This window comes from Gobio gobio (assembly GCF_949357685.1).
Source record: "Gobio gobio genome assembly, chromosome: 11".
Lineage (NCBI taxonomy): Eukaryota > Metazoa > Chordata > Actinopteri > Cypriniformes > Gobionidae > Gobio > Gobio gobio.
The window spans coordinates 12129255-12273433 of NC_137104.1; the positions used below are offsets into that span (position 1 = coordinate 12129255).

The 144179-nt window shown below is 38.3% G+C and overlaps 1 protein-coding gene across 1 annotated transcript in view; it reads left to right on the forward strand.

Moving 5' to 3' along the window:
- The window catches only part of LOC307133689 (uncharacterized protein), a 9884-nt gene extending 5435 nt beyond the window's left edge, over positions 1-4449 (forward strand). The window contains exons 8-17 of the mRNA XM_079828898.1: positions 784-962; positions 1207-1300; positions 1483-1830; positions 1927-2044; positions 2182-2273; positions 2727-2844; positions 2984-3088; positions 3215-3385; positions 3480-3647; positions 3779-4449. Of these exons, the coding sequence (XP_079685024.1) occupies positions 784-962; positions 1207-1300; positions 1483-1830; positions 1927-2044; positions 2182-2273; positions 2727-2844; positions 2984-3088; positions 3215-3385; positions 3480-3647; positions 3779-4020 (1635 nt within the window). The 3' untranslated portion in view covers positions 4021-4449. The remainder of the gene's footprint in view (positions 1-783; positions 963-1206; positions 1301-1482; positions 1831-1926; positions 2045-2181; positions 2274-2726; positions 2845-2983; positions 3089-3214; positions 3386-3479; positions 3648-3778) is intronic.
- The last annotated feature ends 139730 nt before the right edge of the window (positions 4450-144179 follow it).

Consider the following 144179-nt stretch of genomic DNA (forward strand, 5'->3'; position numbering starts at 1 on the left):
CGAGCAAAGCAGGAGATGAGCAGTGTATGGTCCTGTTTTTTACTCCTGGTTTAAGATGCATTTTGGTTGATCAGATCACAAATAGACGAGGGAGGCACATTCACAATTACATCTGTATTTTAAATCTGTCTACACTATGACAACAATCTGGTCAAATGGGTTTTCGACTACCTCTGGAAGTGGACAAGCTCAAAATGTTTTAGACCCCAATTAGACCTGTATTTAGTGACGTCCACTTGTGATCAACCAAATTACATCTTAATACCAGGTGTAAACAGGAACATAGATGTGCTCAAACCAGCCCATCTGGAAACAACAATCATCCATTTGATTATCTAGTAATCAACCAATCATGCAATGTAGTTCATAAACTTAAGATGACCCATATATGCATGATTTTGTTAACATTAATGAACCAAATGTTAAAAACAGCTGACTCGATTTCCACACACAGAACTGTCTCTAGCATTTACCCAGAATGGTGACCCAAAAAAAAAGTGTTCTGTGAGTAAAAACACCTTGATGACGAATAACAATTGTCAGACAAACTGACAAAGTTTATGGTACCTCTTTTGTAAAATTGTGAACAGAAAATAATATCATTTTAGAATGGCTTTGTGCTATTTTGTTTGCACAATGAGGACCTACATAATATTATTCTTCCTGTTTTCATGTTTTGGTGATCAGTATATTTAACTTATAGATGATAGTAAATGTGGAAAAGATTTCTATTAAAGTCTTTAAATTATAGGTTTGTTCATTATGTTTCCATGCATCTTCTAGACTGGCACTTTATGTGGTGATGCATTTCTGAAGAGTTTTTTTGAATGGAGCATCTGTCGTTATGAGGTAGAAAAGTTTTGCGGTGAACAAAATTTCATGTGCCCAGCTTGTTCCCCTCTAATGCTGGCAGTTGCTGTGGACGGCAACAGAAAACTTCACCGGTTCAAAAAGGCTGGGAAGTAAGTGTTTAGTTGTTGTTATTGGTTGAATTTTACTTTTTGTATTTTTTATAATATTATGACTTAATGTCTTATGTCAGTAATACAAAGACCATAGAGAAGAATGTTTCATACTGTGAAGACTCTTTTTCTATTATTGTCACAACAATTCTTTGAATTACCCTGAAGTTGTTCTTTCTTAAGTTTGTGTTCATTGTTGTTTAAAAATCTGATCTAAAAAAATCAATCTAATTTGTTTTATTAGTTCAGAGGGCTCTGGCTACTTCGAAGGGTTGTTTCTTTGCAAAGATGATGAGGTTTCCTCTTTTGTTCAATATATCCGTGAAAAAGTGCAACACGTAAGTTTACTACACTGCCTCAGATTGCTTGCATGTACACATTATGATTCATGATTTGTTTGTTACACTGATTTCACATAGAAAGTCATGTGTACACAGTTCATGAATTAGGCATATCGGCTTGTTTTTTCTGTCTATCCCAAATGCCCGATTTTCCTTTTATTATCTTGTATTTCATGTAGGTGGGAGGCAAAGGTGTCTGTGGATCTGCAGAGTTTGCAGCTGCGAAAGAGTTTTCTAGAAAGACCAGCAGTAAACTAGATGAGGAGGGAATTGAAGTCGCTGTCTGTAGGCATGGTGTTCTTTTGAGGGCACTCAATATGTTCAGAGGAGAGATCTATGCATATCCTTTGTACTTGCAGAAAGAGCTCTGCACAGAAAATGCAACTTTCTTTTGTGCTGACATCATGTGCAAATACTGGCCATACCTAATCAAAGTTTGCCAGGCCTGCCCGGAACTGAGAAATCTTATGAACATGAAGCCATTCCTCTCAGTAATGCACGCGAAAGTACATGGCATAAAGTGTGAGGTATTTCACACCAATGCGTTCATATTGCCTCTTTTAAATGTTATGTTATATATTCTGATAAAACCTGCATGTAATACGCTTTTCCTCACTCAATAGATCAAATGGAGTGGAAGCTTTCAAACTGGTGCTGCATATACCATGGGGGAAGAAGTGGAACAAGCGAATAGCTTTTTATCAAGGATTGGTATAAGCACTAAGTTCATGTCCAAAGCAGGTTAGTAGGTTTATTTGTATTGTGGCCCTCAATTAACTATTTTCCAAATATTTAAATTTTCAAGTAACATTTATCAAAAGAAATATGAGGCTTTGTTGTTAAGTGTATGTATGAAATTAGTTTGTTTTGATTGACAGGACGCACAGATTTGCTCACATTGCAGTGTATGGGGTGGAACAAAATGAAGGTTCAAAATATGTGCCAAACTCTTTGCACAAGATACCAAAAGGCAATCTTTATTTATATTATTCTTTATTATCTGTTAAATGTGAAGCATCAATCTCTTCTAAAGTGCTAGGAAAGTTTTTCAATGAAAGTTGGTTTTCAGGCATTTCCTCACAAAATGTCCATCTCGTCTTCATCAAAGTCAAAATTATAGACAGACACATTATTGAATTAATCAAATTATTGAATTGTTCTACATATTGATTATACCTTTCAAATATTCAGAACATAGTTTGAAAAAATTTATGTAAAATCCTAGACTAATGATTTCTACAAAACTGTAAACCAATAGATGTGCTGTGGAATGACCTCAGACCTACAGATCTATTCACACCACATATCCTAAAATATAGATGAGATGAAGCAGTGTGGTACATCTATGTAGAAAACCAACTTATCACATAATCTTACCATTGTAACTAACCACATCACTGGTTTACTGGTTTGTATGTTTCAGACTCAGCAGAATCTCAAAAAAGAGACCGAAAGCCTACAAAACATGAAAAAAGAACTGGCTGTAGATGATGGTGCAATCCATCAGTGGGTCACAGATGTACAGGAGTGGGCCCACACTAGTATGTAACCGCTACAATAAGTACATTTATACTGTCATTTAGTGTAAAATTGCAAAACACTATCACTGCATTGTGCTACAACTTGTGATTGATCAAACAGTTTGTTTAATTTATTAAAATTGACATGTCATTTTTACAGAAACTGTTAGGGACAGTGATGCTGCAATCCAGCCAATAAGGAACACAATAGAAGAATTATCTTTGTGCATTAAACAACGGCAGCATCGTCTTTACAGACACACTGGTATTTTAAATATTTAGTGAAGAACGTATTCATCTACTTTGGCATTATTACTACTACTACTACTATTATTATTGTTGAAAATAACAAATGGCAATAAACAAAATGCCAATGTCAATTGTGTTTCAGCCACAAACAAAGGACGAAATAAAATAAGAAGAAAAATAAACGAGGAGAGAAAAAAGCTGGCTTCTGCAATTGAGCAGCACAATGACCTTGCTGACCCTTCCCTTAAGATTGTGTCTGTCGAGGAGGTCCTTCAAAATGACTATGTTTTCCCCTGGCAGCTAGCAGTGCAAGGTCAGTGATGCATAGCGTCAGTATTCACATTTTTTTAATCACACATTATTTAATCAATATTTATTTATTTATATTATTTACCTGTATTATGTAGATGATGTCAACCTCTTAACAAAGAAGAAGGTCTTTGACAAGGTGATGCTAATTCAACGACTAGAGGAAGAACAGATTATCCTCATTCAAGAGGCAAAGCAGCACTGGCTTTATCTAAGAAGTCAGGAACACAAACTGAACGGTTTGCTCGATAACATAATTTCAGATGGTAAGAACCTAAAAATGTTTTTAATTTAAAAAATATTATTTCATAATTACAATTCATAAAATACATCATTTCTCGATCTCAAATGAAATAATTACTTAATTGTCATGTTTGTTTGTGTGTTTGTTTTCTAGTTAACCCCTGGAATCTTCCAGACGATGGGATTCAAGGACTTCGGTGTGTGTTGCAGAGAAAATTGCATCAGCTAAGAGCTCACCAGGACACTGTCAAAATAAGTTATCAGGCAATAGACAGCATAATGGAACATATTACCGTTGAAGAATGTGAATATTCAAGCTGGCCAGAACACCCGGAAGACCTTTACTCAAGCAGTACTGATCAGAGCTCTGATGAAGATGATGAACTTCTGCTGTAGTTATTAATATAAATAACATGCTAAATACCTTGCATGTTATTTGTCTCTCTCATGCTATTATATCTTTCTCTTTTACTCCCCTTCTGCTTCTCAATCTTTGTTTCCTCTCTTTCACTTAGTTTTAATCTTTCCCTCTCTGTGTCTGCAAATGAGTGCTTGCACCATGGGAGAAAAAAAAGATGAACTTTACCTGAGTAGGAAGCTCGTAGGAAGTAGGAAGAGTATTAAGAAGCTGACATGGAATTATCCATTTTGTTATTTTTCTGTTCTCTCTTATCCAGTGGGTTTTACAGATTTACCCTACAGTGTCTTGCTGGGATTGGGGGATGTATGGGAAGTGTTTTGAGACATGTTTTTATTTTGTGTAAAATAGGAGATTTTTTCAAAGTAACAATTTTAAATGATGTTAAATAAAAAAGTGGCCATATTTACGTGTGTGTGTGTGTGTGTGTGTGTGTGTGTGTGTGTGTGTGTGTGTGTGTGTGTGTGTGTGTGTGTGTGTGTGTGTGTGTGTGTGTGTGTGTGTGTGTGTGTGTGTGTGTGTGTGTGTGTGTGTGTGTGTGTGTGTGTGTGTGTGTGTGTGTGTGTGTGTGAGAGAGAGTGTGTGAGAGAGTGAAAAAAACAGCTATAGTTGTATTTTGAGTGACAACTGATCTGGTATACTAGTATTGGTATACTTTTATACTACAAGCTAATTTTTATATATTTTATGATTAATAGATGAAGTAATTATTAAATTGTTATTAATTAAGTTACATCATGTATTAATTCCTTAATAACATATATCAACTAGTGTAAATTCATAATAATTACCACAATGGGTCAAAGCCATTCATTTCAACTTCCAGTTGTCTGCTTTATCATTAGCTAATGATTAGCAAAGGTATCTTATTATGACTTTACTTGTTGAGGCACATGATTATTAACTAATTCAAAAACCATAACCACAATGACATATTACTTAACAGTTAGTTAATAGTCATGTGCCTCAACAAGTCATAACATGATACATCTGCAAATCGTTAGCAAACGATAAAGCAGACAGCTGGAAGTTGAAATGCATGGCTTTGACCCATTGTGGTAATTAACACATTCATTTACATTATTAGTTAATATGTTATTAGGGAATTAATACATGATGTCATATTTAATTAATAGCAATTCATATATTACTTAATCTATTAATCATTTAGAATATTCATTAGTTGCTGATGGAGTAATCATTAATAAATGTTTTAGTTCTTCATGAGTCATACATTAACTCATGATTATCTGCATTAGTTAAGCATGAATTACTGCATATTAGTGCACCTGTATTGTAAAGTATTACCATCTGTGCAATTTAATTTACATTATGTAATAATTAACAACATATCTAAGGTGTCAGTGTGTTTAGATGTTAAAACCACTAAATTAGTGTAAACCCTCACACTTTTATGACAACAGTATGATTTTAAGAAGGAAACTTATTTTCTGTGTTATGCAAACAGTAATGGTTACAGGGGGGGAAATGCAATGAAATTAATTAGCAAGCTTATGGTGCATCCACAATTGATGACAAAACAACAGTAATTAAGGCACAATACATATGCCTTTCTAAAAGATCCTTTAAAAGAGGTTGCTGTTGATATGGGTGAAATGGTGTTTGTTTAGTACTTAGCTAATATGAAATTTGGGACAACAATGAACCAAAAAGTTGCATGTTGTGACACATATGCCAGTTTTCATTACAAGAGGCTACAGTGGGCTATATTTCTACAAACACTTCAAGCACAACTGAAGATGAAGAGAATACATCTGTATAGATTTTACTGCCCTTCGGCCAGTAGTGGCCCCTGTAAGAGCAAAATTCACATTTCAAATGGCTGTAACTCAAAGTCCAGTTAGCGTATCAAAGAGAAAATCCGCAGGAGAACTACTTATGCTATGTTTACTAAATAATTTGGGAACAGTTTTCAGACATATATGGAAAGGTGGCATAATGATTTTTGTTATTGTTTTTTTAAGTGCTTACAGTAAAATATCAAATATCAGCCTGTCCCTCATATAACACTTTGCACAATGAACATATTTAGATATCCATTTGTCCATTAGAGATATTATTTATCTCACATTTATCATTTCATTACAAAACATTTTAAACTACATTACCCATATTTCTCTTTCATTCCATCAATGGAAGGGGGAAACATGGCACTGTAGTTCTTTGAAGTATGAGGAAATGCTTAGGGTTAGGGTTTGGATCTCGGTAAAATAATTATTTCTCACAACATAGAGACACTTTATAGTTCCTTTAATGTATTACTAACGTAATAATGACACCAAAACATACTTTGTAACGTGAAACGCCGTTTTATATGGGTTAAAAGATTGTCCAACCACAGCGAGTTCTACAATAGAGTCACAGCCAATGACAACCCAGTTGAACAGAAGCGTCACACTTACTTTTCCATTTATGGTAGATTATGACTTTTTTTCCCGGTTCCGACTGAAGGGATAGATTCTTCAAATATGTATTTCTTCTAATTAAATAAATGTAAAAAAAATAAATAAAAAAAAAGTTTAAGGGCAAATGTAGAGCCAAAACTAATGCACAGCATCCCCTGTCTCCCAGGGACAGCTCTAGTAATTCGAATGAACGATGATACAGAACATGTTGAATGGAATGTCTGCAAAAGTAATTTACCTAATTTAAAGTATATGTTTAACAGTTTGACACAGTCACTTGCCTATTAAAAGTTTTGCCACAAAAAATATTCCAACACAAACCATTTTGACAATATTACATTATGTCTGCTTTCTTTGATATGTGGAGCAGTTTTTGTGTAATTACCAAAAGATATATTTCTGTCTTGACTATTTAAAATATGATAAATAATTTATTGATTGTAGCACTTAAAATTCCACGTTATTAATGTTATTTTTTATTCACAATTTATGATATACCTATATAAAAACAATTAATGTCATCATATGCATTAATAATGAATGTAATTATTGAATGTAATATATAAAAACATAACATAACATAACATAACATAAAAAAAGTTTGAACAAATAGTGAATTTTTAACTATTGTTATCACAGACATTTTCATTATTTCACAAGCCAGTAATACCCCAGCAATGTATAACAAGTAAAAGTATCACAGTTCCATGATAAATTAACTTTAGTGTCAGGGTTGTGGGTAGAGATGAGGCAAGGACTGAGGATGAGACAAACTGTGTAATAAGCTTTATTGAAAAACAACAAAAACTCAACAAAAACCTCTCCAATGAGCAAAAACACAGTCTTCTCAAACGCCGGCAATATGTAAACAGAAAACATCAGGGGTCAGGACTCCTGAAGGGGAACCACACAGGAGGAGAAAAGACAACACAGGACAGAAAACAAAGGAAGAAACATTTTTGTCAATTCTTCAATTTACAATTCAGTCTTCATGAAAAAGTTCATACGGTTCCCATGTGTCCTTCCACTTTGCTCCACTGAAAAACAAAATACATTTGAAGTAATTTATCTTTGTGACATTTATTGATGCATTTATTATGCAAGTAAAACTGCATTTCGGTAGCAGAATATTAGAAGATAAAGAAAATAAAGATTGATTTACAGCTTATTAACTTGAAAACTCTGCATGCAAAGCTTAGACTTAAAAAAAAAACATTCTGGTCCCTGTGAAATCAATGTAAAAAGTACATACCAGCCAGAGCAAGGCTGCCAGCGCACTTTTGTCTCTTTTTTCCCCTGAAATTTAAAGCAAATAACATAAACTTTTTTTTTTACATCTATATTATTAATTCATGTGCTATCGGAATTATTGTAAATACACGTTTCCTAGTTTAAAAACTGGACATGAACGCCCTCTCAAGGCAAAACTTGAATACACTGAGCTCGTAATTACGACTTCAGAAGTGGGAAGTACGACATTTCCGATAACATGTGAAGGCAGCATTAGTGGTTTGTTTTTTAGCATTAGTGGTTTGTTTTTTAGATCCCATAGCTGCCTGAACCTTCACAGAAACTCAAATAGAAGACAAATAAAATAAATTCAATGTTACTTACATTTTTTGTTATTCTCGTTCCCATGGTTTTTGAAACTGGAAAGTGCTCTAGGCTTAAATGCACTGGACAGTCTATTGGGAAGAGAGCAAAAACAATTATTTTACTATTTGAAAAGTACTGAGGCTTCAAACATGCACAATGCTGGATGTATGTATATGCATGTATGTATGTATGGATAGAAGATAGCAGGCATATATATGTAGTGATGAGTTACATAGAGAAATAGCTCTTCCCTGCTGAAAAATCCAACAGCATAATGTATATTTTATTATATTTATGCCTGGACCAGAACGGGATGCTGCTTGCTGGTCAGCATGGGAAGCTGATGTTCTGGTAGACCAGCCTATGTTGGCCTTTGAATGCTGGTATGATGCCAGCAAGACCACAATGGAATTCACATGTATTGCATATTGCATATCACATTTCTTATTGTGTGTTCATAGTTAAAAGATCAAGAAAATCTTCCAATTAATTTTAATTAATTATTAAAATGCTGTTTAATGGTACATTGCAAATACCACTGTTCAGTGTACAAATGGTCCTGAACTATAGAGAGTAAAAGTTATACTGATGCAGTGTTGTAGTTAATACAATTTAGTAGATTTACTCCACAAGTGATGACTGACAATAAGTAACATATAAATAAACATCTACAAAACTGTTTTGCAAAGAACATTCTTCAACATTGGAAGATTTGTGTACAGATCCTTTGAAAAGTTTTTTTTCTTTGTTATTAAATACTTAAAAACTTAAATTTTTTTATTCACTTTTAACAGACGGAGCCAAAAATACAATTAACATTACAGTTTTTCTCAGTCGCTTTGGTGCATTTCTCACATCACTATTTACATTTGCACAACAGTTAGTTCAACCTCCACATTTAGTCATTTGTGCACATCATAGTAGCAGTTTCTCATTCCTTCCAACAAATTGCAAATGCTTTTGGACATGCATCAATTGCTTTCATACTCTGCTGTTTTATAACATTATCATTTGCTTATGTCATGTCATACTTGTGAATGCTGAATAGTCATTCCATATAAAACTAATAGTCCTCATTTCATTGCTTAAGTCAAAAATGTTGAAGTAGTTGTCAAAATCTTTCCCTGAAAATGTCTCCTAAATTGAAAATTTTCTCTCAGGTGAATCTCAACTTTCATGTCGCCAGACAGAGAGAAACGTCTGGATGTGCATAGTGAATGAACTATGTATGTTTTAAAGTGAAAGTGGAGAGCAGTGGGCAGCCATATTGCTGCGGTGCCCGGGGAGCAGTTGGGGGGTTTGGTGCCTTACTCAAGGGTCTCACCTCAGTCATGGTATTGAGGGTGGAGGAGAGCGCTGGTACCCACGACAACCTTCAGGTTACAAGTCCAACTCTCTAACCATTAGGCCACGACTGCCCCATGTTCAGTTCCAATATGTACTGCAATATTGTTTACAGTTGTGCACAGCTCTACCCAAAGGGAGTTTATGTTTGTTTCTAAATAAGGGTGTATTTTTTCTTTTGCACAATGCTGTGAACAAATTAGAATTGCAAAGAGCATATGCAGTAAAAATGTGAAACATACATATTCAGTGTCTTGTACTCAGTTACCTCACTAAATACAGTAATGTGTACCTTTACTGTATTTTTCAAATGGCTGTGCAAATAGTATATAGTGCTGTCTTGAGATTGTTCAGGTAGTGTCACCAAGGACTTTTTTGCATTGAAAATAGTCTACAGAGTACACTGCAATAATGAAAACATGACAAAGCCATTTGACTATTGTTCATAAACAATGGTGTCAGGACTCTTCATCTTGATGACACTGACACTTTCATTGACATTAAAACTTGCTTTTGAGGAATGAGCTATCCATTTTGAGCAAGTGACACGCTTTTGCCGGTTATCAACCAGGTTTTGCAGTTTGTACTAATTGTTTTGAGAACCATATTAACTGTTCTGCAAATGTAAATAGTGACTGAGAAAAACTGTAATGTGTTAAATACTGTAATAAGTAAGAAAAAACAACATTCAGGGAATTACCTTTAATCTTGTAGCCAAATTTTTTCAATTTAGGGACAGACAGCTGAAGGACACTGGCTGCTGGAACAGAGGCTTGTACACCAGCACTGGAGTCTTCTCGACCTACAGAGTGAGTGTAGTGGATAGATTAGACAGACAGACAGATAGATAGACAGACAGACAGACATATACAGTTGTTAATGTAAGTCAATATAGTGTTACCTTGAATTGATTTAGGGACAGACAGCTGAAGGACACTGGCTGCTGGAACAGAGTCTTGTACACCAGCACTGGAGTCTTCTCGACCTACAGAGTGAGTGTATGTGGATAGATTAGACAGACAGATAGACAGATTAGGGCTGGGCGATAAAACGATAACGATATGTAGGTTGCGAAGCAAGTTTGGTTGCATGAACAAAGGCACTCGCTCTTTGGTAACCAAGCAACATAGGGAATGACAGGCTAACAGCCAATCATGTAACTGTATCTATTTGGTTGCGCCATATCGTTGTCTTGTGTCGTGTTGGATTAGTAAACAGAACCGGCATGGAGTGACCAGTGGAAAATGAGTGCCGCAGCGAGGGAGGACATTCTGGATAAAACAGGAAAACAAGTCAGCTCGCCAGTATGGCAATTTTTTGGATTGTATAAGTCTGACCATAGTCAGACTGTCGTCCCCGCCAAGACTGATAATACCACAAACTTGTTTTACCAGCCTTGTTTATACTTTCGTCTGGCTCCGCAGCACGAGCCTCTGCTGACAGCGCGTGCACGCCTCGTTCGTTTGGGGACGTGTTTATACTCGATGCGCTTGCCGTTGTGCTATTCTTGACTTTGGCTGAATCCGAAATCGCTCCCTAAACCCTCAATCACCATTCCCTACTTTTGTCCACTGATACAGTTCACTTGAAGGAGTGAATGAAAACAAGTGAGTGAATTCGGAAAGCCGCTGTGTGTACATCGGCTGTACACTCGTTATTGTGGTGCATTGTGGGATAGAATGAGTGCACTCAATAATGTCCACTATGGTTTCGGACACCACTACAAATGGCTGTCCCCTTAACTAGTGCCCTATTTAAGGGTATAGGGGGCGATTTCGGATTCAGCCTTTGAACGACATGGAGAGGGACTCTGCATCAGTGCCTTATGACAAAGCATCTAAAGGGTGACAGTTACAAAGAAATAACGGAGGCACTGCACCTTAATGTTAAGAGATAATTGTTAAGTTTTCATTGTGATTGTAGACTTGTTTATATTTTAATTATTTGAGTGTTTCCCATGGTTGTGTTGACATTTCTGCATTTATAACTGAGGGGATTATAATCAGAGGAAGGTTACGTTTAAAATATAAAATGTTTAAATCCAAAATATTTTTTCTCCTGGTCCTTATTTTAAATTGGTCATAAATATATCAATAATTATCGATATCGACCTTATATCGTGATACAGATTTCAGCCATATCGCCCAACCCTAAGACATATACAGTTGTTAATGTAAGTCAGTATAGTGTTACCTTGAATTGATTTAGGGACAGACAGCTGAAGGACACTGGCTGCTGGAACAGAGGCTTGTACACCAGCACTGGAATCTTCTCGACCTACAGAGTGAGTGTAGTGGATAGATTAGACAGACAGACAGACAGATAGATAGATAGACAGACAGACAGACAGACAGACAGACATATACAGTTGTTAATGTAAGTCAGTATAGTGTTACCTTGAATTGATTTAGGGACAGACAGCTGAAGGACACTGGCTGCTGGAACAGAGTCTTGTAAAGCAGCACTGGAGTCTTCTCGACCTACAGAGTGAGTGTATGTGGATAGATTAGACAGACAGACAGACAGACAGACAGACAGACAGATAGATAGATAGACAGACAGACAGACAGACAGACAGACAGACAGACAGACATATACAGTTGTTAATGTAAGTCAGTATAGTGTTACCTTGAATTGATTTAGGGACAGACAGCTGAAGGACACTGGCTGCTGGAACAGAGTCTTGTACACCAGCACTGGAGTCTTCTCGACCTACAGAGTGAGTGTATGTGGATAGATTAGACAGACAGACAGACAGACAGACAGACAGACAGACAGATAGATAGATAGACAGACAGACAGACAGACAGACAGACAGACAGACATATACAGTTGTTAATGTAAGTCAGTATAGTGTTACCTTGAATTGATTTAGGGACAGACAGCTGAAGGACACTGGCTGCTGGAACAGAGTCTTGTACACCAGCACTGGAGTCTTCTCGACCTACAGAGTGAGTGTATGTGGATAGATTAGACAGACAGACAGACAGACAGACAGACAGACAGATAGATAGATAGACAGACAGACAGACAGACAGACAGACAGACAGACAGACATATACAGTTGTTAATGTAAGTCAGTATAGTGTTACCTTGAATTGATTTAGGGACAGACAGCTGAAGGACACTGGCTGCTGGAACAGAGTCTTGTACACCAGCACTGGAGTCTTCTCGACCTACAGAGTGAGTGTATGTGACTGGATCGCAGGCACTTGTTCCTTGAGCAGTCATCTTGTAAAGTACAAATAAATGTCAAAAGGTCAACATGACAATAAAAAAATATGTCATATGCCTAATTTGTTAATCTTGATTAAACAAAAAACTGTACTTTAAAGAATAACTACAAATGACAGCAAAGAAATACAATTAAATTGCTTATTTTGCTAATGATTTGTTGTGAGCTTTACTACAGCCACATTCATTATTTAGAAGTTTGCAGCATTAACTATATCACAAATTCAAACATCAGTAGTCAAATATATATAAAGATTTTAGTGTATGTGATTATTCATCTAGATGAAACGTGCTAAATCAAGAGTTAATTGAACTTAGAATATAGCAAATTAATGTAACATCAGGTAAAACCAATGTTTACATGTGGAAAAACATACCTTTGTGTATGGAAAAGAGACATTTGTCTGTGAAGCACTAATTCCTGAAACAGGTAAAGCAGCCTTGTGAGTTATATATTTATTCCTTAAAGATATATCAACAGTTTGTGACACAGTTACAAAGTGTAGTACTTAATAATTGTATGCTTGGTATATAGTTAGAAACAATACCTGTTTTTATCAACTTAATAGATTAGACATAATTACCTTTAGACATCTCAAGGATCCTCTTTTTTGTTGGTGGCTGGAGGGTGTTAGAGGGTTGAGATGGGAGATCCACTGGCGTAAGGATCAACGTAATAAGATCCTCTTCGCCAGTGCTGTCACTGGGACCATCCCCTTCCCCTTGAGGAAAGATTGTGGCATCTACTTCAGTGTTGATGCCACAATCATCTTCCCTGCTGGATGCCATGCTGTGGTCCAGGGCAGAATATTTCACTATAAAATTAGCAGAGCAAATCACATCAATTTCAATCATATCTTTAAGGCTAAGCTTCACACCACAGCCCCATCATACTAAGTAGTAATATTTAATATTGTTATTTAAGGCACACAGAACACATAAAAGTAGGACAACCTAATAATATAATAGTATAATTAAACAAATTTTAAACTGTAATTTGCCTTGATACGTTTGCTTTTACTGTTATCAAACTTCAGAAGTTTATATACAATAAGGTTGAATTCATTAAAGCAAGTTTTAACCGCTTAAAAGAAACCACTGGAATTACCATGTTCATCTTTATAAACAATAGTATGCTATTGGGATCACAAAAAAATTGGATCACAGCCATCATAATGCATGTAAAATATGAATGCAGTTTTGTGCACAAGGTGCAAATCAATTCCAGAATAACAGCAGGTTGGAGAGCAGCAAGGACCTTAGATACTGGGGGAAACAGCTGGTCAAGTGTCTACATTAAAATGAGCCTGATATTGACATGACCTGAAAGGCTGCTCAGTAAGAAAAGAACCATTGCTCCAAATGTCAAACCTAAATAAAATAACACTACTTTACATTGACTTGCATTCAATTGGTTTCACTAAGACATGGTTAAAACTGCAACATGGAAAATCTGTAGCTGTACAGTTACCTTTCAGAACACTTGAAAAAATATTTTTCATTGTGTCTATGGACACCTTCTCCTGTGGGGATGTAAAGGAATGGTTTGTTATAACATCAGTTGTAAAACACCCCGAAACATTCCTTTTCCCCAGGAGAAGCAGAGGATATCTCCCCAAGGCATGAAATTTGTGCATCTGTAATCAAAAGGGTAAAATATTAGTCTGATATGAAAAGGAAAATGCTGAACATTACTTTTGATCAAATGAATTTATAAGGCATTGTATTTTTGTATTTATTTTTTTGCAGAAGCCATTGTAACACACACAGACACACACACACACACACACACACACACACACACACACACACACACACACACACACACTTAATACAGTTCATCGTGCTTCATACTCCAAAGGAAGGCCAACTTTAACATGTGAATGTATTTAATACAGTGACTTACCAGAACATTGGCTGCATTTATAAGTTTGCAAAAGTTGTTTCCATTTTTCATGCTTTTAACCCATTTGTCATTTAATTTTTGTTTGGCAGCTTTAATTGCTTGTTTCATTTCCTGTTTTTGTCCACAGTGTTTGCAGGTTTTGCAAGCCACAGAAATGTGGACATTGCATGACCCGCATTTTTTAAAAGTGGACCCAGGCATCCTGTGATAAACAAAAAGTACACATTTTTGCATGAGCATACATGTTGCAAGTAATTCACTGTAATGTTGTATTATTGTTGTGCTTCTAAAAACAGCATAGAGAAGTAAAATCTTGATGCTGCCGGTTTTGTGCTGTTTTGAAATGTCATAAATTAGTTAGTAAATTAGTAATAAGATTATCCACTCTGACCTAAACCGAGCTCATACAATATGCTAAATTATTAATGAAGCCTAAAAAGATCACGTTAGATGATGATTAGTAATGCATAATCAAGTTGATTTCGCATATGGATAACATTAGCACATCTAACGTTACGCAGCTACACATTTTAATCACATTTCAAAAATTTTAACAGATCAATGAGAAAGAGCATATCAAGTGGCATCTAATACTGAATAACTAATGTAGAAGTACTTAATTTATAATCTACTCTGAATACAATATCAAAGAACAACCAAAAAAGAAGGAAAACACTTACCTGTTTTGCTATTTTTCTTGTACAGCAAATCGCGGGAGATTGGAGAAACACCGGAAATGCAAGCGCAAAGCTAATAAAGTGATTTTTAATTTTATTTTTTATTTACCTACCTGATAACACAACATGTTTAAAAATGCAACACAAAAATACGTAGATTTTTGTTAAACAACTATCAAATAATGATTTACCCAGTATATCTAAGCCCAGTTGTATTGTTTTTGTTATTATAAACCTAGGCTAATTTCATATTCATGTTTGCTTTCACGTATTTTATTTGACCACATTTTATTTAATTTTTATTTATTACATGCGCTCTGAAATACTTGATTCTCATTGGTCAAGCGCGACACGCAGTTGTGTTTTCCCCGGTTTTTCCAAAACCCATTCATCCCGAAACTCATACTAGATCTTATTGCCTATATTCAAACGGTTATTAATTACCCTAATATAGTCTACCCTTAAGTAAAATGATATGCCCATTCTATATAGCATATAACAATAAATGCAATAATGCAATATGAATGCAATCGATAGTTGTTCAGTTTATTCTCACAACCCATACCCAAATTAATAATCAATTGCAAACAGTACAGAATAAGTTATTGACATGGAGTCGACATAACTGGAATCTTCCAATATGCTGTGTAGCTAGCCAATAGCCTATCTTACTGCAATAAAATAAGCTGAAACGGAACGGCGTGAATTCATGCGTGACTCTGATGAGTCAATTTGGACGGCAATTATATGTATTATTATCATTAATAAAAATAATAAAAAAATATTATGGCATATTAAGATACAAGGCACAATCTGATCAATAACAGTTATGAGAAACATGAAACACAGTTTTGTAGTCAGTATTAATGCAAGTGATATTAAAACACCAAATTCAATGTTGCATTCTTTGTAGCCTACTGGAAAGCAGATTGAACGCAGAATATTAATGCATGAGGTTTCAACTGTAGAATAACGTTCAACTTTGCTTAATTTAATCCTTATTGGTGCAACTCACCCTATAGTGTTTTTCACGTTAAGCGTTTTAAAAACGTCACACTATTTTAAGTGATTGAAATACTGCAGCAGGTGCTGTATATGGATAATAGTGCCCAAAACGTGCATCTTGTTCACACATTGTTGTTTTAAGATGGAAATTTGACAGGCTTGTGCTGCAGTTTAATGGAGTTCTATGGCGGTTTTGCCCTCCAAGGCTCCGCGACAGTCACGTGACTGAAAATTATGAATGCACTTACATTACAGGCTACACGTAAGCATTTATACGTAATTAATGTGCAAATACGTAAGAAAGGTACGTTTATAAAGCCAAATTACGTCGATATTGTACGCATATGCGTCCATTCAAACGTCAAATGCATACGTTTGCCTTGAACAAACTTTACGTACAAATCAACACGTATTTTCATGAGATCACGTTGCCAGAGAACACGTCTCCATTGCTCTAGTCCAGTGGTGGTGTGCTTTACACCACTGTATCCGACGCTTTGCATTGCACTTGGTGATGTAAGGCTTGGATGCAGCTGCCATGGAAACCCATTCCATGAAGTTCTCTACACACTTTTCTTGAGCTAATCTGAAGGCCACACAAAGTTTGGAAGGCCTGTAGTTATTGACTCTGCAGAAAGTTGGCAACTTCTACAGACTGTGGGCCTCAGCATGCGCTGACCCCGCTCTGTGATTTTACGGGGCCTACCACTTTGTGGCTTTGTTATAATATCACTAACAGTTGACCATAGAATATTTAGTATTGAGGAAATTACGGTACCACGCTTGACTTCACTGAGCTCCTGAGAGCGACCCATTCTTTCACAAATGTTTGTAGAAGCGTCTGCATGCCAAGGTGCTTGATTTTATACACATTTGGCCATGGAAGTGATTGCAACACCTGAATTCAAGGATTTGGAGGGGTGTCCCAATAATTTTGGCAATATAGTGTACTATAGAGCTACTAAGAAAAATAGGACAGCAATTATGAGAAAGAAACTGGCTATTTTAACCTCTAATACATTTCTATCTATTGGTGATATATTGTATTTTGTGTAAAGCAATCTTCAAGTTTTTGTAGTTGGTTAGCTTTTGACGAACAACAAGCAGGTATATAAGTGTCATTTTGTACTCGCCACTTCCCTTCATCGTTCCTCCGCTTGCTTTATTTACAGTAGAAGAGAAAGAGGGGGCTTTCTCCTCCATAGCACCCATATCTGCTTCCCTTTTGATTAGAAATGTATTCAAATATTGCCTTCTAATACTTTTCCCCCCATTCGTCTATGCACCATTGCACACGAGATTAAGCACTAGGTGAATTTTCCCACAAATCCCAGGGTGGAGAGCCAAGATAAACACACTCCATTGAGTTTGCCATTGCAATTACCTTATAGAGTTTTTTCTTTTTTTTAAATGAAAGAAAGAAAAACGAAACAGAAAAAAGAATGTATAGCTCCATGGAAGATGTTCATTTTGTTCTGTGCAGTTCACAGAATAATGAGTTGTCCCATAGGATCGTAAACAAAAATCTAAACATGCATTTAAGGCTGTAAGCTTGTAATCTTGATTTTCACAAATGCAATTTAAACTCGGGTTGAATTCTTATTCACTTCTTAGAAACATAATTCAGCTAAAATTGCTACACAGCAAATCAAATTTTAGCAGAGCCATGACACAGGCCTACGTGTGAAAAGCAAACAGATTTAATAATGCAGACAAAGTTTGCCGTAAAAGCTTTCCTTTTACTATTAATATATGTATGGAAGAATGTATCAGTGTTTTTTCGCTCTAAGTCTGCCTCATAAAATGATCCGGCCCACAGATTGACTTATCTTTCTGAATCCAATTTTCATGTTCACTGGCTGCAATGAGTGCCCTTATCCCATGATGAGTTACACCTCCCCTATCAGCTCCTGATAAACAGACAGAGCATTGCAGCTGGCCTCTAAAGTGAGAATGCACCCATAGATACTGCCATGAATAAAACACCACAGAAGGGCATGCACATCACCTCACTGCAATGGATTCTGTCCACACCATTCACCATAGAGATACTGAGTAAATGCCTGCAGCAAATGGCTTCACGTATATTTGTTGTTGGTCTAAATACTGACTAAATCAAGAATCTGAACTACATTCACCTCTGAACACATGACTTGGTGTTATACCTTTTGGGATGTTGACCAAAGAGAGTTCACATTGTTATTAGAGTGCATTAGTGCCTGCCCACTTTTACAATGGCACTGGTTCCAGAAGTATTTATTTCCATTTATTTTTCCCATAGGGATTTTTAAAGTGTTCATTAATCCATTATAAGCCATGAACCAAGCCAAGACGCTAATGGGTGAATCACAGCATTACAAACTTTGGGTAAAACCTTATTTTGAAAGTCCACTTTAGACTTTCTAACTATAAGTAACTTTGCAACTACATGTCAACTAGCAGTCTTTAGAGTAATAGTTGACTGCTGGAATCACATTATGAAATAAATGTTTTTCTCAAAAACACGTTGGACATAATTATTGGCACCCCAGGAATGTTTTTTTTTTTTTTTTACATTATTGGCACCCCTAGAATTTTTTATGAGTAAAATATCAATTTTTTAACACATTAAATTGTCCAGCTATGACTTCTTGTTTCACAGAAGTATAAATATGAGGAAACACAAAGGCCAAATTCCCTTAATCATTCATCACAACGAGTAAAACCAAAGAATATAGTTCTGATGTGCTGCAAAAGCTTGAGCTTCACAAAATATAAAGTGGCTCTAAGAAAAAGGCTAAAGCACTGAAAATCCCCATTTCTACCATTAGGGCAATAATTAAGTTCCAATCTACTAAAGATGTTACTGGAAGAGGACGTGTGTTTATATCTTCTAATGCACGATGAGGAGAAGAGTTTGAGTGGCCAAAGAAGCTACATGTCACAGACAAATGGCTTCACGTATTTGCTGTTGGAGAATCAGAGAATTGTTGAGTTTTGGGATCAGAAAGGAAAAAAAATGATCAGACAACCCCTATATCACCACATGCTGTTCGGGAGGGTTTCAAGAAAAATCCTCCTCGCTCATCCAGAAACAAACTCCAGCATATTCAGATGTCAGATACGACTGGAAATTCAAACGGGACCTGGTTCTGTGGTCAGATGAAACAAACAAAACAAAAAACGCTTTTTGGCAGCAAACCCACCAGATGGGTTTGGTGCTAACAGGGATAAAAAGTGATCCATGCCCATGGTTAAATAGATGTACACTATATTGCCAAAAGTATTGGGACACCCCTCCAAATCATTGAATTCAGGTGTTCCAATCACTTCCATGGCCACAGGAGTATAAAATCAGGCACCTAGACATGCAGACTGCTTCTACAAACATTTGTGAAAGAATAGGTGCAATAAGTCCATTTGTGAAATTTCCTCAATATCAAATATTCCACGGTCAACTGTTATAACAAAATGGAAGCAATTGGGAACAACAGCAACTCAGCCACAAAGCAGTAGGCCTGAGGCTGAGGCGCACACTTTGCAGAAGTCGCCAACTTTCAATAGCTACAGGCCTTCCAGACTTTGTGTGGCCTTCAGATTAGCTCAAGAACAGTGCATAGAGAGCTTCATGGAATGGGTTTCCATGGCAGAGAGTAGCAGCATCCAAGCCTTACATCACCAAGTGCAATGCAAAGCGTTGGATGCAGTGGTGTAAAGCACGCAGCCACTGGACTCAATGGATGAGTCTGGGTTTGGTGGTTGCCAGGAGAACGGTACTTGCCTGACTGCATTGTGCCAAGTGTAAAGTTTGGTGGAGGGGAGATTATGGTGTTTTTTTGTCAGGGGTTGGGCTTGGCCCCCAGACTGATCTCATGAAATGGCGTATGTATGACATGCCAATTCGCTATGCCATTTTGGCGTGCTATCAAGACACAAAATCGTTTTTTAGTGTGTTTATCAACGCCGTTTCATTCTAACCCCCTACACTGCCCCTACCCCTAAACCTACCCATCTCACACACACACACACACACACACACACACACACACACACACACACACACACACACACACACACACACACACACACACACACACACACACACACACACACACACACACACACACACACACACCTACCCATCACAAGAAACATTCTGCATTTTTACATTTTCAAAAAAACATCATTTAGTATGTTTATAAATCCATTTACATTCACGCGGAATCACACGGCGTAGACATACACGCGGAGATGATGGTTCGTTTCGGCGTACACATACACGCGGAATCACACGGCATAGACATACACGCAGATGGCTCAAAATGCGTACAGATAACACGCCATTTGGCTTTAGAAAGTGGCGTGTATGTTTACGCAAAGTCATGATGTCATGTTGTGGCCCCTTAGTTCCAGTAAAAGGAACTCTTAATGCATCAGCATACCAAGACAGTTTGGACAATTTCATGCTCTCAACTTTGTGGGAACAGTTTGGGGATGGCCCTTTCTGTTCCAACATGACTCCAGTGCAAGCAAGGTCCATTAAGACATGGATGAGCGAGTTTGGTGTGGAGGAATTGACTGACCTCAATAGAGCACCTTTGGGATGAATGAGAGTCCAACATCAGTGCCTGACCTCACAAATGCGCTTCTAGAAGAATGGTCAAAAATATCTAAACACACTCCTAAACCTTGTGGAAAGCCTTTCCAGAAGAGTTGAAGCTGTTATAGCTACAAAGGGTGGGACAACTCCATATAAAACCCTAAGGATTAAGAATGGGATGTCATCAAGGTTCATGTGCATGTAAAGGCAGGCGTCCCAAAACTTTTGTCAATATAGTGTATATATGCTGGATCTGTGAAATATGTGGCCTATTTTTGTGCTGGAGGTCCTGGACATCTTGTTCAGATACATGGCAAAATGTATTATAGTAAATAACAGCAGATAAAACAAATCTAAAATCTTCTGCTAGAAATCATATAATGGGCTGTGGTTGGATCTCCCATCAGGATAATGTTCCAAAACAAACTTTAAAATCACCACAAAAATGGGTCACTGAGCACAAAATGAAGCTTCTGCCATGGCCGTCCCAGTCCCCTGACCAGAACCTATAGAAAATGAGTGGGCTGAACTGAAGAGAAGAAGCCCCACCAACATGGAGCTGGGGATCTGAAGGATCTGGAGAAGTTTTGTATGGCGGAATGGTCTCTGATTTCTTGTCAGGTGTTCTCCAAACTCATCAGGCATTATAAGAAGTTATCTTGGCAGAAGGAGGTTGAATAAAAGAATGCTAATAATTATGTCCAATGAGTTTTGGGAAAAAAAATTCCCCACATTTTCAATTAATTTACTTCAATGAAAAAGTTAGATCTTTGTGAATTTTTTTATTTATATTTTTTTACTCATATTTACCAAGGGGGCTAATAATTCTGATCTCAACTGTATATATAGCCAGCTCACCTATGGGGACCTTCTGCATCCCACCACCACCCGTCTCCTCACACTCGCCTGGTTACAATCCTAACCAGAGATACGGGGGAGTACTCTGGGTTTAGGACACAATACGTTTACATGCACCCTCATAATGTGACTTATTTCATATGTTAACTTTTTTTGTTTGAGGAAGGTATGACACTAAAAGTTCTTTCAGAGAAAAAGTCTTTCTAGAAGAGCTACCAGTCATTTGGCTAAAGTCCCAAATGAAAATAGTCTCCGTGCTTTAATTGCACTGATAGCAGCCGCTTCTTCCCCCAGAACATTCTAATGTCATTAGTGAGGAAAGACATTAGAGGCGGGAGACGAGGAGAGCTGGCAGAGTGAAGGCAGTAGCAGCAGGTGACAAGCCCTAGGATGCCTGGAAAATGCAGTTTATGGACTCCTGATTGATGAGGTGATCCTGAACCAGGTGATGACTAATTCACTATTTAATTGAAAGAGATCAGTGGTGGTCGGCATCGTTTTCCACACACTCGAAATTGACTTTTTAATGCCCCCTTAGTTTAATTGCTGCAAATATTCTGGGTTGTTTATAATTGTCTAGTTTTCAGGCTATTGGGCTATAGTGTAAAACTTTCCCATAACTGTCCTTCTACAGTAAGTGTTCCGAGTAAAGAAATCTGCTTCGAAAGCAATCACAGATCTGAAGTGATCAGTCCATCTCGTTTTGGAGCAGAGGAAGATGAGCTTTCAGATTTACCAGCATAAGCTGTGGCACAAAAACAATCAGAGCTGTAGAGAGGCTGCAGCATTATCACATCAACGAGAGACAACAGAAAATGGCCGCTCATCCACAATGCCCAACTGATCAGTGAGCGCTGCTAGGCGCGCCAGCCGTGATGACAGACAATAACAATCAAGGCCATGTGTGCTTAAGCCACAAGAAACATAAGCAATCTAAGACCAATCCATTTTCTCAACACTGAAAAAATCTCACGAAAAGCCTAGACATAAAAACACATCCAACAAAAGATGAAACATGACATAAGGCATTTGAGTGAGATCATGAAGAATAAATGATGGCCCATGATACAGCAGCAGTTATTTACATGAATGGGATTTTAAAAAGTGCTTGAAATACTAAGCTTTGGACATTGCTTAGAGTAGCATATAAGCTAGAATAGGGAGGGAATAGAGGAATTAGTTTTTTGTTAGTTTTTTAAGATGAGGTTAAGTGCTCACGGAAGATACAAGTTTTCAGCTGTCTTTTGAATGTTGTCAGTGATTCTGCATTCCGGATGGAGGTGGGGAGATCGTTCCACAAGCAAGGAACAGTGAACAAAAATGTTCTGGAAAGGGATTTCATGCCTCTCTGTGATGGTACCACGAGCCGTCGCTCCTTAGCTGAGCGAAGGCTTCTGGTGGGGGTGTAGACTCGTAGGAGCGAGTGGAAGTATGCAGGAGGCAGGAGCTGAGCCTGTGGTGGATCTGTAAGCAAGCGTCAACGCCTTGAACTTGATGTGAGCGTCGAGTGGTGGGTAGCCAGTGCAGAGAGATGAAGAGAGGCTGTGTTGCATGCTCTGTTAGGAATGGTCTGATCTTCCTGATGTTCTGCAGCGCAAACCTGCATGACCGAGCTGTCTTTGAAATGTGGTCTTTGAAGTACAGCTGGTCATCAAAGGATACTCCAAGTGTATTACCGTACAAACGAAAAATAGAATTTTCCAGTATTTTTTATTTTCCAGTAAAATACTGGCAGCAGAGATGCCAGGAATATACTGTAATTCTACAGTATGGATACTGCGAAATAGCTATTCAGCCTATTATTGTTACATTCCATGCCTGTCCCAGACTCCATTTCCCAGGATCCTCCCTGCCTCACACCTGAACGCACTCCATCATCATCTTTCCCGCTCTCCCTGGATTCCCCTGCACCTGGCGTTCATCATTTGCACTTCCTTTTTATTGAACTCACTTCCCTGCACTTCTTGTCCGATCTCGTTGATGTTATGTTCAGTTTTGTTGGTGTTGCCTGTTTTTCCCTGTTTGATCTCGTCCTCTAAATAAACCTGTCTATTTAGGAAGTCCTGTTCTAACTCTCCCCTGCCGCACCACATCCGTAACAATTATCGTAAAATCTAAATACAGTATTATTTTTTTTTACAGTAAAATACTGGCAGCTATATATTTTAATTCTACAATATAAATACTGTATGTGAAATTGTTTTACAGTGTAAACCGTAAAAACTAAATGCAGCATTTTCCAGTATTTTTTTATTTTACAGAAAAATACTGGCAGCAGATGTTACGGTTTGGCTCAGGCAGGTAGACAAGAAGAGGCAGAGGAGTATCACAAACGTTGTTTACTCAGGGTAAATACAGAAACACATACCGGGATCATCTAATGGAACAGGATAACGGGTAGTATAACTGTGACCGGACAAAGCCAGAGTGAACAAGAGGAACTTAAATACAAACACAGATGACTGACTAACGAGGGGCACAGGTGATACAGATGATAACGAACTACACACAGCTGAACAGAACTAGACTAACGAGGGTCACAGAAAGTGGCGGGAAAGAGAACAAAGGAACATGTGACAAATGCAAACAACACGACAGAAACACAGATATGTAACAGCAGAGATGCCAGCAATATACTGTAATTCTACAGTATGGATACTGTGAAATTACTTACCATAAAAATGAAATACTGTATTTTTTATTTTACAGTAAAATACTGGCAGCAATATACTGTAATTCTACAATTTGGATACTGTATGTGAAATTGTATTACCATGAAAACAAAATATAGCATTTTCCATTTTTTTTATTTTACAGTAAAATACTGGCAGCAGAGATTCCAGCAATATACTGTAATTCTATGGTATGGATACTATACGTGAAATTGCTTTACATCGATTTACTGTAAAAAAAAATCTAAATACAGTATTTTTGTATTTTAAGGTAATATATTAAAATAATATATTAATATATTAAAATTCTACTTTATTAATACTGTGCAATTACTTTACAGCCATTTACTGTAAAAAACTAAACAAAACAAAACAAAACAAAAAACTAAAGAAAAAAAAACTACATTTCTTTGATTATTTCAGTTTACAATATAAAAATGGTGAGGTAAAAACAACCAATTTTGGTTCATTTTGGCAACACAGCTCTGGGTCAAAAGGGAACCCCAAATAGGTTGGATATTAAAATCACAGGAAATTATTTCAGTAAAATCACAGGCAACAGTAACAGGCTAACAAAAAGGTGAACACTAAGCAAGCACCCAAAATGGACAAAAATATAGTAAAAGCAATGTGAATATTTATGTAAGAAAAAGTGCAGAAAAGAATACAAACTTAAACTCTGTTATAGCTTATAAAGTTAAAGGAAATTGTGTTTAAAGTTTATTAATCAAATAATGTTTAAGAACTAATTTGACCAGTTATTTCATTTATTTTTTTTTCTCTCCTGCCAACAAGCACTACCATCAGAAATCAGTGCCACCAAGAAATAGACAGCCTGAAAGCCTTAATAAGCACTGAAATTTGTGAATAAATTATGTATTACAGTGAATCGACAAGATTTTACCCTCTCCGTTTAATGCGTTTATAATCACTCACTTATAAGCACTCTGAAGCGCCACTCTGGTTTGTTCAGTTCCAGCTCATCAGAGTGATTTGGATGTGAGACAAAACAATCAGACAAAAACCTCCAGTTTTAAAAGAACACAACACTCGTTGCAGTCAGTTTCAAAGTTCCCCATCCTCTCCGCTTTGAGTTTTCTTCTATTTTCCACATATATTCCTGTCTTGAGCGTCGCAAACACGGACAGGCAAAGACTAAGACATTAAATTATTATATAACATTAAATTCAAGGCACTGGTGCTCGCCTTCAAAACATCCACTGGCTCTGCACCAATATACCTAAACTCGCTCGTTCAGACTTACACACCGTCCAGGAACTTGCGTTCTGCCAGTGAACGACGCCTTGTGGTGCCATACCAGAGAGGCATGAAATCGCTGTCACTGACCTTTTCCTGGACCGTCCCCACCTGGTGGAATGACCTGCCTATCTCAATTCGTGCGGCCAAGTCTGTAGCCATTTTCAAAAAACGTCTAAAGACACATCTTTTCCAGCAACACCTGACCGATCGAGAATAGCACTTATCATTCTATTCATTGTCTGTCTGTCTAATTTATTTATTTAAAAAAAATTAAAAAAAAGAATTCTGTTCTGTGCTAGATTAACTGAGACTTGTTACAGCACTTGCATATTGTTGATATTGTTGCCCTTGGACTGCTCTAGCTGCTTCTATTGCCCTCATTTGTAAGTCGCTTTGGATAAAAGCGTCTGCTAAATGACTAAATGTAAATGTAAATGTAAGACGGATAGAAGAACACTCGTTCAGCGCCATTTTGCTATTGCTTCAAAAATGCACCAGCCCACAATGCATTGCATAGTACAGCACAAAACGTAATACGTAAATACAGTAGATTACTGCTGAAAATGGGCTGTAAAGTTTACAGCAGTTGCTTAGCATAAAAATTATTGCCCAGAATCCATAGTTTTTTTACAGTACATTACTGTTTAAATGAAAAACATTATGTTACTGTCAAAATTTAGCCGTTTTTTTTAACAGATTTTTGAAAAGTTTATTTTACAATTATACATTTCTGAACCCACTGAAACGCCTCAATTGTAGTCTTGAGTTTTCTTTCGAGACTGTACACTGAAAAAAAATTATTATGGCCCGATTAAATTAAGCATAATTAATTTGTGCTCGTTTAAATAATTTAAATTTAGTTTTTTGATTTTAATTTAAAAAAATGATTTGGTTTTATGGGAATTGCTTTTGTTTAAATTGAGATCAAATAAATTGATTGTGACCACTTACGATACTTTTTTTAGTAAATTCAACGAATAATTTTTTTCAGTGTACATGTCACAATATTCCTCATTTAAATAATGTCTGCGCAAGGCATAAGCAAAAGCAAGGGGCCTGGTTGAGTTGGTTAGTAGTTGCATGGTAAGGGTTGTGAAATTTCTGAAACGCGTTCAAAAATACGGTTGTCCAGCTGACCAATCAGAGCAGGAAGGGGAGGGGCTTCATAGTACATTGTAAAATGTTCTCCTGGGGAGTCAGCAGAGAAAAGAGATTGATGTGTCGTGAGAAATGGTTCACTCCAACCAATTTTGTTTCGATTAGACACAAGATCAATTTCAATTGCTTCATCATGGTTGTACTTATACTCATCACACTTACACACTCTTGTGTCACCCCAAACTTATACTCTAAAAAAGATGGTTCTTTAAAGGTTCTTTTAAAGGTTCAACAGCACAGACTGTCAACACACTCTCGGGTAAATGATTTGTTTCTTAAAATGTCTATAAATCGTAACTGGTAACTGGTTTCCTACCAATCACGTCTTTTTTTTTCTCTTTTTAATTTAACAGAATATGTAAGTGTGAGCAGGTTTATTCAATTGAGGATACTCGTCTTCTCTTCTCCATATATACGTAACAGAGATATTAAATTTATGATCCATATTGTTAATTTAAAAAAAAAAATGTATTAAGTTATGCCTAAACATACCCAGTCACAAAAAAACTGTAACTCTAAACTCAATTGTGTATATCAGATGCTTAACCTCATCATCTGGAAAGAGAAAGAATTGTTACGTCCAAGGACGTATGTTTATTTGTTATTGCAGTGTGTCATGCATTTGTGTATGTGCTTGGGTGTTTTGCTCTCTTTGCCTCTTGTTTTCTCTTTCGTCATTCCAACAGGTACAACGACCAGCTGTACTCAATCTAACGGTGCTTGACGTGATTGGAGAATGAAGGGGAGGAGCTGAGATATAAGTTGAAGCGGATCAATTGAGAGGGGAGAGAGACTTTCTTTTGCCAAGATGAATTCTTCCTCCTGTCTGCCCAGACTTTGTTGTTTGGATTGTTGTCTTGATTCTGATTGAGTGAGCTCAGGATCTTGTCGTGAGTTCTTTAGTGGGAAGAGAACTAAAGTGTTACCTTTGATTTAATCTATGATCTTATGTTAAGTATGTTTGTATATTCTTCTTAACTTATTTGTAATTTGGGAATTGAAGGGGGAGGGTGCCATTTATGTTTGTACTAATCTTTTCTCCTGTTTTTGCGTAGGTAGGGAGTAAGGGAAGTTTGATGTCTTTTATTTCTATCATCTTTTTCTAGGAAAGTTATGGAGATTCTTGGGTTAGTTATCTTATGTTCTGTTTGTTATTTTGGCCTGGCCCTCCCCTGAAGTAGTAAATCCTGTTCTTGATTATTTGTTATTCTTTAAATTGTATTTTTGTATCCTTTCATGGGATTTTTGTATTATCCTTTATCTTTTCAAATTAAAAGATGTTAATTTGAACTGGTTGATTCTTTTCTGGGACAGGAGGTTGAATAATCTTGGTTCTCTCTCCAAGCTTTCTTTTTATTTAACTTTATTTTTGTTTCATTGTTACTGACTATCAACCCTAGACGGGTAGTTATTGTAACAGAATACACACATAATGAAGGACATACCTGTACATCATATAGAGGATTGTGAAGATATTTCACTGCGACTTGGTCTTCGTTATTATTTTTATCATGTTCAATGTCAATTTGTATTTATTAATGTATTAAGCTAACAACTGTTGTTAGCACTGTCCAATAAAAAAATAAAAGTACCTAATTAACACATGTTTTTTCATGTAAAACCCAAATAGAGGCAACAAGATATTATATGACCAGGCAGATACACTCTAAAAAAAAAGGCTCGTAATCATAGGGGAACCTTTTTTAGTGCTATATAGCACCAATTTTGGTGCTTCAGTGGTTCTTCAGCGGTTCTTCAGAGGTGCTATATAGCACCTTAGTCAAAGAACCGGTGAAGAACCTCTGAAGAACCGCTGAAGAACCTCTGAAGAACCGCTGAAGAACCACTGAAGCACCAAAATTGGTGCTATATAGCACTAAAAAAGGTTCCCCTATGATTACGAGCCAAGAACCATTTTTGGTGCAATATAGAACCTTTTTTTTTTTAGAGTGTAGAGGACTAAAAATACAATATTAATAAATAAAATATAAAAAATAATATTCATAATACTAACATTAGTCATATGAAGATGCTGTGGATATTAATGAAAATAAACTATTATTAAAAAGGTTATTTATAACACCATTAAGGTATATATATATATATATATATATATATATATATATATATATATATATAACTCTTTTTAAAAGCATGTTTTTTTTTCATGGAAACTTATAGGTTCTGCTATTATTACAAGCCGAAGAATCATCATTATGAAATTTCAATCAAAGTAAAAGAAAATCTTGTGTGCTAATGATTTTTCCAGTTCTGGACTTAACTGGTTTTCAGTTGCCAAACCGTTGTTCTGTATTAGTACCAGATTGAGCTTCACTAAAGCAATTATCTAAATCAGATAATGCAATTTGCACAAGACAATTCCCTATATTTGGCTCTGACCAAGTTTGAGAACTGAGAACCATTTTTGTTTCAAAATAAAGTGACGTTTGGCTCTGCAGCCTTCATTTGACGCAAAACTGCTGCCATTTGCTCAATATAAAATTGAACAGATCTTCTGTTTAAACTGGATTGTGGGTGTTTAGGGAATAAGATGGTGTAAAAGTTTAGTGAATTCGCCCCAGTTTGCACTTTATGGAAGTCTGAACATTTTGTGAATTTGTGGATATGGAAAGAGATGTCTTCCTGGTGTACAACCAAAACAAACGTTCTTGTTCGTTTTCATATAATCCAAGATAAACGATTTTGAGAGAGTGAATCCAGGTTTTATTTTAAGCTACAGGGATTTCCGGCCACCGCATGAAATATATGTAAATAACCTTTATCACAGCGCGTCTCTTAATGAACCACACCGCACGGGATGACTATTGGGAATTATAAAATGTTCCCCTGGGGAGTCAGCGGAGAAAAGAGATGTGTCATGTGAGAAATGGTCCACTCCAACCAATTTTGTTTCGATTAGACACAAGATCAATTTCAATTGCTTCATCACATAGAAGCTAGCGGGGCGTACGTAGGGATGAACAATGAGAGTGTCAAAAAACAACATCTCTCTCTGTTTGCCGTGCTCACTGGGGTGTTGGCAAACAGATATTCAACGGGAACCGTCGCTTTGAAATTAAATTTGTATTGCTAAGACTCAAGGGTTTTGTAGCCTGTTCAGACGCACTGCCACTTAAAGACCCGTCCTCCACATCCATCATGCTAAGTAAATATACTGAATTGTTTTAAGGTCAAAGCATTCATGAGGTTTTACGGGCAGCTCGTCGGAAATACCTCTGGGAGTTCTCCGTTGCCCAGCACAGCATTTCGCTGATGAAATCGGGTCATTTGGCCAACATCAGTAAGATAAAAAAACTTCATTGTAACAGGCTATTTCTCAAACTTGAGTAAAAAAAACAAAAAACATAGCAAGACGGCACAATTTTTCAAACCCCTCCCTCGTGGGACCATAAAAGTGAATTCTGTGAATGATTTGCCAGGCAATAATTAATTCAGTTTTACCTTGATACACCAACCAGATACACATTTCACTGCCAATGTCAGCCTAGCATGCAAAGACTTCTGATGAGAGATCTGATGCGATTTGCACCCAAGGACAAAGCGAAGCGGCCCAGCAGAATGTCACAGCAGCTTGAACTGCAAAAGGGCTCAATCTTAAGACTCACTAAGCTGGAACTGGCTGTAATACAATGCCATTACACTGGGAAAACCAGGTCAAGGCATAGTTGAAAATATCATTCTACCCTTTTCAGTCTAAACCCACCACACTGTCCTGAAAACACAGGCATGCACAAAGCCCTAAATGTCCTTTATTTGACCTTTGTGCTCTACTTTTTGTTTAGTTGAACCTGTAGTACACCACTGAATCAAATCTGCCAGTATTAATACCTTAGTAAGACGTAAAGGGAAGGGATAGTTCATCCAAACATGAAAATTCGGTCATCATTTACTTGGATGCTGTAATAAACCTGTATGATTTTTTTCTTGGAACATAGAGAATTTAGGGGTAGAGTTATATTTTCTATGCAATTACAACATTCAAGAAAGACACAAAAGTACCATTAAAATAGTCTATGACCAGGGCCTAAAATGAACACTCGCCAAGCACCAAATGCGAGTAAAAATCTGCAACGAGTACATTGAATATGAGTACGAGTATATGCTCGGGACAGTTGACGGGCCAGCACTGCATCGTCATGAAAGTTTAACCCTCTGGTGCTCTTCGTTTAGGAGTTGCATTGGTTGTCTTCCCGGTCATAAGTGACCGGACACCTAAAAAATTTAATTCCTCCACCCCAGTAAAACCAATGCAATTTATTTTTCTTCAATAATATTTTTTCTTTTTAATTTTGTATTTTGAGATGATTTTATGGTATTTTTTTATATTTATGCAATAATTATGGTCTATTTTTGCCATTGAAAATTATATAAAAAAAATATATATTTTATTTATTTATTTTTTATTATTGCAGTATTTCAGGTTAAAATAGAGACTAGGGCTTCAAAATATATATTTTTTTGAAGGCAGATTAACGCCCTCTTTTGGAATGATTTAAGAAATCATGCAACCATGGGTGTAATCACTAGAGGTCTCTATGGAGAGGCTTGAGAATTCCCTTGTTCTGTTTTGAACACATACATTTTTTTTTTAATGAATTTGAATATATATTAAAAAAATCTCAAAGACTATTTATTATAAAGGTTTAGATTTTTTTTTTGTTTTTTTAGAAATATATATTTTTTCTGTGAATTTGTGTTTTTGCAGATTTCCAATTAATTTCCTATGGTGTCATTTTTGACCGAAGAGCACAAGTGGGAGTATTTTTTTACGACCACTTAGCATGCTCGAATCATGCCCTCAATTTTTTTGTGTGTTTACATACCTAATGCTAGAAAAGTCACCAAGTTTCATATCATTCCGATGAAGCAGTGATTTTTAACATTTCAAAACAGAAAATTTTACGGTCAGAAATGACCGAAGAGCACCAGAGGGTTAAGCTGTGACAATTTAAATATTCAAGTGCAAGAAGACGTGATGTGCACACATCCGAATCGCGCCCAAACAGCCTTGTCTCAGACACTGAATTGAGCTCTCATTCTGGTCTTCTTGCACGTAAGCCGACAAATTCACACAATATTTTGTCAAAAATAGCTAGTATCGTAGTAAATTATCACTATATTAGATCTGTGCATTTGCTCTTAAAGTGACAGCCGCCTAATATTTCTGCTGCTGTCTTTGTTTTTAATGTTAATCAAACAACAAATGACAAAGAAATAATCACTCTGAATATATATATTTTTCGAACTTTAAGGATTAAGTAACAAGGGTGTTTAATTTATACAGTAAAGTATCTGTACCTGGACTACTGACCTACTGTCAGAACTACCTGAAAAACCTGAAAAGCACTGCTCATTTAATTTGTATCTTTGTTATATTGTATTAATTTGTGCTTTTGATTGTAATTTGATTATTTGTTATTATTTTATTACTGTTTACTTGCCTTTAATAAGGTTTTAAATGTATATTAGTTTGGCTGGTAGTTTTAGCTGTGGTATTGAAATTGGAACAGAAAATTGTGAATTTTCACTGGTATTTAAATTTTCATGGCCGGTGAAAAATATTAATGACCGGTACATTTTCTAAGTCACCGACCATCGGCATATGTGGTAAAAAGTTTGTTTTAGGCCCTGTCTATGACCCATTCAATATATTCCAAGACATCTAAAGTCATAGAATAGCTTTGGGTGAGGTAAAGACAAAATTTCATGTTATTCACTGGAAATCTTGTCTTCCTCCAAATATATACCTAGCACGTTCATGCAAATGGAAACACTGTCTGATTCATAAATGCATACATTTTTTTTTCTGAGTCATCTGTCTGATTCCATGATGGGAACCCCTAAAATGTCTGTCAGATCAGCGTGAGAAAAACTAATTCTCTTCCATGTCTTATTGAGTTTAAACGGTCAAATGCATACAACGTTCTTGGGTTTAAAATCGCTTGAAAGTTTAAACTGACAAGGCTCAAAAATCCATGCAAAGGATAAACTTTCATGATGCAAGCATCACGTGAGCGTAACCATGATAATCCAACATTTATGTTAGTTGTCAAACTTAGTATATACCAGTATATCATCCACCCCTAGTTCCATGACAGAAAGTCAAAAGGGTCTGGAAAAAACATGAGAGGGAGTAAATGATGACCGAAATTTCATTTACTAGTGATGGTCCCACCAAAAAGCCCAATGGAGCTAAGCTCCCTCATTCACACCAACCTCGTTCATTCCCTCACCTGTCTTCTCCATTTCAGCTTCAAACCGGGCCTCTGTGTTCGGCTCCAGTACAATAGACTCTGACAGTGTCGGACAGCAGGCAGTATTCTCCCACTGACGAGATGAACACGTAGGCAAGAATGTTAAGAGTCTCTAACGATTTTTCAGCTCAAGTGGGCAGGTGACTGGCATCCTTTCGTGAAGGCAGCGCGAGATGCTACCCCGCCCAAGATAATTAATGAGTTTCTGTCAAGCGCACCGCTCCAAAGGAGTGCAGAAGGGGTCGCCCTGTCAAAACCCATCCTGCTCTCCAGCGCCAAGGAACCTAATTCAACACTGCACAGCGTGGAGGAGGGCACAATGAAAATTGTAGTTAGAATTTGAGAATGAGACTGATGTATTCACAGGGAATTGGTTTATTCAAGGTTATGCCCACTAGTACAAGAGAACGGACTGCTATGGTATAATGCTTCATGTATACATTGCGGTTTCTACAGTCGTATCGAAATATCAGTTGTCCCAGCGGGACCTGCACTTAGAAGTCACTTTTTGCTGTCATTTCTTACAATGAAATATGATATGTGCCGTAGTCATGATCATTCTGGATCAATGAGTAAGCTGTCACCACACAGAGGAAACCACAGAGGAAGCCAGCGGGGGCAAAGACTGCATTCTGAAAGGCAAATTAACCTGTCGTCAGGTCTCACAGAACTATTAAAATAACTCCCATGCTCCCTGTGGTGAGAGTGGGCAACTCAGAACACACAAGCCTATGATGTTAAACCCCCCGTCTACTATCTATCCACTTTGGACATTGATGCTGTGCACTAAACATGGGCCAACAAGGTTGAAAATGATGCCCCAGGAAGTTAAAAATCCTGTAAGAGAAAATTTTTGCCACAAGTCTAGCATTATTAAGAGGCAAAGTTCCCTCTATGAGTTTTATTATAACTATAATACAATAATTGTTCAGGCTTAACTGACCATTAGATAAAGGTGGGCGATCTTTCCAAAATTTCATATCATGATCTTATAAAAAAAAAAAAAATCATGATCCACGATCTGAATTGTACTGAGATAAACAAGCCTATGGAGTTATCTAGTTGCATATTTTAAAACACAGAATTGCATTAAACAATCAGTTGTCAAAATAGTAATTAAACCTGGATTCAAACTTTACAACACTGCATAGTCTTCACTGTATGAATTAAATATACATTGATTCTTATTAAAACTACTAAAGTTATTCAGTCAAGAGTCTTTGTCTTTTGTTAAACATTAATGACACAGACAGTGGCCGGCTCTTGCATTAGGATTTAAGTGAGAAATAAGGTACTCAAGGCTATGCTGTATCGTGAATAAGTCATGACTGAAGGGCGTTGTTAGGCATATCACGAAGCAACCCCTTCAGCCGTGACTTATTCACTATACAGCACTAGCCTTGAGTACCTTATTGCTTTTATAAAACGGTTACCACACAATACAAATATTAAAGCCAAAAAAACATGTATCAATGCAACTTTCATGAAGTATAATCACTAAAAGCCTTCCGCTGGAAAAAGTAGTCCCTTTAGTCTTTATGAGTGAGTCAGGCTGAATCCGAAATCGCCCTCTATACCCTCAAATAGGGCAATATTTGAGGGGACAGCCATTTATACTGTAGTGGTGTCCGAAACCATGGTGGACGTTATTGAGTGCACTCATTCTATCCCACATTGCACCACAAATAGTGTACAGCCGATGTACACAGAGCGGCTGTCTGAATTCACTCACTTGTTTTCATTCACTCCTTCAAGTGAACTGTATTAGTAGACTACAGTAGGGAATAGTGATTGAGGGTTTAGGGGGCGATTTCAGATTCAGCCTCAGTCAGTAACATAGACTTTTATATTGAAAGGACTGAAGCTTGTTCGAGCAAGACGTATCTGACAGCACTGTTAAACTGTTAAAGGGACAAGATATCTCAGCGGACATTCAAACTGATTTCTTATTATGAACATAGGACTGACCTGAAGGAAAATGCTAATGCAGGTAATCTAAATGCAGATATTACACTTGCTGACTCAATCTCTCCCTCATGATACTCCTATACATAATACAGTAAGCTTCAATGAATATGAGAACAAATATATGTTTATTTCACTAAGAGTGGTTGCTAAGGGTGTCGTGTAGTGATACACAGAACCATTGGGTAAAGCGGTCATAGCTGTGTTTTATCGTGAATAGAATCAAAGACTGGAACTAACCGTTTTATAAGACCAAATGCATGGATGTAATATAATGACACACATCCAATTACTGTATTCACTTAAAGCCACACTATGTCGTTTTTTTTCGCTAGAGGTCGCCTATTCAGAACAAAGGTGTAGCTATTAACGTTACTATAGCATGAAACAGAGCAGGGCTGAGTGCTGTGGGAGCTGAACGAGGTCGCTGAAGCGATTGCTAATGAGAAACGAGCGTGACACATGGCTCGAGAGCAGTGGAGCTTTTATTATGCCAGTCATATTAGATAAATTTGAGTGTGTTGAAAATAAGGTTATAATGTTACTCTGTGCATTTGCTCCGCACCTGCTATGAGACACTTGTTGAAACGCTGCAGTAAGCTAGATCGATATTAGAATATCATATGAACTCGCTGAGGTCGTTGATCGCGCCGGCGCGACCAACTTGCTTTTTTTTCTTATCAATGCAAAAGAGACTCAAATTACTCTGTCATTCAGGCAAGTGTATCATCAATATAATCTGAAGATATGCTGACTATATGCTGGATGGCTTGTGTTTGCTAAATGGCATGCAATTAATTTTAAAACATATTGCATGACGGAGAAAATGCTGTATTACTGTACAATCCGGTACAATTTGGTCCGTGTCTGGGTTAAAATTGCTTATTTCTCTGGATTTAAACATTCTTGGAAACATTTGGGATAATGTAAGTACACAAGTCAACAAAATATAACACTGTTCTAGTGGTTTTTGGATATTTGAATCCAAAAGTCAAAAGAGTAAACTGACTGTCTTTATGTAAATACTCGCCAAGATGGACATTTTTAAATATTTTTGTGCATAATTGACCATTTGTGTGCACACCTAAAACCCAGAGTATGCATTGCTTGTCCGTGTCTTGTTGGGGATCAGTCTCTTTCACAGTTTAATACACTTTTAATAACTATTTAAAAAATAAAGCATGTCCCACAGTAGACTGCATTTTACTAATTTGGACTAAGTTTAGGCTTTTAAGGAGGGACGAAAGAACACCCCTTTAAAGGAAAGGAACGACATGTGGCACAATGATCATTTTATCTTGATTATAATGTTTCCATAATCATCGGAAACCAAAACTAAAATTTGATTTATCGCACAGCCTAAAAGCATGAAAGACACATGGTAATTTGGCCAGTCAGCACAGCCGTCTAGTAGGCAGTCATTGCTGTATTTTAACATATTACGAGGATATAAAATATCACAATCTCTACGATTAGATTGAAAAGTAGATTATGGACGTCTTGTCAGATTTCAGGAGCAATAGTAATGGGTCAGGAAATCTCGTCATCATCATTGATTGCATATTGTCTCATGTACCGTATACTTGGGCATAGCTTGATAAGCAAAACTCACTGTAGCTTGCTTTTAACTGCACCATCCATCCATTTATCACATGATAGGTGGGCATTACTCATTGACAGGATGATCAGCCAATCACAGCCAGTACGTTTACATGGACAAAAATACTCCGATATTAATCTGATTAAGACCATACTCTGATTAAGAAACTACCATGTAAATAGCGATTTCTAATGACCTTAATCCGGTTAAAGCCATATTCGAATTAAACAAAAATCGAATTAAGACATGTGGAGTATGCCTATTTTAGTTGCATTATCGAAGTGCATTTTAGACATGTCAACCCCTTAATCTAACTATTAACATTGTGTAGGAGTTTTCGCCGCATTTTGTGACAGGACACACACACACGCACACACACACACCAGGCAAGTGCAGAGGGGAGGGCTTTGGGGGCTCGAGCCCTTGCCCTTTTTAAAAATGTATCAAAAGTGCCCCTCTCAACAATCAATAATATTGTGACATATAAAACAGAATTTGAATTATAATTAATATAACAGCGCATACAAAACAGTAACAAAGCGCTCAAATGTCCCGTTTAGCTTTTACCGATATCTGTCAGTCTGAAATGTCGTTGACATGACGTGTTGCTATGGTGTGTGTCTTGCTTTACTGCTCATTCTGACACTGCCTCCTCTATATTTTTTTCTTTGTGTTGTAATAATTCTGCTCATTGTAAAATTAAAATACAATAAGCTTGTATCTGGCCATTCAGTGAATGCCTGTGGCTCGACGGCAGAAAAAAACAATCCAAACAATCACGGTTTTGAAACCTTAATTTTCATCATTAATCAAAGCTATTATTCGAAATGTAGGCTGTCAAGAAGTAGGCAAGATGGGCAGTGTCTCTTCACATTAAAAAGTATAAAAATCGTTTTTTATAAAGGAACACTGTCCAAAAGCAACTCATGTAAACACCTTAATCAGAATATTGTCTTATTCAGAATAAGGTCAATAATTTGATTACTGCTGTCCATGTAAACGTAGTCACTGATGTGGAAGCACTGCCGAATGTTTCTGAGGAACTCTTTTGCCTCCTCTGACAAAACACCCCTGAAATCTAGAAAGGAATCGGCCAGGAAAAGAGGCAACAGCAGCATGAATGCAAATGCTGAATTTGGTGGCACTTCCATTTTACCCCGTCTGCTTCTGGTGACCTTATGTCTTCAGACAGGGTTGAGGGTAAGGGTGGGTCGGAAGGGGGTAATTCATAATGACATGACTGACAAGTAAGACCTCAGAGCCTGTTTCTGGAGCCCCACAGTTCATCATAGTGCCATGCAGACTGTATAATTGTCTCTCCCCTAAAGAACCGGTGTGTCAGTCTTTATAAAGAGGGAGTAAAGTAGACTGCATTGAAAGAGCGCTGCTCAGTTCAGCAATGCAGCCTTCACTCAGCAGGGGGCCGTGAGGAACAGCAGTGGGCCATGTCAACTCACTCCAGCAGCAGCTACAGGGCTCCTGTTCTTTGCATAGCAACTTATGATGTCTAGACATCATTAAAAAGGTCTGTGAGAACACATAGTGTTCTCCTCCTGAAACATAATGGAAAGCATCTGTTCTGAGATAAACAGGTGTTGACACACCATATGCAATCATTTATTTTTTTAGTGAATAACATGTTGTGACTAGCTAAAATTTTGGTCTTTGCCACACACAGAGCTTTTGTATGGCTTTTAAAGACTTTAAAATATAATTTATGGTACCCTTTGTCCTTTTTGAAGACAAAATCAATCTCTAATCCGTCTTTCCTCATCCATTTTCTTTTGTGTTCCATGGAAACAAGTCAGAAGGAGGAAGAAATCACAGGTTTGGAAAGACATGACAATGCTGTTTTGGGGTGAACTGTCCCTTTACAATTGCTCCTGTAAAGCATCATTACTGGTTACTTTTATTTAAAGATACTTTCGATTAGTGATGTCTGGTTCGTGAACGAATCATTCTTTTGAGCAGGTTCTTTTTAGTGAACCGGTAGAACCAGTTCACCAAATCGGACTGAATCGTTCTAAACAGTTTGCGTCTCAAGTCAGCGCTGATCCGCAAGTTACTAAAGTTACTAACTTTCTGACACGAGTGACAGTCCCTCCGACTAGAAATAAACCATACCCTTAAATATACACTCACCTAAAGGATTATTAGGAACACCATACTAATGCTATGTTTGACCCCCTTTCGCCTTCAGAACTGCCTTAATTCTCCATGGCATTGATTCAACAAGGTGTTGAGAGCATTCTTTAGAAATCTTGGCCCATATTGATAGGATAGCATCTTGCAGTTGATTTGTGGGATGCACATCCAGGGCACGAAGCTCCCTTTCCACCACATCCCAAAGATGCTCTATTGGGTTGAGATCTGGTGACTGTGGGGGCCATTTTAGTACAGTGAACTCATTGTCATGTTCAAGAAACCAATTTGAAATGATTCGAGCTTTGTGTCATGGTGCATTATCCTGCTGGAAGTAGCCATCAGAGGATGGGTACATGGTGGTCAAAAAGGGATGGACACGGTCAGAAACAATGCTCAGGTAGGCCGTGGCATTTAAACGATGGCCAATTGGCACTAAGGGGCCTAAAGTGTGCCAATAAAACATCCCCCACACCATTACACCACCACCAGCAGCCTGCACAGTGGTAACAAGGCATGATGGATCCATGTTCTCATTCTGTTTACGCCAAATTCTGACTCTACCATCTGAATGTCTCAACAGAAATCAAGACTCATCAGACCAGGCAACATTTTTCCAGTCTTCAACTGTCCAATTTTGTTGAGCTTGCGCAAATTGTAGCCTCTTTTTCCTATTTGTAGTGGAGATGAGTGGTACCCAGTGGGGTCTTCTGCTGTTGTAGCCCATCCGTGTTGTGGCTTCCCAAATGCTTAGCTGCATACCTCGGTTGTAACGAGTGGTTATTTCAGTCAAAGTTGCTCTTCTATCAGCTTGAATCAGTTGGCCCATTCTCCTCTGACCTCTAGCATCAACAAGGCATTTTCGCCCACAGGACTGCCGCATACTGGATGTTTTTCCCTTTTCACACCATTCTTTGTAAACCCTAAAAATGGTTGTGCGTGAAAATCCCAGTAACTGAGCAGATTGTGAAATACTCAGACAACAATGCCACGCTCAAAATTGCTTTAATCACCTTTCTTTCCCATTCTGACATTCAGTTTGGAGTTCAGGAGATTGTCTTGACCAGGACCACACCCCTAAATGCATTGAAGCAACTGCCATGTGATTGGTTGATTAGATAATTGCATTAATGAGAAATTGAACAGGTGTTCCTAATAATCCTTTAGGTGAGTGTATGTTACTCTAGTGACTCCAACAGTTCACTGAACTGAGACGTGTTGTGCTGAGAGAACTGATGAGAACTCACAAGCAGCTGAAACTGAGAATGCGCATGTACTACCGAAAGTATAGCGGTTTTCGAGTTAACAGTTCTCGAATCCAAACTGAGAACTGTTTCTTTTGCACACGTTCGATCTCTTGGACACGTTTGATACTGAGAACCGATGAGCTGATGGGCTAAGCATGCATGTCATTTTGGAGGGACGAAATGCATGTTTCAAGTGAATCAAAATAAAACATGTTGGAAACATGTTCATCACATAATTACTTTCTTATCACTGTATTATTTTAAAGTTTGGAAACACAATGAATGGATTGTAAAACGGTCAAACTAAACATTTATTTGTTTTATCAAAAATGCATGATATTTTCAGGAACAGCTTATTTAATTTCTAAATAAGTTGATATAAATCTTAAAATGTATTAATCAAAACAATATAATATTGAACATACTGGAATGGCTGTATTGAGTGCTTTTGCTAAACGTAAATGTAAGAAACTTATCTGATGACGATGATTACTATTATTATAATACTAAGTTATGATTACAAATTACTTTATATGAATGTGTTTGAATGTATTTTCATCCGCCGGGATGATAGAATTGATGTCATTACGTGAGGACGTAAAAGAACCAGTGAACCGGTTCATTGAAACGAACTGTCCGAAAGAACAGGTTCGCGGAAAACTTTCCATCCCTCTATTTTACAGTCATGTTCCCCCAAATACTATGTACTTATTATAGTAATTACAATAACAGGGTAATAACTAGGTACTAACCCTGAACCTACCCATAAACCTAACCGTAACCCATTTAGTTACCTTATATTAACCTGTACTTTCTTAGTAAATTACACTGCAAGTACATGTGAGTGCACATACTGTAAAATAAAGTGGAACCAAAGCGTTTCATAATATATATTTTTTGCTCCCCAAAGTAGACAAAATTAAAATTTAGGTTAAATAAAATAAAAAAGTTATGATGAATTTAAATTCAATTTATTAAATTAATTTTAATATAGTTTTAGCCTTTGTTTTTCAAAAAAAGAAACATTGCTTTATAAGTAATAATAAAAGAAAAAACAAATAAATGCTTATTACTATTAACACTACTGTTATTATTATTATTATTATTATTATTATTAATAATAATTACCCCAACACAAATAGTGGCAGTGTAGTACAAAATCAAAAGAAAATCCAAAAGTATTTTAAAGATTATATTGTACACCGATTAGGCATAACATTATGACCAGTTGTGACCAGTTTGACAGGTGAAGTAAATACTGATTATTTCTTCATCACGGCACCTGTTAGTGGGTGGGATATATTAGGCAGCAAGTGAACATTTTGTCCTCAAAGTTGATGTGTTAGAAGCAGGAAAAATGGGCAAGCGTAAGGATTTGAGCGAGTTTGACGAGGGCCAAATTGTGATGGCTAGACGCAGCTCCAAAACTGCAGCTCTTGTGAGGTGTTCCCGGTCTGCAGTTGTCAGTATCTATCAAAAGTGGTCCAAGGATGGAACAGTAGTGAACCGGTGACAGGGTCATGGGCGGCCAAGGCTCATTGATGCAGGTGGAGAGCGAAGGCTGGACCGTGTGGTCCGATCAAACAGACGAGCTACTGTAGCACAAATTGCTCAAGAAGTTAATGCTGGTTCTGACATCTTGGTGCCAGATACCACAGCACACCTTCAGGGGTCTAGTGGAGTCCATGCCTCGACGGGTCAGGGCTGTTTTGGCAGCAAAAGGGGGACCAACACAATATTAGGATATGATAATGTTATGCCTGATCGGTGTCTATTTATATAGCAAATCTTTTATTACATTTATAGACGTTAATAATAATAATTGTATTATTTATTATTTATAATAAAATAAAGTTTCTTTTATATACCATTAATAACAGTACTATGGTGATGATACCACAGTACTTTGATATATGCTACACTTACACAAAAAAAGGTAATCATTCATTATTTAATGTAAAAAGCAACATGCTACACACACACAAAATGCTAATCATAAACAACTATCCAGAAAGAGACAGACAGACTGAGACAGCCACAAGATGATGTGGGAGCACATGAGCAAATGAACATACTGAACCCCGTCCCGTGGGCTACCTAAACACGTTCAGATCAGGAGCGGCCTCACCGCCTGCTGCTCCAGTGATTAGCTCCTCCATCTGGCCTCACTGCATCTGGGCAGGCGGGCATGATGGTCAGGCAGTCAGCCCAGAGCAGCCTGCAAGATGGATCTGCGGGCTGGAGGTCTTTCCTGCAAGTTGGAAAAGTGACAGAAGGGCGTTTACAGGCCCAGTCCTGACAGTGCAGAAGTTATTACAAATCAGAGATGTCAAGCAAAGTTGAACTTTCTGTGAAAGATGGAAAACAATGCATGGATTCAAACTTAAAGTAAGTTCATTGCTCACTGCTCATTGTGCGGAGGAATGATCCAGCAATCTAAAAGCTCATAACAGTCCATTTTTTGTTGACTTAATTTAGGGGTGGGCGATATGACCAAAATATTATATTATAGATATTATATCTATTATATTATATCATGATATGAGTAATTTTATTTCACGACAACAATATATATCACAATATAGTACATTTTGCTTTAAGTAAAGTTTTTAAGATATCAAAAAATGTTATACCATTGAAATTTCATAATTCTTGTCACCATTTTCAATATAACATTAGTAAAAAATAAAAAAACTCAAGCTTACTGAAGAAAAGTAAACAGTGATAAAGAAAGAACTAAGAAACTAATCACAAGCATATAGGAAAACAAACTAAAATAGAACAAAGACACGAACAAAAATTCAAGCACTAGAAATACTACATCCATTCTGTAAAGTAATCAAATGTATAAAGAAAACACTGCATAGCCTTCTGTGTAAATTCAAATAAATACATTTATTTTTTATTAAAGTTACAAAAGTGATTCAGTCAAGAGCAGAGAGAGATTTAAATTTGTTGTTGTTTGATTAACATTAATAACGACAGCAGGTGAATTTGGATGCTGTCACTTTAAGACCGACTGCACGGATCCAATATACTTGTGTGTTTTCTTTCTCAACTATTGCGTTCACCTTTAAAGTCCCCATGAAATCAAAAGTGAATTTTTTTGGGCTTTTAGTATGAATATGTTAACCTTACTTCTATCAACACCGATCAGGCATAACATTATGTCCTAATATTGTGTTGGTCCCCCTTTTGCTGCCAAAAAAAGCCCTGACCCGTCGAGGCATGGACTCCACTAGACCCCTGAAGGTGTGCTGTGGTATCTGGCACCAAGATGTCAGAACCAGCATTAACTTCTTGAGGAATTTGAGCTACAGTAGCTCGTCTGTTTGATCGGACCACACGGGCCAGCCTTCACTCTCCACATGCATCAATGAGCCTTGGCCGCCCATGACCCTGTCACCGGTTCACCACTGTTCCGGTTTGACCACTTTTGATAGATACTGACCACTGCAGACCGGGAACACCCCACAAGAGCTGCAGTTTTGGAGATGCTCTGACCCAGTCGTCTAGCCATCACAATTTAGCCCTTGTCAAACTCACTCAAATCCTACGCTTGCCCATTTTTCCTGCTTCTAACTCATCAACTTTGAGGAAAAAATGTTCACTTGATGCCTAATATATCCCACCCACTAACAGGTGCCGTGATGAAGAAATAATCAGTGTTATTCACTTCACCTCATAATGTAATGGTCATACTGTTATGCCTGATCGGTGTATAAGCTAGTGTGCTCCAAAACACTGACAAAATTCACATTTAGAAGATATAAGCATTCAAACCGTACAGTCTCTCACTTCAGGCAATATGGATCAATGATTTTGATGACATCACTCTGCACTCCAGCTTCTTATCAGATTTTGTCCAATCAAATGCTCTCTAGAATCTTTATAAATCAATCATAAATATACACTGAAGCTGCGGTTAAAATCGGTCACAAATGCATGCAAAACTATACGCTTTCGTGACTGCGTAGCACAGCAACGTCATGGGAGCGCAACCGTCCGCGATAGAGACAATAGTCCAAAATCTCTACCGGACGTCACATTTCTACTGGTTAATCGTGTCTATTGGTATATCGTCCATCCCTAGCTCAATGTAATTAGAAATGGATTGAATTCATTATATTTACATTAAGATTTAATGAAGGTATGCATTGTTTTTTTTCTTTCTTTGGGGGCTTCAAAAAGGCCTATATATACTATATTATTAAAAAGAATGAACACACATGGTGCTAGGATGTGTAGAACTTTACAAATGGCAGGCGGGTAGATTCTATGGCAATGACAAATTCATGCAAACAATATGTTGATGAAATGCATGAAGTGCTGTAATAACTTCAGGCATGGAATAAAGAAGCAATTCTCTCCCCCATCCTTGATAGATTGCATACAGACAGAAAAACTAATGTTCATTGCTGTATATCACATGTCTACCTCCCGCAAACGGAACCCAGCATGCTTTTGGAAGAACCATTTTACCATAAATGTAATAAAAAATGTCGGCATCTCTGAGGGAAATGTATTTGATTTCATCTATTGATGATTTCGGACTGCAGCTCTGGTCACAACTATGCCTGACACATTAGGAATGAAATATTTATTATTTTCTTCGGCCACCAGCAGACATTTCATTTCTTGTGGAGGAGGTCACATCAAAAACTTTTTCAGAAAAATCTTTTTTTTGCCGTCTCTCAGATTTTATTTGTTTTCTTCATTCACTTTTTGTCATTTATCGTTACTCTGTGTTATGCATTGCAACTTTGGTATCTGTCTCTCTCTCTCTCTCACACCCCCCTCCCCCCCAAAATCACGCACACATGAGTACACACGCTTTCACAGATAAAACATTCTCTTGGAGAGTGAACACGAGAGAAAGAAGAAAAATGACGTTCAGTAATCACACTGAAGCATTACCAGTCATTACTCTGTGCTGTCACTGGTGGAGGAGAAATCAGAGCGCCGGCTCTTCTTTACCTCGCCTCCATCGATGCCTGCAGTAGCGCTCCACTAGAGTGAATCTAGCATAGGACACTGTCAAAGACGGATATACAGACAGACACTATTTTCTTTAACATGCTTACTTTTTTTGCCGTACACAAACATAAGTGCAGAAAGGCTATACGGATCCCCTGGTAAATGAATATGTGTGTGTATCAGATCACAGTTGGCAGGTTGTTTTACGTCTATGAGTGTAATAGAACTATCCAGACCTCACCTTCTCTCCGTGTGACCTTGGGATACTGATCTGTCTGTCCGCCCATCTCTGTCTGTCCATCCATGGATCCACCCACCTATTTATCTCCCTCTCCATTCATCTGACCATTCGTTATCTGTCCAGCTATCTATCAGTCTATCCATCCATCCATCCATACCTATATCTATAAACTTTGCTGTTCTAGTTAAAGGGGTCATGAATTGAGAAATCAACTTTTCATTCGGCCTTTGATATATAAAAGTTCATCGTGATATAAGAATATCCTGTAAGATTTGGAGCTGAAAACTTCCTTGTAAGTGAAAGAAAAGCTTTTATTGACACCAGGCTCAGCAAACGAGAGATCTCAGAATGTGCCATCCCTTGACGTCAGAGTGTGGTGAAGCACCGCCTTAACACAAGAAGACGAATGCCTGATTCTGTAGCCCCGCCCACCGATTTGTTATAGATAAATAACATAGGCCTATGTAGAGCTAAAATGGATTGAACTTCCAAGCAATAAACATGCTGCATAAGCTTCATTTGGATTCCAATATTATGAATGCATGGATGAACTTTATTTTTAATGAATATCCAGCTCACGTGGGGAAGACATTGCAAGTTTGTTCATTCATTTCACCACGGATTTGTTTGTAAACAAGAGACTGGATTTGCAGACAGGATGAGATTACATGAATGAATGAAGCAACACACTAATGTGAATACAAATTTTTTTTTTATATGTGATAGTATTGCATTGTTACAGATCGTTTGATATCTATTGATTATGTGTCAGAGTCTAAACAGAACATAATTTACCACGCTGTCACAGGCTGGAGAATCCTTTATTTGAGGTGTTGTTGGTTCGTGATCTGCGATTCGTGATCAGACTCGGATATGTATGGGGCAGGGCTTACAAAGCCCAATGTCCCGGGGCTATGTGTTTTCCAGACGGGCTACCAAAATGTATCACTAGCCTGCCAACGGGCTATCTTAAATAGTGAAATAACATTCCTTTCTTGTAGGGCTGTAATCTCCCAGTCGATTAGTCGATTATTGGTCGATACGTTCTGGCTCGACCAAAATTTTGATTGGTCGATTTTTTGCAGCGTTCATTTAATTAGTTTTTGCCGCGTTCATTTAATCAGTTTTGCCGCGCCGCGTTCATTTGATCAGGTGGAAAGCACTAATTGCTAATGGGGGTGTTTTCATAGCACCCCTGTTTCACAGGTATCAGTCTGCCTTCAGAACACCCCCATTGTTTCACTTCTTTTGGATTAGCCCAACCAACTGGCGAAGAGAAGTCTCTCGCCGGTCCTTTTTTTTCATTCCCCGCTGGTTCAAACGCACGACCATAGCGGTAAACTTGAGGAACGCCCATCAACATACACATGAGGGGAAGCGTCACAACACCACGCTTCAGTCGTGCCGCAAAAGTGGATCTGTACTGTCCGTTTTGCCGCGTTCATTTCATCAGTTTTGCCGCGTTCATTTCATCAGTTTTGCCGCGCCGCGTTCATTTCATCAGGTGGAAAGCACTAATTGCTAATGGGGGTGTTTTCAGAGCACCCCTGTTTCACAGGTAACAGTCTGTCTTCAAAACACCCCCATTGTTTTCACTTTTGGATTAGCCCAACCCACTGGAGAAGAGAGACAGATTGAAGAAGGCTAGTTTTCTGTAACTTATATTATTTATTTAATTGTGAGAGCGTTTTTTCTGCTCTTGATCTGGGTTGTTTAATAAATATTAATGTTTTATTAAAGTGGACGTGCCTTTTGTGTTTAAGAGTAAAAGCTTTAAGTTAATAGTCTATTCGTGTCTCAGCCGCGAAGCTGAGCTCAGCTGATCGTATGTTCGAGCTGCACAGAGCGGCTGAAATTATACTGTCTGTCAGTTATTATAATACATATGACAAAAACAATTGTCTAAATTATGTTGCATATTCCTCAAAAGTTCTTGTGATGATATTTAGTTGACAATAGTACTATATTTTGGGAAATCATAGGCTATGATATTGCGCAGGTGCACGTGACGCAACGCTGTCAGAGCCGACAGACTCGTGTGTCAAGACTCATTTCAGTGCAAAATAATCAGCTCAAAAACTATTTAATATACTGCAAATAGCCTAATAGTTTTTTATGTTTATTTATAATTAATTTATGCAGACAACAAGGCTACCAAGTACTTCGCACAGTGCGCAGCTAATTAATTTAACTTTTTTTTTCCTAACGTCATTTTTAGTCGATTTTTAGTCGAAAATTTCAGGACTTCAGTCGACCAAGATTTTCTTTGGTTGATTACAGCCCTACTTTCTTGATGTGCGTTGTTCACTCTCTTGACTTGATATTTGAAGGAAAAATACAATCGCGGGAGTTTTGATCATGCTGATTTGTCTGACTCTGCAGTGAACCTTGTGCGTGCGTACGTGTGTGTGTTAGTGATGCATGGTTTGCGGTTATATTCACAGATCGGGCGGGCCAAGTAATACAAAATAACATTCCAATTAATTGCGGGTGAATGAGAGATAAATCATTGTGTTTGTTTGATAAAGACATTTTGCGAGCCCTGTGGGCGAATCTTTCCGGGTTTGCTGTTTTCGCACACGCTTTCAAAACAATTCCTCACATGTACTCACGGGGGAGCCGATCACTCATTATAATATGCAAAGCTTATCCAATCATAGCAGTGGCCGTTTACTTCTCAGTCTTCAGTGCGGCACCGCACGCCTATAAAAACCAAGCGTTCCATGAGAGAGGCTCAAAACCAGGGTAGAAAATAGCCTATTACTTATTCATTATGATGTTTTTGAATGTACAAACCACAAGAACGTCATAAGTTCACCTCAGACAACAGTATAAAAAAATGAAAAGCCAGTCCATGACCCCTTTAAAAATCAGTTATATGATTTTCTTTGAATTTAAATTCCCTTTAATTGTTTGCTTCAGTACCCCGAATTTCAGAACTGCAGTTTACATGTTTTCTTGATTCCATTCTGAATAGCACACAACTACAGTTTACAATGTGAGTCTAAAAGAAAAAATTGCAAAAAAATCGCCTGTTTAATCAAACGGAGAGAAAGAGAATCGAAAGTGGCCATAGAAAATAATTATAACTGTTTTGGCGCACACACACACACACACACACACACACACACACACACACACACACACACACACACACACACACACACACACACACACACACACACACACACACACACACACACACACACACACACACACACACACACAAAAACAACCTCTCAACTCTAACTTTATAAGTGAATAATGATCCCTTTTAATAATGATAAAATGTTCAAGGTATCAAGCCTTCGGGTGAATCAGAATCCATGTGTATAACTGTCACCAGACTGTAACACAACTGCTGAAGCAACAACAACAGAACACTCTAGCTGACAGTGAGACAAAGAGAGATAGAGAGAAAGAGAGAAGGCGAAAGAGTAAAGCCACAATCCCCAGGAGATTGACTTCTCTCCCATCACTTGTCCCCACAAGAGAGCACATGGCCTAATCCATAGAGATGACTTGATATGTTCCTCCACATTGCCCCTGGAACCTGCAGGATAAAGAGTGATCTCTCAGATTAAGGCTCATTGCAGCGGGGCCATAGCCCTTCAGTGAGGACAGAGGGAAACCAGGTGCAGAAGATTCAAGGAGACAGTCTGTCTCATCCGGCAAACAGATCCCACTTTACCTGTGCCGTTTAATTCAACTCCACAGGCACCTGAGACAAGACAACTGAGACTGGAAAAGACACCACGGTATTGTGGATATGACTGAAATGCACCCGAAACGACACGCTGGGTTACATCTCATATTGGTTGATCTAGTTTGTATGCGCTTTACGGACTGCAATTTCGTTTAGTCTAACTTCAACAAACAAGCAACAAATGCTGGTCTAAAATACCAATGTCAGTTGCATACTCTCAAAAACACACAGTGAGTCAAACAGTAGCCCATGCCTCAAACCACACTGGTGCAGACATGATTCATTATTCAAACTGAGTGACAAGTGTAGTTTGTTTTTAATGACTCGCAAATAAATGACTCTTATGAACTGGTTCTATTTAGTGAATCACTCGCCACCCTCTTGTAGCATGACCACTCTAGTGTAATTCGCGACTGAATGAATCTTATGAACTGGTTCTTTTTAGTAAATAAAAAAAATACAGTGTGACTGCCAATTCTCAAATAAATTATTCTTATGGACTGGTACTTTTCAGTGAATCACTTGTCACCCTCTTGTCTAAGGGTGCTTTCACATCTCTAGTTCGGTTAATTTGGTCCGAACCAAGGGCAAACAATTATACATTGTAGTATTTTTCAGCTTTTTCGGTTCCTTTTCACACCACACTGATTGCTTTGGTCCGAACCAGTTGAAACAAACCAAAATGCAGTCACATGACAATATCCACATCACTCATTGGCCATGGCGTATTTCCTAAACTGCGACTGCGCGGGCTGGTTTTGTCCCTGGCCATAATCTATTACATTGTTTGTATACACCACAATCAGACTAAATTTCAATGAGGCTCCGCACCTGCTCACTACTCCAAGTTTGTCCGCGAGCTGCCATGCTAAAGTGCAAACTGTCAACAAACACTTCCTCATCACATAATGCACAGCGCAGCTGACTACGGCAGCTGGTTTAGTCCAAAAATCATCAGTATTTTTTGCAGTTGGGTCTGTTCGAGGTTGGATCACGTTCTCACCACAAACGAACCGCTCCAGAGTTCGTTTGAAAGCTTGTTTGGTCCGCACCCGAGTGTGATTGCTGCCTTCACACCTGACAAAACGAACCGCACCAAAGGGGAAAACGAACTCTAGTATGATTCAACCGAACTAAATGAGGCAGGTTTGAAAGCACCCTAAGTGTATAATTATTAACCACAATAAGCTACAAAGATCCAGACATTATGCCGATACTACTCGACTAGCGATCCCAATGCTCCAAATAGCTTCAAATTAAACATCTAAAATGATCTTTATTTGTACATTTTCTGAGAGGAGTACCTTTCCTTTGTCCATGAAAGCAGATAACAGATGCACAAAGACGCCTCCCGATATACACATACATAGAATTATAGATCTTCAAAATATCTGTCATTGGTGTTGCCAGATTGGGTGAGTTCCAGCCCAATTGGGCAGTTTGGAATTTGATTGTGCGGGTAAAAACGGGCTTGGGCGGGTAGACAAAATTTGGATCTGCGTAATATTCTCGCGCATGCGTAGTGAAGGCATACACGGAAGACAAGAACAAGTTGGATAAAGCAAGGCGTTATTTAGATTTTTTTTTTTGCGCACAAAAACTATTGTCGTCGCATCGTAAAATTATTGTAGAGCCACTGTGGGGAGATGGACTTTGTAACAACGTTTTTAGTGCCTTTTATGGGTCTTGGGAGTGTGAATGTACTGAATGCCAATGGAGGCCTATCTGAAGCCTTTCTCAGCCATCAGCTTTCAAAAAAAATATCTTCATTTGTGTTCCGAAGCACTTAAATTAGTTTATAATGATTTTGACAGTTTCCACTTGGACATTTTAGTCATGCATGACTGTATTTGAATGTATTTGCTCTGTTTTGATCCGTTTTCCTGGGAAATGGTTGTATTTTTTATTTTATTTTGTCATCATTATTTTGTTTTAAGGAGATAAAAATTGTGCTAATCAACCTTGATTTACATGGCAATAAAATTATATCACATTATTTTGGGCAGATTTTTTCTTGGATTGGGCTTTTGGGCTGGAAATCGTTAACCCAATCTGGCAACATTGTCTGTCATGGCGAATATTCATGCAAACATTATCTGTTATGTCTCATGTGAACACTTGGTTAACTGTTTGGGAAAAACATCTGATGTGTAACATTAATCTAAATCCGTGCGGTACAGTAGGTCTTAATATATAGGCTGTCTGTCTCATTAATGTTAGTCAAATTGTGGTATATAGGGAAAAAAAGTTGAACATATATTTTTCCTATAGATATTTGGTTTTGACTTGGTGTGTGTCAAATTGTGTGTTATTACCAGATATTTTAAGGTATGGTTACTAGGGGGGTATGTTTTGGAACCTTCAGAAAACTTTAACTAATTTTTTCTCAAAATTGACTATCAACTTCAAACAGGTGTAGCTCAGGTGTAGCTTCAGCCCCCCTAAAAAATGTGTGATTAACCTTTCAAACATATGAAACTGGTGGGAGGCTTCGTCCCGTTTTTTAATCTGCGTTAATCAGCGTGTTCTTAAATCCGCTGTGGCGGCGAATAGAGTGCACATCAGAAGCAGAGGTGTGTGCGTTGATCTTAGCCTCATTGGTATGTCACCGCTCGTCAATGTCAAAATATTTGAGAAAACCAATCAAATCAGAGTAGGCGGGCTTTATGTATGCACAGAAGCTGCTGAGTATTTTAGCAGCATGACTCGACGTCAAGTGCGAGATATGTAGCTAAACTAAACGCTTCATATTTGACAGCTGCTTCTTTAAGTCAGAAATGTAAAAAAAAATGACGAAAATATTCAGCCAAATTAATAAACTTTTGTCCATTTTGATTTGAAATAGGCCTATGTAATGTCATTTATAATATAATTAACAAACAAGAAATATCAACAAAGCCGTTTTCTTCAGATTAGGCATAAGATTAATTGTAATGAATGTGTGCATATTGTAAATTAATAATTCCATTTGTAGCTCTCAGTAAATAAAAAAGTTAGTTAGTAGGTAATGAATGTGCGCATATTGTTAATTAATTTAATAAATTTAGTTACCCAGCTTTCCTGTTAGCCTTCGAAAATGATTCATAAAACATATAAATATCAGTTAAACATATGTTTACTTTCTTCACAGACAAAAATGGAAAAACTTTATCAGTCATATCTGCCCACTGACATGGTTTTCAAGCTATTGTTATCTAATTTTTTGGCGTTCAGAACATCTTAAAATGCACATATAATAGAAATAAAAATGTTCTTGAGGGACCATGCCCCCGAAACGAAATAATAAACAGCCAATATCCTAATATGCATACTAATAAGCTACTAGTAAATAGTGAGAATTGGAGAATAGTGAGAATTTTGAAAATTTGCTAATTGCGACTCATTTTGCCAGCACGGGTCACATTTATGAATAAAATCAACCAGTCATCTTTCATGAATCAGACATGTTTATTGAGGTTAACTTTATTAAGGTCCATTTGTATTATGTATACACGATGTTTCAGTTGTCTATGCTTCATTATATACTCTTTTGGCCTGATGGTCATGATGAATGGTAAACAACGAGCAACCCTGCACAGGGGTACCTGTCCTCCAAAGTAGGTATTCGAGTGTTTAGAGGCAGGCATGAGCTTGAGCGTGTTTGAACATTATACCATGTCCAGATGGCATGGGAGAGTGCCAGATCAGTCACTGCCGCACACCCCACTGCTGACAAACACACAGAAGTGAGGACTTCACACTGCTCCTCAATGAAGTGATCCCTACGTGAACTTTCACTGAGCTACAACACGCTGAGACAAAAAAGACCTGCATTTACAAACACAGTCCATTTGGAGTGCCGCCCAGCCCAAACCTGGCCATTTTACCTTCAGGCGAACCATTTTATTGCTCGTGTCGGAGTACGCCATAACAACAGAGACAGCTGGGCATATTGAGAAACACACTCTAATGCACGTTCCGGCGATTTAGCGTCATTGAATTTCTCGTAATGAGGAACTCAAAAACAATAAATGATATCAATTGCAGAAAAGGATTTTCCAGTGACATAACATAGTCATTTAAAAAGTTGTGCTTTCCTAAACAATGAATTCACTAAACAGTATTTCAACGCTAAAACCTGCATCTTATTCACTAACCACCAACAATTTAGTTTACCAGGAGCTAAATATGAATATATGTGTTATATACTATGTACTATATGTATACTATATGTTATAATATAGGTGTTGGTAAGAGTTTGTTGTTGAAAGAAGTCTTAAGCCCTATTCACACCGCCAGCGACTTTCACGCTGTATGTCGCTAGTCTCTGTACTGTGAAGTCGCTTGTGGGCATTCCCAGTGCTGTTGCTCTAATGTTATTGGTAGACTGCACGTCTGCAACTATATATATAAACAAGTGATATATAAAACTAAGATATCATTCTAATTTGACTATATTAGGCTGAAAAAAAGAATTCTGCTGTAGGAGAGTGTTGTTGTATAAACCACAGCAGTGCTCAGTGCATTAAATCATTAACTACATTAACGATCGATCTATCAACAAATTAAACTCACTCATACTGTCAAAAAGGTTATTCGAATTTGACAAATAATACATTTTCCTGTTCCTAATAATCAACATAATGCAAGGGAAACTGTAATATGAACTGCGGCAGTAGGGCTGGGACGGTTACCGCATTACCGCAATACCGCGGTCACGTGACGCCTACCGCGGGTCTGAGATCGTCACCGCCATCACCGCAAAAAAAAACAACAACATTGGCCTGCACATGTGTGCACGTTGTGTCTAATTCCATAGATTCATTGATTCTAATGACATGGATTGTGTCTAATGACATGTGTGTCTTATATGGATTCAAGGTTTTCTAAACAAAACTTAATCAAAAGATGGAGCAAATCCGACCTTTCACGAGTTGGTGAGCGCAATGCTCCATTATAACATTCCATTTGTACCTGTGTAATGTCTTGTAGCCTATAATTTGAATTTAATTTTACTAAAGCATAAAATACAGGCGCATAAGCAGGACCTCAGTTTTTAATTGCGCAATTCTCTCACATGGTTGCGCAGCCGACAATAGCGGGTAGGGAGATAGAAGTCATGAAAGCAGAAAAAGAACGCACCACCCGGGCCATGGGTTTGTGTCGAACCCTGGTGACCGATTTCTCCCATAGCTGGCAACAACAACAAAAAAACGGCTTCAGAAAGAACAAACTGAGCTGGAGCTGCCTCAGCATTCCTTAGTACTGGTAAGTTTTAACTCTCTTCCAACTCTGTTTGGGAAAGATTGACTACAAATAAGCTGGGCCTGCGACATTTCATTTAATATAATAAATAAATAATCTATTGTAGGCAATTAAATATAAATTGGCTATGTGATTCTGAAATTCTAATTTCATTAAAAGGCTATAGAAAAAGATATCCGTTTGGAAGGCTTACAATCACAGTGGTGTGCGACACTTTGTTAAATTAAATAGCCTTCGTTAAATATTTGAACCACTGAGACAAAAGCGCGCACGAGATATATAAATTAATATGAATATGTAAAAATATGTAGCCTAATATAAATACAAATAATAAGTAATATACAATCACGGTAATGTGAGCAGCGACACTTTGTTAAATTAAATAGCCTTCGTTAAATAGCACCACTGAGACAAAAGCGCACACGAGATAGGCATATAGGCCTATATATAAATTAATATAAATATGTAAAAATAGGCCTAATATATAATAATATAATATGTAAAAATTATTTATGTAATATAAAAAAAAAAATATATATATATATATATATATATATATATATATATATATATATATATATATATATATATATATATATATATATATATATATATATATATATATATATATATATATATATATAATTATTTATGTAATATAAATAACATAAATATAAATTATATATATATGTGCATATATATAAGTGCAATCATTAGCCTAAAAAGTCTTGGTTAAATAGCCTTGAACCACTGAGACAAAAGCGCACACCACACGAGATATGTAAAATAATATAAATATGTAAATGTTATAAAATATAAAAAATAATATAAATAATAAAAGTAGCATAATATACAATCACGTAGTGTGAGCAGCGAGTGACTACATTTTGTTAAAGAGCACCTATCATGGCATCTAAAATGTTCTACATATTGTTTTAGAAGTCCCCAACAACAGTTTTGCATGCATGCAATGACAAAAAAGACTTTAGTTTTCTTATAATATGTATTAATTTTTACCTGTTTTGACAGCGATTCTCAAATGATTCCTTTAGTGATTCACTTTTCAAAACCCCGCCTTTACGTGACGCTAATCTGCGGTGATTGGTCCGATGACCCAGTCAGTTGTGATTGGTATAGTCTGTGCAGATATTTTCGGAAACGGAACGCCCATCAAAGTTTTATAGTGACAGTAATTTGTTAATATGTGTCAGGAGTTATGAATATGAAAACCGCGTCTGTACGTTTGATTGTAATATGAGCCTCAGCTGATCTCATTCATAAAATAACTCCTCTATTCTCCTCACGAAGACTCGCGACAAATCATCATCCCTCAGGGCTTTTAGTTCAAAAGTGTGCAGATGAGGAGACATATTGATAGATTCTCATATGTCTATGTCAAATTTCTAAACAGAGGAGTATTTTTTATTCAATACTTCCTCAAAATGCGCAGATAGCCTAATCATGAGCGATTGAGTCTCTTGTGTGTTGGTTTTAATTCATCCTGGCAGCCGGAGGGCGCTCTGTGCACATTTAGTCCATGTACAGACAGACGAAGAAGAACCATGTGCCATAATAGAAGTCCATAATAAAAGCTTCCTGAGATCGCGAAACATACATTTGACGATTAATAAACACTCAATCGCGTCGATGTATGGTTTGTCTTCAAGCCACTTAGTCTTCAAATGCTCATCCTTGGGCAGATGAAAAAGTTTGCTTTTGAGTCGCACTTCAGAACACAGTCTCGTCGCCATGATGTTTTCTAGTTTTCACTGGCGTCTTGGAGCGCAATAAGTGGGCGTATCGTATTCAAATAACTTGACAAGTTGACGTCATCTAGTCAGAGAAAAAGCTTCGGTCTTCTAACGATTCTTAAAAATGACTATATAAATAAAGTTGACTTGACTTGACTTGACTTGACTTCCATCTACAGATCTCTCAGTCGTGATCTGATCTGCTCTCTCTGCAATATATTTATTTTTTTTTGGGTTAAGCAAAAAGTCTAGGCTATAGCCTATTTCGTTTTGCCAGCACTTTTTTTTCAGATATCATTCCATTTCTGTTCTAATTGTTCCTGTTCTAAACGTGAAAAAATAAATGTAAAATAAACATGTTCCTTATTATGTTCAATTGCCTGCGCTGGTGTGTGCGTGTGCGGCTGGGCGCGAAAGTCGAACGGGAGCCGTTTAAAGCGGTTTACCGCTGAACCGCAGGAATTTCTTGCTTTTCAACCGCGGTAAGAAAAAATTCATACCGTCCCAGCCCCATGCGGCAGTGCTAAACTGCTCACTGCATCATACAATTTAACACAAAATATCAATGTATGAATCAAACTCACTAAGACTGCCGATAGTTTTTTTTCCATGCATCATTTTTATCACATCCATGTGGTTACAGTCAAATCATATAAAATAGTGAAACTGCTCTGGAACTCGCTTTCGCTTTTCATTTGCATAAAGTTGACATTTCTGAAGTTTTGTCCCATGTCTCGTGTCACTTGACACACCTACATTCTGTCGCCAACGGACACTGCCGCTCGTGTCGCCGGAAGTCGGAAGCGTTCCATTGAATGAATGGATCATGTCGCTTTGTTGCTGTGTGTCGCTGGCGGTGTTAACGGGGCTTTATTGCAAATATTGTGAAAAATTATTACAATAAAAAATATATAGTCCCGTGATGCAAAGTTGAATTTTCATCAGTCATTTTCTCCAGTCTTCAGCGTCACATGATCTGCGGATTTGCTGCTTAAGAAACATTTCTTATTATTATCAATGTTGAAAAATAATGTGCTGCTTAAAAAGTTTTAGAATGGAAACTGTGACTTTTTTCTTTAGTCTTTGATGAGTCGAAAGTTAAAAAGAACAGCCATATTTAAAATGAAACACAATAAATGTCTTTACTGTCACTTTTGAATAATTGAACGGCTCCTTGCGGAATCGAAGTATTAAAAAAACTACTGACCCCAAACTTTTGAAAGGTAGTGTAAATAAAAATGTTGTACTGTATTTAAATTAAAGGGATTACCCATAAAATGGAAATTTAGTCATCATTTACTCAGTGCCATTACATCACCTTTACTTGTAAATTATTATATAAAAACGTGAGAAACAGGTGGTAAACAGAATTGGAAAAACTTCACTCTAAAAAATGCTGGGTTAAAAACAACCCAAGTTGGATTGAAAATGGACTAACCCAGCAATTGGGTTGTTTTAACCCAGCGATTGGGTTCTTTTAAGCAAACATTCAAGCCAACCACTGGGTTAAAATGACCCATTCACTGGGTTAAAACGACCCAATTGCTGGGTTAAAACAACCCATTCACTGGGTTAAAACAACCCAATTGCTGGGTTAGTCCATTTTCAACCCAACTTGGGTTGTTTTTAACCCAGCATTTTTTAAAGGAAGTGGAATTGGAGTTTGACCATTAGACAAGTATGGTAAACAAGCATTGGGTAAACAAAATTCAAATTTCTAGGTGGCATTTCAAAAAGTTTGCACAGTTACTTTATTTACATAAATCCATTAAACCAGCGCATATAAATAAGTAACACTACCAAAGGGTGGCCTATGACATTCTAAATGTTTGTGGTCTTGATATACTGTACATATTATAATTTGTACATTTATTTTGTTTTCCACTGATCAAAGAGAACAGGTTAGGGGGATATATTATTTCTTTCTTTCCATGTTTCAGTTTTTTTATGAATGGGTGTCTTTTTGAAGCAGTGTTGAAGTGATGTGAGATCATGTTCTTCTTGTCTCTGGTCTTTGAGGGCTTGCACAGGCTCTGGGGGAAACTCCCGAAACTCTGGTACAAGTACAAGAAACTTTGAACTCTGGGAAGGAGTGACTCTCCTTGGGCCAGATCAAAATCCTACACTGCTTTGTGCCTCTCTTTGAGGTATTTGATGTTCTATGCTTTCTGAAAGGTACCTGGAGATCCATTTTTTTCAAATGTGAAAAAAGTCTAGATTATAATGTTCCTTTCTATATCAAAGTATGAACATGGTTATGAGAACAACGGTCAACAAAAACACGAATGTCCCATGTTATTTACATCTTAAAGGAAGAGTTCAACAAAAAACAATGAAAGTTTTGTCATCATGTACTAACAGTTGAGGGCGCACCAGACCCAAATGAATCTTCCAGATGATTCGTTCAAACCTGATTCCACACACTAAAACCCAACTCGACACTCCAGACCCCAAATCAACAATCTTCGACGATAAATTAAATGGGCTCCAAACTAAGTAACGAAACAAGGCGCTAAGTACTTTATGACCAGAGATGATCCTAGCCAAAAGGAAGAGCTTTGTCAATGCTAGGCAGTTTTTAAAAGACGGGTTGGTTTGGAGAGGACACAATTTGAGCCACACCAAGATAACGGCAGAGGTTGTTTGACCCCCAAGACAAAAGATCCAAAACAGATCTTCTTCTTCTCAATGACCTTTGAATGAACTCCACAGAATTGAAATCCACAAGAAAACCCACAGAGACTGTTTTTACATATAAACTGCATTGAATCATTCAAAGGGGATGATAGCCGGACTAAGAATCAAACACCCTTCAAATGCATAATTGACCTATCGGTAAGCCCCGCCCCCCTTAGTTACTGTTGCTAACTCGGACAAACAAACGGAGTTGCTATATCTTACAATGTACAGCTGTCAGTGTGAAAACCTTATCCCAAGATGTTTTTGGACACAGAATGTAACGTATACCCCGTCCGAATGATGGCCAAACTTTACTGATGGTTTATGAAGTTTATTACATCGTTTTTCACTCAAAAAAATCATCGTAAGAGCTGAACAAACAAAGCATAAGTGCGCCTTAACATCTCATTCACAAACTCTCTCTCTCCGTGGCATTACCATTAACATACACAGCAAATTACACAAAAACACTCACAGTAAACAGACATATACACAGACCTTATGCCTTTTCGGGGGTGCAGTTAATAACTGGTGAACTTTGTATCTGCAAAACAACTCTGATAAACTGCATGCGAGCTCTCCCTGTCACTACCCGTCCCGTAGACCAGCCTTTCTCAAACTTTTTTCAGTCAGGGCACCTTTCAAAAGTGCATAAAATTTCAAGGCACCCCAGTTTAAAATATAATTTAAAAACACTGCATAACCCAAATTTAAATGCAAATGTCCTGTTTATTTAGACAGGACAGTAATGAACAGAGCATAATACGAACTGTAAATAACAATAATAATAACAACTTTATAGCAACTTTATAGCACCTTTAAAAACACAGGTTTGCAAAGTAATTATATATATATATATTTATCTAAAATTAATTTACAATTTTATTAATCCGCTCATATGTTTAACCCTTTCACACGTAAATTTAAAACATTCTGGCTGACCCTCCAGCGTGAAGGCCAATTTTTACTTCTGCGTCGAGTGCACGCAGAGGGTACGGCGTACCCTACGCATAGACGCGTTGGATACGCCGTACCCTGACGCGCACCTCTCCAAAAATGTAACAACGCGTCAATTCTACGCGGACCGCAAGCGCTGTGATTGGTCTGCCAGAACCCTTCCCTCAGGTCAATAAATAAATAAAAAATCTGCGATAGGAGTGTGTGTGTGTGTGTGTGTGTCCAGAAATGGGATGATAGTTCCTTACGTCTGCTATAACACAATATTTTGCAGTCCAGCGATTCTTTATGGTAGTAAATAAATACATAGATCCGCTGAGTATAGTTTATTTATTTTCGCATTAAAACCAAAGATGTTAATCAGTGATTGCATATCAAGAAAAGGGACACATTAGGGTACATTTCGTGAATGAAGTCTCCGTAACAGCAATCGATTGCTCGAGCCACCGCTACTGAAAACAGCGGCCACGAGCACTGCATGATTTCACAAACCCATTCCAGCGCCAGATCACCTTATTTAACTTTACTAATCAACTAGAGATGCTTCATTTGTATTAGATACAACAACTCAAGCTGCAAGAAAAGCCGCTCTCTCACTGCTGCTGATAATCCGACATGAATGCACACATTCTACACAACAAGCTGCTTCTTCTTCGGCTGTTGTCTTGATTACACCAACATGCCCGAGGACACTGCCTACTAGTGTCTGCATGTGGAATTGCACATTGACGCAGACCACAGCGCAGAAGTATAAATGCTCACGACGGCGTCGGCTACGCGCGTAGCCTACGGCGTACACTACGGCGTACTCTCGACGCAGAAGTATAAATGGGCCTTGAGTATACGTAATTTTTTGGCGGCACCCCTGACACAGTCAGGGGGCACCCCAGTGTGCCGCGGCACCCACTTTGAGAAAGGCTGCCGTAGACTTTAACACCCGTCAAAATAGGAGTCCTCCTTATAAGACAGATAATGCAGACCTTTAAACATATCTAAACTCACAGAAATAAAATAAATATGGTGAGAGATTAATTTGGAATCGATGGTTTACAGATCTCAATGCAAACGGGAGAAGCCTCTTGTTACGATCGCAGATGATAACATCCAGGATCAACACTGTTTGTGTACCGCAGGGTAAGATTACATAAATTCACATTTAATCAGCAGTTTAATATGGAGTAATGCACTGAAATGTAGACCTTCGTGTTTCTGACCTACACCGTTGCATGAGAACAGTTAGTTATAGTTAACTTAGTCTGTTTGTACGTTAGCAGGGAATTACTAACTTTAATAATAACTTAATGAGAGTATGACAAACAGAAAATCCTCTCAGAACACCTGGAATCAGTGTTGCAGTACCTCAGGCACGACGTTTAGCATTTTTGTAGCATAAACACCATCAAACCGATGACAGCTTCGGATTTTCCAATGTTTCTCGATGACGCTGACACCTAAAGATGTCCGAGTTCCGGTCCCAGCGCAACTGATGCTCAACTGCCATTGGCTCATCGGCGTTCGATGGGAGGGGCTTACCGATAGGTCAATTCTATATCGTGTCTACAACCAATATATATGACCATTATGCTTAGATCACTCACAATTCCTGTATTTGTTATAACTATTGAATAGTTGATTGAAAGTATGCCTTGTCTGGCTTGTTCATAATTCAGCGGATGGCTTGACTGGAATCTGTGTAAGATGTATCATATTCTTATAAAAATAAATCATGTCTAAGCTGTACTTTCTGCTTAGAGCGGGAAGATAAGAGACCACAGAAAATGTGTCATTTATGGTGAGAGCTGGAGAAAATCACCTCTGAACCAAAGATGATACCTAATTGGTCAGAACGCATCCAGGACGATGTGCAGACATTTTGAGCTTAAAATCTGTGGACATGAACAAATAATTAGAAGACGATGATCAGACATACAGACGATGAGATGATTAGATGATCAGACGATTGAGGCAGACAAAGATCAGGGAAATGGGTTAACAGTTCATTCAAGCCATCTAACCACTCTCGTCTCACCTTCATTTCTTTTACTTAGTTTCTTTTCTTTCCGATGAGTCTCGTTTTCTAATTTAAGTTTTGCCGCAAAGTTTCGGTCAACGACTCTACAGCAAAGGCCACTTCAACTCAACCTCATCCACGAGACTTTCCATCCATCCGCCAAGAAACTTGCTAGAAACTTGGGATTTCATCATTTCACTCTCTTAAAACTCATCCTTTCCCCGCTTTCTTTTTTTCTGCAACTCGTGTGACGGTGTGTATGCATGTGTTTGTGTTAGATATTAGTTTTATGTGTTAGAATAATCAATAAAGGCTTGTTTGTAGGGGTGTAACGATTCGTTTTAACAACGATTCGATTCGTATCACGATTTGAGGTTGTCGATACGATTCAAGGACGATATTGGTTCATTTAGAACGATACGATCCGAAACGATTCAGTGACTTGAAATCGATTCAGTAACTTTTTAGCCAAAAATTGTGTGACTGAAATAAATATCTGGATACTGCTCAATGCAGGTGAAGTTTCCTAGATTCCTGTTGTTTCTTGTAAGGGAATCAGGTATCAATTAATGAATTAAATCATTAATTATGGATATAAACAAACAAGTAAACAACAATTAATGGCAAATGCATTCAAATTTTATTAAGTGCAACCAACAGTTTAGGTTGAATTAAAAGGAAGTTAACCTTTTCTGCTCTCATTTTCAATTTTCAATACATTTTCAATAAAAGCACATTTTCAGCTATCTTTAGTGTGTAATGTTGCTGTTTGAGCATGAAAAAGGCCTGCAAAGTTATAAATCACAAAAAGTCACTCCAAAAGGGGGTTATTCTCTACATACAGTCAGCACTGTTTCTGAACTCCCTGAAATGCCTCGATTGTAGACAATATTCTACATATTTTATACAATATACAATTCCCGCCCAAGGCATATGTAAAAAAAAAATGGGCGTGGTTGAGTTGCATTAATGTAACCCCTCCTGTTCGAACTGCCTGCTCCAAGCGAGACTCGAACCCGGGTCCGCCAGCATGAGAGTCGGACGCTCTAACAAGGAGGCTGAAGGCTGCAACCTCTAACATCAGTCGCTAGAGCGCCTCTTGAGATCAGAGTGAGGTTTACTCGCACAGTAACTACTAGCTAGCCTCAGTTACACTCACCCCCCTAAACCTCACTCCCATCCGGGTCATGGCACCAATGTGACGCCTCCTGTTCAAACTGCCCACTCCAAGCGGGACTTGTCTGCCGGCATGAGAGTCGGATACTCTAACAAGTAGGCTAAAGGCTGCAACCTCTAGCGTCAGCGTCTCTTGAGATCAGAGGAGTGAGGTTTACTCGCACAGCAACTACTAGCTGGCCTCCGTTACATTAGTAGTGTTTTGAAACTTGTGGTTATAGTAAGGGGTGTGACATTTCCGAAACACGTTCAAAGCTGTTGACCAATCACAACACACTGGTAGAGCCAACCAATCAGAGTACATTGCACTTTTCAGAAGCAGGGGCTTCATAGAAGCAGGAACTGAACAGAGCGTTGCTGACAGAGTGGGAAGAGAGGTGCTGCAACAATGTAAAAATTTTTTGTGTTTTTTTGTTTTGTTTTGTTTTTGAACATTCAAGCCTGAAAACCTAATTTAGTAGAGCCCAAAAACACAATCAAGACTTTGTAAAAGGGCATAATATGGGCTCTTTAAATTTACACCAAGGATTGCAAATGAAGAAGAGCTTTCTATATTGCGCATTTAACCAAAAAGTAAATACTCTTATGTTCTCAAATAGAATTTATTTAATTCAATTGTTTGCAACTTTGCTTCACACAGGACATGTTGGTATTCAGCCCAAGTGATGCATCAGTAATTAAATGGCAATGTCATCACAGACTTCAGGTTTGCTTCTTAGCAAACTCACAACCAAAATTTGAGATGGCGTCCGATTCCAGACTCCACACTTGGTCTCCTGACTCAATCAATAGAAAGACGGACAGATAAAAAAAATACAGACTGGCGTGTTATCGGCTCCTATTTGTTTGGCGCATTACTTTGACAAAACAGTCCGAATTGGATTCCCTTTTTGTTTGCGAACGAGTAGGATGGAGGTGGGAGAAGGGAGGGGGCAGAAATCAGCAGAGGGAATCAGGAGAGCAGGATATGACTCAAGACAAAGTGCTTTAATCACCCACCGCAGCTCTGGCTAGGTGACTGCGTTTATCGTCTAAAAGCATCTGAAATACACGTAGACTCGAATCGCGGAGGTACGATTTATCACAGTGTGCTAGAGATCTATGTGGCTTTTTTGAGTGGCTACACTGACCTTGAGGAACACTTTGCAGATACATCTTCTCCTGGAGTGACAGGGGATGTCACAGGTCTCTCTCATTTTTACATCCTGCAGAAAACAAGAAGTGGATAGAGAGAGAATAAAACCCCCACAAGAATCTTAGAAAACAGTGTTCAAAGCAGTAAAAAAAGATTAACTTATTTGGTCAGTTAAAGGTATATACTGTATATATATCACCTTTAAATGACCAAATAGACCAACACTGTGATCTTTTTTTTTACTTCTTTCCGAGCTTTTGGCTGGGTTTATCTGCTTGTAATGTGCTTCCAAAACCCATTTAAAATGTTAGCGATTCTTAGATATTACACACTTCACCGGAAATGAATAACAGCAGCCTATAGCCCAAAACACTATCATTTCAATAAGAAAGAAATAAAAATGGACTTGTATGTTGGTGGGGTGGGGGTTGGGGAATGTTTAATATTTGATAAAAAAAATTTTTTTAAACGAAACGTCACTAAACTTCACCTCTTGCAATGAATCAATGAATAAATAATAAAAAAAATGAATCAATGAATAAAGTTTAAAATAAATAGGTTGTTTGATTTAATTTTTCATTGCCTAAAGAATTATAATTTTGATAATTTTGTTTGGTTTGAGTTGAAAACATATTTTTTATTATTATTACTATATACTAGCGCTCAAAAAATTGGGCTCAGCAAGATTTCGTTTTTGAAAGAACTCTCTTATGCTCACCCAGGCCTGCATTTAATTGGTATAAATACAGTAAAAACAGTAAAATTATTATAATTTTTTCTGTTATTTGTTTGTAATTTATCCATGTAAATTATTCCAGTGATGACAAAGCTGAATTTTCAGCATCATTACTCCAGTCTTCAGTGTCACATGATCCTTCAGAAATCATTCTAATATGCTGATTTGCTGCTCAAGAAACATTTCTAATTATTATCAATGTTGAAAACAGTTATGTTGATTAATATTTTGTGGAAATTGTGATACATTTTAGGATTCTTTGATGAATAGAAAGCTAACCTCGTCTGTGTATGACAGCATGAAGTGTATTCTCTCATAAATATCAGACCAGGGCAAGTTATCACACTTAAAAATGTTGTTATCTTACAGTTGATTCATTTCAATTTATACTTTACATTGGCAAAACTATGGGTATACTAACTAAACACTGAAAACATTTTTCCACGTCTTGGTCTTATATGCATTTTTTTAAAGCCCCCCTTGTAGTCAATAATTTTTTCCCCTTAAAACTCATCTTTGATCACCAAAATTACATTAAAGCGTTTTTTTTTCCTGTGAAAAAAACCACATTCTTCATGCCTTAAAATCGCTTAAATGTAACTCTACACCCTTGCTACATTTAGTATACACGGATCAATGAATATGCAAATTATATCTGCCTCCACTCACTCATACCAACTCAGAGATCCACTTGCTCAACTTTACTCAAGTTAGTAAACGCTGCAAAATGGTTTCGCTCTTTACAACGTCGGACACATAACGGTAATTAATATGATTAGCCTTTTGCTTGACTGTTGCCAAACAGCTAATAATGTGTTGCTAATGTTACACAAACCATGTTTCCGTTCGCCATCTAAGTCTGCCTTCTAAAAATCAGCATCCATAGAAATGCTTTGAACAACATAGAACGTCAGTGGAGAAAGGCATATAGTTCATCATAATGTCGTTTCATATACTCACCCGCTATATTGCTAAATGTCCCTGATTTTTCATATCAACAGAAAAATATACCAGGCTATACCACTGCTTCAGAGAATAGTTAATGATATGCTAAAGCCCGCCCACACGTTGACGTGATTGGTAGTTTGTGACGTAAGAAACAAACCGCGTTTGTTTTTTTTACTGGAGTTTTAAGGAGAAAATACTAAGCAACGGTGTTGACTTATGAATTTGCACGTGGTTTGTCTTAAACTTTATGCTTAAAGCATATTAAGAACAACACATAGACATATAAACAACATTAAAAACGTGATTTTCACCACAGGGGGAGGCGTCTTTAAATGTTAGCAACACAAACCAAAAAGTGACCCATGAAAAAGAACATCTTTCAGAACAAGTACAAAAAATCCCTAACCTTAAAGAGCAAGCGTGGGCAGAAAGCTCTTGTTGGAAATGCAAGCACCGTGGCGTGAAGTACTCCATGCTGCATATCTGAAAAGATCAGACATCAGGATGGTAAGGAACCATTCTGATGGACATTAAAGTGAATCAGAGAACGCGAGTATTCTTAAGTGTCTATAATTCCGTGTGCTTCTATTTGAACAGCACTTCAAATAATTACTGCAGGCAGCTCGTCCACCGTCGTTGTGGTGGCCTTTACCTAGCTTCAATTTCCTGCCTGGCTGCAGATGCTGTGAGAGATAGCGCGCCATGGCTGGACAATACCGCTTCATAATCAAAAAATGATCACATTAGCTCATTTTCTAGTCTACAATACGTATGTAGCAGAATCGGTGGGATGCATGGAGGTGACTAAGGAATCAAGGGTCAAGAAGTTTAATCAATATGCAAATAAAAACAGAAGCCATTTTGCTTTTTGAACAGAAATAAATGATGTATTCTTTCTTTCCACGTGTACAGCTTTACATAAAAAAGTGCCTTTTTAGTATAATAACATTTTTAGTAGCAATAAACATTTTATTATACAGTGCAGCCATAATGCTGGTAGCCCAGTGATTACACTGACCATCACTAATGGCTTGTACTGCAGGGCTTAATAAAACAGAAACTGATGTTCTCTGAAACTGAATGTGCCATACTTGCACCTATAAACTACAGAGCTTATGCGCCAGAGAAACAAGCGTGCAGCCATCTTTAGAATTTAGTGTTTAAACGTCCATTTTTGTGGTAGCTGAATATTTATAAGGCATCACTGGCGAAGAGTAATTAGCTGCTGAAATGGATTTACTTATTGTAGAGTTGATAAAAGTTATCATGAGCATTGTAATGTTTGAAGCGGATGTCATAATAAATGTCAGTAGACTGGGAAGATTTTAAAACGAGCTGTTCATTCATAAATCCGTAAGATAATGGGCCCTATTTGAACAATCTGAGCATATGGTCTGAAGCATATATCGCAGGTGCACTTAGGGTGTGTCCGAATCAACTTTTGCTAGTTTAAAGACGGAAAAAACAGTCGGTGGCGCATGGTCCAAAAGGTTTGTACTTAGTCTCTTAATGTGTCATGGGTGTGTTTTGGGTGTAACATGCAATAAACCAATCAGAGTGTTATCTCCCATTCCCTTTAAAAGCCAGTTGCGCTTGCACCATGGCGGATTCGCTATTTTTAATATTTAAATATGTTTGTGTGCTGCTGCGCATCCCTGTGTGTGTAATAAGCATTGTGTATGCACGTTGTGCACGCGCCTATAGGCGCATATTACTAACGCACCCTTCAAATAACACAAAAAATACTGCTATTGACTTTAGACCAGGTTTTTGTTGGTCACTGGCGCAGTCGTTTTCAGTTGCCTCAAAATAGCAACACGCCAACAATGCGCCTGAACACACCTCGATTTCAGACCAGCACGCCCATGGGCGGACAGATAGGTGTGAGTGCATTTGCTATTTAAGCAATGTGGTGCTGGACATGAAAATGATAAGTGCGTAGGGCCGAAACTGGCAAAAAACACCTGCGTCGCGTCTGGCATCGCATTGTGCCGGATGTATGATAGGGCCCTTTACCTTCATGCTGTGGAAATACAAACCGGAAGACAGACACTACAAGTGCAGTGTTGAAAAGGGGCGGGGCTACATAAGGTCTGTCATACTGCAGTGATTATAAAGAACAAGATCTTATGTGCAAAAGCTTTCTGATGCCTTGGTGTGTTTTTATAATGGTATTAGAAATGCAATCGAAATAAATGTGAAGAGTCAAAATTAATAAATTAAACTAACAAACAAATACAATATTTTTATTAAATAAACTGTTAAAAAAAAAAAAATTATAAAATGAATTAAATTAAATGACAGTACCATTCATTGATTGAAAATTATATCAAAATAACTCTGAACTTGAATATAGTTCACGTTCAAATATAGATTTGTTATCTTTAATTTACAAAATTGATTCAATCAAGAGCAGTGAGAGATGTTCTCTCTTTTTTGTTGTTTGATTAACATTAATAATGACAGCAGGGAAATTTGGATGCTTTCACTTTAAGACCGACAGCACCAACCCGATCACACGGCAATTCGCATGTATTTTACGAGGTGGCTAATTCGTACAAATTTGTATGACCTCACTCGATTTTTGTTAATTCGAAAATATATTACGAGTTGGCCAATTCGTATGAATTTGTACTAAAGACCTACCCCTAACCCCGCCCCTAAACCTACCCATCACTGGGGTTTAGATATATATATATATATATATATAAAAATATTCGGTTTCTGCCGAACCTTAGAATTTTTTTCCACCAAACCGAACCCTAGGCTTGCACTACGTGCTCCGCTGGTCGAACATAATGACGCCGTCGTTGTTTATGGGATGGTGTTAACTAGGTGGACCGTTCAAATGCAGTTGGCTGTGAGAAAGTGAAAATGGAACTTGTGTTGTTTGGCAGTACTTTCAGTCAAAAGAAGGCGATTCAAGTCGAGCTACATGTTCAATTTGCAACGCCGATTTGTCTTGTGGGGGCAAGGACCCTAAACAATAGCCGCTGTTAAAACATTTGCGAATTAAACATCTGAAAGAATACGAGTTGTGCATGAAGCAATCTACAGACAGCAGCCAAAATGCAGCAACTTTAGGTACGGCAAAGGAAGGGTAGTCATCCTGGCATAATGTTGCCTATTCTTAATTAAAATTAAATTAAATTAAAACTGCTGTGGACGTTGTTTACTTAATTAATGTGTTTACTGTGATAATGGACTGAGGATGGGAATAGGATTCGGTATTCGGTTTCGGATTCGGCAGAATCTTAACCAGTGGATTCGGTATTCGGCCGAACCCCAAAAATCTGGATTCGGTGCATCCCTACACATTAGTATGTGCATTTAACCGTTCAAGCCCAATTAGGTGGCAAAAAGCACTCAGTTCAGTTCTCACATGCGTTCTGAGCAGCGGCTTCCTGTCGCCTGTCTCTCAGATAGCGTGTGCATATTCTGAAATTCTCTTTCGCTGCTAATAGCCCTTCAGTGGTCCAAATTCACCTGTTTTTAAATCGCAGTGCTTAAATACGCATGCAAATTATAGGCTTTCGTGACCTTGAGAAGAACAAAATCTCTACCGGTTGACAAATTTATACCGGTTATTTGTGTCTACCAGTATATCGCCCACCCCTATTTGTACTCATTCAGTTTGAAATTTTCACTACAAACAGAGGTTTTTCAGATTTCCCATCATGGCAGTCCCTCCATATTTACAATTCTTTGCAGCCTTTAGCCACTGCCTACAACGCACTGAATCCTTCACTGGAAACCGAAAGTAACTCCCTCCCACTAAACGTTTACTCTCGGAAACAATACACGTGGGCATCATTATAGCTAAAAGTTTGCTACAAAGTATTTCCTACTAAACCAAGGCATTTTTAGACTCTGGTGGGGGTGGCCTTGGACCGCAACATGCCCAGTGCATTATGGGTGTTGGAGTTTTCCTACCTATGTGGCAAAAGGGAAGACAACAGCCCTTTTCTTTGTCTTCTCCAGTCAGGTAGCACTGATTAACAAAATGTTTTTTTGCCTTTCTACTGCACAGGCAGACAAGTTTTATTAAAAACCCATTTTGCCAGCAGTGAAGTACCCCTTTAATGGTACTGCAATTTTTACAGGCGATTATTGATCTATTATATTTATCCGTTTCTTTATGGATTTTTTTCTAAATCATTCTGTAGCAGTAAGATAAGAGTCACAAAAAACACATCTTGAATGTTGGGTGATAACATCTTTCGAGTAATTTAAAGCAGTGAAATAGACTGTAATTACAGGGTTAAATGATTACAGGGACAAACCAGCATCCTTTTACTCTTTCTTTGTCGGTCACTGGTGGTGACGTCTGAAGAGGAAATGTGAGTGGTAGCAGAAACTCCATTACGAATGTAAGAAAGGGTTTAGGAAATATTCTGAATATAATGATTCAGTAAAGTTCATTTTGAACTCCATAAAATGTGAAGTGATGTGCTGGTAAGCGTGCATATTAAAAGCGGTAATCTCTGAATGAACTTTAATTAAAGCAGTAATGGTCCACAGCTTAAAGAAAAGCAAATAGGCAAATTGGTTAATCTGTTTAAATTACTGAATTTACTGATTAATAATTAATTGAATATTACACAATTCAGCCGTTCACTAAATTATTCAACAAAGAGACGAAACCAAATTTGCAGAGGATGATGAAGGACCACAGGACATGGTTACTGCAAAATTTATGGCATTTTTTTTTTGATTTCTTATTCCTGAATTCACAAATGTACCCCGAATCTACAAAACATAATTTATGATGTAATTGTGTTGAGCATATGGCATAATTGAGCACAATGCCTACATTGCAGTATGTCATTTGTTTTACTTAACATTGCTAAAATAAGCACAATTTAAAACAGCCTCTAAAATATGTTCAATATTTCTGGTTCATTGTGTACTTGACTTGCACAATTAACACTTCCTTGTACCATGGGCGATGAGAAACGTCCTATTTGTTTACACAATTTCAATTCAGAGTAATCCATGACACATTTAATTCAGCGCATAAATAGCACATTTGTCTTCAGGAAACACATGTTGTTCCATAAAATGTATTGAAGGAGTCTTAAATGGATCTGAGTAATACCCATGGCATGGAAATAAGAACTAATTATGATGAAAAGTCATGATTACATGTTCATAAATCCACAGAGGCAATTCTTTTCCCATGGCACTTTGCACCCACACATAGCACACGATTACTTCACATTAGTGTTTGTGCTGAGAATGAATCAAATACAGTGTCTTAAATCAAATTACACTGCGAAGATCATCCGATCACTATTGAATGTGCAAGAAACCCTGTGAGAACTTGTGAGAATATTAAATGCAGGGGTGCAATAAGCTCTTCTTGTCTGTGACAGTGCAAGTCTCATTACAATAATATAATATAAAGGCTATATACAACTTTTAAACTGAGGATATTTCAGTACTCTAATAAAAACATAATAATGTTCAAAGGCTTTTATTATACTTTTAAAAGGGATTCAGTGGATCGTGGGTGGGGGGGTGATGGAAGTGGGCGTGTTTGTTCTTTTAACTACTTTTGTTTTATAAAACATATTCAATCAACTATCTCAAACTATGCATAATTTTAAAGCTAAAACATTCAAGATTCATGTTCTGAACTTGCTTTAAAACAAAATGACTCAACATTTGCCTCTTTGCATTGGAATTCTCTATTTCAACCTTAATTACTACACTAATTGTAATATAAATAATACAAATATTAGAAGAAAAATATTTTAAGTGGTCATTAATGGACCATAATTATTGCACAAATGGTATTTAGTACCAAAATATCTCCTCAAAATATTCAATAAATATTATTCAACTAAAATATAGAACATTTATTTAATCGAAAAATAGCTAAGGTGTAAGGTCACATTTGACCACTAATGAGTATAAGTGTGATCAATTAGTAAGGAACACCTGAGGGCTAAATACAAGAAAAACATTAACATTCATCACTCTCCATAATACAATTATACTGTAAATATGGTTGACGTAATGATCAATGCACACTATGCTGTATTGTTTACCAAAAAATGCTGCAAATACCAGTATAGTGAAGCTGTTGTCTATTCAAATGTATTGACAGCGCTGGTTTGTTTAGAACTATTGAGAGCTCCATAAACCACGTGACCTTGAGCGCCGCCAAGAGATGAGAGCATGTCGCAACTCTGTTTTTCAACGGCTCTGGCTTTAAAGGGTTAGTTCACCCAAAAATGAAAATTCTGTCATTAAAGGGTTAGTTCACCCAAAAATGAAAATTCTGTCATTAATTACTCACCCTCACGTCGTTCGAGACCCGTAAGACCTCCGTTCATATTCGGAACACAAATGAAGATATTTTTGTTGAAAGCTGATGGCTGAGAAAGGCCTCCATTGGCATTCAGTACACTTATACTCCCAAGACGGATAAAGGGCACTCAAAACATCGTTACAAAGTCCATCTCACCACAGTGACTCTACAATAATCTTACGATGCGACGACAATAGTTTTTGTGCGCAAAAAAAATCAAAATAACACCTTTTTCCAACTTGTTACTGCCTTCCGTGTGTGCCTCCACGACGCATGCGCGAGAATATGACGCAGATCCGGCGTTAGGACAGATGACCCAGAAGTGATTTGTTTACAATCAGAGGAAGACGCGCGTATCTCAGCTGTTGGATTCTACATTGATCGTGCTTTAGGTCTCGGCGTAGTGCTCAAAATGGGGTTAGAGTGTGCATTTCATGGAATCCCGAGCCCCGGCGCTACGTCATATTCTCGCGCATGCGTCGTGGAGGCACACGCGGAAGGCAATAACAAGCTGGATAAAGGTGTTATTTAGATTTTTTTTTGCGCACAAAAACTATTGTCGTCGCATCGTAAGATTATTGTAGAGTCACTGTGGTGAGATGGACTTTGTAATGACATTTTAAGTGCCTTTTATCGGTCTTGGGAGTATAAGTGTACTGAATGCCAATGGAGGCCTAACTGAAGCCTTTCTCAGCCATCAGCTTTCAACAAAAATATCTTCATTTGTGTTCCGAATATGAACGGAGGTCTTACGGGTCTCGAACGACATAAGGGTGAGTAATTAATGACAGAATTTTCATTTTTGGGTGAACTAACCCTTTAATTACTTACCCTCATGTCGTTCGACACCCGTCAGACCTCCGTTCATCTTCGGAACAGAAATGAAGATATTTTAGTTGAAATCTGATGGCTCTGAAAGGCCTCCATTGGCACAATGGCACGGTTCACTCTCAAGACCCTTAAAAGGTATTAAAGACGTCGTTACAAAGTCCATCTCACTACAGTGGTTCTAAAATAACTTTATGAATCGGCGACAATAGTTTTTGTGCGCAAAAAACCCCTAAATAACTACTTACATAGTGATGACGATTTCAAAACAAGGCATTGAAGCTTCGAAGCGTTATGAATCAGTGAGCCGAATGATGATTCGGATCGCGTGTCAAACCGCCAAACTGCTGAAATTTGGCGATTCAAACTGCTGATTCGACTCGCTGATTCATAACGCTTCGAAGCTTCATGATGCCGTGTTTTGAAATCGTCACCACTATATAAGTCGTTATTTAGGGTTTTTTTGCGCACAAAAACTATTCTCGCCAATTCATAAAGTTATTGTAGAACCACTGTAGTGAGATGGACTTTGTAACGACGTCTTTAGTACCTTTTAAGGGTCTTGAGAGTGAACCGTGCCATTGTGTCAATGGAGGCCTTTCAGAGCCATCAGATTTCAACTAAAATATCTTCATTTGTGTTCTGAAGATAAACGGAGGTCTGACGGGTGTTGAACGACATTTTTCTGAACGACAGAATTTTCATTTTTGGGTGAACTAACCCTTTAACTGTTATGCCACATTAAGTGCGTCAACACGGTATTTATTGTTTGAATTTCGTATTAAATCTTTACAAAATTTAAAAGCTTAGACTTTGTTTCAGATCAAAAGCAGGTTTTGGCAATTTGGCGTGAGATTTACAGAGCCTGAAAGCGTGTGCCTCACGCCAAATGCGTGAGAGTTGGCAACCCTGCTATAACCGGGTCCCTGGTGCATCTAGCAACCCAGAAAATGTGAAAAAGGACAACCCAGTAACTTTGTTTTGGTAAACCTTTTTCTGCAAGCATGTGAAAAAATTAGACGCTCAGGTTTCTCTCCTCTTCTGAAGTAGGAAGGGGATCTATTATAATATTACCGCCCCTTAATCTGCACATTTCCACCTATGGTGCTGACAGACTGTTCCGTTAGCATTTCCACCCTCAGTCAGTCGCACACTGTCTGTCATTCTATGCTAATGATAATGCAAGGGAGAGAGAGTGTTTATGGATAAGACTTTAAAGGGGTCATGAATTGAGAAATCAACTTTCCCTTGAGCTTTTGATATATAAAAGGTCATGGTATTATAAGAATATCCTGTAAGTTTCAGTGCTGAAAACTTCCTTGTAAGTCAAAGAAAAGCTTTTATTGACACCAGGCAATTGGCAAATGAGAGATCTCAGAATGTGCCAGGCTATGACGTCAGAGTGTGGTGAAGCACCGCCTCAACAGAAGTAGAACAACGCCTGATTCTTTAGCCCCGCCCACCGTCTCGTGCCACTAACATAACAGGCCTACATGGAGCTAAACCAGATAGAATTTCTAAATATACCGCATATGTTTCATTCGGATTCCAATATTATGAATGTATGGACGAACTTTATTTTCAATGAATATCCAGCTCACGTGGGGAAGACATTGCACGTCTGTACCTTCATTTCACCACGGATTCGTTTGTAAACAAGATACTGGATTTGCAGACAGGATGAGATTACATGTATGAATGAAGCAACACACTTGTGTGAGTAAATTTTTTTTTTATGCGATAGTATTGGAGTGTTCCAGATCTTTTGATATCTATTGATTTTGTGTACGTGTCTAACTGAACTGTAGCACGCTGTCAAAGGCTGGAGAACCCGGTGTTTGAGGTGTTTTAGGTTCATTGCGATTCGGGATCAGACTCGGACATGTATGGGCCAGGGCTCGCAAAGCCCAGCGTCCCGGGGCTATGTGTTTTTCAGACAGACTACCAAAATGTAAGCCCGGCCTGCCGACAGACTATCTTAAATAGTAAAATAACATTCCTTTCTTGATGTGCGTTCACTCTCTTGACTTGATTTTTGAAGGAAAAATACAATTGCGGAAGTTTTGATCATGCAGTCTGCAACGTACTTGGTGTGAGTGTGTGTGTGTGTGTGTGTGTGTGTGTGTGAGATGCACGGTTTGCGCTTATATCCACCGATCGGGCAGGCCAAGTAATAAAAAAAATAACTTTCCAATCAATCGCGGGTGGATGAGAGATAAATCATTCTGTTTGTTTGATAAAGATATTTTGCGAGCCCCATGGGACGAATCATTTCGGTTGACTTTTCTCCACACGCTTTCAAAACAATTCCTTGTGTACTCACGGGGGAGCCGAAGCTCATTAAATATGCAAAACTGTTATCCAATCCTAGCCGTGGGCGTTTACTTCCAAGTCTTCAGTGCGGCACGCCCATCAAAACTGAGTGTTTCTTGAGAGTAGGCTTGCTACGATAGTCGGTGTTGCCGGTGTTACCGGTGTCCAGACTCAACACCGGTTACATCACTTGCCCACCGTGAGTCTCAGCAGCGGCAGGAGTCATTCATCAGATTTAAGAGTGAGGAGCTGACTGAGATGATCGCGGAAGATTTGGTTTCAAAGCGAAACGTAAAAGCGCCTATTTAAGGGAGTTTGTCATTTGTTTTGTTGTTGTGTTTTTCATTAAAAATAATAGGCTAATGAACCCACAATTCAAGCAACCCGCAGCCGAATTGGCGCTAATTCAAAACTGAAAGTAAAATGTGCACGACCGCACAGAGCGCACATTGTTTACTTTCGCCTGGCTCCGCAGTGCGAGCCTCCACGTTCCGCGCATTTATTTTTTGCCGCGCGCACCCTCGCGCTCGTGCGGGCGCGTCGAGTATAAACAAGGGGACGAACTGTTATTCATTCATGGCGTGCATCTCAATCATAGACTGATCAATGCTTGATCAGTGCCCTGACTACTGAACTAGGGAACTGATTGAGACGCACCCATGGCCTCACAGAGCGCGCATTTACAGACGAGCTGTCATTCACGGTGTGTGCGCACTGGCGCGTTTTCAGTTCAGAGCGGTCGTGTGCATGTTACTTTAGATTTAAAAGCCTCCGCCGGTGATACCGGTATTACCGGTGTTGTCACACATCAATTAACCGGTGGGAAAATTTTCTCACCGTCACATCCCTACTTGAGAGAGGAAAAACCAGGGTCAAAACCAGGGTAGAAAATAGCCTATTACTTTCATTCATTATGATGTTTTTGAATGTAAAAACCACAAGAACGTCATAAGTTGACCTCAGACAACAGTATAAAAAAATCAATGACCCCTTTAATGTGCACTTTTTGAAATGTTTTATTCAGCTCTTACATTGATTTTCTGGAGTGAAAACAGATGCTTCATCTTTTGTGTGATGAACAATAAAAATCATAAAATTCATCAGTAAAGCTTTGGCTATTATTCGGAAAGGGTCCGCTACAACAGCCTAAAAATAACTCAAATAAGTCCATGCCTTTTCAGCACAAATTTTTCACCGCGCCTTTATTAAATCCTGACAGTTCTTTTTTAATTTACATTTACATTAATGCATTTGGCAGACGCTTTTATCCAAAGCGACTAACATTGCATTCAAGGTACACATCTTACATTTTGTCAATTCTTGCTTTCCCTGGGAATCGAACCCATGACCTTAGCGTTGCTAGCGCCATGCTCTACTGTTTGAGCTACAGGAAAGCTAATGCCAAAAGAGGGTTTGCGCTGGCACAACCTGTTAGTAAATTTGGCCCAATGTGCGTTCAGGTGATTTTGAGGCAACTCCAACTTGGAAAGACAGGGATAAAAGAAAGTAACAAGCAGCAACTCATAATTACGATTATTCCAACACAGCTTCTTGACTTGAACAAGCCATAAGGCTATATGTATTTTAGTCACGCCAAAATAAAAGTCAAGAAATCAGCTTCCTTTCACAGTGTTTTTGTTGGATGTACTTCCAAATTTCAATATAAAACATTTGTGCGGGGGTCCAGTATGTTGAATTTTGTTTGATTGCCTGAAATGACTTTCCTCTTTTCCAGTTATGTTGAGCTTTGAACTTGGCTTGAGTCAGCCCCTTATCACCTTAAAGCCAGAGCTGCCATGTGCCTCAGTGTGCAGACAATGCCCCGAAGCGCTGTCCTCAGCCGCCAAGAACAAGATTACTATGCCAACCATTACATTACCCTGACTGCAAAATAAATTAGTGTCCAACCTGCAACTGCCAGAAAGTCAGGTAGTAAGTTTATTGATAAAGCATCCATATGGAACTACTTTCTGAGAGCCAAGCTGCCATCCAGCAGCATCATAACAAAATATCAGAGGTAATGTCGTTAAAGAAAAAAAGAAGAAAAGAAAAAAAGAGATCCAGTGACCTGCAAATATGAAGATATAGCTCCACATATAGCAAGCTATTTGTTACATATAAGACGTTATGGGCTTTTTTTGTCACAATACCCTGGATCATAAAGTTAATATGAAAGAATATTTGAAAAAATGTAATAAAATCCTTGGTTTTACTTTATTTTGATGGTCCCCTTTAACACATTCTGTTGACTATAAGAAATGTTGCACCTATATGTCTACTAACTCTCATTAAAGTGTTAGTAGAGTATGACTGGTAGCGTTAAAATAAGTTGACATGTAGTTACTTCTAGTCAGTAGAATGTCTGTTGGAGGACCATCACAAAGAGTTAGCAGACAGTCTACTAATACTCTAATGAGAGTTAGTTGACATGTACTTGCAAAGTTATTACTGTGTGTTCAAAAGGGACCATCAAAATAAAGTGTTACCAAATCCTTAAATATACATGGTGATGTACTGTACATGGAAATGACCTGAAGATTTTTCAAACTTTTGTGTTCTCCAGATAAACTTTTGTGATGGAAATAAAATGAGATGGAAACGGAAAAACGCCAAAAAGTTTCTGGGAGCTCAATACTTTTGTGAGAAAATGCAAATGTTTTGGGAGGAAACACAAGATTTGTTGAGGAAAAGCAAAACTTTTGTGAGAGAACGCAAATATTTAGCAAGAGAATGCTACGTTTCTCGAGGGAATGCAATAATATTTTGAGAGAACGCAAATGTTTTGAGAGAGAACGCAAATGTTTCTGGAGGGAAAGCAATACTTTTGTAACAAAATTCAAATGTTTTCAAGCGAATGTGAAGGTAAGGTTTCTTGGGGGAATGGCATACCTTTGCAAATGCTAAAGCTTTGGAATACAAATTTTCCTCCCATCTCCAATTTTTTCCCATTACAATGTCCCCTTGGGGGCTCTGTACTTTTTCCATTTGCGAGTGCAATGATAATTTAAAATTTTAACAAAAAAAATGGTAACACTTTTGGGGTTTGGTGTCCAATTCTCACTATTAACTTTGCTTATTAGCATACATATTACTAGGATACTGGCTGTTTATTAGTACTTATAAAGCACATATTAATGCCTTATTCTGCAAGACCATATTCTACATATTCATAAGCTTAACAATTACCTTACTAACTATAAATAAGCAGCAATTCTGAGTTTATTGAGGCAAAAGTCGTAGTGAATAGTTAGTTAATAGTGAGAATTGGACCCTAAAGTGTGACCAAAATGTTTTATTAATAACAAAAGTATTAATAATAATAATAGTTGTTGTTATTTTTATTATTATTAAATAAATGTTACATAAAATGTTTTAAAATTTGAAACTAAGCAAGCTTGCAAGACACTACTGTACGCAAAACTTGTTTACATCAACACATAATGCTGATACTTCTCTGTACGGTTATATAAATCCCACCAAACCAGTGTGCCATAATTTATGCATCAGATGAGCTTATGAAAATGATCATGATTAAAAAATAATTTGTTGGAGCACACATCATTTACTGCAAAAAAGTACCCTGGGTGAGTGCAAGCAAAGAGCAACCTTTGCTGATATCGGAGCCACAAAAATGACTCGTATTTTCCTAAAACTGCACAGAAAACAAACAATTACATTCATGACTGCCTTTATTTGCTCCATGAATGAGCAGTGCCAGCCGACAGGAGCAGGCAGATTAATTAACTTGCGCCTCAAAACCTTTATTCTTACAGCACTGTCACATTGACGGATGGCTGATTAAAGTCAATCAGATAGCTATCAGTACACAACGGCCAACAAGTCAAAAGAGGCGCTTGAAAACATACAGATGCACACCCAAAAAAAAAACATTTCCGATGCCTAAATGATCACCACGGCAGCGGCCCGTGCGCTAATGGAGGGCCAGGACCACGTTCAGATGGAAATGAAGAAACGCTCTGAAAGGATGCCTGGTGAAAAGAGGCGGAGAAAGGTAGAACATCACACCGGTTCCAGCTCAAATTGCCTGCTTCTGCCGACTTCTGATGAGATTTCTCATTAGAGGCCTATACAGTGCACGCTTTGGAAATATTACTGGATTAATTAAAATGATAGGAGTGGGAAGCTTCAGCTGCCAGTGGAGAGAGAGAACCGGGCAGGCGCAATCATTGTTCTGATCAGAGGGCCATTGTCTTCGTCTGAAAGCTGGTGTTGACGATGGCCACGGGCTCGCAAGTGTTTATCTCTAATCCCGGGCCTGTTGCGTCTTTTAAAGGCCCGCCGTTGATTAGGCATTCAGCCTGCTCTTTCTGGAGAGGTTCAAAGGCTTCATTTACGTGCCAGTACTTTAAGCGCTCATCAAAATGTGTTTTCAGACACAGCTCTATTCCTGTCTTTCAGGGCTCCAGCATCAGATTTATGAAATTCTGTCGTAAAACGAGAGTGAATGAATTTACAGTGCCAAAGCGTGGGTGAATTTGATGCCTAAAAGTTTTTTTTTTTTTTTTTTAAAGGGTTCATGAACTGCATTGTTTTATAATGTTTCCTAGGGTGCACTTATAATGTTAGTATGATTTTTATATAAAAAATTCTCATAATTTAGAAATAAAAGGCATTTTTCCTACCCTGATTTGAACGCTCTGTTTTAAGGGGCATTTAAGGGGCGTCTGCTGTGAGACTCCAGTGTAAACGCCCACTGCTGTGATTGGCTAACATTATATGATATATCTAAGTATTACATGTGGAACTATCTTGAAAACTTTTAGCACATTTTTACTATACAGCTCTCAAGGTTAACTAATTGTGAAAAGTGTTGATTATAGCATTATATTTAGATCGTAGCATGAAAGGTTGTAGTGATGTCGTCATTGCAACTCGACTTCTGCACACTCACGAATGCAAACACGATGTAAATAAGAGATTCGTTGATTACAACAGGAGTTTTGCCCAGAGTCTAGAACTCAGTCACTGATAAACTTGTGTTGTTTGATGGCTTTCTATTTATAATTTAATCACAGTTTAAATAACAGATTACTTTCATCCTACTAAAAGACACAATGTGAAGTTGACCATTGTAGCGTAGTTTGTAGATAAGGGAAGAAGGAGGCGGGAAACGGCGAACGTTCAACAACTTTAATCAAATAATAAACACAAAATGAAAGTAAAAGCACCTCTCGGACGACTGCCGCGCACACACATAACAAAACATAAACAAAACAACACAAAATCCAGGCCTGGTCCTCTCTCTTACTTCACTGGTGTCGCTCGTCCTTATATGCCTCCGTGTTGCCTCATGAGAGGACTCGAGACCGGTGTGCCTCGCAGGTGACGCTCATTCTCAATCACGCACACCGATCTCGCTCGCTCCTCCCATGTCTCTCGCTCGTCGACCTCTCCACATACCCCTAACACCCCTCGTAGGCCAGGGAGTACCCCACGACTACGCTTATTCCCCTGGGGAGCCCAATCTCTGCGTCCGGGGATATGGGCCGACGAGATGAGAGAACGGGAAACGGAGACCCCCAGAGCAACCGGACGAGAGAGTGAAGAGAGGAAAAAAAGAAATTCTTGGTCCGGTTTCCTGACACGCTGCTGCTCGTCCTCAGCCCGCTGAGAGGCTCTTCCTCGCGGTGCCATGAAATGGAACTGGACACTCGGTGGACGGCTCGATCCTCCTTCGCCCACTGTGGCCGGCAGTGGCTCCTCCTGTCGAGGGCAGCGAGTCCCACGCTCCCTGCTCCTCCCCAATATGGACGGCAGCAGGCTCCGGCTCACGGCAAGTGCCGGCGACTCCTCCACTCCCTCTCGGACGGCAGCCACCCCACCTCAACCCAGGGGCACGGCAGCGCACACACATAACAAAGCATAAACAAAACAACGCAAATTCCAGGCCTGGTCCTCTCTCATCCTTCACTGGTGTTGCTCGTCCTTAAATGCCTCCGTGCTCCCTCATGAGAGGACTCGAGACCGGTGTGCCTCGCAGGTGACGCTCAATCACGCACACAGATTTCGCTCGCTCCTCCCATGTCTCTCGCTTGTCAACCTCACTAAAACCCTTTAGTCACTGATTTGATTTACTGACATAGACAAAGAACATCTGACTGTTCATGAATCATTACATATCAGAAATCACTGGTTACTTACATGTTGTGGCATTACTGTTAAGTAGGGATGTGACGGTGAGGAAATTTTCCCACCGGTTAATTGATGTGTGACAACACCGGTAATACCGGTATCACCGGCGGAGGCTTTTAAATCATTAATTCTATCTAACCGAAAGTAACATGCACACGACCGCTCTGAACTGAAAACGCGCCAGTGCGCACACACCGTGAATGACAGCTCGTCTGTAAATGCGCGCTCTGTGAGGCCATTGGTGCGTCTCAATCAGTTCCCTAGTTCAGTAGTCAGGGCACTGATCAAGCATTGATCAATCTATGATTGAGATGCATGCCATGAATGAATAACAGTTCGTCCGTAAAGCCTATACTCGACGCGCCCGCACGAGCGCGAGGGTGCGCGCGGAAAAAATAAATGCGCGCAGTCAGCGTAGCGCGGAGGCTCGCACTGCGGAGCCAAGCGAAAGTAAACAATGTGCACTCTGTGTGGCCGTGCACATTTTACTTTCGGTTTTGAATTAGCGCATATTCGGCTGCGGGTTGCTTGAATTGTGGGTTCATTAGCCTATTATTTTTAATGAAAAACACAACAACAAAACAAATGACAAACGCCCTTAAATAGGCACTTTTACGTTTCGCTTTGAAACCAAATCTTCCGCGATCATCTCAGTCAGCTCCTCACTCTTAAATCTGATGAATGACTCCTGCCGCTGCCGAGACTCACGGTCGGATCCTGCTTTATTAAGCAGATACGTTCAGTTTTTATTTGTATTGTCTGTTCTCTAACTGAACTAAATAATTTTATTACTATAAAAAAATCAAAAAGACGGTGTGCGGTGCCACGGTGGGCAAGTGATGTAACCGGTGTTGAGTCTGGACACCGGTAACACCGGCAACACCGACTATCGTAGCAAGCCTACTGTCAAGTCCGTATCGTAAAAGCCTTTTTGCAAAGCCTGCACCGAAATTGCGACGGATTTACCAAAGAATCCACAGTGAAATTAGCCTGGATGCCAGCCGAGTTTAGCCCCGCCCACAACATTTGAGGTCGGGAAGTTCGGTCTGGACTTGATCCGTTGTGGAGCAACTATACTCGAACAAGAGCTGTTCGGATCAATGAAATTGTCAGGGCAGGCTTTATACAATGATGGACAGATGATCAACAGTAACGTAATCATGCACGTCACCAAAGAGGACTTGGGTTGAATTCGTTCTAATCCTAAACGGAGAACTTGTTCGTATATGCATTCACCTTTACTATTTCTCTCAAAAAAGGCTGATCGTGTTGGTAAGTACTCTGTGTATCCTTAAATTATTTTTTACAACACCGGCAAAGATCGTTTACACTCATCTTCTTCTTCTACTTCTTCCAGCGTGTGTGCAGTTGAGTTCTGTTGACAACTATGCGTCGCTCCGTTGCTCTGATTGGTTGTAGGTCTATCCAATTGAGTGCAGAGGCATTTTCTTTCCTGGTTCGGTTGAAACACGCCCCATAATCACAGCCCAATGGAGCAGAATCAGACTCATATTCTGACTAGAATCTGAGTATGGCGACGTCAGGCTACAGTGAAATGTACTGCACAAATAAATAATGCTCAACTGAGACATTCACATTTCTGAAAATAAATAACCACATTCCTAGCATTAGGATCCTTTGGTAGGTAATGTTATTTTTAGTCCAGTGATCCTGTATCACTCTTCTCTCCTCGTCATCTCACTAACACACCAGTGGGTGGGGCCAAAGTTGCAATGATGACGTAGGCGTTCATTTTCTTCTGCAGAGGCGGTCTTTCACCTATAGGCATATTCCACAATGAGTCGTTATCTCGGCTTGGTTACAGTAAAAGCTGTTTTTGGACTAACAAGGAAGTTTTCAAATTTCAATTTTTCAATTCATGACCCCTTTAAAATCACAAATTGTTTTACTAAAGCAGAACCCTATTCAAATATTTAGAGAAAACATCTAAAATATTATGGTCAGGGTAGTCCTAAATCTAAAATCCCAAGTATTAAACAATTAATGAATTTCTTCAGTACTCTAAATCCAATACACACTCATTGACAGAAGTTGGGAATCATTTAGATCATTTCAAAATAAATGTTGTTCTTTTGAACTTTCTATTCATCAAATAATCCAGAAAAATCTTTGAAAAAAATGTATCAGTGTCCTGAAAAATATTAATGTTTTTAACATTGGTACTAATAAGACTAATGTTACTTGAGCATTTTAAAATGTAATAATATTTCCCAATATTACTCTTAACTACTGACCCCAAATCTTTGAACGGTAGTGTTTATGTATATACTGTATACTGTACAGCAATGATGCCTTTCCAACATTTGCATATGAATTACGATTGGTTTTCTTTCTTGCATGTATTTGCATAATTCATTGTGATTAGTCTTTCCCATGGGAAATAAAAATCTAGTTCTTGTTCATATTGTGCTGCTGAATAGTGAAGCGAAGCTGCAATTTAGATGTAAGATAATGTAAGAAATTCATAAGTAAAACCAAAAATTAGATTTGAAAGTCTGGTGACTGTGATGTCATCTCCACAGTGATCCAGTTTTAAAAATATCTCTCTGTTGAGCCATTGAGAATTTTTTGCATCTCATTGGGGCAGGACAGTAAACACGCCCTCCATCTGTTCAATTATAAGAGAGATTTAACAGATTATAATTGCATTAACTGTGCTTATCGATCTCTAGCATTTGCCACACTCCAAAAAATAGGAGTCGGAAATATGACAATTATAATGAAATATTCTCAAGTTATGTGCAGTGTTATTTTTAAAGCATCATAGTGATGACATCAGCAGTTGGCGATATGTATAAAGTCATATTTCACCATATTTTACATATTTCTGGGATTTGATAATATGTATAACTGAACAGATATACACACATTTTGGTGCAAGATATGTTGCGAAGTAAAAACAAATCAATATCAGACTTGCTTAAACACCACTCAGCCAATCAAATTTGTTTTTAAGGGGATGCAGAGCAATGCAAAAATCCCAAACAAACACAAAAAACTAGCCAAGACTGGAAGGTCTTTAGACAATATCCTGTCTGAAGAGGGCATTGTGTGACTCAGCACAGTTTCTCATGAGCCCAGGGGACTTCTACCTAATCAGATCATACTCTTAGAGAGATAGAAAGAATAGTCTCTCTTATTCTGAGAAGTCAAGGTCTGCAAAAAACGCTTGCCATGAACCTCTCAGCGGGAACCTAAATGCAGCACTAAAAGATGGAAAATAAAGTTAAGGTCATCTTGAACTACATTCACATCATGAAAGTAATTGTGGGTCTGTGTTGTTTAGCAGCAAAAGGACAAAAAAAGTATCTTAACAGTCATCTGACTTGTGCACTATGTTCATGTCTTAAAATAGATTTGTGTAAGAAACAGAATTAAAGTCATTTATGTTATTCAGTTTTGATCTTCCTGTCTGTCAGCTCTAATAATTCGTATTTCTGCAATATTCAAATTTGCTGTATTTTGACTGATTGCCATGCACAGTTGTCAATGACAAAATGGTCAAGTGATGACAATAGCTATGTTTCCATCCAAAGTTGCGAATGTAACTTATGCGCAAAATTGCAATATCGCATAAAACATTTGCGAATAAAGCACCGTTTCCATCCAGTGAGTCGAAGAGACCATAGCCACCATATATAATAATTTTCGTATATAATAAATTATTTGTGTCTCAGAGAAACTTGTGCGTCTCAATAAACTTCTTGTATTGCTTTCAGAGGAAGATGCTGCTGTTTGGGAACGCAGTCATGTAAGACTTTACTAGGAGGGAAATATACCGATCATCTTCAAACAGCATTTCAGATGCTTTGCAAACAAGATTTTTCCGCTGGTTAGTACAGTTATGCTGTTACATCGCGAAAGTCGCATAATTTTTTTAAATGCGCATCGAGGAATATATTTGGTAAATGCATTTCCATCATAGTTTATGCGCAAGTTTTTGTATCGGATAGAAAATGTATCTGACTCAAACAAGCGCATACGTGTTTTTATGCGCATTTTTAGGATTTATGCGCATCTTGGCATTTCCATACTGGATTTTTTTATGCGATATCCCAAAATGTGCATAAAAATAGGTGGATGGAAACATATCTAGTGACATCAAACCTGACTTGTTGCTTCTGAATGTGCTATATTTGAATGGATGCAAAAACAACGATTTGCGGTGGATTGCGGTGGAAGTCTGACATTTTGTCTATTCATCACGCAAGGCTATGTTTGGACCACAAATCATACACTGCAAAAAAAGAAAAATGTTTATAATTTTTACAGAACAATACTGAAAAAATAAAGTACGGTAAAAACCAAGTCACCTAAGCATAATGAAAAACTGCAAATTCTTCAACATCACATAATATGTAATTTTATAAAATACTGCCAAATGTATGACTTTCGTGAACGGTTAACCACCTATATAGGCCATGCGTTATGGACCGGCAACTTAAAGTGCCCCTATTATTATTTTAAAGTTTCCTTATTTAGTTTTGGAGGTCTCCTACAATAGATTGACATGCATCCGAGGTCAAAAAACACTTAAAGGGGTGGTAAACCACGATTTCACTATTCTAACTTTAGCTAGCGTGTAATGTTGCTGCTTGAGCATAAACAACATCTGCAAAGTTACAACGTTCAAAGTTTAAAGCAAAGGGAGATATTTGCTTTTAAAGAAATCAGTTTCTAAGAACTACAGCAAACGGCCAGTAGGCGACTACAGACATTCCTCCAGGGTTGGTGACATCAACAGGCTCAATATTTACATAAACCCCTCCTCCGAGAATATTAAATAAGGGGGGGTGAGGCCATTTTGTATCGCGGCGCTGTTGTGGTATAAGTTAGTTAGGCTGGAGTGTTGTTGCCGCGATGCCAAGGAAACGCTGTTATTTTCATCCGGATTGCAGGTCTGGGGTACTTGCTCTGTTCAGCCTTCCTTGGGACGGGGGTGCGTTGCAGAGCGTTTAACACACAGCATGTTATATGCACGTGTGTTTGAGTCAGCGGGGAATCAGGCGCGCAGGGCTCTCTGCAGCACATCTAACAGAGGAAAACATCCACCGTCTTCGCGATTTCAATGCCAGATTTGCACAACGTCAGCTGCGTGAAAAAAACACTGCCGGTGCGTTGATGCACGACGCGCACGCTGCACATTTCACGGAGGACAACACAAACTTCCACAAACTTCACGAGTTCAATGCCAGATTTGCACAACGTCAGCTGCGTGAAAAAAACACTGCCGGTGCGTGGATGCACGACGCGCGCGCTGCACATTTCACGGAGGACAACACAAACTTCCACAAACTTCGCGAGTTCAATACAGGATATGCACAACGGCTTGTCCTGAAAGCTGGATTTACAAACAGAAGCTGTTCACGGGCCACAACCTGTAAGTCTGATTTATTTTTCATCGATGTGTTTTCCTGTAATAGGTTGTAGCAAGGAAGTAAACAGATGACAACACTGTTCTGCAAACCAGTCTGTTAAATGCTCATTCATACTTAACGTTATCCGACGAACACCTAACATTACAAACACTTACGTTAAAATCTCAACAGCGAACCTGACATTAGTGTAAATGATTCTTTGATTAGAGCTTTTATGTATTGTTTATCTTCAGGCATGCTAAACATGGTTCTGTGTGTGATTTGGCTAACTTACTAGTAAAGCCAGTGCTTAGTGTTCGTTTTGGGTTAATAGTTCTTGCGACAGATATTTGGCTATAATCGTTCTAAAAATACAAAAGTAACAGTGCCATTCAGTAGCGATCATTATAGATCCGCAGTCTTTACACTTGAGGACTGAACAGGTTCTGCTCGATCATCTTCACTCAAATGTTCTCATATGGTTTTATTGACGCCGACCAAAGCACAGCCTCCGGTAAGGGGCGTGACGTTTCCGACAACCGTGCACTGCGGTTAGCGAATCAGAACACACTAGGCCAGCTAACCAATCAGAGCCCACTGCGTATTTTTGAGGGACTGGCTTCATACAACCCGGAAAGCATCAGACCGTTTTACAAGGAGGGACAGAGCAGTGTAGAATAAAGGTCAAATATATGAAAAATAAGGCTTTTTTTTTTAAAACGAAGCATGAACACATGTTACAGTGCACCCCACAAACACAGTCAAGCCTTCAAAAGAATGTGTTTTACCACCCCTTTAAATTCTCTCATAACATACATTGCAGCATCACCTCTTTTCTCACAGTGTCTGAAACAGTTAGCAATAGGAATCGGTCTCTAAACCCCTCCTTTCCGAGAGCCAACTCTGCTATAATTGACCTATCGGTAAGCCCCGCCCCCCTTGGTTACTGTTGCTAACTTGGACAAACAAACGGAGTTGCTAACAGTCTTACAATGACAGCTGTCAGTGTGAAATGTAGCGGACCCCGTCTGAATGATGGCCAAACTTTACTGATGATTTATGAAGTTTATTACATAGTTTTTCACTCCAAAAAAATCACCGTAAGAGTTAAACAAACAAAGCAGAAGTGCGCATTAACATCTCATTCACAAACTCTCTCTCTCTGTTGCCTTATCATTACTACACTGCAAATTATACAGTACAAAAACACTCATACAACTAACAGTAAACAAGCATATACAGACCATATGCCTTTTCGGGGGTGCTAATAAACTAAACTTTGTATCTGAAAACAACTCCGATAAACTGCTCTCTCCCTTTCACTACCCGTAGACTATAATACCCATCAAAATAAGAGTCCCCCTAGTAAGACAGATAATGTAGACCTTAAACATATACAAAAAATATTTTGATAATAAATCGCAATAAAGTCTGTGACACAGAAGGACCACCTCTCGTCGAGGAGCATTCAAGTGGGACTTAAATATATAAAAGATTTTAAAATAAATACGGTGGGTAACAAGATTAATTTGCACGCGAGGGTTTACAGATCACAATGCAAGTGGGAAAAGCCTCATGTTACTGTCGTCACGATCGCAGATGACATCATCCAGGATCAACTGTTCATGTACGACAGGGTAAGATTAAATTAATTTACATTTAACCAGTTTAATATGGAGAGGTACTGAAATGTAGACCTTCGTTTGTGTGTTTTTGACCTACACTGTTAACGTTACATGACGTGAGAACAGTTAGCTATTTCGGTTTGTATGTTATCAGGGACTCACTAACTTTAATCGTAACTTAATGAGAGTATGACAACCATAAAATCCTCTCAGGATACCTGGAATCGGTGTTCCAGTCTCCCAGACACATCGTTTTACCATTTTTGTAGCATAAACACTATCAAACTGATGAGAGCTTCGGATCTTCCAATGTTTCTCTATGGCGCTGAAACCTAAAGATGTCCGAGTTCTGGTCCCCAATGCAACTGATCCTCGACTGCCATTGGTTCATCTGTGTTCGAGAGGCGGGGCTTACCGATAGGTCAATTGGGTCCAGTCTGTTATGATTGGTCGACTGCTTACAGCGTTTGTCAGAAACGAAATGTCCATGAACATATCTGAATTTCATCTCCGGAGGCTTCCTCTGCACTTTTATGCACAGTGATATGAACAGTAACAATGGTGTTACTATATCAATTCAAGTCTGAGTCCTCATTATTTGAAAGGACATGCTAAATGGATTTGCATTCTCAGCGCAGAAAACAGCGTCTTCTCGACATGTCAACCACACAAACCAAACTCTTCCAGGCCTCAGCTACAACTACAGTGTTTGAGGGCGGGTCCAAGTAGACATTGTTCGCGGGCAACCAATGTAGACCACAGGCTACAAACAGGTTACACACTATGAAAGGTAACATCCAAAATAATAGCATAATAGGGGCACTTCTAGATGAACTTCAAGATTCATCATGTGGCTTTCAATTGCAATATCTATATTATTATGGTGTCTATCAGTACATTTTAAGGCACAAAGCAGATTTTGGTAGTTCAAGTTGATTGGTATATTAACATCACATCACTTATGGCACCAACAGGCCAATCCTGAAATACCTGAAACAATGTAAATGTATTGGAAAAGAGCAGCCAGCATATTTTGTCAACATTTCTCTTTTTGTGTTCCCCAAATGAAACTCATACAGGTTTGGAATGACAAAGTTGAATAAATAATCACAGATTTTTAGCTGAACTATTCCTTTAAATGACAAAATGCTCTACATAATATTACTATCCACAAAATTGGTTCAGTAACCAAAATTGAAAATCTTCAGTTGTTACCACTAAACAATGAAATACAAGCTAGGTTGTTTCTAACAGAAAAGGAATATTAGAGCATGTAACTGAACATAAAAGGACAGAGCGGGTGTCTCTGCTCTCCGCCGCTCTTTACCGCTGCTTCATAGCATGCTTTCTTTGAACACAAAGTGACAAATTGTTTTTTCCTGATGTTCTGACATGACAAAGAAATTTTCAAATTAAATAACTTGAGTTGTTTTTCTCTGTGTGAGTCAAAGTGTGTTTGAGCCATGCAAGTGTGCCTCTGTGTGTATGTGTGTGTGTGTGTAAAATGGAAACGCTCACTGTAGGACAGATAGAAAGCCACTGTGAGTAATTGTTTCGCTCAGCCGTGGAGGCACATCCTGGTCCTTTGGAGATAAGCCGGAGTAAATCTCTCTGGATGTCCTGGAAGAGGCAGACGCTAGAGGAGAACAAACACCAGGCCACTGCCAAACGCTATTTGAACGCCCTCTTCAAGATGAGCAGGCCTGAAAAGGCCTTCCTTTTATTAATAAGGAGGGAAAGCCCTATTATAATGCTCTCAGCTGAGTTTTTGGCCCATCACAGAGAAGTGCCACATATTCATAAAGGGAAAACTGGAGAGAGAGAGACAAAGCAAGGTGACACATAGATGACAAACAGAAAGAATCAGTGAATCTAAAGAAGAGAAAGAAAGAGAGTCTGGCAGCTATTAAACCAGAAGTACATGAAGGTCCTGCAGGAGATCAGTTACAAATATAAGTTTGGGGTCGGTATATATGTATATCTGTTAATATAGTTAATACTGTATAGTGTAATTAATAATGTTTATTAAAGGCACAATATGGAGGTCGCTTATTCAAAACAAAGGCATAGCTTGATGACGCCTTGATTTCGTGGAATCATGGGAATTGTTCAGGGGTGGACTGGCCATCTGGAGCACCGGGAGTTTTCCAGGTGGGCTGCTGGACAATGTGGTCTGGCCAGTTACTACGTAAATATACAGTATATGAATAATGAAATATAGTAAACTTACGTATCCTATCCTTCTGTCAGCCCAGTCAAATGGCTCACACCGCCCACTTGAGGCAAAAACTCTAATCTATTTAGCCTGCTCAGTCTCAGTCATCCAAAAAGCGCTCGTCAATGTCAAAATGTTTGAGATATCCAATCAAATCGAAGGAGGCGGGATTTATTTTCCACGGAATCCGAGCAGCGTGGCACAACGCTCGAGGAATGCGCGCCGAGGTAAGATTAACAGCTGAACATGACGAGTCAATAAAGCAATATTTCCTGACTGTTTACAATAAAAATTATTTTAAACCGCGGACATTCATTTCCAAGGATGCAAACTAGTGCTGACCTTTTCGAATCTCTCAGATTTGAATGCCATTTTCGTCACACAATGCTCAAAGAAACATTAACGTAGCAGTTTTCAGCATATCAGAGAATGTTTGTGCATCTGTTTCCAGGATTTCTTCACACTCAAAATATCATTCTCAAACGTATGCCTACACTAAAACATGGTAAAACTGGCAACATTTATATTCAAGTAGCCCATGTCCGTGTTAGGAAAGTGTCATATACTAAAATAAATATATAATTTGCTAGTTAGTTCACATGCATTCATTTACACACTGCCAATCAAAAGTTTGAAATAATTAAGACATGGTAAATGTTTTTGAAAGAAGAAGGTTGCAATTATTTGATCAAAAATACAGTAAAAACACAAATATTAAGAAATATTTATACAATTATTTCACAATAGCTGTTTTCTATGTGAATATATTGTAAAGTGTAATTTATTCTTGTGATCAAAGCTGAATTTTCAGCATCATTATTCCAGACTTTTAGCCTGACAAGCCAGACCCACAGCAAGATGTTGGGTCTGGGAACACACCATGGGTAGGGCTCAATCCAAGGGGCGGGATAAATGGTTGTCTTTCATATTCCCTCTGCATGCAATAGGATAGCGCTACAACCAACCAGAGCAACGAAGAAGGTAAAGCGGAGCTAGTTGATAGATTAAACTTTTGCCGTATCCGGTCGGCAAAACTCTGAACACATCTTCCTTTCTTAAAAATGACTTCAGTGCCATTCTTTGTTCTTTCCTCAAAGAAAAGCTTAACTCCAAGTCTTCCAGAGTTGCGGCCAAAGCCGATTCGAAAGACAGCTGTTCGCCAGCTTCTTTGTTTACAAGTAACACGCGGAACCGCAGCAACTCTACCGTCATTATGTTAAGCCCGCCCACCGACTCTATACACGATGTGATTGGCCTGAACAGAGTTTGGTTGTCAGGCTCGCAAGCCAACAGAGAGTTTCTAGACACCCTGGTTTCAAATTACATTTGCTGCCGCTAGGGTGCGTCTAGATTTCCAGGCTACCAGATTTCAGACTTCACATGATCCTTCAGAAACCATTCTAATATGCTGTATTTTTTTTGTAAAAATACTCCAGGATCAATATAATTTTTAAACTCTTTTAATAATAAGACACTTGTTGCACACTGCAGTAAGCTAGATCAATATTAGGCATGGTAAAACATGGTACTCGCGTAAATCAAGAAAACGAGATTTAAACAATAAGACTGTCTTGAGCTATATAACAATGATTAGTTTTTTTTTTTTCAATGAATATACCCAAACAGTTGCTCACCTGTTTAATAAAACACATAATATATTAAAGTGTCTTTGGTGTTTCCATGGTTTCTACAAAATAAAACGGGAGTAGCGTGGGTATGAGACGCACGGATGTGGTCCGTGTCCTGGTTAAAATGGCTTATTTCTCTGGAACATTTAAACATTTGTGGAAACATTTGAGATAATGTAAGTACTAGGGGTGTAACGGTACACAAAACTAATGGTTCAGTGCGTACCTCGGTTTTGAAGTCCCGGTTCGGTACGGGTTCGGTACAGCAGTTTTACACAATTGCTTTTTATTTATTTTTATTAAACAGTGGTTTACTGAAAAAAAGAAGTGTATGTCCTTAAATGAATTCAATTATAACTAGTTTATAGAAGATATTGCTGTAAACTATATAGGGAGCCCTTACTTGCACATTAATATTAAAGGTTAACAACAGAGCCCAAACTATTAGCCTAAATTCAGTTGCTGCTTATTTTTAGGTATAATAATCAACACTCAAATAACAGTACGCAAACAAACATGTAAGCTTCACATAAGGAAGTTTTTGCAATAACTTCTAAATCTAATTATAAAATAGTTTTTTCTCCAATTCGTTGTTGAAATATAATCATTTATACACAGTGTCTGTCATTTTCATGACAGGTTTATTTAAACATACATTAAATAATCAAGACATCACTACCAGGTTCAGTAGAATATAATGAATAAATATAGGCTAATACAGAGCATATATTTAGTGAAAGAGTTGATTTCTCTAGGGAACTAATAGCTGTGGACACTGAATGACTGCCTTAGGTAAATGTGATGCTATGACATTGTTTCGTTTACAAGCAGTTATATTGACGTATTTCCGCTTTTGAAACACTGATTGAGCGATTACACCACCTAATATACGTGACAGTAAGTTGTAATGTATCCTCAACATACCTTCAGATGTTCATTCATGTTTATTCTTTAGGAAGAAATGATCGATCGCGTTTACAGATGATCGCATTCACGCACGCGCACACCGTGCAGCCTCTTGAACTGTGATCAGTGATCAGTCACGCCACATATAGCGTCAAAACGGCATTTATCGTTTGAATTTCGTGATAAAATGGACTGAATACTTAATATGTTTGTGTGGGAACTCGGATTGAAGTGTGTTCCGCGCTTAAAACAAGCCGACTGTTAACTGTTAAAGATTGCATTCGGAAACCGTTCACAACTGGCACACGCGTGCACCGAACCGAAAGCCCTGTACCGAAACGGTGTACCGTTACACCCCTAGTAAGTACACAAGTCAACTAAATATAAAACATAAAACATTGTTGTAGTGGATTTTGGAAATTTTAAACCAAAAATCGTACATATTGTGCCTTTATTGCTAGATGAAGAATGAAAAAAGAATGAACAAGATCCTACCAATATCACCTTTTTAAGGTTATGTTTTCAGTCAGAAAATGCAGCACATGGTCACACTGTAAAGCACAACTAGAGAGTTATTGTGACTAAAGCATTGTTTTTTGACGTTTTTATCCAGCAATGGAAATAGTCTCCCCTGAGAGACCTTCTGATAACATCAACAAGGATATTACAAGTATCCGCCATCTTAAATGAAAAGACGTTGAGAGGGAGTGAGTGCAAAAAGAAGGACAGAAAGGGAGAGGTTTGATGTATTATTCTATCTCTCCTGAGCTATAAGACGGGTAAAGACCTTCTGTTATCAGGTCCAACCCACCTGCTAACAATGGGATGAAAATGTGGGTATAAATGCGAGGGGATCAGTGCAGAATGATAGCTCTTTGAAACCACAGGTCAGACACTGCTCCACTAAACATGTACCATTATGACCTGTGAAATCAACACATTAGTCAGCTCTTCCAAATGGGAATCTCCATTTTTGAGGGTCAAATGCTAAACTGAACATTCCATTTATAAACCATTTTAAAAGGGCCACTCTGTAATCTTTTATTATTGAAATGTCTCGCACATAAAATTAATAAGCAACTATTAAGCAACTAAACAAACCCGGGCGATGAAGACAACAGCAAAATGAATGACCATTTTTCAAAACATTCAAATCAGCCACAAATTAGCTTTAAAGGGATAGTTGACCCACAAATGGAAATTCTGTCATTATTTACTCTCATATCCAAACCTGTTCCTTCTTCTGTGGAACATAAAAGATATTTTGAGAGAAAATTATTTAGTACAATGGAGGTCAATGGTCACCGAAACTCTTTGGTTGCTTACCAACATTCTGCAAGATATCTCAGTCATACAGGTTAGGGTGAAAACTAATCACCCTAATGCAATGGGAGAACCAGCAATGCGAGTCAGTCTGAAGCCTGTCTCTGATTTGTTCCTGTAATAATAGGGGCGACCCTCTACAATGCGAGTAAAACACTCGGATATACGAGTAAACCTTCACTCTGGGCGACTAAATAATATCTATCATTAGCCATTGGCTAATAAATGCTTAGATTTTACTCACCAGTGTTTTTGTTAGAGTCTATGAATAAGTTTAGCATAGATATATTTTATCTCGCTAAACACTCTGTTTTGCTCTCCGTCACGCGTTCTGTCTATTTCAGCTCAGCTCAAATAGAGCTGGTCACACTAGTGTGAAGGAGCACAACTTGCCGTCGCTTTGCCGTGAGTGCTGTGTTTCTCACCCACTCACTCACACACACACGCACGCACGCATAGAGAGAGATCTTACATATCACGCAGAATCGAATCGCTATGTAAACCATATTCTTGTTGTATTTTCCTGTCAAAACAACGGAGTTCGTTTGGAATTATTCAGCTTTTAAGAACAAGCAGAAGATATGCTGGTTTCTCCGGTAGTGGGCGGAACTAATGCGCAAACGGCAATCTCATTGGCTGGTGCTCATCTATTACCTTCACTGTTTTGATTTCAGTAAATCAGTTCGAATGAAAGCAGACAACGTGATTAATATACATGAACCCAGCAGCTCATCAATCCTTATTGCATTGTATATTGTTATTAGTAGTAGAATCAGTAGTAGTATTATTATTATCTTATTAATAATTACTATTATTTAGGATTTATATACACATAATGGGCCTTATACATGAAACACGAGAAGAACGAATTTGTGTGTAAATTGTTCGTAAAGCCGCTCTGATGAAAATTTTCGTATTTTCAAAATGTTAGTTAGTAGAAATTTACGCCTGCTCCCTACCACGTGTAAATGGTGCATAAAACATTTGAACGTTCTATGTTCTAATTTAGTCAAACTAATGACATTGAATTTTGATGAACTATGTACCAGAAGAATATTTCAAGAGTTGATTTGCCCCGTGTCTTTTTTTTTTTTTTTTAACTGTTAAACGTTGGGTAATAGGCAGCGCTCGTCACTGTCACTTTTCACCAAGCCGTCCAATCACAGTGGAGGAGGGGCAGGACAAAAACTACACTGACCAATCATCCTACTTGTACACCAACTGAACAACAATAATGGAGAAGTTAATACTGCTTTATTCTAGTAACACATTACTGCCATGGATATTCTGTATCATATTCATAGCAATCAAAGTCTATCAGCTGGAAAAACGCTGCCCTTACAAAGCGCCACCAGCTGGCCGTTTTCAGAAGAGCACCAGGCGTTTTTTTGCTGGCTAAAAATGCTTTGGTGGACACACGATAATTGAATATTTATTGCCAGGCATATGGTCAATTAGTCTCTTCAGCATTTATGCAAAATACTGGAGCCAAACCTGAGAAAGAAGGCTTCCAGAACATTCCACAACGTTCCTGGCCACGTCATTTGCAGTTGTAACTCATGGGTGGAGATTATGCTAATTATGAATGAGCGTGCACGTGCGTCCCATTTACAAATGTTTGGAATTCATTAATATACACACGTTTAAATATCGAATCCGTGGTATACGTTTGTGAATCTGGAGGAGATTTTTCGTAAAGTTTCATTTCAAAATTATATAAAATTATATTTGTGCACATTTCATGAATGAGGCCCAATAATTATACACAGTACACACACATATATTATGTAAAAAAAATTTTTTGGATGCGGTTAATCACAATGAATCGATTTGACAGCACTATTATAAATAAAGTAGTATATCAGTCTGGCGAGTAAACAAAAAAACATACTAGCCAATGGTGATTATGTTGCCGCGGTGCGTAGAGGGTTGAAGGGCCACACAGAGTGCTGTTAAACCCAACCTGACCTTTAGCATACAGGTGGAAACAGGAGCTGGAGCAGGATACAAACAAAATGGACAGACTTTGATGGCTGGAATAATTTCCTGTCACCCTTTATCATGCCAGCAAGCTTATTTGCCGCTCTGCATGGGCTGCCTGCAAGACAAAAGGCATCTGCCAGCATTCCTCCACAACCTGACTGAAAAAAACACCTTGCACTTTGAGGTCATAACAGATTTACATGCATCAAAGGTCAAAAAACACTTTAATTTTCTCATAATATACATTGCACATCACCACCACATTTTTCAGTGATTCTCAAACGTCTCTTCCGATGATTCAGGCCCGGTCCACACGGAGACGCGTTTTTGCTGTATACGTAAAAATGTTGTACTACATCATCGTTACGTCCAGATGAATCCGGCGTTTTGGGATCCTTAAACCGGTATTTTTTTAAACTGGGTCCCAGAGTATATAAATCTGAAACCGACACCCTTGCGTTTGTGTGTACAGCCAATCCGTATACCACATCTCCTTCTCTGTTTTTAGTGTATTTATGTGGTAGAATTACAGTGCCACATACTGGTCTGGCATGTATACTACATCATTTTGAGTCGGTTTCAGTGGTTACATGAATACGCAGATATTTCTTGAGACGAGGGAAAAAAAGTTTGAATAGGGAAAGCTCAGGCTTTGTGTGGATGTGGCCTCAGTACACACATATCAATTTGAGCGCGAGTCCGATGATGCAATATTGGAAGAATAAGTTATTCAACCTGAACCTTCATCGCAAGGTCAACTTGAGCAGGATGTTTGTCAGTGATACACTACTCAGTTGGACGTACAATATGTATATTGCAACAGTAATTCCTCACCATCAGCAGTAACAAGTGTATCTCCTTCATCAAACCCATGTGTATATTTCTAATATATTGCGGCTCACATGCGGGAACTGTATCATTAACTGTATCAATAACAGTGCATTTGTTAGCCGAGCACTAACTAATGAATCCTTTACGTAAAGTAGTAAGAACAACAAACAATCTGCATTAATGGACACAGTTTAAGGTAATAGTGTCCCACAGCTGCTTAGCAGAAGTATTTCAGTAAGACAGTTAGCCGGTTAGCTGGAGACATACATCGTTTTGTGTTATATATTGTGTAGCCTACAGTATTTTGAACACCCGTTAGAAAATATATACATCAATAATTAATCATACTTATAGGTTGTGATTCTGAGGAGCAAGTTGGTCCAAATAAACTGGGTACTGTCCTATCTTTAATGGATAAGCGTTTTGTAAACCCCATTTGGACCTCACAGAGATTTGTGAAGCAAACGTTAGACTGGTATTTACAACACTGTGGAAATTTTAACCACTGACTCTTCACATCATCCTTTGGAAGTGTTTACAAAGAGAATTTGCTTTTGCGGAGCAGAAAATAGTTCCACGACGGGAACCAGCAGCTAGCTACAGCGTTTGAGGGCGGGTCAAGTTGTTCACAGGCGGACAACGCAGAGCATAGGCGGGCATTTGGCAAGTGTGTTACCCAGTGACATGTAGCCGTAACGGAAGTGGGATTTGAATTCTTGTCGATTCTTTCTTTTGAGAGACAATAACTTTATTTTTAATGCACTTTCGGCTTCAAAACTTTGCAGATCTGTTTACATTCACAGATAGCTACATCACACATTGCATAAAAGGGAATATTCTAAAAACCTTTAAATGATCAAAAATGGTTTCAAAATGAAAGTATGAATAATAATAAGATGCTTTTTGAGCCCAAAATCAGCATATTAGAATGGTTTCTGAAGGGTTGTGTGACACTGAAGACTGCGGAGTAATAATGCTGAAAATTCTGTTTTTCATAACAGGAATAAATGACATTTTAAAACATATTGTACTAAATTGTAGTAATATTTCCCAATATTACAGTTTTTAACTGTGTTTTTGATTGAATAAATGCAGCCTTGTAAGAAACATTTACAAATATTTTCAGATGCCAAACTTAAAAGTATTTACTGTGCTTTCTGAAAAAGCATAGATAAATAAAATTCCTGTCTTATATTATGCAAAACAAGGTGATCCTAAGCCGGGCATGTTAATCCAAGATCACTTTTTTTTTTTTTTTAATTAGCCATGTCGTAAACCGAACATTACGTTTTATGACTTGCCATCATCTTTGGGGGGGTCCGCTCATAAGATCTGCCATGCATATCAAATTTAAACAAGCCATCACCAACTTGATCAGCATACAAATGTTCCCATGAGATGCCAAACAGAGCCTCCAGTTATTTTTAGACCTACAAAAATGGTGCTTTGCATTTTTTTTAAAGCAGGAAGACAAATGAGGACAGACTTGGCAGCATATGCCGTGTCAGACTGACAAAAGAGCCTCATCTCCGAATGACTGAATGATCAACCCTTTTTTGGCAGTGAGTCTTTCATCCACAACGTGAAAACCTAATCAGCTGGCCTGATTGCTGTGAGTGCCCTTTTGTGAAGTCTTTAATCCAGTGACTGTTTTAAAAAGTGCATAATTGATATTCTGTCCAGAATGGTCGTAATTTACAGCTGGGTGGATAATGAGCAGTCATCTGGCCTCTGCCGGGGGTACACGTGCCACCATCTTAACCCACGATGTGATGAACCCTTGATTGGTACGGCACAAAGCGCACTATTTTGACAAAACAGTCGTGAGGGAGAGACTAACAGGTTTCTTTGTTTAACTCCCATCCTCATTTCCTCCGGCCCTAATTAAATAATCAGACGAACTGAGTGCTTGTTAATGATTTCATTGTCATGCTAATTGGGCATTCCTTGTTACTCCATATAAATATTTTAAGAATTTATGAAGAGCTGTAAGTCTTGAAGTTTTGATTGCCAGCCTCCTCTTGTTTCATAAGAAACAAGGAAATGACTTTTAATGGATAAGGAAATGACTTTTGATGCTATTTCCATCAAGAGGTACGTACATTTTTGGTCAAGATCTTGTATTGACAATGCAAGAGTCCAGCACTCTGTAAAGTCTCCTCCAGCACATCCCAAAGACTTTCAATGAATTTAAGGTCTGGACTCAATTCATGTGTGAAAATTATTTCCTCATGCACCCTTCCAACCAACCATTCTTTCACAATTTGAGCCTGATTTGAGCCTTGACATTGACGAATATGATGTGTCTTCCTACATCGTTGTTTAAGAAATGAAAAGCTACACACTCCCATCAGTTAGGGTTAAAAGAACTTTGCCTAACATATAACATGCTAGAAACATAACAAATCACTGCAACAAAATTATCCAATCATAGACTCTTAAGGCCCGTTCACACCAAGAACGATAACGATAAAGATATAGTTCTAAATATCGTTCTCAATATAAAATAATAGCAGAGTTCACACCACAGCTATAACTATAACACTATAGAGAAACAATATCGTTGGAATAATTTTCAGAACGATTTTATCCAGCTGATGAATGATAAAAACATTGACAGCCAATCAGAATCTATCATGCTGTAATGAGCTCAAGCATTTAAAACGGCAGACAAGCACACGGTTAGAATAAACAGAACGATATCATCTGCATCTCATATGGACGCTAATATAGTTATCTTTATAATTATCTTTATTGTTATACACATCCTTGGTGTGAACGGGCCTTTAAGCATTTGCCTATTTAAATCCAGTGACTATATATAGGGTGAATTAAAAGTGATTGGGACACTTTTTCCCAAGTCATCTCAATAGCAAAAAATGTCCCAATCACCCTGAATTCACCCTATACATATTAAGAGTAGCATTCAAATATGCTATTAGCCTGACGTCGCCATACTCAGATTCTAGTCAGAATATGAGTCTGATGCTGCTCCATTGGGCTGTGATTACGAGGTGTGTGTCAACCGAACCAGGAAAGAAAACGCCTCTGCACTCAATTGGATAGACCTACAACAAATCAGAGCAACGGAGCGACGCATCGTTGTCAGCAGAACTCAACTGCACACACGCTGGAAAAAGTAGAAGAAGAAGATGAGTGTAAACGATCTTTGCCGATGTTGTAAAAAATAATTTAAGGATACACGGAGTACTTAATGCATATACAAACAAGTTCTCCGTTTAGGATTAGAACGAATTCAACCCAAGCGCTCTTTGGTGACATGCATGATTACGTTACTGTTGATCATCTGTCCATCATCGTATAAAGCCCGCCCAAACAATTTCATTGGTCCGAACAGCTCTGGTTCGAGCATAGTTGCTCCACAACAGATCAAGACCAGACTGAACTTCCTGACCTCAAATGCTGTGGCTTGCGGCTGGCATCCAGGCTAGTATGCCATGCTATTTCTCAACAATCAACAGATTATGGTATTCTGGGAGAAAAATTACATATTCTTACACCCTGATACATAAATATTTGTCTGTAAGGCCATTGAAATCTTCAAACATCAAGACTTTTTAAACCACTTCAAACAAGACCATCAAACTAACTATCAAAATGTGTCAAATTTAAATACATTTCAAAAATCTAATATCACTTAAAATCACTTGTGAGTAAATTGCACTCAAACCAAACCTGTGGGCGTGACAGAACTACAATCAGAAAAACAGAAAACTTGCGTGCCATATATTCATCCTAATTCATGGACAGAAGGAACCATAACAACAACATAAACCAGCAAAAACTGAAAAATGCATTAGGTAGGCTATGCCTAGTTATTTGAAAAACAAAAATAATAATAATTATGCAGATGAATCATTAAATAATCATTAAACTGGTGAAGTAAAGATGAAATATGTTCTTAATGATTATCAATTACATATTTTTCATATGCTCCTTACAATCAGTGTGACAACCAGATGCACAACTGGGTCCAAGTCCCAATCAGTAATATTACATTTCTTCTTTAGGCATCTTCTTTACATGGCCGCCATGACTCTACTACAGTATGACTCCAAGAGCTGTGAAAGGACCTAATGCAACAACAAAAAAGCCATACTACAATATGGTGGCACCAGAATAGACAGTCCCTCCAGAAAAACGCGATTATGCGATCGCGTGATTTAACGCATAATCAGCCAAAGTCCGCATATTCATGCGGGGGCCGCATTTTTTCAAATACGCCGCACTTTCGCCGCATAAATTGCCTATTTCCGCGTGCAAAATATGCGGGGCTATCATGATTTCATAATCCCCGCATTTTCGTTGCAAAAAAAAGTCATATATATTAGCAGAAAGTTGAAAAATGTTCGTTTACTTCACACAAGAGCCGCCATTTCCGCCTATTGCCATGGGAACGTTTTGAAGTGACGTGATTACCCGACGCGAACGTCATCGAAAAGCTTCAAACCCCGTGGAGAAACCATAGATACCGGTGAAACCATGATGAAGCACAAACTCCCATTGGCCAACAAAAATAACAGCAAAAGAGCAAAGCAGTTTCCCGCTGTGTGCTGACTGATTTCAAAACACAGCTTTGAAGCGTTATGAATCAATGAGTCGATTCAGCGGTTTGAAGCGTTATGAATCAATGAGTCGATTCAGCGGTTTGAAGCGTTATGAATCAATGAGTGAATTCAGCGGTTTGAAGCGTTATGAATCAATGAGTCGATTCAGCGGGTTGGATCGCCAAAGTCACGTATTTCAGCAGTTTGACACGCGATCCGAATCATGAATCGACTCGATGATTCATAGCATCATGATGCTGTGTTTTGAAATCAGTCATCACTATATAAGTCGTTATTTAGTTTTTTTTGCACACAATAACTATTATCGTCGCTTCATAAAGTTATTGTAGAACCACTGTAGTGAGATGGACTTTGTAACGACGTCTTTAGTAGGCTACCTTTTATGGGTCTTGAGAGTGTACATTGTGCCAATGGAGGCCTTTCTGAGCCATCGGAATTCAACTAAAATATCTTCATTTGTGTCCAACAACATAAAGGGAAGTCATTAATGACAGAATTTTCATTTTTAGGTGAACTAACCCTTTAAGAGATTGCACTTTGTGCATTGGAAGCACTCAAATGTCTGTTTTGTATAGCGACATCTGTAAAACAGGAAGTTATTTATAAATTTTTTCAGAAGTTGTAGCATATTCCTTTTGTAAAGCTACAGAACTTGATTGACTAAATGTTTTGTAAATTTGAGCCATTATTAAGGTCTTCAATAAAACAAGATGAGAACTTAAATATTCCAGCACTTTCTGTGATGTAGTGCTTTTTTTCCTCTTTCTCATCAAACCGCAGTTTTTGCAAGTTCCCGCAATTTTATCGCATAAAATTGCATAAATATCCCGCATTTTTCATCGCATTTTTTAAGAAAATGTGCCGCATAATCAAGGATTTTTGCCCGCAACAATCACAAAAAAAAGCCGCATTTTTCTGGAAGGACTGAATAGAGCTGCCAATTTCACATCTAGTTTAAGCTGCAGCAGAAAGCGATATAGAATTCAATGTAGAAATTATTTGAGAAGCCAATTTTAAGGAGCAAAACCTGAAAAAGCAAATTGTGTCCACTGCCCTGATACCAACTAACCCAAGATGGGTTAGTGAATTAGACTTAAACTGTATTATCTTGTACTATAAACCATTAGCTTGCTTCAGTGTATACAAGTAAGATATTATGGTATGATTTCATGGCTTTAATTATAAGCTTTATGTTATGGTATTTCATAACACAAGAGAGTTTATAAAACCAGATCATCTCATGAGCAAATATATGAACGACATCTGAATGGACTTTTAAAGTAAAGCCAAAATAAAGTCAAAACCTCTTTCACTCTGGAAGTTTCAAAGAGGCAAGCTATTCTACCAAAAGATTCACTCTTCGCAGCAAAAAAGAGAGCTGGGGGTGTTAATTTCATGGGGTAAGTCTTTAAATTGAGCTCCATAATTTTCTCACTGAGTAGATTACAGAAAGGTCTCACTATCCTCAGGTAAGACAGACTAACCTTCCCCTCCCCCGTCGCTCAGAGTGGACCCATCCAGCCCGAGGACGATACCAATCACATCAGCGGAACGCTTTGAAAAAATTGGCTCAGCTACAGCAGAGCTTGTTGACTGCTTTCAGCTGCGAGCACATACTAGAGATGAGCCATCCGTTCCCCACGGGCACCAGTTTTGACAAGCTGGGCTTCTCAGATCCCCAAATAAATCTTTGAGATGATATCTGTAAAAAAAACTGTCAGGAAAGAAACAGTATTGAATGTAAAGGTCCCAAGCAGTGTTGGGTAACGCATTACAAGTAACACGAGTTACGTAATCTGATTACTTTTTTCAAGTAACTAGTGTTTTTCAACTATAAATTTTTTATTTTTTTTAAAAAAACCTATAAAACTGTAAATTTTTCAACTCAACATCGAAATAAATCTAATTAATAAACTAAATTAACCATATAAACTAAATTACTGATCTAATTATTGATCTAAAGCCCACACTGTCACTGTATGATAACTGAAATGAACTGATGATATCAGCGTTTTCTCCAGAATGGCTATACAGCTGAATAAATTATGCTGCATTATTTTCCTGTTTAACACTGTAAAGCTGCTTTGAAACAATCTACATTGTTAAAAGCGCTATATAAATAAAGTTGACTTGACTTGACTTGTTACTTTGTTTTCCCCTTTATTGACTGACAACAGTCCTGTCCCCATGTCGATAGAAACCGGGAGTAAGTGTAGAAGTGTTGTGTGCGCTGTGTAAACATGGTTATTGTAGTTCTAGACCTGGGGTGTCCACACTTTTTAAAAAGGGGACCAGATTCGATGTTGTGGACACCTGGGGGTCAGTTCCTTTATATTTATATATACAGTCAAGCCCGAAATTATTCATACCCTTGGTAAATATGACCAAAGAAGGCTGTGAAAATAAATCTGCGTTGTTAATCCTTTTGATCTTTTGTTTTAAATATTTATAAAATTCTAACCTTTCATTGGAGAATAAGAATTTTAAATGGAGGAACATCTTATTAGGAAATAAATGTTTTTCTCTAATACACATAGCTCACAATTAATCATACCCTTTTATTCAATACTTTTTGCTAGTGATGCACCGATATGAAAATTCTGGGCCGAAACCGAAAATTTAGGATGCACTTAAACTGAAAACCGAAACTGAAGCCGAAAATGGCTTCTTTTAAAAATATATATATATATATATATTTGATATATAAAAATTGCTTGAATTTAATGGATCTGAAATGAAAAAAAATCACAAACCAATAGAATAATCACGCTCATATTTTTACCTCACTTAGCGGAAGTTATGGTGGAGCTCAGAGATGATCACATTCGCCAAATAAGAGGTAAAATAATAGCATAAATACTGCTCGGTTTCTCGCAGAAACTGATTTTTTCGCTAGATAAAACCCTTATTCATCGTCTGGTATCGTTTGGTATTGTTTAAAGCCCTTAGTCATTTGGACCTTGAACCGTTTGGAGCCCAGTGAAGTCCATTATATGGAGAAAAATCCTGGAATGTTTTCATCAAAAACCTTCATTACTTTTTGACTGAAGAAAGAAAGACATGGACATCTTGGATGACATGGGGGTGAGTAAATGATCAGCAAAAGTTTATTTAAAAGTGAACTAATCCTTTAACCTACATTTCTGACAAAATACCACAGTTACAGTTAGTGTTACCACGGTAAATCCATAATAAATGTTGGTGAATTGTTGGTTTAAAAGTATTCTGACTAGATCGGCTCAACGTTTCTCCTAATTTGCACGTCAGTGTTGTTAAAAGTCAGCGCTTTTCCAAATGGCTTTAAACTACACTGAACAAAATTATAAACGCAACACTTTTTTTGCCCCCATTTTTCATGAGCTAAACTCAAAGATCTAAGACTTTTCTATGTACACAAAAGGCCTATTTCTCTCAAATATTGTTCACAAATCTGTCTAAATCTGTGTTAGTGAGCACTTTGAGTCTCATTCACTAAGTGTGCATACGCATGGATTTGTATTCTAAATTTATGGAAAAATGTAGTTTGTAAGTTATTGTTGAATCATAATTCTGCAGATTTCACGCACAAATCATGATTCAACAACTTGTGTTCTAAAACGTATTCTAAATGTACGTGGCATATGGTAGGGGGGTTTAAATAAAAGGGTTTGAGTAATAATCAATATCTAACCTGAGGAAAAATATTTATTTCTTCTGCAACAACAGAATTGTAATAAAGATATGTCCGGCCAGTAACGTTTAAAAGCATCATTATGCAAAAACATGATGAGAGTTCTCTGCATGAAAGACCTACAACTGGCAGATCTACGTGCTACCTTTTAGTTCTCAAATAAAATAAAATTAACTAAAATGTGCAGCGTGTGTACAATAGCCTATGGGGACATTAAATGTGACAAGATGACAGGATGCATGTAACTATGTGACAGAGCAGTCCGTTAAAGACAATTACGTGGTGGTAGTATGTCCCAAAACTTGCCTACTCTTCTGCTATAGTATGTAATTTTCCTTCAAACCCCTAGGGCATAGTATAATAGGCGTATTAGGACACAGCACAGGTATTACAGACGTCATGGGGTTCAGTTAACATACAATGGGTTCAGGGAAAAATAGAATTTCAGACGGAAACAAGAATTAGTATCGGGACCCGAAATCAGAAGTTGGGGTTCACCAGGTGCACCTAAAGGCAACATTAACGTGCACATGAGCATCGCTTACACAAACATACAAATCACGCTGTGTCTACCTAGAGGAAAGCAGGGACAGTTTTTGCAGTCTGCAAGTTCCTCAAGGGTTATAATTTCTAATTAAATTTTTTTTCATCTAAACCTCATTTGAAAAGGTAGAGCTGAGGTCCCTGCATTATAATTGAATCTGAAATTGCCAGCAACACAGTTAGGCTTTCTTTCCCTTTAAAAATGATGGCATCGTTTGTTTCACGCCCATTAGCACAAATGCACTTTTTTTTCCCCCTCCCTCCCTCTCCTTTATTTCATTTTATTTTATATTATTAATTTCTCGTGTTCGTTTTCAGCATCCTAATTAATTTGATTTTGTTTTCTCCCACTACAGAGGACCCTGGAAATTAATGATGTGGAACCACAATGTTGTTGAGATGCTGATGGGCCTCGTCTTCATGTTGCGAAATTTCTGTCATTAGACAAAGCGCCTGGTGACTTGGAAGTTTGTGCTGCTGGTGTCGGGGTCTGTGCCCGGGGGTTACGTTCTGTCTGCATAATTGATTAGACCACCAGAGGGTCGCCGAAGTGATAATGATAGCAACAAAAACCTTTTATTTGCATTTTTATGATTCATATTCTAACAGAAGTATCTTCTGAACACTGGCGTGGAAACATGCACTTAGAATAAATATGCATGATGTCAGTGACATTGAAAAAGTGAAGTTTTAAGCATTAAAAATCTTTGTCATTTAGAAATGTGTGTTTAACGAGATTGATTAGATAGAGGGAAGGGGGTAGATAGGGAATGAAAGACAAAGAGAATAAAGAGGAAAGGAAAGAAGCAGGAGACACAGAGAGCGCTATAATACTCCGTCGCACTCTGGAAATGAGTCTATGTGGGCGCATCATATATTTGCACTTTAATAAGTTGTTACACTATGGGACTGTATAGAGCATTTGCAAGTTAATAAGCAGTTCTACGGTCTTTTCACAGTCCAATCTCTTGGCCTTTATTCCAGACACAAGAGCAGGGGGATACGGGGAGATTTCCTCACCTCATAATGCGCTTCACTTGTTTTATTTGACATGACATCCGTTCGAATCAGGTCTGTCACAATTCAATTCCCCCACTTATATTTATGCATTTGGCTCCGTAACTTCACACCAGCACAATATCTGTGCGCTTAATCAACATTTCAGCTTTATTACATCATCTTCCAGGCAGTCTTTCCATTCACCTGATTCGTTTCTGTGAAGGCTGCGGGTGAAGTTTGGATATTATAAGCTCGCGCCTTTACCCATTCTTAAAGGAATAATTATTTTTTTCGTCATTTAATCACCATCATGTGGTCCCAAACCTGTATGCATTAATTTTTTTCTGCGATGATGCAAAAACATTAGAATTTCTGAATTCAAATTTGTATAATTATATAAGGTGATACTGAAATTCTTGAAAAGACCACTTTAGGTTGGCATAGTCTTATTTTTTTACAGAAAAAACTAAATCGCTTCACTGTCCACCAAATCAAAATCAATTGGTCCACCCAACATGAATTAGAGAAAAAAACGGAAATTATATCATAAGGGGACCCCTACAGAACGTCTTTACTGTGTCAGGTAAATAAATCTCTTAAAAAATTAGATCTTTTAAAGACAAAGCAAGCTTAGATTAGGTGACTTGCAAATGACTATAATAATAATACAAAAAATTTAAATATAGTTGCATATATGTAAGTCATGCCAACATGTCTGGGAGCTTCAGACCAACTACAACAACAAGCAATTAAAGACATTTTAAGATGATATTAGGCAAAATTGCTGAAAAATCATAAATACAGTCACTAGTAATTTGATTGAATGGCTTTTCACTTTCGACCAATAGGTGGCGCTGTGACCAAATTAATGTGTTGTGGTCAGAGTGAGGTGATAATGACACATGCAAATTTTGATGTCAATATGCCAAAGCATATTATTTTTTCATATATTATATTTTTCAAAAAATTCTAAATTGCAGAAAATTATAGCATAGGGTGCAATCGCCAGGAATCAGGGAAAAAATTGGTTTCTGGCCCTTAAAGGTGGGGTAGGTAAGTCTGATCTAAAACACTTTTGTCCAAATTTGTTTAAACTGTCTTTATATGTCAAAACATAATTAAAATGTAAGTACTCTGAAAAAGAGAGTATAAAAATCGAGTGACTCTAGACTTTTTAATCTGCAATAAACACCGCTCATTATTTTCGTTCGGGCCGAATCAAGTGATTGGCTTGGGCGACTGTCACTCTCTCTCGCTACCATGGCTACCGCCGCTTTTGCTCCAGGATCTGCCCACGTGCGCGTGCCCCACTGTTGCCAAGTCGGGCTACTTCAAACACTTGCCGCGGGCTGTTTTTCATGTCCGCGGGTTGAAGCTACCCCAATTATGTGATGTTTTGCCCCGGGATTTGCGAATTTTAGCAGGCAGCCCTACCAAAAAGACACATATTTTACCCCCCAAACGCGATTTTTACCGGAGAAACACGATTGGGCTTGTTTTTGCCTAGTTTTGAGTAGCAATTGGGCGGATGTTGTTGTGAAAACCTGGCAACCCTGGCGCACCCGTTTGAGTTCAAGAGGCTGTATTTCTGCTGGACAGGTAATCTTTCATTTTGATTATACATTTTTTTGGTTTATGTTTTCATGAAGCATGTCTCACTAGCACACGTAGCTGCCTAATATAGCTAACATAACATTACTTAGCATAAAGTTACAATGTTATACACTTAGGGAACCATTAGTAGAGATGATAAATAGGCCTACTCAATATGCCTAGCTCAAGTTGATCGCTGTCGTGTTGAATTTCGCAAAATGTAACTTTAGATAACAAAATGCATGTGTAAAAGCTAGTACACCGCATCCAGGAACTTTTTTTAGAACTAAGTTAGCTTTAGCTACTACTCTCTGTCTAAACTCTTCTACCATGTTCACCGGGAATTTTACCTGCATGTTTATTTCGGCCCTTGGTTTGTTTTTATATACTCTACCTACGTTTTTATCTTGTATCTGTGTGTGTCGTAGACACTGTGTTGTGTGTGTATTTTGAACTTTACCAGTATTGTTATTCTAGCTTGAGAGTGAGTACTAAAAGACATCTTATTTGTTTATATTCATAATGATAAAGTTAGATTTTTTTATTACATGTGATTCTGACATGATGTCACTATATGCACTCCGCTCCTTCTTCTCCGCTCGTCTCAGGTAAATAATGCGTCTTCCTCCAGCTGCGCTGAACGGTCGGCGTAGCGCGTTCATGTGTTTTGGGGGCGTGGCTTTGGAAAGAGCCCAGGGAGAAGGTGGAGTGAATGGAAATAATGAGCTGTCTTTAAAACAGTCGTGAGAGGTCTACAGGCACAACATTTTCATACTTTCTTTTTCAGAGTACTTACATTTTGATTATGTATTGATATATAAAGAAAGTTTAAACAAATTTGGAAAAAAAGTTTTTTAACCAAATCCTACCTACCCTACCTGGCCTGAACACACCGGGACGAATATCATGCGCGCTTTTCGTGACGTTTTTCGGCGCGTCTTGAGTGTTCACACCCAATCGATTTTCACTGACGATGCGCAGAGTGAACGTGCAAATTCAGTAGATAGCGCTCCCGGTACACAAGGTGATGCTGCGGCACTTTACCAAAAGCATTCACACACTTTTTGCTAACTGGCAAGAGGCATTAGCAGCTCATCTTCTTCTTTGTCTACTTACTACTTCTTCGTCGAATCAATGTGTGCTCGGCAAGACCGTTTTGTGCTTGAGCGCCACCAAGTCGTGTTTTACTGTCACTTCAGCAGCTCCAGGCACGTGAACAAAAGCGCTGATCTCATTGGTCAACCAGTTTTTAACGTGCCGTGTCAAAATAAAAAAACCAACCCGAGACTTGAGACGATGCTTTTACGCCTGGCGTTTTGCGTGTCGGTGTGCACAGTCACATTGGCGCCCTTTGTTTAGTCACGAGGCGTTAAACGTCGGCGTTAAACGTGTTCAGAAGAAGAAATTTGATATGTCTTCTATCTGTGTGCCAAATTTCATAACTTTCCCGCAAGAGGTTCTATGGGCTGCCTTAGACTCAGGAGGAGGAGGAGGAGGAGGAGGAGGAGAAGGAGAAGGAGAAGGAGAAGGAGAAGGAGAAGGAGAAGGAGAAGGAGAAGGAGAAGGAGAAGGAGAAGGAGAAGGAGAAGGAGAAGGAGAAGGAGAAGGAGAAGGAGAAGGAGAAGGAGAAGGAGAAGGAGAAGGAGAAGGAGAAGGAGAAGGAGGAGAAGAAGAAGAAGAAGAAGAAGAAGAAGAAGAAGAAGAAGGATATAATAGGCACCTTCAGTGCTTGGCCCCTAATAATGATTTCATAAATTCATAAAAAAATGTTAAGGTAAAAAAGTTATTCTAAACTTTTTGAAAATAATGATTAAGATGAGTACACTCAGATATGTGTATTCATTTCAAGGTATCAGAAAATATGCTTTTTTTTAACCAATGGTCACGCCACATTAAATTTTTTGAGTCATTAATTCTAGCTTTCCTTGAAAATGGTAAACAAGTTTTTCAAAACCATGTGAAACTGTTGTATTTGTCACTGAACCAGCTATAAATAAACTGATGTACGAAGACCACTGTAATCAAATACTACATGTACCATCTAGATCTTTTTTGCTCTCTAATAAACTCCCTCAATCTATACGCACGCATCCAAACATCCATCAATCCATGAATTATGCTGCTCTGGCAGACAGCACATCAAGAGATCAAATTATCTGGCGTGTGGAAAAGACAAACGTACAGGTGTTTATGACTGCCACACTCTCTTTCTGTCCCTCTGTCTTAAACACACACACAAACAAACTCACTCCAGGAGGAAAACGGACCACTTGGGTCCCAGTTCCCAGCTCTAATAGCCAGAGATGACGGATGGGCGTCATTTAACTGGATGTATCAGCGTGCTGCCTGCATGGCCCAGCTGTGAGACACTAAACCAATTAGAGGGGGGTAATTAATCTGGGCCAGGGAAGCACCCCTGCCACTGCAGAGTCATACACACAGAAAAGACCCACAGGAAAACTCAATGCGAGGCCTCCCGTGGGATCTCTCTACTTATTAAATCACATCTGAACACATATTGTAGGGTTAAGCAGACAGAAAGGGAGGGGGAGAAAGAGAAATAACGAAAAAAAAATTACTGTAAGTGCAACAGCAGCCCTGTTTTCATCAAAAGCATGACATAATACAATATAAAAATATCATACACTCATTGGACACTCTATTAGGTTTCACTGTGCGGGTTGGACCCCCTTTTGCCTTCAGAACTGCCTTCATTCTTCATGGCATATATTCAACAAGGTGCTGGAAGCATTGACCTCTAGTATCAACAAGGCATCATCGCCCACAGATATTTCCTCGCTCACTGGATATTTTCACTTTTTCAGACCCTAGAGATGATTGCGTAAGAAAATCCCAGTAGATCAGCAGTTTCGGAAATACTCAGACCAGCCCATCTGACAATAACAACATGCCACATTCAAAGTCACTTAAAGGTGGGGTAAGTGGTATTTCAAAACTGCTTTAAAAAAAGTGCCTCGGGCCGAGTACCAAAACAAACTTATAGCCAATCAGCAATAAGGGGCATGTCTACTAATGACGGGGAGACTAATGATAAATATGATAAATCAGGTAACTAGATGAGGTAAAATAAACCCACTTATGAGTAGAGATTCTCTTGATTTATGCTTATGTAAAAGTGCAATAATTCGAATGAAATGTAAAAAGAAATTTCTCAAATGACAACAAATCGCTTCAAAAATTGCGATTATCAGTTTAAAAGGTACTCTATGTATTTTTTTGGACTGTACTAAAGCATAAAATTAAATGCAGAAATGTAGGAAACATGCTAAGTTCAAATACTTGTTTCTCTGAAAAACAATGCAACAACCAGATATTCTACTTTCAAATGCATTCCGTGCCAGAATATCTGTTTTTGTTTTGGACTGTGTGATCCCGCCCACTGCCAATTCACCCAATGGTATTTTGCCACCACGGGTTGCCAGTGGGCGATAAACACAAAGATGGAAGCCAGCAAACAAACTGGTCAGAGATCGCAAATTCTACCTGACCTCTGCAATAAAAACATTGCAAACGTATAGATTAGCTGAACGACATTTAATTTACATTGTCAATTAAGGCAACCAACGCGAGCGTCGAGTCTGAGGGGAAAAATTAATTTGGACTGCAGTACCCAGTTCAACCCAGTTCTATTTGTTAATATTAGTGCACGTTTAACCATTGTTGTGCAGCCCCACAACCTGCATTCTTTAGGGAAGCTGTATGCACTAGCCTCCTTGAAATTTGATAGCATTATGGGTACTCTGGGTAATTCCGTCAAAGAAATTCAATTCCCAGTAGTTGAAAAATGTCTTGCTCAAGATGAAAAAATAAATAAATGAAAAATACTTCTTATTTAAAGTTCGAAAGTCAACTTTTCTCCCTGAAGTGCGTGACAAGCTGGCATTTAGTATTAATAGGCAAACTAACATACATCGTGCATCACGCAAAGATAAATGGCAAAGGATGAACGCTGCTAAAGGAGCAGGCAGTGTAATGCCATTAGCGTTGGAGAGACATGGGCAGGGATCAGGCGCGTGGCGTGAGTTGTGGCACTGCTCGTCTTCTCCACCGGGTGCATTTGTCACATGTACCACTCCACAGCACAGTGGATTAGATGTTCGCTTTGGATCATTAAGTTTAGCTCAAATCCTGACAGGACAGACAAGCGTTTCATCCTTGTCAAACCACACTGATGCTGTAGAGAGTGAGAAAGGGTGGGGGGATTCCGGAGGAGAGGCAGGGAACGACAGAGACCGGGCTGGAAGAGACCAACAAGTCCTACAGTACCTGATGAAAGCTATCAATTAGCATTCGCATTTCATCTCAATGGTAGTTGCTTGGCTGGCGCAGACGTATGTGATTTTAAATCTCCAATCTTCGCTCATGGGCATTCAGTTCTAATACCAGGTTGTTTTGAGACAATCACCTACACCGTGATACCATTGGACTAATTACTCCGGAGCAGAAGAAAAAAACAACTACAATAATACAGTTCCTAAACCTTCACTAGCCACTATCATGAGATGGGGGGAAAAATAGTCAATTTAAGAGTGCTAAATAAATAGATACCCATGTGTGCAAATCAGGGTTTTTAATTTTTTTGAAATATTAATTCATATATATGAATTAATTCATTAAAATACAGCTGAAACAAAATAAATATTAGATGATAAAAATGTAAGGAGAACTCGAAAAAATTGCATTGGCAACAAAATGATATAAAAATAAGTTTAAGGGGGGGGGGGGGGGTCTAATGCAATTTCATGCATTCTAACTTTTTTTAACACTGTTAAAGAGTTGGATTGCTCATGCTAAACATGGCCAAATTTTCAAAAAACGAGTTGGACGTATGACAGTATTTCTATGCCAAATACACTCCTTCAGGATTGGAATAAGTTTCGGGAAGTTTTCTTCAAGTATGGCCCTGTATGACGGCATAAAGTAACCAGAGCGAGAGCAAGAGCACGGCCATCATCAAGCTTTGTTCAGGTTACAGGAGACGTCAGCAGCGCTGTCATTTTGTCATTTTAGACCACGAAATCAACAAAAATGTGACTAAAGAAGCTTGTTTTTGGTTGTGAGGGAAAGATAACCTTGTTCAGCTTCCCAAATAATAGCGTTAAGGAAACAGTGGATGCAGTTTGTTTTTCCGGAGCAGCAACGAAGTGTGTTTGTTTGTTCCCGGTCATGAGTCGAAACCACAGGCGGTGAGTATAACTACATCATATGTCTGTGTTTTGTTGGCAATCGGCGTGTAAGTGCATATAATATAAACAACATGAACGTATAGTGATAATGCGATGATGTTTTGTGTGTGTTCCTGACTCTTTAGCCCCACCAGGGGCGGTTCTAGACCCTTTTTAGAGGGGCTACTTCTTCAAAAAATATGTGATTAACCTTTAAAACATATTAAACTGGCGGGAGGCTTTGGCTTCATCCCGTCTTTTATCTGCGTGTTCTTCAATCCGCAGCGGCGCTGGGCAGAGCGCACGTCAGAAGCAGAGGTGTTTGCGTTCATCTGAGCCTCATTGGTCTGTCACTGCTCGTCAATGTCAAAATATTTGAAAAAAAACAATCAAATCAGAGTAGGCAGGCTTTATGTTCACACAGAATCTGCTGAGGCTAAGCGCAAATTTTAGTTGCGCAACTCAACGTCAAGTGAGAGAAATGTAAGCTAAGACAGCTGCTTCTTTAAGTCAGAAATGTTAAACAAAGACAAAAATATTCAGGAAAATGAATAAACTTTTGTCTAATTTCGCCATTTTTTTTATTGACGATAGGCCTATGTAATGTGATTCATAATGTAATTAACAAACAAGAAATATTAAAAAAAGCTGTTTTCTTCAGATTAGGCTTAAAGTTAATAATGAATGTGTACATATAGTAAATTAATATTATTCCATTTGTAGCCTTCAGTAAATTAAAAAAAGCTCAGCTATTTCAGCCTGTATTGGGCATAAGATTAGTAATGAATGTGTTTATATTGAGAATTAATTTAATAAACTTAAAACTTTAATAAACAGTAAATTAATGTGTCTAAGAAAAGTATTCATAAAACGTATAAATATCAGTATGTTAATATGTAAACCATATGTTTATTTTCTTCACTGACGAAAATGGAAAAACTTTATCAGTCAAAGCTCAGCGTTAGGAGAGGAAGAGACTGGGCAAGATAAAAACAGAGAAAAAGAGAGATGTGGAGATAAGAAAGACAAATAATCTCTGCCCAGTGACATGGTTTTCAAGCTATTGTTATCACATTTTTTGGGCTTCAGAACATCTTAAAATGCAGATATGTAGATCAGAGAAATAAACATTTTCTATGGGGAGCTTTATAAGTATTGCTTTATAAGTATTAATAAACAGCCATCCTATGGATATGCATGTTAGTAAGCTACTAGTTAATAGCACAATTTGGACCCTAAAATGCCCCCCTAAAATGAAAATCCTAGAACCGCCCCTGAGCCCCACCCACTGCACGCCGCACAAGCTTGGCTGTTTTCAGAAAGAATCGGTACAGCGTATCTGTCTTTTAAAAATATGATAAAACTAAAGACTCTTCGGAGATATGAAGGATGCAATACTACTCTATAGGTACTCGAGATTAACATGAGATTGGCAGAAACCCTTTAAGTTAAAGTACTAAAATTCCTAAAACTAAAATAAAGCTAAAATCAAAAAAAAAATATTACAAAGCACATTACAAAATTACTAGAACAAGTTATTATAAATATACATATTATAAATATTATAAAATATACCATTTAATACAAATATGTAACATATATTCTACAACATTTTTTTGCTATAATAAATCAAACGTCTGCAAAGAATGATTCTGTAAGAAAATTTTGAATATATTATGGAGAAATATGATTTTTATGTTTTGCAGACATATGATAGCTACGACATCCACCAGCAGGGGCAAATTATTCAAACTCTAAACATAATATAACAGGAATATACACTCAGAGAAGTTGTGTGTTTCTAACTCTGCAGAGAAGAGAATCATGGGATGTGAGAGCTGGGGCATCAGTGGCAATTAATGCAAGTGGAATCTCAAACAAGGAGGCTAATGAGTTTTAATATACATGCAGGTGAGGAAAAGGGGAGGCACTGAAGCCCTTAATGAACCCATGACAGCCTAATTAGCCACAATTTACAATTCCCGGATTCTAATCAGAGGCACTGAAATGCTGCCACAGATCTTTGTATGGAATGAGTCTTTTTAAACGCTTCAATCTGTTGCATGGTATTTGATTGATAATTGCTGTTTTTCCTCCCTCTTTCCATTACTTTGGCTGTACTTCAGAGGCAAGTGCCCAGATCGGACGGTGAAATAATGGAAGATGTCTAGCTATTTATAAATCAACTCTGAATTTGTACTTTTACATTTGGTACGCGAGTAATGCAGCGCAGCTATCATTGTTTTGAGAGTAGACATGCAGACAGGTGATCATTAAAATGACGATGACACGCAGATACGGTTAAACTCTAGCCTGCTCGCTGTGTAACACTTAAAAGTTCGGTTTCAGAAATATAAAGACCCCATGAAATGACTTGATGAGCGCACTTGTTCAAGTGTTGGCATATTTCCAGTTGAAACAGACAGTTGGAACGCATTAAAAATCTCTTTTTCTTTTTTTTTTTTAACAAGTTTTTGCCTTTGCCGTTATTTTGTGAGATCTGCTAGTTAATAATGCTACAATTTGGATAGACTTGTGGGTATGCACCGATCAGGCATAACATTATGACCTAATTGTGTTGGTCCGCCTTTTGCTGCCGAGACAGCGCTGACCCATGAAGGCATGGACTCCACTAGACCCCTGAAGGTGTGCTGTGGTATCTGGCACCAAGATGTTAGCAGCACATCTGTTAAGTCCTGTAAGTTGCGAGGTGGGGCCTCCATGGATCGGACTTGTTTGTTCAGCACATCCCACAGATGCTCGATTGGATTGAGATCTGGGGAATTTGGAGGCCAAGTCAACACCTCAAAGTGTTGTTGTGCTCCTCAAACCATTCCTGAACCATTTTTGCTTTTTGGCAGAGCGCATTATCCTGCTGAAAGAGGCCACAGCCACCAGGGAATACCGTTTCCATGAAAGAGTGTACATGGTTTGCAACAATGCTTAGGTAGGTGGTACGTGTCAAAGTAACATCCACATGGATGGCAGGACCCAAGGTTTCCCAGCAGAACATTGCCCAAAGCATCACACTGCCTTCAGCGGCTTGCCTCCTTCCCATTGTGCATCCTTGTGCCATGTGTTTCCCAGGTAAGCGACGAACAAGCACCCGGCCATCCACGTGATGTAAAAGAAAACTTGAATCATCAGACCAGATCACCTTCTTCCATTGCTCCATGGTCCAGTTCTGATGCTCACGGTAGTGGACAGGGGTCAGCGGCTATGCAGCCCCATATGCAACAAACTGCGGTGCACTGTGTACGCTGACACCTTTCTATCAGAACCACACTGTAAAAATTAAAGGTGCCTCAAATATCCTATCGGATACTCAAGGAACTTCAAAATGTATTTTAAGTGCCTCAAAGCTCTTTCTCCAATAGTAGGGTTACTGGTGGAACCACTGACAGTCTTTACGGTTCTTGCAGGAACTTATGGGATCCCTTAAGAACTCTGTATTCAGTTCTGAGGTCCTGTAGTCACCTTTTCATTACCATGAGACCTTGAAGTGCTTTGGGGGAACTTAGAGGAACTCAAATTCTATAAAAATTCGATTCATGTACTTAAAGAAACATTTCAATTGAAATAATTGAATGAATGAACTAATCATTCACACTGGTGCTTGGACCCAGATGATTACCCATTTGTGACTATATTGTTTTATTCATTTATTCTAATCATCATATTAGAATGATTTCTGACGGATCATGTGCCATGATCCTTCAGTGGTGATGCTAAAAAATCAGCTTTGATCACAGGAATAAATATATATATATATATATATATATATATATATATATATATATATATATATATATATATATATATATATATATATATATATATATATATATATATATATATATATATATATATATATATATATATATATATATATATATATATATATATATATATATATATATATATATATATATATATATTGATGAGCATAAGAATTGATTCATGAATTGACTTTTATAGGGACATCTCTAATGTGAGGCTGTGGACAGTTTCTAATGTCTGTTGCTGGCTGACAAGAAATGACCTCTCTGCACTTGCCCCATCTTTTGAAGGTGTGTAAATAGTTAAACAATGACTGTTGAAATGGGCCATCATCTAATATAGATCATGAGACAAATGCAGGACAAACTTGGCCAACAATTTTCAAATTACCAGATTTCCCTGTTTTGCTAAAGCAAAAAATGGAAAACAACATGGCTGAATTGCACCAGCCAACATCCCGTTCTAAATGGAGGTCACAGATTGTGCAGGTGCTGTTTGACTATATATGCACCATAACTTGGTAAGTCACACGCACGCACGCACGCACGCACGCACGCACGCACACACACACACACACACTAATAGAAAACATAACATTTTGAATAGACATCTGTGTAACTATTAGTTACATCTGCTATTGAATGTCCACAATGACACTGCATTTACTTTATAACAGCAAATGTATCATTCCTAAGGTATCCTACACAGCAGCAGTATAAAGAAGTGTGTACTGCACTCATTAAGATGTATCCAAACTTGAGAGACCAAACAGGCGTTGGATATGTAAGATTACTTTTGTATTATTCTTTTTTAGAATTGTATCACTGCCCTAAGTTTGTGCTTAGGTCCTTTCCAAAACCACCATTCACATATGGGTAAAAGCTACAGTGAAAGTGAATGATAATAAGAGAATGATTAAATGATGTCAGAAGTTTCATTTGTGTGTAAACTTTCCCTTATACCAACACTACTATTAAAGGAACAGTTCACCAAAAAATAATAATTCTGCCATCATTTACTCACCCTCAAGTTGTTCCAAACGTGTATGAATTTATTTTTCGTTTTAAAAAACTTTGTTATATATAGTTTATTAAACCGTTATATTCTTCAAATTTGTAGGCCTCATGGTCATTGCAGGAATCCTTGTATTGCCGTACCTTTTAAATGATGATCCTGCAGGACTGTGCGTGATAAACAAGGTCAGATTTTAATGTATATATGCAAATGTAATGTCATTGATGATTCAGATAATCAGCTTAAAGTTTTGCCAGTATTATGCCAGTTATTCCTAGAGATATTATGCAATTAACTGCTCCACAACCATAAAAGGCACTACAAAAGGCACAACAAAATGGCCTTGTATACTATGTATATTGTTACACAGTAAAAAAAAATTCAGATCTCAAATTGAAAAATTTCTAGTGACCGATCACATCTAAATTTTTCAGTTGGCCAAAATGAATTTCTGTGAATTTATGCAAACTAAAAAATGTTGATGTGATCAGTCACTAGAAAATTTTCAATTTTTTACAGTGTAGCTTTGTGATCAGTTGCATTTGATGTTCCTAATTTTTTAGTCACTTTAGATAAATGTATGTGGAAAATGAATAAATGTAAAGGTTTTGTAAATTAAATTGTATCTTAACTACCTCTTTTTTCAACCAACAGCCTCCACAGAACCTCACACCAACTTTGGTGATTACAGGAAACCCATTTGGTGAAAGCAGCATTGCAGTCTTTCTTGATGGTGAAGAACTGTTTGCTGATGAACCTGCTGATGTAACCATGGGTGTAGGCCTCACTATGAGTGCCTACTTCCTATTCAACATACAGTACAAGAAACCAATTAAAACACTGACTTTTCTGCAGTATCTGTCGGGCATTCAGAAGGAGAGCATCAAGCTACCTACAGTTGTGTTGAGGCTTATCAATTACTTAAAATGCCCAGTGTGAATATTCCCAGAGTGAAAATGTTACAATTGACTGCATTGTACATTTTACTGTAGTAGATTTTAATTGTATTATTGTTTATTTATATTTTAAAGTTGTAAGAAGTCATATTTATCTTTTGCAGTTTTGCCAAGATGTAAACTCTTAATGTATAGCAATATTAACATTATATATGTGCTTCAAAGAATTAGATGTTGATGTAGCTACAGTATTCAAGGTAAATATTTATTGAACTTTTCTATGAATATTGTTGTTGTTTATTAATAAAAAATGTTTGCTTTGCATTTGGTTTTAGTTTTTCATTTGTCAAAAAAATAAAATGTAAATAGATCAATTTTATTTAATAGTAAATAAAGAGGGGGGGGGGGGTGGAGAGGGAGAGGGAGAGGGAGAGGGAGGGGTAGGGAGGTTACATTGGGAAATGGTGCCTTGAAGCACCCAAGGTGGTTCCTAAAGGAAGGGTTCCTCAGGAATCCTGGGTGGTTCCTCAGAGAACCGCCTCTTTTGAAAGGGTGCCTACAGGATCTACAGACGGTTCCGCCGGTGTGGCAAAGTGAAGAACCCCAAAAGGTTCCTCCAGGCACCTTTTATTTTTACAGTGCAGCCTTAACTTCTTGAGCAATTTGAGCTACAGTAGCTTGTCTCTTTGATCGGGCTATACGGGCCTGCCTTCACTCCCCACATGCATTAATGAGCCTTGGTCGGCCATGACCCTGTCGCCGGTTCACCACTGTTCCTTCCTTGGACCACTTTTGATAGACGGCAGTGAACCGGTCATAATGTTATGCCTGATCGGTGTAATTTGTGTAAAATGTTATATTTTCCTGAAAGAGAAAGATTGCTCATTTTAAATGTATAGCCTATAACTGCTTAAATGTTTACCAAATTTTAGCTGTACACTAGACTAGCATAAAGATGGCCGACAGCTGACAGACATTGACATATTTTGATTATATTATATGTTGGAAAATGGGAGAATGTTTAAATATTTCAAAGTGAGATGATAAAATAAAAGAATTGACATTATTCATGCATTCTAGTGTTCAGGGGTTTGTGTTGACTGAATAGCCAAAGAGCAAACAAGAGCATCAGCAGCTCGGGGAATGAGTTCCCAAAGTACCAGACAAACAGAAACTTTGACCAATAGTGACTTTTTTTCTAAGGTGCAAACAGCCCATCCAAACCTGCTCACATATATCTGGCATCTAGAACAGTCATAACTATTAAATTCATATTTCTATTTTTAACCTAATGATAACATTGCATGTGTGTGTGTGTGATTCATACTCAATCTACATTAACCTGTGTCTGTGTGTGCGTGTGTTCAGGTACGTTATGGGGACAAAATGTTCCCACAAAGATGGTTATATCCAAAAATACTTGAACTTGTGTGGACTTGTTTTGGTCCCCATGAGGAAAACAACTTATATAAGTGATGTTTTCTTAAAATGTAAAAATGAGAAAGTTTTTGTGATGGGTAGGTTTAGGGGTAGTGGGATAGCATATAGTTTTTACAGTATAAAAATCATTATGTCTATGGAAAGTCCCCATAAAACACAAACGTGTGTGTGTGTGTGTGTGTGTGCGCATGTAATGCAATAGCTCCCATTTTTAAAAAATAGTTTGATATAAATTTAACTACTTTTGATTACATTATAATTATCTTGTAGCTTGACAAGCTAGTCAAGTTTTGTTTTCCGAAACAGGGACTTCATTTGTTACAATGTTGCATTTTCTTCTTGTTTCAGTTTGCTTTCACAAGGCAACCTTTCAAAGCGTACCAAAATGTGTTTACACAAGTCACATGCGAGTACAACTGTCCAGTTATTGGTCAGAGTTTCCTCTGTGTCATCCATTAAGATGATGGACAAGTTTGCTCCATGAGCTTATTGTGGCTTTATTTGTAACTGTCGAGACACATGCAAACACTATATGAATCAGAATGTAGCTGTCATTCCCACTGTTAAATTATATACTACATTCATATTGTCTAGAGGTTAACTGTGTCAAGACACACACAAACACTATACGAATGCTATAATACAGCTAGAGCAGAAATCAAGGCTTTTCAAAACTTTTGGTTTTCAACTGTGATAACTAATGTGCTCACTCACAGAATCAGACACTACTGCTTTTTATATAGCACATTTTCCATTATGAATTTGGTCCGTTGAGTCGGATTGCTTTCACGCCTCAAGTGAACCGTCCCAGAGTTTGTTTGCAATCGGACCGAGATTGTTCAGGCAATTTTGGAGCGATTGTTTTGGTGCGGATCATAACTGTTCACATATGCCTAAACGTACCGAACCAAGGGAGAAAACGCACCAGGGCCCTCATTTATCAACAGTGCGTAGAAAAGGTTCTATATTTTGTCCTACAAATGAAATTTAGAATGTGCCGAAGTTATTTATCAAACATGCGCACACAGTTCTTAGGCTGCATTCACACCAAACGCGAATAGAGTGTCAAAATCGCGTCTACCACGTCTAGTTGGACGCTTGAACATTTTGAATCCATTCGCGCGTCCACAGCGAATTGAGCGTTTGAAGCGAAATAGGCGTTCAATAGGTTCAAGGCGCTCCAGGAGAAATATGTCATAAAGCACCACTCTGCCTCTTTTCATTTTTATTAAAAATATATATTAAACATTAATAGCCACACAAATGTGGTTCAGGCAACTCCTAGCTAAATTATCTTCACTGCATGTATATTTAAATATCCTAAAAAAATATCTTTGCCCTCAGTCAAAACGATTTGGCATACAACAAATTACAGATGCCCGTTAGATCTAAACAAGACAAATTGTATCTCATGTTTAACCACTACAGAGACATCCAAATCAGCGGCAAACGTCAGAAGGACTGGCCGAGGAAAGGCTGCTCTCGCCGGGGTTAATGAGCGCTGAGCGCCCGGTGATCGCCTGGATCTCACAACTCCAAAAACGCAAGATAATTTTTTTTTTAAAATAGGCGCTCTCTTTATAAATAAACCACAGGTTTGAGCTTTAAAAAGTCTTATGTTGCGTTCACACCGGACGCGATTTGCGCGAAGGTGGACGCGTGTACATTTTGAGTTTACTCGCATGAATCGCACGTGACATTCACTGCACAACAGATGCGAATTCGCGTCATGGGCGGGGCTTCCGCCAGCAGCTCGTCTCGTTGAGAAATGGCTGACATGGGCTGTGTTTACATGTCTTTTTTTTTGTTCATATCTACTGTTAATGTGTGACAAAACGTAGTTTTAAGACTTTTTCAGTCGATAATGTAGTTGTTTAAAGCTCAAATCTGTGGTTTATTTACATAAACAGTGCCTATTTGAACATTTTATCTGGCGTTGTCGGAGCTGTGAGCTCCAGCGGACAGCGGCACTCAGCACACGTGAAAGCCGGCGAGGGCAACCTTTCCTCGGCCAGTCCTTCTGCCGTCTACCGCTGGCTCTGATGTCTCTGTGGTGTGTCTCGAGCTATAATTCGTCTTGTAACGGCCGATCTTTGGTCTCATGGATCTATAATTTGTTCCCTGGCAAATCGTTTAGGCTGAGGGCAAAGATAAGTTTCATTACTTTATATTTTTAGGCTATAACTGTACGTTGCAGTTGTAACGTTAGCCTACTAGCACTGACTTTGAATGTTTGACTGCATTGTTTGCTTTATTTCATGTATAGCTTGTTATACATTACTTATACTTTTGTATTATTGATCATACATAAACTTGCATTTAACAAAAAGAGACTGGGTTGTGTTTCATGTCATTTAATGTTATCACAGTGATAATCATATTGTCTGAACCAGATATTAATATACAGATTTTCTCCTCATTGTTGTCACTACTAGAGCAAGCTCCTGATTGGTTAACGCGGCGCGAAATATCCGCCAAAGTTCCGATTTTTCAACTTGAGCGTTTCGCGCTCAATTCACGTCCTTCGCGCCGCCTCAATCGCGCGAATCGCACGAATCTCGCCGCCTCATTCGCGCGAATCGCGCCGCAGAATGCCATTTCGCGTCTCTGCATTGACTTAACATGTAAATCACTCGCGCGAATCGCGTCCGGTGTGAACGCACCATAAAAACTACATTTTGTGACACAATAGTAGTATTTTTAAATTATGCAGGGTTTCTCATCACGTCACTTTACCACGTGACAGCAGCAAGCAGGCTCCTGATTGGTTAACGCGGCATGAATTGATGCCAAAGTAAAACATTTTCAACTCGGGCGTCAGACGCGAATTCGCTTCAAACGTGTGAATGCACAAAAAGCACCACTCGCACGTAACACGTGTATCGCGTAAGATGCTCAATTCGCGTCATTCGCGCAAGGCGGAATCGCGTCCATCACGCTGCAGGACCTCCAGACGCGCGTCAACGCACCTTTCCATTGACTTAACATTGAAATCACTCGCTCCTGACGCTCTATTTGCGCTTGGTGTGAACGCAGCATTACGCACATGAGTAAGCAATCATTGTTGATAAATCCCACATGCGTAAGTACAATAATCGTTCATGTTCACAGTCATTAGCATTTGGAAACGCCTCCAATAAACCATATATGGTGACAACACTTCCCTTTAAAAATCATGTGATTGTTTTTTTTCCTCACCTCAATAATGGCAAAGAAGAGGAACTTCACAAACATAGAATGAGTTGCGCAACGATGTTTAACAACAACAAAGTTGCATCACAAATGATTTGCACGTTAACAGAAATAAACCCTTTACTATTTACATCATTAAATTCATTGGTTGATGGTGCTTTTATAGCGATGTGGGTGCAGTCTATGGCTCCATTTATGTTTGGGAATCTGGCGATAGCATGAAAGCCTCATTTTATAGCTTGTTGAGGATTTCCGTAAGGTAATTGGATGTAGGTTGGGTCCAAGGAAATAATTGCATCCAACATTTGTCACAGCTGTCTTTTATAGGGTTTGACACCAATTACACATCGTGTTTAAAACTACAAAAATGATAAATTGAGTGTTTTGTAATTAAAGGAAACACAGTACATATGTGATTTGCTTAATGCATACTGTCTTAAATGCTTTTTATGTAGTGTTGCTATTCTACCACTAGATTCTCTGCGTAAGAAGGTGTGCTTACAGTGAGGAAAATAAGTATTTGAACACCCTGCTATTTTGCAAGTTCTCCCACTTAGAAATCATGGAGGTGTCTGAAATTGTCATCATAGGTGCATGTCCACTGTGAGAGACATAATCTGAAAAAAAAAAATCAAGAAATCACAATGTATGATTTTTTCACTATTTATTTGTATGATACAGCTGCAAATAAGTATTTGAACACCTGAGAAAATCAATGTTAATATTTGGTACAGTAGCCTTTGTTTGCAATTACAGAGGTCAAACGTTTCCTGTAGTTTTTCACCAGGTTTGCACACACTGCAGGAGGGATTTTGGCCCACTCCTCCACACAGATCTTCTCTAGATCAGTCGGGTTTCTGGCCTGTCGCTGAGAAACACAGAGTTTGAGCTCCCTCCAAAGATTCTCTATTGGGTTTAGGTCTGGAGACTGGCTAAGCCACGCCAGAACCTTGATATGCTTCTTACAGAGCCACTCCTTGGTTATCCTGGCTGTGTGCTTCGGGTCATTGACATGTTGGAAGACCCAGCCTCGACCCATCTTCAATGCTCTAACTGAGGGAAGGAGGTTGTTCCCCAAAATCTCGCAATACATGGCCCCGGTCATCCTTTCCTTAATACAGTGCAGTCGCCCTGTCCCATGTGCAGAAAAACACCCCCAAAGCATGATGCTACCACCCCCATGCTTCACAGTAGGGATGGTGTTCTTGGGATGGTACTCATCATTCTTCTTCCTCCAAAAACGTTTAGTGGAATTACGACCAAAAAGTTCTATTTTGGTCTCATCTGACCACATGACTTTCTCCCATGACTCCTCTGGATCATCCAAATGGTCATTGGCAAACTTAAGATGGGCCTGGACATGTGCTGGTTTAAGCAGGGGAACCTTCCGTGCCATGCATGATTTCAAACCATGACGTCTTAGTGTATTACCAACAGTAACCTTGGAAACGGTGGTCCCAGCTCTTTTCAGGTCATTGACCAGCTCCTCCCGTGTAGTTCTGGCCTGATTTCTCACCTTTTTTAGGATCATTGAGACCCCACAAGGTGAGATCTTGCATGGAGCCCCAGTCCGAGGGAGATTGACAGTCATGCTTAGCTTCTTGCTCCAACAGTGGACCTTTTTTCACCAAGCTGCTTGGCAATTTCCCCGTAGCCCTTTCCAGCCTTGTGGAGGTGTACAATTTTGTCTCTAGTGTCTTTGGACAGCTCTTTGGTTTTGGCCATGTTAGTAGTTTGATTCTTACTGATTGTATGATGTGGACAGGTGTCTTTATGCAGCTAACGACCTCAAACAGGTGCATCTATTTAGGATAATAAATGGAGTGGAGGTGGACATTTTAAAGGCAGAATAACAGGTCTTTGAGGGTCAGAATTCTAGCTGATAGACAGGTGTTCAAATACTTATTTGCAGCTGTATCATACAAATAAATAGTTAAAAAATCATACATTGTGATTTCTGGATTTTTTTTTAGATTATGTCTCTCACAGTGGACATGCACCTACACTCATTATGCACAAATCTGTGCATACGCACCATTTATAAATGAGGGCCCAGGTTCCGAAACACATGCTCAGGTGTGAAAGCACACTAAATAACCTTTTGATTATTCTTGTTCCCATGTCTTTAATTCTGCAACCTTTGAAACATTATACGCAATTTGGATTGAATGTACAAAGGCTAATTTAGGTCCAAATGCACAGGCCCAAAGTTTGTGGTATGATATTTACACAAGTGCATCATCTCTGTTGCTTCATTAACTCTGACTTTACTCTCTCTCTTTCTCATTCAGACCAGTATGCTGGTACATTTTATTACCCACCAAATTGACCCAGGGCACATTTTTCCTGCATGTAATTTAGGACAGACGTTTGAAGGGACGGTAACTCAAAGACTAACAAGACATGATCAAAGAACCTAGAACACAAGCATACGGCTCCCGGTTTCTACATCACAAGCACGCATGCATACACGCAAGTCATGGCCTAAAGACATCATAATTACTCAAGTAATTTGACTGCGAGAGTGGAAATTGCACATTAATCGCGAGGTGATAAATTGATCAGTGTACAATTAACAGTACATCATTTGGGACAACGCTCGAATTGGGGCGGTAACTTACACACTAACAAGATATGATCAAAGCCGAGAGGCTGGACACGAAAGGATAGCTCATATCCACTGATTTACGTCTTGGCCTTATGATGTATATCAAATAATTTAACTGTAAAAATGGAAATCATATCGCGATTGCAGTATATAGCCGTATTCCTTGCAAAATTGTACAATGCTTGTTTTTGACTGATTCTTTCGCCTTTGTCTACCCAGATGTCTTGATTTTTTTTTGCCATTAAGACACTGAAATCTTTGTTTGGCTGCTCTATAGACAATTCTGGGCATATTTTATGCTTTTAGTCATTTACAAAGCACCATTCTGGCATCGCCACCAAAGCATGTGCAGAGTTTCACAGCACTGTTCTCCAATCTGTCCAAACAACGGATAAACCCATTTTACACAGTGAATCACACTTCCAGATGGTGAAGTTTCACTTTGGGCTTTTTTTTTTTCGGTCCACCAACAGTCACCACAGGTAATTGTTGAGGATTCCAATAGTTCAGATGTTTAATCGGGTCGGTTTTCATCACCGGTCAGGGCCGCCTAAAATCTAATCTCATCAAGGAGATTAAACATGGCTATTTAAATCAAATCCATTCATATATGCTTGAGGATGATCTCAAACTTCAATCAAAGTTTGACGCTTTCTATCATCATCCTGCTCTCAATGGGATTTCAGATCCTTTACGTGGAGTTTGACAAGAGCCTCTTACTTGCCTCAGATGAGATAAGATTAATATGAGTCTATTTCAGTAGGATTTAATAAGTCAATCTTAACCATCTTTACACAGAAAATGAAAGATAAAGGTCAGGGATTAGTGTAGATACAGTGTAAAGGTCAAAGCTTTACAATTAGGAATAACCCACCGACTGCCAGTACCAAAAACAAAATTATTGAGTAGAAGCACACAATATGAGAAAACCAATTATGCAATGACATGACATGTTTGAAACGGGTACTTTGGGGCATAATAATTGCTTACGGAAAACATTGGCTTCTGATTTATAGGACCTTTTCACCTTCACCGCCAAGTTGTATTATTGCAGAACTCAAACACATCCTGTAAAAATGACTGCTTTATGCTCTCCTGCATATCCTTTTCTTTTCTAAAATAGACGACCATGGAGAATGTCAAAAATGTTACGGCCCTACACATCATCAAGTGAATTATTACTAATCATAACTCTATTAAAAGGCATAATTAACACTATGCTAAATATTACTGTTTATATTATGTATTAAAGCAAGTCTACAAACAATAAATAAACGCAGCTTGCTTGTAAAGGTACTTATTAAGTCTTTGTATGAAATTACGTGACATTATAATTTAGTCACCCTATAATTTCAACTCAAAGGCCAAATTGCAGATATGAATTTTGTTGCCATAGCAGCAATAACCATGGGGACGGTTTCTTTTGTGCTAAGATTTATCTTAGCCATATCAGTGTGCAGTGCTATTGTAAATGAATCATGCAAAAAGCATCTAAATAAAAAAAACATCAAAATAATCTCTTTATAGTTATTATTATTAAGTTATTATTATCCATTTGGCAGATGCATTTATCCACAATCCATTGAAGGTATATAAATCAATGTTCTTATGAAATATGAGATATTCTTATGAAAATATTCCCAATTATTACTCCCATAATGTTCTTTTTTAATTACATGTTGCCACAAGAACACATTAACATTCAAATTAGATGTGTATAGATGCATTGCATAGAATGGAAATGGCAATGTTAAATGGTCAAATCATTCTGTTATGTCTTTTATAACATAGATGAGAATCATCTTTATACAAAGGTTGGATTAAAAAAATGTATTGGTGAATGAAAGAAAAATATTATTTTTGCCTATTCATGTATTTTTATGTCTTATAATTGAACTCTACAAGATGTTGAACTCTACAAGATGACATAGCATAACATAGGAATAAAATATCTTTATTCAAAAATATATTTATTTCTTATGCTCCAAACAATGTAATGACCTAAAAAAAAAAAAAAAAAAAGAAACGATTCACACAAAAAAATGTCTGGTTATTATTGCATCATGCTCTACACAAACTAAAATCTTCCCGTTTCTTTTTGTGAAGTGTGGTGAATGTATTCGACACATCACAAATGCACAAATAGTTATTAAATGAACATCAAAAGTAAAACTGTGATTAATTACAATTTTGACTCCCTTTGGTCAAATATATTGGTTTAACAATTGAAAATAACATTTTACCTAGCTATTCCAACTTAATTAAAATAAGAGACGAGAATAATGAATCACAATTGAATCAAATTGAAAATAAATGATTCCTTCAGGAATGTGATCATCAATATAAATCAATTCATTCCAGAGGTCCTTGAGGCTTCTCTCAGGCCCAACTTAAAAATAGTGTTGTGTTTACACTAAGATACCTGTCGTGGTTGGATGCGACTGTCGAGAGTGAGAATTAGAGGCAGAGTTTGGACGCTGTCAGCGCGTGATTAAAGAGACGAGGCCTAAATTGCCTTTGAACTTGTGCTGTTACCAGCTTGCTCGCCATGAAGGGCACACTGAACACCACACGTACACACCGCTATGATGTCAGACTTGTAATGTAATTACAAGCCCATCTGTCTCTCATCGCTTGACAAGCACAAAATGTCCAATTATGGTTTCATTTAAATTCTAATTAGTTCGGCCCAATTTCACAGGCTCCAGAGTGGGGGAGGGGAGGGTGCGGTTTGTGCTAGTGTTGGAAAGATGCATGTTTGAGTCGGTGCTGGAGAGCCAGGAAACTCTGTGCAAGTTAAGTGATGAAACATGCATGCTGGTTTGAAGCGAATCACGACTAAATCAGCTGTGAACAGGGGCATCATGCATCAATATTGATAGACTATCATTAGTCAAAAAAAGACTATCATTAAATATTATTTTAATGTATACTGTAATGGATGAGGGAAGGGTGGGTAGGGTCATGAAACTGGGACAAAGAGTGATGTGAAGGTTGGTTCAGTATAAATATGTAGACGGGGAATAAGCTGATTTGTTGAGGCGTGGCCTTGCTCCTGTACTTCATATCAATAAAAGAGTAAGGTGCGTTATATTGTAGCTCAAGCTACGAGATAGCTTAGCATAAAGACACAGATACACGTATGTACAGCTGGCTAATCAGAGGTCTGTAATGTTTGTATAAAAGGTGTTTATTGCATTTAAACTTGTTTTGAGGATGGCATTTTTGACATTGTTCGGGGATCTCTCGTCTTTAGAGAGAGTCATGTTTGCTGAGAGTGACGGAAAAAAAGGGTGTGGAAGCCATATATATCCATAATAAAGGCTAGATGTCTTACGGCGGATTCTCGAACGTCATCGCCGGCAGCCATCTTGTCACAGGCAGGGCTCTGTGGTACCTGATGTAAGGCGAGTGATCTGCACGAACACAAATACTCTTATCTCGCTGAAATCTTGACGGATTTACAAATGGTTTGGTTTCTTACAAACTTTATTAACGTGGCTATAATTATGGATGCTTGAACAAATTATGAATAATTTTTCATAAGTATGCAGTGTGATAACTACATCTCTGACGTTTATAACAAACCAAACAGTTTGAAAATCGGTTGAACAAGTTATGGTTATTTAAAAAGTGCAAGCACCCATGAAAACAATGTTACGAGTGAGTGAGCTGCCTGTGACAAGATGGCCGCCAGGTGCGGACGTCGACCTCCATTGGCCAGCAGCGCGGACGAGACATCTAGCCTTTATTATGGATATCTATGGTGGAAGCCCCTTATAAGGACATGGTTGGGGCGAGTTTTATGTAAATTAGGTCCCACTTTATATTAGGTGGCCTTAACTACAATGTACTTACATCAAAAAATAAGTACAATGTACATATTGTGTTCATATTGTATTGCACAACACTTTGCTGATATTGAGGTGGGATACGGGTAAAGTTAGGGACAGGTGTGGTGGTATGGGTAAGTTTAAGGGTAGGGTTAGGTATAAGGGAAGTGTCAACAGTGTAATTATAAAGTAATTACAGAAATTAATTACAGATGTAACTACATGCAGGTATTTTTTTTAAATGCAAGTACAATGTAAAAACATGTATGTACACAACAAGTACATTGTGTCAAATTATTCATTTAAATGTTAGCATATAGTAGTTAAGGCCACTTAATATAAAGTGGGTCCGTAAATTATTTACCCTTTGAACGCAGTCGCTCATTTAGAATACTCAGAATCCATCAACATTTAGAACGAGGTTAAGAACAAATTTTCTTAAGTACGCAATTATTACTGAATGAGACCCAATTTTACCTTTTAAATCATTCCCACCCAAGGCATACACAAAAAAGGGGCGTGGTCTGGTTGAGTTGCGTTAGTAGTGTGTTGAAAGTCGCTGTTATGGTAAGACGCGTGACATTTCTGAAACACACTCGACCAATCACAACACACTGGTCCAGCCGACCAATCAGAGCACATCGTGCTTTTCAGAAGGAGATAGGAATTAAACAGAGAGTTACTGACAGACTGGGAAGAGAGGTGCGGCAACAATGTAAATTATGTGAAAAATAATGTTTTGTTTTTTTACCTTTAAGCATGAAAATGTATTATATTAGACCCAAACAACAAAGGGCATAATAGGTCCTCTTTAACAGATACTGTTTTGATTTTAAAAATGTACTATTAGTAAATGTAGAAACTAACATTAACTAAGAATAATAAATACTTATTTTTTAGTTTGTGTTAACTAATGCTAACAGATGAAACCTTATTGCAAAGTATTACTAATATAACTATGATAATATATTGCATTTAAGAAAAAACCCTCAGAAATCCCTCACGTTCTCACTGTTTGAATGGGCATGGATCTACTGGCTGTGAATGATGGGATTTATTTCTCTGCCAAATATGACTGGCAGCACTAATTGTTTGTCTGACAAGGCTGATTTCTTAAAAATCAGTCCAAAAAGAGCATGTTTTTGAAAGAATAATTACAGTGTGCATTCCTGTGTATATTAAAAAACATCCTCTTCATCATGAAGGATAGACAAATCAATGAAAAACACAAGAAAGGACCCTTGAAGAACTAAAATGGCCTGACGTTCTTTATGTTTTACCTTGTGTTCATCTATTTATCCTTGACTTCCTGTGCTTGCATTCGGATGCAAATCAGAACTCATCAGAGAGTAAATATTGTCGCTCTTTGAACACCAGGGAAGCTCCTTAATACCCAATAGCTGTTGATTTCTCTCTCGCTCTCTCTCCCTCTCCCTCCATCTGTCTAGGCAGACCGTCACGTGTTAAGTGAAGACAGGGATGTAGGATCAGTGCTGCTAACTGTGGGCCCTGTGCTCTGTTTGGGCCATGATTAGCTCCTAATCAGCCAAGAACAAACTGATTATTAGCTTGGCGCCACTTGACAGTCTTCAGGGAATGTGTTCGCTCCCTCTCGCTCCCTTTCTTTCTCTCTCGTTCACTCTATCCATCGTTTCTCTAGCCTGATTACTAGACAAGTCCGACACTCCTTTATGTGCACAATGGTTCTGGCGGAACGCTGAAGCCTCTTACGGTGCTGGCATTGCTCCTCTCCTCTCACCTCCTCTTAATGATTGGAACAGCATCTCCCCTGATTGCACCCTGGGTCTGATTAGTGCTGCCTCGCAGCTGGGCTGACTCACAAATGTCAATCTGAACATCCTCATTCTTTCTCGCACTTTCTAGAATCTTCTGATTCTTCATAGCCAGGCCTGAATGGACTTTGTGAGCTCCGCAAAGAGCTCTGACGATTTCCGCTCGCTTCTAAATATTCTTGTTTGGTTTGCCACTTTTGGGGCCCCCAGAGATTGGTTGTATTAGTAGTGACAGTACTAGTAGTAATGTAACAGAAATTATAAATGTACAGTATACTTTATTATTATGAAAATACCCGAGAAGGCTTGAAGAACTCAAATACACCATATCTTGCTGCGGTGGTGTTTATTGTCGTCATGTTTAATCAAAGCGTTTCTATCTTCTGTCTTATTCAGCCTACAGCGCTAGCTTAGCTTCACATTAGGGATTTCCTGAAAACAATAGTGATGTGTCATTCATTTTGAACGAATCTTTAATATGACTCGAGAATAACGAGTTGTCTAAGAGAGCGATTCGTTCATTTTGTGTTGACTGCGCATGCGCAACCTCCCATGTTATGTACAGGAAACAGAAATGATTAGTTCATCTCTCGAGTCTTGGTTTGAGTCATTCGTTCATCAAGTCCCAGCCCCATTAGGCAAGGCTATGCAGTCACCGGAAACAGAAAAGATTAGTTCATCTCTCGAGTTTCGGTTTGAGTCATTCGTTCATCAAGTCCCAGCCCCATTAGGCAAGGCTATGCAGTCACCGGAAACAGAAAAGATTAGTTCATCTCTCGAGTCTTCTCGTTCAAATCGTTCGTTCAAGTCCCCATAGGCTGAATGCAGAAACAGCTCATCTCGAGTCTCGTTCTTTTGTCATGTGACGTGACAGCCGTGTTGGATACAGAAATTAGTTTTACAGTCTATGGTTAATTCACAACCTTCTTTACAAACAAGTGCGTCATTTTTTTTGTTTGTTTATTTCAGTTTTTTAGCTAGTATAATTTATTTTCCTATGAAGCCTGGACACATTTTGGTTGTTCAGAATGGATAGGCATAACAAATGTTTATTGCACATATCGTCTGATGATTTTATAATAATAAATATATTACAACATGGAGTTAATAATACGACTGTAATGTATATGTTGCGAGACACTGAACCGGGAAGCGGTCACGTGAAAAAAGAACGAACGACTTGAACGAGAAGACTCGAGAGATGAACTAATCTTTTCTGTTTCCGGTGACTGCAATGCCTTGCCTAATGGGGCTGGGACTTGATGAACGAATGACTTGAACCGAGACTTGAGAGATGAACTAATCTTTTCTGTTTCCGGACGCATGTATTCATTTACATATGAGGCTGTCACGGTGACAAAAGAAAGAACGATTTGCATTGGGAGGTGAGGTGAACGAACAGACTGCATACATAGACTGAAGCAAGCTATAGCAATTAATTAATCATTTATTTCTCAAAGTTTGGCCATGGCTGCATTAGCTTATGGTTTATTTTTTATTCCAAAAGTACTAAATGTGTTGAAAAATGTAACATGTAACATTTTAATTAGAATCTGCTGAAATGAATGAAATGACTTGAAAAAAGATTCGTTCATTTTGCTGAACAAGATTCAAAGATCCCAGTCAGTAAAATGATCCGAACTTCCCACTACTAGAAAACAAACGATTACTTCTCTGAGGCAAATGTGGAGTTTCTGCTCGAAGGCACCCTCTGGCTTCCAGTATGAATGAAACTTTTGGGTAACAAATAAGAAAAATAATACTTCTCTCTAAATAAATGTATTTGACAATCCATGTGTTTTCAATGTACAGGAGTTTTTTTCCCCCCATAGTGGATGTAAGAGAGGCTCATGTTTCATATTAAAGACATAGACTTTAAGAAATTGATATCACAGATAAAAAACACAGATTTTATATAACATTTTCTTTACAATAAATCCTTAGACCTTTCTTATGATTTTTAGTCATAGACTGTCAGCATATTAACCGGTAACCCAGCAGTTTTTTTGTAAAATTTTCTTTTAAAGAGCACCTATCATGGCATTTAAAATGTTCCAAATATTGTTTTAGAAGTCCCCAACAACAGTTTTGCATGCATGCAATGACAAAAAAGACTTTAGTTTTCTTATAATATGCATTTATTTTTACCTGTTTTGACAGCGATTCTCAAATGATTCCTTTAGTGATTCACTTTTGAAAAACCCCGCCGTTACGTGACGCTAATCTGCGGTGATTGATCCGATGACCCAGTCAGTTGTGATTGGTATAGTCTGTGCAGATATTTTCGGAAACGGAACGCCCATCAAAGTCTTATAGTGACAGTAATTTGTTAATATGTGTCAGGAGTTATGAATATGAAAACCGCGTCTGTACCGTTTGATTGTAATATGAGCCTCAGCTGATCTCATTCATAAAAAAACTCCTCTATTCTCCTCACGAAGACTCGCGACAAATCAACATCCCTCAGGGCTTTTAGTTCAAAAGTGTGCAGATGAGGAGACATATTGATAGATTCTCATATGTCTGTGTCAAATTTCTAAACAGAGGAGTATTTTTTATTCAATACTTCCTCAAAATGGGCAGAAATAGCCTAATCATGAGCGATTGAGTCTCTTATGTGTTGTTTTCAATTCATCCTGGCAGCCGGAGGGCGCTCTGTGCACATGTAGTCCATATATGGTACAGACAGACGAAGAAGATACCATGTGCCATAATAGAAGTCCATAATAAAAGCTTCCTGAGATCGCGAAACATACATTTGACGATTAAATAAACACACAATCGCGACGATATATGGTTTGTCTTCAAGCCACTTAGTCTTCAAATGCTCATCCTTGGGCAGATGAAAAAAGTTTGCTTTTGAGTCACACTTCAGAACACAGCGTCTCGTCGCCATGATGTTTTCTAGTTTTCACTGGCGTCTTGGAGCGCAATAAGTGGGCGTATCGTATTCAAATAACTTGACAAGTTGACGTCATCTAGTCAGAGAAAAAGCTTCGGTCTTCTAACGATTCTTAAAAATGACTCAGAGTCGACTCTTACTTTTGAAAGAAAATAACTATATATACGGTGCACTGTCATATTTCAAACTATGCAGGATGTTTTTGTTCACTTAGATCTATGTTACACACTACATGAAAGGTAAATTTCAAAATTCCATGATAGGTGCTCTTTAAATATAATAATTATTATTATTATTGTTATATTTAATTTTTAATAATGAAAATGTTATTGAAATAGTAATATTTCTTTTTTTTATCGCAATTTTAACCAGAATAATCGCAACTAGATATTTTCCCCCAAATTGTGCAGCCCTAGTCAGGGTAAGACAAAAACATGCTTGGGAAGAAGGATTAACTCGTTTTGCTAATTTTGAACAAAATTCAAACATTACATAGTGTGCCTTTAAAAAAGAAAGATTCATGGAAATCCAAAAGTGTGGCAAACCTGAATAAATAACAAATCTTGTCCTCAAAGGTATAAACCAACCAAGCTGCACAAACAGACTGTGTTTAACTACAGTGCCATATGAAAGTACGGTCCACAAGAGGAATGATGTTCCTTTCAGGCGCAGGTCTTTGAGAGGGCAGGTCAACATCCTTATCGATCCATTCCACACAGTGGGCTGTTTTCTCAGAGGGTCTTGCTGTGCGCTTCCATGCCTCACACACCTTGAATGATGTATCAGACTTGCGCAGGCAGGTTCCAGACCAAAGGCACAGTTACAGTGGTGATTAATTAGGTGCTCGGATGGTGATGTAGAGAGTATGAAGAAACATGGTGTAACAGAAAGGGTCAATAAGCTGGTGTAGTACAAAGGGCCAAGTAATGTCTGATATGGAGATCTGTCTTTTAGATCCCTGTGTGATGGAATTCATCACATTTTTCAGTGTTTGCATTTATATTTGTCTTTCTGCAATGTGAGTTTCTTAAATAACCTCGTACTAGAAATACAAAAGCTGTTTGTTTTCTTGGAAGTTCATTTGAACATTTAATTAAGTTGAGCGGGTCCAGCTATTTGCATTTGGAGAAAGATAGAGATTAAAAAAGCTCTAAATCCATCATCATTATATATACCTCCACACTGATGTTTGAAGCACACCTTTTTCTAATTAGAGAGAGGGATCAAGAAAAATGAAATCTCAATCTCATAAAGGTTAAACTTTATTCTCTGTTTGGCAAAGAGATGAGAGAGGCGAGCGAATCCCTATGTGCTCTTTTATTACCAGACAGATTGATCCACTGATGAGTCGAGTCGCAAAGATTAATCAGAAGGATTCCCCAAAGCTAATATTCTCCAACTCAGGTAATGTATTAATGCTGAAGTCACATTTTAATTGGACTGAATGATTCAACTATTTTGCATGTTTGGGAATAATATATAATAATATGCAAGAAATATAGTACAGATAAGCCGAGTCATTATCGCAAAATAAACCCCGAAGTATATATTTGACGGTGATGGATATGATATCCATTTGGGGACTCCTAAATACATACAATGAAATAATACTTTCTCACTTTTAGCATAATTTGACAAAATTTGACAGCTTTATTGGAAATGGAGAAAGATAAAATATGTTGTTCAGCAACATTTACCTTAGATTAATCGATTTGACAGCCCATACATATTATATATACTGTATATATATATCCATTATCCAGTTTGAATAGGTCCAATGATAATATCTTACTGTACAACGGTACCTAGCTGCACGGACACGGAGTGTAAAGACATTTTCACAAAATTATGTTAAATTATGTCAAATATTATATATTTGAAGGATAGCCAACTTGAAGAAAAAGTTAAGATTTGCACATTTCCTTTTTAAAATACTAGAGTCAGACAATTATTTACACTGCAATAAATAAGTAGGCCTATACATCATATATGTTCACATTACCAGTAAAACTGCATGAATTTGATTTCATTTGAATTGTTTAAAGTGAACAAAATATTTTGAATTAAAATACCATTTGGCCCGTGGAAATCAATGAATCAACTTTATTCAAAAAATATACAATTTTGTTTTTATGGATATTTTGAAATATTTATTTTAAAACATAAAAATGATATTGGATGATGTTCATCAATGTAATGTGTAAGGCACAAATGGCATTTATTGTCCGAAAAATGATCTAATATTTTTCAATGTCTCGTACCTTTGACAGTGTTAAACATGGTGTCATGTGGATGGGAATATGCATGGAAATGATATGCAGATGAAGTTATGCACAGTAAAACTAGGCGTTGTAAGCTCCATATATGGTGATTTCGGAGAGGAGACAGGGTGGAGATGCACGTACGCACAATCTTCTGCTGGCTGTGATTTATAAAGGGATTTTTGCGCAGGTTCTGGCGTACACATGGTTTTATAAATCTGATTTTTTTTTGTGCAAAATCTAGCTTTTGTGCATACGTACACTTTTAGGATGAAATCCTGAGTTTTTATAAATGAGGCCCCTGAACCCTGAGTGGGAAAATGAGTGGGGTGAACTGAAGACACGAAGCACCAACATGGATCTGGGAATCTAAAGAGTCTGGAGAGATTCTGTACTGTAAAGTTTCAGTCATTATACAAAAACTGTGATTGACCAATTCAGTATCAAGCGTTCCAGAGAGCCGTGAAATCATTTGTAACTGCAAAGTATTTAACCATGTTTTTATTACATGCAAAGAAATTAAAGCTGATAATAACCCAAAAAATACATGTTCCATTTATCTCATAATTAATTACTTCAAAGAACTGAAACACTGGTGAAAATCCAAATGGTGCTCATTCACTATCAGCAAATTATAATGAAGAGCCTGAAATATTTCAGCACTTACAGAGGAACCAATGTCAGCCTGCCTTAGATAATCATTTAGCAACAGAATGTAATTATAATCTATTCATACAATGAGAGCTTTATTTGCTTTGTTTCTGGGCATCACATTATAGCGTGGATTTTTCCAATATGTGTTAATTATGCAAAGAAACAGACTAAGAGCCGCCTGCAGCCAAAAATCAACGACTACTTAAAGCCGAACGCATTTTAATCTGTGGCACGTCTTGAATGTCGGGCTGATCCTCCTCTGACTTGGTTTGCCTGCAGTCTCTGAGTTCCTTGCAGGCGTTGGGCCCTGTTCCCTCTAAGTGACTTCCTGTGTCTCATTTCCTCCTGAAGTGAGAGTGGCTTTGGCAAACGCAAATACAATTAATCAGATGATGAGGATTTTTCATTTCCTGTCATGCCAGTCTAGCTGCAGTGCATGCCTCCATATTAATAGGCTGGAAGTGATGATTCAATATCTTAATTCCTGAGTAATAGAGTGAGAAGAGTCCTCACATCCCAGCCCTGCATCTTAGACGACGTGTCTGTTATCTGCCGGTTCTAGTTCACGTTTCAGGGTATTTTAAAAGCAGTATGGTTTCAGCGGACCAGGGGCCTCATTTATAAAACCTTCCTTAGATTTTATCCTAAAAGTATACATACGCACAAAAGCTAGATTTTGCGTACGCACAAAAAAAAAAAAATCGATTTATAAAACCATGTGTAAAATCATTGTATAAATCACAGCCAGCAGAAGATGCTGTGCGTACGTGCATCTCCACCCTGTCTCCTCCCCGAAATCACCATATATGGAGCTTACAACGCCTAGTTTTACTGTGCATAACCTCATCTAACCTCAACCTCATATTCCCATCCACGTGACACCATGTTTAACACTGTCAAAGGTACAAGACATTGAAAAATATTAGATCATTTTTCGGACTATAAATGCCATTTGTGCCTTACACAGTATATTGCTGAAAACCATCCAATATCCTTTTTATGTTTGTTTTAGAATAAACGTATCAAAATATACATAAAAACAAAATTGTATAAAATATTTCTCAGATAAAATGTTTTAGAATAAAGTTGATTCATTCATTTCCAACGGCCAAATGGTATTTTAATTAAAAATATTTAGTTCATTTTAAACATGAACACGCAGTTCCCTTTCAAGGGAACTCGCACTGCGTCGGAACGACGAATTTGGGGGACGCTCCCTTAGCAACAGCGTGTCTGAAGTATGAATGAAACAATTCCAATCCTGATTGGTGTTGTGTTATGACGAAGTATGTGACGGCATACCCGGAAGCTACATAAGGGGGGCCGGCGCATAGTAACAGCAGTTATCGCTCTTCAGCATAGCGCTCTGTGTATCAAACTGTCTGTCTATTTGGTGTTGTTTGTCACAAAAAAAGAATATATATATATATAAAAGTGAAAAGTATGGCGACTCTGGGCGGGCAATACTAGCGTTGTGTGCACCCGTGTCCCCGTTATATGTCGGGCACGGACACACATATGCTTTGTGTACAGTGCCTGGGCGTGCAGCACGCTAGGGTGGCTTTCGAGGAAGCCGCCTGGGGTGATTGTTATAAGCTGCCGCTCAGGGTGCTTCGTTCGTGGCTGGCCATGTTCGATGAGGCATTTGAAATGAGCGGAGGGGGTGTGGTTTAACGAGGTCTACGACGCACGAGCTGCTGGCAGAGAGACGGATGGACCTGAGTTCACTTCACATCAGTTCTCTCAGCACGTCTCAGTTCAGTGAACTGTTGTAGTTACTAGAATATACTTCAGGTTATTAGTTTATTTCTAGTCGGAGGGGCTGTCACTCATGTCAGAAAGTTAGTAACTTTAGTAAATTATGGATCAGCGCTGACTCGAGACGTGAACCGTTTAGAACGATTCAGTCCGATTTGGTGAACTGGTTCGGTTCACTAAAAAGAACCGATTCAAAAGAATGATTCGGTCGCGAACCGGACATCACGGAGACGGAGCGATTGCTAACAAAGTTATTTATAGTAACTACTGAGTTGTGAGAGCGCTGTCTGTCAGCGCGAGTTTATTGTGTTTGTATCTGAGAGATCTGAATGAACACGAGTCCCAGTCACGCCGAGTCCGTCTTCATCATTATTCTACCAACTTTGTAACACATGCAATGTACCATTACAGCTGTCGAGATGAACGAGTTAGTAAGTTTGATTAAAGCATTATTTCTAGATATGTTCCAATCATATGAAAAGCGTCAGTGACGCGCATTGAGTAACTTACACAGCGCAAACAAAGACACAACAGCAGTAATCGAATGTAATCCAGTTTATTGTGGGAATAGCTGGCTAGCCTAGCCGGATACCCTCACGCTTACCCCCCTTCTGCTTAATCTCACGCCGCGTTTGGTGCCTCCGCTGTGGGCCAGATGCAGTACTGGGGGTCGGGGATGTTGAAGGCCGAGCTTCGGCGTGTGTGAGGTTTATCTCTAAAGAGATGTGGCTCTGCCTATGTTGAGCAGAAACTCATGACTGTATGCACATTTTAGAACAGATAGACGCGACGAGGACGTACAAAAACACAAGATACTCACAAGATAGAAAACACGAAAACACCGTTCTGTCGGGAGATAGAGAAGCCGCAGTGTGTGCACGAATAATAAATAATTAGCTACACATAAGAAATCACTGATCATAGATCAGAAGGAACTGAAAAAAGACTTCTGTTTTCATTTGTACATCCAAACACTGAGAAACTGCCAGCGTTCACTGATCTCTCGAGCGTTTGCATGGGCGTGCCAGATTCTCTGGGTGGAGGAAAGGGAGGTAACCGTTCCTGCTTGGACGTCAAACCAGGAGACTTCAGGATTGGTTCGTCTGGCCTGTCATTTTCTCAAAGGCAGAGAAAGACAGCCAGAACTCGGTTTTACACCGATCAACATTTCTATCCACTTGGGGACAATATTCAGGCTAGGGGAACTCATATTAATGTTGAAATACCTCATAAAATGAAAATTTCATGCCATGGGACCTTTAACACACAGGGTACCCCTTTAGCGTCATTTTTCAACGTGCAGGGGTATTCCTTTGATTTCAATAAGAAATCTTTGCCGTCATACACAGACGCGTTGGGCATAGGAATGTTATCATCATTATGAAATTATATATTGGGTTATGATTGTGCCATTATGAAATGTTGGAGTGTGATTCTCAATTTAATCAGCCAGCATACTTTTTTTTACATTTATTAATTTTTTTTTATCTGTGCTATTTAGACACGTTTGAAAATGTAACCCAACCCCATCCCATCCCTAAACCTACCCATTTGTGTATTATATGATCTAAAACACAGGATATAACAGGCAGATACAACTGCAAGCCCAATTTATTCAAAAAGTACAAATATCCCAAGTGTTCAGAGGCCAAACGATTGATTTGTGTGAAGAATCCCCAAAGCGATCAGCGTCTCCATCCGATGAAGACCGATGAAGATCATGAACACATTCAAAAATTGTTGCCCGAAGAAACATTACGTCAGCTTTGATAGCCAAATGTCACTCGCTCTCGTATGTCTCGTAATCAATTGCGTCATTACGTCAGCTTTCACTGTAAAATGCCATTGGCTCTTGTGTGTCTCGTGACCGATCACGTCCTCCTAAGGAGTCGGGTGTATCTTTTGAAAGAGATATGAGTGGAGTGTGTGCGTTCATGGGGCGGCGGGATCATAATTTCAGCGATTAAAACATTAAGATCAACTCTGTTCTTCACAAAAATATATCGTATGACTTCAGAAGACTTGGAATGCAACACGAGTAAACACTTTTATACTGTTTCTAATAAATAATTTTCTGTTAATAAATACCTGTGACTGTACTTTTATTTGCCTGTTACGCGTTTTATATTGTTGAGAAGTGGGTAGGTTTAGGGTAGCCTGGTTTTACCAGACTCTCGTACATTTCATTTGTACATAGAGTCTGGCCACTCTCCATTGACAAGCGTTTACTTCCTTGAAGGCGGGTTCTCTGTTGAAGTTTAAAACTATTGGATCTGCCAAGAGTCACTCTGGATCTGCCTAACCAATCACTAACGTTTGGTCGTGACGTATGTCACGCGCCGTTCGCCTTTGATTCTCACGTTAACTGAGCACACCACCTCAGTATCAGTGATAAAACCTCGTGCATTCGGATTGTTATTTATTCACGGTGGAGAGGAGAGTTTTGTGATCGGAACGCGCTGCTCTCGTGGTGCATATCTCGTGCAATCAATAACATGATTGTATGCTGTCAATAAAATGTCATATGCTTAGTATGATAAGAATAAATGCTGCCTTGAATAACAGCCCAATTCAAATGTTTACGTGCTTTTATTTTATTTTTTGAGCGGTGGGGAAATATTTTGCTCTTGTAAACATTTGCCAGTATTTAAAGAAATACAAGTCTAGAAATGCAAATTACAGCTCACGCAACCGCACAGTGCTCTGCAGGGGTCTATAAAGGATATAAACAGTGAGTTTTGAAGTGATATATTCTTGAAAACTCAGAGATGTGGATTCGGAGAGCAATTACATTACCACACGACCTTGGTGTTTGTCAAAAGTCGATAATTCAGCCTGGGTTTTTCTCGCGGGTGGTGGGAGATGGACGGCTTCAGCCAACTCCTTCACCACTAACGGAGCGAACTGGGAAAGACTTTTCCCGGACCACAACATCAGCAGTACAGCAGTGATTGTTCTTGCTCCGTGTAACGGGAGTTCCTTTGTTCAGGGAAGAAGGAGGCGGGAACCGGCGAACGTTTAACAACTTTTAATCAAATAATAAACACAAAATGAAAGTAAAAGCGGCAGCCCCTCACGGGCGACTGCCGCGCACAAACATAACAAAACCCAACTTAAAATCCAGGCCTAGTCCTCTCTCGTCCTTCACCGGTGTCGCTCGTCCTTATATGCCTCCGTGCTCCCTCATGAGAGGACTCGAGACCGGTGTGTCTCAATCACGCACACCGCTCTCGCTCGCTCGTCCACCTCGCCACACTTTTAACTTCTGGACATTCGTCAGCGCTGCCACACACTCGCATCTTTCACCGCCGCCATTACTGAACTACAACTCAAACTAGCGCATGACATCAACGTCATCGCTCTCAGCCACTCCCTCTGTTCGCTGATTGGACCGGTAAAAAATTGTTCGGGGGAAAACCTAAGCATACACCGCAGTCCCAGACGTAGTACTGAAGGAAAATGAAAATTGAGCGGAAGTACGTAGGAGGGCGGAGCCAGGCTAGGTTTAGGGTAGGAGTGATCCAAAATATAAAAGGAGCCTATAAATATTAATAAAATCATGTCTACTTTTACAACTGCAAACAATTAAATGCGTCTTGATCTGACACATTGGGCAAACAACTGAAATCAATGGAGTACCCAGCGTGTTGAAAAATGACTAATTATTAATTATAACAGAAATGTATTACTACTGTATTCTATGCATGTAGTCGCTGACTGCCAGTAGTCCTATATATTGTATTGTGAAAATGTACATGTGAAAAAGAAATTCTTTCTTTTTTCAGTGTTTACATTTGAACACACACACGCATGCACACACACAATATTATATGATGTATGTAAATAGAGTAGTGGCACAGATGAAGATAATACATGTTAGATAGTGCTTTATTTTACTGAAGCTACTAGCAACAAGAAGAAGGTGAACAAATAAGCACTTTCTGTCTCCAAATCAGAGACGGAATGGAAAACATGCAATTGACTCACAGTGAAGAGAGGGGAAAAACAGATGCAAGGAAAACACAGTGTTCTCAGCAGGATCTGGCAGCACCCAGCTGTCTGTTCTCTTTCATAGGTTCACTCGACGCTGCGTCACTTTAATGACGTAATGGGACGCCCTCTGGGTGTGCCGATTGTCTGAAGCCCTTATAGAATCACGCCAATTGATTGGCTGATGGCGCGCACGTCGCCCCACCTGACGTAGTCACCTATATTAGCGCTCGCGCGCGCCATCTGCTCCTCAGATTTCTCTGCCTTCACGAAGCGGCCATTTCATGCCCTTCGGTTATCGATTTTTCTGGCCCAAAAACAGTCGATATTTACCTCAGCACTTCAGCGACCGCGGATTGTGGAACTTTGTTCTCCTTGTGGTGAAGTGCTATGGAATTCCGACGTTGCCCACCGCCGTGCACTCGCTTCATC